General features: G+C 41.2%; 3 protein-coding genes across 3 annotated transcripts; 1 reads left to right on the forward strand and 2 right to left on the reverse strand.

Annotated features, from left to right (window-relative positions):
* Window positions 1-11,764: 11,764 nt before the first annotated feature.
* Window positions 11,765-65,080, forward strand: ITGA2 (integrin subunit alpha 2; the record flags this gene model as incomplete). The annotated part of the gene is made up of 29 exons (XM_082013391.1): window positions 11,765-11,964; window positions 19,501-19,610; window positions 22,113-22,204; window positions 25,774-25,888; window positions 26,265-26,392; window positions 27,527-27,675; window positions 27,853-28,003; window positions 28,445-28,610; window positions 29,873-29,946; window positions 31,394-31,532; window positions 32,954-33,099; window positions 33,817-33,960; window positions 36,078-36,281; window positions 37,085-37,221; window positions 38,701-38,840; window positions 39,845-39,996; window positions 40,966-41,076; window positions 41,671-41,753; window positions 42,578-42,719; window positions 44,368-44,460; window positions 45,499-45,575; window positions 45,671-45,754; window positions 54,321-54,423; window positions 55,250-55,360; window positions 55,907-56,011; window positions 56,345-56,458; window positions 59,966-60,055; window positions 64,098-64,214; window positions 64,991-65,080. 29 exons carry the CDS (start codon window positions 11,765-11,767, stop codon window positions 65,078-65,080), a joined length of 3,567 nt encoding a protein of 1,188 aa, XP_081869517.1.
* An 11,592-nt stretch (window positions 65,081-76,672) lies between these two features.
* On the reverse strand, window positions 76,673-80,400 carry LOC309415281 (molybdopterin synthase catalytic subunit; the record flags this gene model as incomplete). The annotated part of the gene is made up of 4 exons (XM_082012750.1): window positions 76,673-76,741; window positions 77,936-78,059; window positions 79,450-79,603; window positions 80,280-80,400. 4 exons carry the CDS (start codon window positions 80,398-80,400, stop codon window positions 76,673-76,675), a joined length of 468 nt encoding a protein of 155 aa, XP_081868876.1.
* A 1,122-nt stretch (window positions 80,401-81,522) lies between these two features.
* Window positions 81,523-84,533, reverse strand: MOCS2 (molybdenum cofactor synthesis 2; the record flags this gene model as incomplete). Its single annotated transcript, XM_082012930.1, has 3 exons — window positions 81,523-81,649; window positions 84,021-84,142; window positions 84,522-84,533. The coding sequence occupies 3 exons, from the start codon at window positions 84,531-84,533 to the stop codon at window positions 81,523-81,525; spliced, it is 261 nt and encodes an 86-aa protein (XP_081869056.1).
* Window positions 84,534-144,179: the final 59,646 nt, after the last annotated feature.

Here is a 144,179-nt window from a genome sequence, read left to right on the forward strand (position 1 = left end):
CTCAAATGTTCCTGTGCCTGTATCCCTTACTGCATTTTCTGTTTGAGGAGAGTGGTAAGTAATTGCTCAAAGAGCAAAAAGGCACAACATTTTATTAAATAGTTTTTCACCGATTTTACTTTCTTAACTGTAATTTCTCATAAGAGAAGAGCAGTACTCTAATAATGAACATGAGAACAATTTAATCTAGTATTCCTACTGCGTGGTACAAAATTCTGTTATATTTATGGGCAGTACTTCAGATGCAGATAGAACTGTTTGGATTTATAGACATTAAACTCAAATATAGCTGAAATTTCTCAAATGAGAATTTAGCTAACATTTCCTAAGTGGAAAAAGTGTGAGTGGCCTGACAATTCATCTAACTATGCCCATAAAATAAAATTCCCATTTAAATATGCCTAAAATACATATAGGTCAAATTTAGAATAGCAGAAATGACTGAAAATTAAATAACTTTTATTAAGGTGTGCAATACAATAAACGGAGGAAAAAAATCCAGCAGCACTGCTTGGGTAGTAGTCCATCAGTAGCTCTGTTAGTAATAGTTATCAATTTGGCTCTAGCCAAATAGCCTTTCATTTCACTGTCTCTACTTTTTCTGGCTTTGTTTTCTTTTGCAAACTGCCCAAAGCTAGTTCCTCATATTGAACAGTAAAAAAATACTTTAAGAGTCTCTGGAGTTGTCTTTCTGAGACGTTGAAAGCTACAATAGACTTTGCTTCTCGGAAGACAAAAAACAACTTCTGCTTTTGTGGAAGAAAGTATTATTTCCAAAAATCTCTTTTTAGATGTACATGGGCCCTTCTCTCTGACCCCAAAATGTACAATGGCTGCACTTTACAAAAAAATAACATCTTTCTGAACTCTGACTAGAGATAGCCTGTCACCCACCTACCACGGGCATCTGGATTTGCCGGAGTCTGGTGTGTGGGCTGAGGGCTGAGAGAGTACTCAGTGCAGCCCACTTCACCTGAAACCTGGTCCTCCTGCTCCAGGGTGGCAGAGTTATGTGGCTTGGGCTCAGCAGAGACAATTACGCTCTTTTAAAGTGCATGAAAAATATTTGCTTGCAAAGCAGGAAGGCTTGGGTGGGTCAAGGGGAGTGACTGAACTCCATCCTTCTCAGGCACCTACATTAGGTGCCTCCTTCCCTTGAGGTCAGAGGTGGGGAAAAATTTTGAGCAGTATATGTCTAGATCAGCTTTTTTTCAAGAGTAGCTGCCAGAGAAGTAATGGTAATAGTCACCTGGGAAACGTGGACTTAATTCTCCCTTGAGGCTCATGGCCATGTAGACTCGCCTCTCAGACGTCTCCAGAAGCATCTTTGCTACTAGGCGATAAAGAGAAGCGCTGTCTACCTCTGCTGTGGAAACCAGGTCTCGGCTCATCCCAGGATGAATATTCGTGTTTCCAGGCAGACAAGCCAAGACAGATCTTGCCTGTGGCCTAACGTCTGGGGTGCATAGCTGGGAGGAGTTCTGAGTTGGCCTTTTGGTCTGCTCATGCAATTCACATTTGGTAAATAGGCAGTGCAGTTATTTAGCTATTTAGTTAAATCATTTAATTATTCAGAGCAGAAACTATTTAATCAGGAAGCATTCATTGCCTCTGGCCATTATATCAGAGTGGGTCTACAGTAGGGTAGGGTACCTTGCTTTTAGTAGTGCTTCTACACCTGGATCCTATCTAAATTTTTGTGTGACTTTGTGCTATGAAACCTAGGTGACAGATAATTTAAAGTTCATCCTGGGTTAGGCAGCTACTGAAGTTGGGGCTTGCTGGACTGTTTTCATTATTTTGATGAGTCCAAATACTGCCTAGGATGTATCTGGTGCCAGAATTGATCATTTGAGTGTGCATTAAGGAGGCATTTCAGGTGGGCGATTGGGACCACCTACCTACCATTCAGGCTGCCTGGCCATGAGCTCCCATTACAATCAGGGAAGAGAAATAGTCATTGTCTGCTATAGGAAAACAAAAGTTCTGATAATTATAGCTCTTCCAACTATTGTATTACATATCCTGTGGTGCTTCAAGGGTTTTCTTGTTGCAGGAAGCTGATGTAGCAAACTTTTTACTGCTGAGGCTGTTCTTGTTTCTGGGGCTCTCTGTGTAGAGCACAGAGAACTGAGCTCACAGCTTGCTCTTGACAAGCCGTGAGGGTCCTAAATGTGGTGTCCTAAACAGCGCGATGGCAGGGTTGCTCTCAGGCCGCTGCAGTCCTCATGCTGCAGGCTGTGCCACTGAAGTGGCAGAAGGATCAATGGTGAAGGAGAGTCCCTCAAGCCTTTTTCTAGTTTAGCCTTTTCACATCACGTTTAACAGTGATATAATATGATAATACACTTATATGTTATAATACACTGAAATTTTTGTATAGCCTAGAGTGTGATATGGGTAGGGAAACACAGATACCTTTGGTTGCTTTCTCATTGTCTTGACACCTGTGTGCAAGCATGCATTTTCATCTCTGTACAAACATGCTTTCATAGCACCTGAGAGGAGCAAAGTGCAGCAAGTAAGAATATAGAGACAGCAGTCACATTGGTTTCTGTGCGATGACATGCATTTCCTCTCACAGTTGTAACGTGGCTCATGCTTCTCTGACTATATTTGGAAATATTGCTGGTTTAAAAAAAAGGTCAACAACTGATAATGTGGACACAAGGGAAGAGAATTTGCTGGAATTAAATGTGGCAAGAAAAGTTGGTTTTATCAGAGGGAAGCACATGAAGGGGGTTTTTTTATTACTTGTGAAGCCAGTGACCTAACTGCATATAAAACACACAACTTGTGTACAGCTTGTTAGCCTCCTGTACTTCTAATCTCTCTGTGGTATCATTGAGAACAAATTGTGATAGTCTAAGGACAAAGCTGAAACACTCTTATTTGTTGTACCAAGATAAAAGAAAAACTGCAGTTCAGTTTAAAAAGATGCAATTTATGTGAGTTTTCTGTAAAAGAAAGTTTTTCCCACTTGAGTTCATGACAGAAGCATGCCAGGATAATAAATTTGAGTAGGCTTTAATTCTTGCTGTCTTTATTAAAAACACATAGGAAGTTGTCAGTCCTGCAGGAGCTGCTCTTACGCATTGCTTTAGAATCAGTCCTTGTGTGTGTAGTAGGTTGTTGAGATTTTTTTAACTCCAGATGAAGAGCGGTTTATTCATCTGCTCCGGGAGTCAAGGAGGGCAGTGTGTGGACCACAAATAGGGAGTTTTCATGAGAAAGACGGGTCTTTTGGAGTAACTAATGCAGTTGTGGGTAAATTTAATTGGATGTCTTACTCTGCAGCAGTGCCAGAACAGTAAAACAGACAGAACCTTGTCGTGTTAATCCAGTCTATCCAACTTTTCTTTCACAATTTGTGTGTTGTGTCATGCTCAGGTTGCTTTTATAGCAGGTTATTGGTAAGTCTTTGGTGCAGCTTCTTGGATCATAAACAGTTGTAACTGAAAGGCCGTGACTCAGGCTTTCACACACTCGGAGGCTTTCAGGCTGGAAGCTGTCCTGCTTCCAGGAAGAAGCAGTCCGCCAGCTAAGCCAAGAAAACTTGTTGGAGGGAGGGAGAGAGCGGAGAAAGAGGGGTGGGAGAGAGGATTTGTTACTAAATGACGCATTGTTTTTCCTTTCTTCTGGGCAGGTGTTGAGGTTTTTTGTGGCCTATAATTTATTCGTATGCTAAACATTATAATCTCTGTTAATTATTAAATAGTTTGAGGTATTGTAGCTGATGTGAAGAAAACATTGGACTCAAGACAAAACAAAGTAAAAAAAAAAAATGAAGCAGTAGAATGAAGACTTGCTTTCTAAGGCTTCTGTAAACATAATGAAATGTTAACCAAGTAATTGAAGTGAGGATTATAAAATACTCTGACTTTTAGTGCAAAAAATCCAATGTCTTGCAGATAGCATTCTTTGCTCCTTTTGATTCCTGCTGGAGGTTCATGCTGTCATTATTTAGAATATTGTTCTCAGTAAGAAACCTGTTTGCTTAAAAATAAAAGCAGATTAACTGTGATTATAAAACTGCTGTTTCAGTACATGAGCTGAAGATATCTACTTGCTGTTGTGAGTATACACTAAGGAGGTTGTGCACACTGAAGAAAATATTACAAAAAAAGAGAAGTAAATATACAGGAGAAAATGAATGAGAAAATATTTTTCACTTATATTGACCGTAATGGGTGAAGGTTAATATACCTTTCCAGACTGAATTATAAGTAGTCTTCTATTTCCCTGCATTAAGTGGGTTGGAGTCCCCAGAGCCCTGACTGGGTATACTAAAGATACATCACAAAGGTGTTTTATATTATATATATACATAAGAGCCCCAAACAGTGCAACCATTATAGAACTACTTGTTTCCTGTGAAAAGAACTGGATTTGTTGTCATTGCCTGTGCCTGCACACAATGCATGTACCAATACAGTAAAGCGGATCAGGCTGAAGCCTAATACATTAGCAAAAAAAAAAAAGTTCATTTTTGGGCAGATTTGCTCCCAGAACAAGCTCATTGCAGTTGAGAATTGCTCAGTGGCTTCTGAAAGTGATGATGAAGAATATCTGTGCTGCACTTCCACAGAATGAGGTAACTGCATGCTGCTTGTTTTGTTCTTTATGTATTCAGTCTTGTCAAGAAAACCTTCAAAACAGTGTATTACAAAAGCTGTTGTAGTTATGGGTTGTCCATTCTGTAAGAACAGTTGACTAATTCTAGTTGGATTATTGGTCTGATAACATGTTTTGAATAATAAGGGAGTAACTTTACTCTTGTACCAAAATGTTGTTGCCTTTTAATAAAAAGCAGTAACATGACACTAAATATATTTAATATGAAGCAAATACTACTTGACTGCCTTCTTTCATAACTTTATTACTTTCCCTTCCTGCCTTCATTCCACCTTCCGCCTAATATTTCAAGGACAGTGGGTGATTATAATGTGAATGGTATCCATAGGTGCCTATACTCCCTTACTAACTTCGGAACCTGTGAGCCAATTTCAGCAAATTTTTTTGCAGAGGGAAGAAAAAAAAAAAAACAAACCAGTTAGGTATTGGATTGAGACCAAAGCACATTTACAGGTTCCCTGACAACTAAGGAGATCCACTGTGACCTTGCACAATACAAAACACCTGAAGATCACTCCTAAGAGAGCCCTGAGAAATGCTTCAGTCATGGAGAAAGTTTGAACCAGAGTACACAATCCACTGTAAGACGGAGCCAGCAGAAACCAAGAGTTACGAGTTCTCTCATCCCTCCCATCCCTTTCTTTTTCTCAGCCCTCCAGCAGGGTCTGACAGCGTTCAGGGTCCTGCCGATATGTACTCTTTGGAGGAAGAAATCTTTGAGCCCAAGGGGAAAGTTTTCTTTGTGGAATTTTTAGTGACTCTCTTGGAGCAGATTAACATAAAGGGCAAAGCAAAGCCCTTTTTTTGAAAGAATAATTACTTTAAAAAATGCTAGCCTGAGCAATTAAGGCAGTGTAGGCTGAACACATCTTACTGGCTGCCAATCTATGAAACTTCTTCAGGAAACAGACAATAATACAGTAGGATTTTCTTGACATTTTTTTCCAAAACAATTCATGGACTAAAAAAAAAATCCATGCAAGAATGCATGTGATACTATCTTGGTTTTACCATAAAGCCAGGTCATGGCCTTGTTCTTCTTTAGTGACTACATGCTACCACTACCCCTTCTGCCCCCAAATCGCCCAGCGTGCTGATGGTGTCGGGTTTGTAAGGGTCCACTGCCCTGTTGGAGACACCACAAGGGGCAGTGGTTGTAGCTGCTCGGCCGTGTTACCAAGCAGAGGGGACCTGCCCGCAGGGCTCTTCCTGTTCCCTCTCCTGCCGTTGTTACTGGCGTGGATGCTTACTCGGAGACAAATGGCCGCTTAGCTGGGTTATGTAACAAACTTCTGTTTTATAGCTCATAGTTGTTCCTAGAGGAGAACAACATGCCGTTAAGGAAAAAGGGTGATGGAGTTTCCTACTGGCAAGGTTAACACTAGATAAATTGAAAACTAATGCTTAGCATCAGGTGGATCCTTATAGACTCAGTGGTCAAATGCCACCATGTCTTTTTTGTTTATACTGTGATGACTAGACCTGTTTGATGCAAGCTATAAATAACAGCAGTAGTGAATGCCTCTGTTTGAGTGGTCGTTTTAATGAGATGAGACTTGGCATAACTGAGTCTGCATGATTATCGGATTCTGTCATATATTGCCATCTTAAATTGGAGCATCACATTTGCAATGTAGTGTAAAGTTATTGAAAACTCAGTTTTACTATTTAGACTAAAAAAAATGACACATTTATTATGACACTTATGACACAAAATGCAGACATAATATTTTTAGTATATTTTATTAAACTTATTTCACAAACTAAGTAATCAAACACACAAAATCAGATTTCACTTTTTTCTCATCCAATTAAGCAATTGTTTTTGTTGTTATGCTGATTAATCTGAATAAGGGGTTACACTCAGACAACTGTTATGACATTAAATGATTGATTACCCAACAGACATCTTCTGCTTGCTCACTTTAAGCTGTGAGCTTTGCTTACAAAATCAATACAGTTATTGACACAACTGGGTGTCCCTAACATGAGCTATTACTTCAATAAACTTGCTTCAGCTTGCACTTCAATGGCAGCAAACAGAAGGCATTATAGCCATCTTTAGACATGTCGTTTATAGTTACGGAAGAATTCCCACACGTTCAGGCTTAAAGGTGCACAGTCAGAACATGTATTACTTTTCGTCCTACCACAAGCAAGAAAATGGTGGTGCAGAAGTATAAAAGCAGCTATACTCCTACACTGCAGCTCCTGTATACACTGCAGTTGCTGAAGTATGGGAATTCCCAGAAACAAACTACCGTGCAAAGAGATACTGGAGTTTATTGGAAAGCTTACAGTTCCTTTTATACCATTAAGTATTTTTTTTCTAGCTTTCCTTGTCTGAAACTTTAGGCTGGGAGCTGCTTCATGAAGCTGTCATCGTTAAAGCAAAGCGCCCATGCCCCATACCCACTCAGCGGAGAGGAACTGTTGCTTTTGAAGTCTTCAGAGGGGCGTTCAGAAGCTTTAAGCTTGTATCTGGCTTTCTTTGTTCCATGCAGTCTGTTTATTTGACTGTAAATAAAGTGCCATTTACAAACAGAAGTTAGGAAGTGGATTTTTACTTGCTCAACTAATCTCTCGTGGTGATCCTTAGGTCACAAAGTAGAAGTCTGTCACCAAAAGCTATTAAAGTCCAGATGGTGAATTAGTTTTCTTTATTTCAAGATTCTTAAATTATCAAAGTTCATTGCCTGAAGGCAGCAACAGATACTGAATCTTTCCAGCCTAAAATATACAGTACTTTGAACCTAGATGCTTCAATGATTGGCACCCTTTTAATGCATAAGAGACCCTCTTATTCTGGCACAGGCTTAAAATAGGTTTGAAGCAAATTTAGCATTTTCTCTTTTTTTGGCTACAAATGCTTGAATTTCTTGTTCTGAATACTGTATTTAGATAGATACACAAAGTGGATAAAAGATGTCCTTATAGTGTAAGCAGTATGTAAAATGGAGGAAAACGTCAGGAAAATGCCTATTATATTGTTACAAGTGTATACTTGCTAGGCCCAAACCAAGCAAGATTTGTGTGGAGTAGATCTAAAAATCAAAAACCTGCTAATGATTATAAAACTGGAGAATTTAAAATGGCTGTGATAAGAAATATGTTGAATATATGGTTTACTTGATAATATTCGTGGTGAGTCACAGTGTACTTGCCAGCTTTTCCACTTTGATTTTGCAAAGCAGTCATGAGTGACAGGCAAACCTGATCCACAAGAATATTGCAGATGGCAGCATGTCTTCAGAAGTGGGGTTTTCTGAGTTGCTTTTTTGCTCTTTTGTTTTCGCTGTTCTCCGCTGGCTGCCTGGCCAGCAAGTGAGGATGATAGAGGCAGTTTTGAGAAGAGATCTGTGGTCTGGGACACTTTTCCCATTATTCCAGTTAGAAATTCTTGCCCTCAAAAGCAGTGCTCTGATGCTGCAGTAGTGTAAATGATTAAAAAGAATAAAATCAAGCCCCAGTGATAAACGGGAAGGATGAGTGAAATAGTTCAGTGAGGAGACGGGATGAGAGGCTGGGGAGAAAAAAGAGCATTGCTCCTCTAAGCCATGGTGATGCCCAAAGAAACCACAAGGAGCTGAAGCATCCCCAGGCTGGGCCAGGCTGTGTCTTTGCTCCATGATATCAGCCCCCATCTGGGAGAAATCAGGAGCACAAGAGCAGCCCCAGAAGGTCCAGGAAGGGATGCTGCAGTACTTGTGGGAGGGCAAGAGGAGAGGTGGGCAGGCAACATGTAACTGAGCATGCCTTGTGTTGACCCCCATCTGACTTCTCACAGCGCCCTAGGGGAATTTGAACCAGCATGGGGACTTCCATTCAGGCTGTTGGTTGTGACATCTGGTCTCTGTAGTTTTATCCAGCTTTGGAAATTTTTTTTTTCCCTGGCTCTAGCTTTTAATAAAACCCTTGCCTTGGACACAATTTGAAAGATCTTCCATGCATTTGCACCAAAGTTGGGAAGCGCACTTAGAAGACATCTAGCAAAGTTACAGTTAGGCTAGCAGTGTGATTTGCCAACAACTGTCTAACAGAGTCCAGGTAGTCAAGAGTTTTTCTCTAGATGTCATTGGATTTGGGGTCAGACTGGAAATGTTTATCATTCTAGGATACTTTTAGCTCTTCATTTGAAAGCCAGGATTTATTTCCATGTGCACCATAAAACTTGGAGAGTTATTCTTCCTCTGCATTTACATGTGGGATGGCATTGTGGTATAGTGTCCTGTGGCCTCTGAGAATGGGGCACTGCTAAGTTGTGCTTGATTTCTGCCTGAGGATAATATAATTTGAAAACAACAGACCCAAAAATAAACCTAGGATGTGACATGAGCAAAATATTTTGATAAAATGCAAGTATATTAGATCACAAAAGAATTACTGGCAATAGTCAATATTTATCTCAACTCCTCTTTTCCCCCTCCTCAAAACCCAGACTTGCACTACAAATATATGTGGTTGTGTTTAGTGTCAAAAGCATTGCAAAACACAGAGTGATATGTGTGTGCACATTCTCTTCTGCAGTCTTAAATAACATGACTCAGGAAATATATTTATCTCTAAGGATGTTTCTCAAGGAACTATACTTTTAGCAAAGGGAGATTGCTTGCTTTCCAGAGGCCAGCTGTAGATAGTGGTTGTTTGAAATAACTAATATATGATTTCCTGTTTTGAGTTTGTGGTAAAAAAGTTGTAACTGTGTGAGTTGTATTTAGTCTTCTGCTAGCAACATTTGTGTTTTCTATTCTGTGGGCAAAATTAATTGAAATTTTTTACGTCATGAACTTTGCCTGCGGTTGTGATTTTAATGTTCTCACTATGATGTTATTGTTGTTATTACTATTCCAGCTAAGGTGCTGTGATGGGCTGTTTTATGCTGATATAATCCCAGTTAACCTTTCTTGAAAAAGTGGTTTTGGGACCTGGAAGAGAGTGATATCAACAATGAGCTCTCTCCCCATCAAAACTAGGGAGATGCTTAATATTTAAGCTTATGTTATTAAGATGCCAAAGATTGGCACATCTCTCCTTAGAAGGTCCCTGTTATAAGGGACTGTCATAAAGGCTGCCACTTTCCTACACAATGACTCATACTAAACAACTATGGTAACGCATATTTTGTGTGTAGAGCAGATAAAACTCATTCTGTCTGCGGCACACAAGAAGGGAGGGGAAAACATGAGGGATTGTATTTAACCAGTGAGCAACTCCGTGAACCTGCCTCACCTGGGAACCTTCTAGAATCATAGAACAGTTTGTGTTGGAAGGGACCTTTAAAGGTCATCTAGTCCAACCCCCTACAGGCAGCAGGGACATCTTCAACTAGATCAGATTGCTCAGAGCCCCGTCCAGCCTGACCTTCAGTGTTTCTGAAGGTGCATCTAAGACCTCTCTGGGCAACCTGGGCCAGTGTTTCAACACCCTCACTGTAAAAATATTCTTCCTTAGATCTAGTCTAAATTTACCCTCCTTTAATTTGAAACCATTACCCCTTGTCCTGTTGCAACTGCTAAGGAGTCTGTCCCCATCTTTCTCATAAGCCCCCTTCAAGTAATGGAAGGCTGCAATAACGTCTGCCTGGAGCCTTCCCTTCTCCAGGCTGAACAACTCCAACTGTCTCAGCCTGTCCTCACGGCAGAGGTGAGGTGATCCCTCTGATCATTTTGGTGGCCCTCCTCTGGAGCTGCTCCAACAGGTCCATGTCTCTTCTGTGCCAAGGGCTCCAGAGTTGGACACAGGACTCCAGGTGGGGTCTCAGCAAAGCAGAGTAGAGGGGCAGAATCACCTCCCTTGACCTACTGGCCACGCTGCTTTGGATGCAGCCCAGGATACGGTTGTCCTTCTGGGCTGCGAGTGCACATTGCCGACTCATGTCCAGCTTTTCATCCACCAGTACCCCTAAGCCCTTCTTGCAGGGCTGCTCTCAATCCCTTCGTCTCCCAGCCTGTACTGATATTGAGGGTTGCCCTGACCCAGGTGCAGGACCCTGCCCTTGGCCTTGTTGAACCTCATCAGGTTCACATGGGCCCATTCCTCAAGCTTGTCCAGGTCCCTCTGGATGGCATCCCGTCCCTCAGGCATGTCAACTGCACCACTCAGCTTGGTGTCCTCTGCAAACTTGCTGAGGGTGCACTCGATCCCACTATGTCATCGATGAAGATATTAAAGAGTACTGGTCCCAGTACGGAGCTCTGAGGGACACCATTCGTCACCAATCTCCATCTGGATATTGAGCCACTGACCACTTGAAATCTTTTCCTGATTTCTTACACCTGGGATCAAGAGCTCTGGTGGGACTCTGGCCCTTTTCCTACAGCTTCTGTAGTGGACGTTCTCCTAAATGTCCACATACAGCTATTGATCAGAAATAAATCAGATCCTTTATGAATGAGGAGTTGGCCTCCATGACGTGCAAACTCATGATACTTAGGACCTTGTCCCCAGCCACACTGCCGGGTCCCCCCAGAATGGCATGGAGTGGTGTACACTTATTCCTAGGCACGCAAGTACCCAAGGAAAAGCAATACCATGACCACAGCAAAGTGGAGTTTCAGTGTTAAGTGTCATGATTTATTAATGCTGTTCTATCTTACATGTCTGTATTTCTAAGTTTTCCTGTTTGGACAACTGTTCAGACTGTTTGGACTGAAAACAAAGGCTTCTGGCATGATAATGAAATGACTCAAAGATGTAGGTTTTCTGATGCAGTAGATAAATCTGATTTTTTTTCCAGTTCTTCAAACATTAAGTTGCAGATAGATACTAGAATATAAACAGTATTAGCAGTTACAGTCAGTGTATTTTCATTTTAATATACCTCAGCAGGCCGTTGATGTGTTTGCTGTGCCGTAAGCTTAACTTATGCCTTAAGGTAAAGGAGGATAACAGACTTCTGAATCATATATCTTGCCTCCCTTCAGCTAAACCATTCCTATTATGCTGCAACTTTTGTTAAGTCAAACAGTGAATGAGTCATTGATCTCTGCCCAAACTTTTGGAACGCCTGTAAAGAGTGCTAGACAGGCATTATGCATGGGCAGATGTGTACTGTAGGGAAAGGGCTGTTTTTTTCTTGCATGTGTCAAAGGCTACATTTTATTTTCTTCTGTCGGGGGAGCTGGCACAGATGAAGAGCCTTTTTCACTGGGATCAAAATTCTTCTTTAATTGCTTCTGTGATAATCATAATCTTTCTGTTAACAGGCATTCTTCATAACTGCTGTGAAGCCTACAATGTTGGACTCCTAGATGCAAAAATATTTTCCGGTCCATCAAGAGAGCAGTTTGGATATGCAGTTCAACAGTTTATAAATGAACAAGGCAAATGGTAAGCAATTTAAACAGCTTGTTATATGTCCAGTTAAAAAGTTAAGGAAGAATTGTTGCATTTTATTTTTCTTTTATAATTTCGCATTTCATTTAAATGTGTTGTTACCACAACATTGGGCTTGATGAGAAATTAGTAAAATATTTTTTCTAGTAATGTTGGTTTCAAAAAGAACTTTAAAATATTAACCCAGATTAAGCCCATTTAGTGGAAAACACATTATTTCCTCTTTTGCAGCCTCAGCAACAGCAAAGCTTAAGGTATCTTTCACGGCAAGGATTATATGTCTACCAATAGCTCAGTGTTACTCAACTACGTTAACTGGTTATGTGTGTATACATGGTTTTAATTCTATAGTGGAAAGTCAAACATTATCATAAGCCAAGACAAAATTTTACATGTGTCATTCTCCGTATATTGCAGTAGTGTCAGAACCAAAATAACCAAAAACTGTCATGTTTGCTTAAGTGATGACGGATGGATAGTAAGTAACTGGACTTTTTTTCAGTAAAAAGAAAGAAAGATGTCAAAATCTGAAATCCATGGAAATGCATATGCAAATGTGTGTTACAGTTCATGTTTGGAAAAGTCCATACAAAAATACTGAGCTAGCAGAGACATTTATGCATAGCCCTGCACAGAGACACTGTGCAGTTGCCATTGGTTGCATATGCAAAGGTGTAAGACTACCTAGGTGTCACTGCATCTCTGGCGTTACCGTGTTTGCCACCAGTGACCAGGAGGCAAAGTAAGAGGAGAGTAGAGCTGTATCCTCCAACAAGTATGAGCTCGGTGTTTTCTCTCCCTCAGTTGTGTAGGCTGCCAACCTACCCCCACTCGTAGCCTGATGTTGTTGTGGCTTCTCACTGTGTTTCTGCCTGCTTTAATTATGTGTTTAGTCACCCATAAATCAAAGCTCTCTTTTTAAAAAACTTCTGTGTAAAGCCATTGAAGGAGAACAAGAATGTCTCCCTGAAGTGAATTGAATGATTTGGCTCATACGTGGAGAAATTATGTCTTGTGTTTTATTCTTCTTGTAAGTTTTTCTGTAAGTGTGCAACACAAGCACTAGTTCCACAGTCACCCAAGCTATTTATGTTTTATATTTCCCTGTTTTATTTTTACTTCTGATATAAAAACTGCACCACTACCACTTTCTTGGATAATACGTGGTGGAGTTCAGGAAAGAAACTAATTTTGGATTAACTTTTCCTATACATTTCCCAAGTATATCAATAATACGAATCTGGGAAACTTTTCTGTAGATAGGCAGTTCATCATATGTTCATTCACTGCACAGTGTCTGCCCATAGCTCCAAAAGTTAGGGGTATTTTCTCAGCTCTTGGTCAAGTAACCATGACTTGTTAAGAGACTCTTCAGTGAAGAAAAGCTCTTTTCAGTCTTGCTCTCAAGAAATCATTAGACAATCTTAAAAAAAAAAAGCCAGTCATGGTTAACTCCCTTGTTCTCTTCATTTCTAGGCTATTTTCTTTTTCTTGGGACAATAAAGCTTTTTCTTGTGTGTATTATTTAAAAAAAAAAACCCAAACACTCAAGCTGTTCAGTAGAGTTGGTTTCTCCTATAAGCAATGCAGAGGCTGCAGTCAGTGTGCAGACTGCTCGTTGACATGACTGAACTAGGAGTCAGATAAACATTCCAAGCTTTGCATAAGATGGGGACACTGCTTTCTGGTAGAGGGGAGCATTTATCACCGTATGCTTTTATGAAGAGACAGTCATTGTGCAGCAAGAATGTACTTGAAAACTGTTGAGAAACAGTGGGGCTGCTCACCACATGAAATACTGCTGAGATGGTACCTCTCTCCAAGGGAGAGGTATAACCTCTCTATAACCAGAACCTGAGATCCACCAGAAATTTCATCACTTCCTAGACCTTAACTTCTGTTAATAAAATCACATGGTGCTATATTAAATACAGATGTAAAAATCCTCCTGTACTCTCTCAAAGAGCAGAAAGGAGAGATACAGAAAAAACAGAAGATGCTATTTATATTATTCAGCTCTATTTCTGGGAGGTACATTTCCTGAGGCAATAAGAGCTACAGAAAATTAGGAAGAGAAAAGATTTTTTTGCAGAATTGGGACTGCATGCAGCAGTCTGTTATCACTTTTGCTTGGACATGAGTTCAGAGAGAAGAGGGAAGACAGTCCAAACCAGGAGCGCAGGGCTATAGAGGGGGCTGGTGTGCGTTGGGAAGCTGTGACACAAACCAGCAAGGGAGCCCCTTTTTGTGTAGAGTCAGATGATCCAGGATAATTGGACACTGGTTTGCTCTGCATTGATGGGCATTAATGGCATGTGATGTTCGTAAATAAGGACAAACTTGCAAGTCAAGCGCAGCTCAAGCTTTTCACGATGTCTGGTGGGAATTTCAAAACAGGACCTCTTTAATGAACTCAAGGAAAATTGTGAACACCAAAGAAACTCATCAATTAGAAAGGTTCAGGCAGTCCACCACACAAGTAATTAGCCACAACAGAAACATCATTCAATTTATGCTCTGGTTCTCCCTGTCATGAGATCATCTGTATTTGAACCTTAAATTGAGACCAAATTCTCTGTTGCTTTATAAACATCACCTTTTAGAAAGGTGGATTGTACCCTGTCAAATTCATCTTGAATGTGCACGCCCTGAACAGCAGCTGGTAGTACATTCTGCAAAGATAACAATACTTAGTCCATGCTGAGATTTGTTTTTATATCTGTCTCAGGTAAGGAATATTGCATAGCTGTATAGAGCTGTTAAAATGCTTTTTCCTAGCCATATGTGTCTTCAGTCTGTGGATACATCCCACAACAGAGCTAAAATCTCAGTCTGCTGTTGAGGTACTGTTTGGTATCAAGTTGCAGCCACCCTGCTCAGTTGTGTCTGCATGCTTAGGATTTGGAATTTCTAAATTTTGTTTTGTAATTTATGTTATGGGATTTTTATTTTTTTAAATATTTTTTTTTATTCCTTACCATGTCAGTAGTGACACCTTAATATGCACTGCCCTTACTAATGTATCACATAATCATTGCACTACTAAATAATTTTAAAACTCATTGCATACTACCCAGTAGTCATGAAAGCCCAGCAGTCCTTCTCCTGAGCTGGTTTGTTGCCTCTTCAGACCAATAAGATGTTCTGCCAAAAACACACATTTCTGTCGCAACTTTTATTGAAATCAATACATTTTCAAAGCCTTCTGATTTTAATGAGGAGGGTAATTTCTGCCAACTGCTTGGGGTTTTTTTTTAACAAAATGCTGCCATTGTTACAGGTCCGTCTTTTCAGTGTCAGCACCACTGCTAATGTTGAGTTTTTTGCCCAGCTTTTGCTTTCCCTAACTGCATGCCCTACAGTTTGCCTTTTTCCTGCTTACAGAAGCAGCTCTGGCTTCTGTCTTCTAGGCTTTTTGAATTTGTCATTCAAACTCTCTTGCCATAGCTCATTGTAGTTTTTGAAGTTTTGAGTCTTTTGTTCAAAGGATCAAAAGTTTTAGATGGTGATGAGTGTTTTAGGGTGTACACAGAAGCATCTATGAGAGTGAATAGTATTCTGGTCTTCATATCTACTCATCACTTCCTGTAATTGTAGGGAAAAGGGCCTGATGATTTAAGAGGTCCTTTCTACTTTTATTTTCCTATTTCCTATTAGCTATCTTCATGTTTAAAAAAACACACTGAAGAGCAAATGCCTGAAAATTAAAAAAAAAAAAAAGAAACCAGAAAATATAAAACGTGCTCTGACAACAGCTGGGAATTCAGCCCTTTGCCATGAATTCTGATTTTGTTTTCTGCTACATCACACTTTGCCAGTTACTAGCTTTGTCATGGTGTAATTTCCCAGAAATAATTCCTGTTGCACTTTAATCTGCCATTCCTGCAGCCTGTGTGGTATGGCATTGCCGCTGAACTTTATTTGACTTCATGTAGTTCCATTGCTTTGTATACAGTTTTGGAGACTGATTAAGGAGCTGAATAATAAAATCAGTGGCAATATTGCACGCTAATCACTATAATATTGCGTAAGGACAGTCTGCAAGGACACATAAGGAAGTTTTCTAAAAATAAATATTTAACTCATTGCTGAAGAAGACCCTTGATTAATACACTATACATGATACAGTTTATTTGGAAACAAGTGTTTTCAAGTATTTTACTACTCATTTCTTGCATTCCTTCCTGATACATTTGGTTTCATTCTGCTTTATGATGTGCATCCTGTTTAATCACAGTAAAAAATATTTTTGTAGTTAGCAGGATGGTAGCCAGATACTCTCTTGCTTTATTCACTTCTGATGTTTTAGAAAGATACACATGCATTTTCCCAGAGCAGTATTGTGTAACTCTCTAAAGTAATGGTTTATGTTGATTTTCAAAGGCAAGTAGGACTTGCTGATTTCTAATGTAGATTAAGGCTAGTATTAAACTTAAGTAAGGCTCAGGATACAAGAGAAACAATAATCAAGTTATTTCCTAGAATCTTTAAGGTTGGCAATTAAAAGTAGAGGGCTAGGCAGAAGGTGGTTAATAACTTTTTTTCAGGAGTGTGTTGATGGCAGGTTAGACTAGTTAAGTAAGGGAAGGGGTTTAATAGCTTTGTTCGTTTCTGAAAATCACAGTGTTAGTAATAGTCAGTTCTAAGTCTTAAATTCTGTGTACGGGGTGGCATTTTTTGTCCTACAGCATAGTTATGGCATTGAGATTCATGGACCTTACAAATCTACAGGGAAGGCTAATATAGCAAAGGGGGAGGTAGTATAATAACTTCTAGCAAAATACCAGGAGTGCAATCTAAAAAGATAAAATTAAGCTTGCTTTGGGCACAGTTGGCGTAGGTTTAGACTTGGGTTTAAAATTGTAAGTTTGTCTTGTTTGGCTTACGTTTTTCTGTAGCAACAGCTACAAGGTTAGTTTTAGGGCTAGTGAAAGTAAAATAGAATTCTGGTATGAAGTTCTATAAGTGGATTTGGTATAAAGAGTGATGATTCCTTGGCATAAATAGATGTATGGGTTGGAATTAATGTTGAGGTTGGGGAAAACAGGAGTTTCAGAGCCCATATTGCTGCTAAGCAGCAGAAAGCCCGTGGAGTGAGCACAAATATGCATGCTGAAAGAGAGAGAACTGCTTTTTCTAAACTCTGTGGATGGTGTTTGTCTGTAGTGTATGCCAATAGCAAGAGTGAGGGTTCAAGTTAGGCTTGGATTTGGGGACAGCTCGTGCCTAAGCACTCTTGTTCTCCTCTTGTTCTCGCTCTGTGAGCGAAACGATGTGCTTTGGTCTTCAGGGTGACCCATGGCTGCAGAGCGATGCCAGTGTGGTGCAGAGATTTACAGTGAGTTTCATGAGCAGATGGAGTGGTGCAGAGGGTATTTCCAAGATCTGTTAAGGTCATTCTTTGAACAGTAGCTGTCCTCCTGCAGGGACTCTGAAATCCATTTGCCTTCTAGGAAACTTAGAAAAAACATACAAATATTTATAAATGTACATATTGCAACGTTCAGCTGTTTTCAGTTAATGCTGAAAACCTGTTCCAGTTTCAGATATTACACATGCAGTGCTGCTGTCCTTTTTAAAACTTCTATCTTTCCGCGAAAGCTGTTAGCCCTTTCTCCCTCCCATCAGCCCAGTTAGCATTTTATAATTATAAATAACTCTGTAGCACCGAACAAGGGGGGAGACTGTAACACCATGTCTTCCTCCTGTCAATCACTATTGACTGGCTCCAGCCCTCTGTGTCACAGCAAGTGTTTGCAGGTTGTATCATCTATTAGTGTGTGACCGATGGAGTAGTTTCTCAGGAGCTCTGATTATTTGGTCCTGGGTTTCCACTGTGCCGAAAAGGCTATATTCCTCAGAAAATAACAAGAAGATCAGAGGCCTCCTCACAGGAGTGTTAACATACACTGTTTTTCTATAGAGAGGTGTTTATATGAACCTGAATTGCAGGTTTAGAGATGCTAAAAGTACACAAAATCCTGTTTCTGCTGCCTGTGTAATGACTATTTTTCAACAAGGTAATTGAGAAGGAGGTAGGTATTTTTAAAATATTCCTACAAGCAGAAAATAGAATCTGAAGTTACCCCCCCCCCCCAACCTGGTAAAACAGGATAACATTATTTGCACTCTTAAGTTTGTGTTTAATTGACATGGAATAAATTTTAAAAAAAGTAGTTAGCGGCATTTTCTTTGAGAAAGCTAATAATGACTCAAACTCTTGCTTGTGCATTTAAAACTATGTATTTTTATCAAAGCCATTTGATTCAAACTAATTACAAAATTGCAGCAGTAAAATCAGATGATCCCTGGAAAGTTAATATGATGTATAGATTGCTATACATACATATATATATATACATGCTATACACATGAAATGTGTTATTTTTATAGTGCAAGGTGTTCGCATTAGCTACCTATAAAATTTTAGAGGATGACAATTTTGCTTTTAGGAACCTATTGACCAATTGAAAAAGATGGTTTCTTATGAAACTCCGTACTCTGCACTGGGGTCGCATTGCTTGTTCTTTTACTGTCCCATAAATACATTAATTACTACCATAGATGGTCCTGTATGAAAGGAAAGTCATACTGCTGCTGGAGCAAATACCTACGGTCCCTGCTTTCTAATCAGCTGTTGCATTTTTTCATATCCCTAGAGATCATCTTCCTATGTTCATGTTTTGCCTTACCCTTATTTCACTGCACATTAAACTGTATAAAGAATTGTCCTTCTCTGCCAGCCCTACATGGCCCTATAGTGTCTGGTGGTTTCACTCCCTTGGAGGGTCATGCTGAAAAGTAGGTGTTCTTGAGCGGTATTCCCAGGGGGTGCATTAACCAGTTTTGTGAAGGCTTTCAGATAAAAATTGAAGGGGTCTTGAGGAGCAGGTATTGAAGGGGAAACCTTAGGGCAGACAAAGGAATGAGTCAGAGAAAGTGAACCACTTTGTCTTGTAGGCACGAATCATCATAAATCTTAACTTTCTTGTTCAGGATTAAATACTTCATGCAGCAGACTCTTATCACCTGCAGTATTTTCTTTCTGACTCAGTGTTGTGAAGGTGTGGTAGTGTTCAAGCTCAGACACAGGCATTTGACTGTTGCTAAGCAGACCCTGTAGGAAATGCTTATCAGTTAAAAGAATAACTTAAAAGGAAACAGTTAACTCCCAGGACAATACATTTTTTCTCTCAATCCCCAACATATATATATATTTCTACATTTGTATGCATCTGTATTTATTAATATCTTCGTTGTATTTCTTCTGACACTATGACATAATGTCACAGGAGCAATAGTACATGTGTTGGAGGCAGCCTAATCCCGAGAGGCTTCGCCACTGAAGTGGCCCCTGGTGAAGCCAGTATATTAATGTGCAAGTAAAGCTTCTAAACAGCTCTGGAGAAGGCTCCTGAGTGCCTTAGGTGGTAAAAGCCTCTTTAACTGTTACCTCCAGTGTGCTATGCAATAATGCAGCTGGACTTTTCCAGTACCATTAAAGACCTGATGAAGTTCCTGTTACTTTAGGTTGTTGGTTGGTTCACCCTGGAGTGGCTATCCCGCGAACAGAACTGGAGACATCTATGCATGTCCTGTTGGTACGTCCAAAACCACATGTAAAAAACTGAATTTACAAGGTAAGTTGTAACGAATAATGTCTTGTTAAAATTGTTCAGTTTTTCCTTGTTTTTGTAGCAGGCCAATCTGTTTTAGTAAATTTTTTCTTAACTATCCCTTCACGTAATCTCAGCCTCTACCGTGTGTGTGAGTGTGCGGCAAGGACTCGCAGCCAGCTGCTGGTGAGACCCGTCTTGGGGGGGGTGAAAACTGGTGCCCGCCACTGGAGTCAGGCCGGGGGTGTGGGTGCCTCGGCCTGTGGTGCCAGCTGCTGGAGACACTGGGGTCTCAGCGTCAGCTACTGGAGCCATTGGGGTCTTTAACATCCCACCATGGGGCACGAACAGTGTGTGTTCCAAAACCAGCTGCTGGAGGGGACCAGGGCTCTGCGTCAGTGAGGGGCTCTGTGCTGGCGGATGGAGTGGGACCGTGGGTCCCAGCCCAGGGGCCCTGGTGTGGGCTGCTGAGGGGGTGGGTGTCTGTATCTTCCCCAAACCAGAGGTATGTGTGTGTGTTCACGAGGAAACAGACGACACCAAGTTGGGTGGGAGTGTTCATCTGCTGGAGGGCAGGAAGGCTTTGCAGAGGGGTCTGGACAGGCTGGATCGATGGGCCAAGGTCAACTGTATGAGGTTTAACAAGGCCAAGTGCCGGGTCCTGCACTTGGGGCACAACAACCCCATGCAACACTACAGGCTTGGGGAGGAGTGGCTGGAGAGCTGCCCGGCGGAAAAGGACCTGGGGTTGCTGGTTGACAGGCAGCTGAACATGAGCCAGCAGTGTGCCCAGGTGGCCAAGAAGGCCAACAGCGTCCTGGCCTGTGTCAGAAATAGTGTGGCCAGCAGGAGTAGGGAAGTGATTGCGCCCCTGTACTCGGCACTGGTGAGGCTGCACCTCAAATACTGTGTTCAGTTTTGGGCCCCTCACTACAGGAAGGGTGTTGAGGTGCTGGAGCGTGTCCAGAGAAGGGCAACGAAGCTGGTGAGGGGTCTGGAGCACAAGTCTTATGAGGAGCAGCTGAGGGAACTGGGGTTGTTTAGTCTGGAGAAGAGGAGGCTGAGAGGAGACCTCATCACTCTCTACAGCTACCTGAAATGGGGTTGTGGTGAGGTGGGTGTTGGGCTCTTCTCCCAAGTAACTAGCGATAGAACGAGAGGAAATGGCCTCAAGTTGTGCCAGGGGAGGTTTAGGTTGGATATTAGAAAAAATTTCTTTACTGAGAGAGTGGTCAAGCATTGGAACAGGCTGCCCAGGGAGGTGGTGGAGTCACCATCACGGGAGGTGTTTAAAACAACATGTAGACGTGGCACTTTGGGACATGGTTTAGTAGGCATGGTGATGTTGGGTTGGTGGTTGGACTTGATGATCTTAAAGGTCTTTTTCAACCTTAATGATTCTATGATTTATTCTATGAAACTTTCAGCTGGACCAGTCAGCTTAGAGGGGCCTCAGGTCCAGGTATCAGGTTGGTGGAGGGTCCGTGCTGGTACACCCTGGGGGACCTGCAAATGTGCAAGGGTGCATGAGGGACAGGTGTGTGTGTGTGTGCATGTCCAGCACAAGCACCGGGCTGGACCAGCTGGTGAGTAGGGGAGCTGCAGGGAAGACAGAGAGGCTGTGCCGGTACTTGAGGGATCTGCGAATGTGCATGTGCCTGTGAACCCGGTGCGTGGCTGTGTGCGTGTGCCTGGGCCAGGGAGCGCCGGCCCCTGCTGGCCCGGGAGGAGCTCACCCTGTACCTGGATGCTGCTGAAGGCAACACCTTGTCTGTGGCAGTCTGTGTGCCCGGCCTTGCCAGGGTCCTCGTTGTGTGCCTCTGTGTATGTCTCAGGTACGTGCTCAGCTTCTCCACTGGTGCTACTGCCCTCAGCCTGGGCAGAGGCCCTTGGTCCCCAGGAGCTGGGCTGTGCTCCCATGGCTGGGCAGGAGTGTCCTGGCCCAGACCGGCTGGAGGAGGCCGCCTTGCTCTTAACATAACTTTAACACTTGTTACATTCTCATTTTGAAGAGCACTTAGTGAATATATATCATATGAAGCCTTTTCTGCCTCTGTGTGTTTGGCTATAGTGAAGATATGGGGCAGCAGAGTGTGCTGAGATGCCTACTTTATGTTTATTTGTGGTGCAGAACATTTTTGGCCTCCACTGCTCCTTCCAGATTTTTGTCTGAAGTCTGATACGGATCAGAGGAGTCTGGTGTCCTGAGGAATGTAACAGTAGCTGCTCAGCTGCAGCTACTTAGCTAGCCAAAAATACTTAATAGGTAGACCTTTTCTTCTTGAATCTTGCCTTCAGCTCTCTTGAGGGCAGGTACTCTAAATGGCGATACTTAATTCATGTCTATAGTTAATGGTTAGCAATTTTTTTACAAAGATTAGCTTTTGTCTCAGAATCCAGTGCAGCCATTGGGAAAAGGTGTCTTAAGTTCTGAGAAATAAAGCTTTCAAAAATAAACTGTAACGTACTAAATTGCTTCTACATCTATTTACTCTACTGTTGTTACTTAATTACTTTTTATTTCAGCTTTAATAAATATTCCAAATGTGACTGAGATAAAGGATGACATGAACCTTGGCTTGACTCTGATACAGAACTCAAAAACAGGAGGATTTTTGGTACGTATCAAGGATGTGTTCAGTACACACAAATTCCTGAGGAGAATGAAGAAACTATAATTCTCCACATTTTTTGATTAGTCCAAGCTGAATGTATTTTATTATGCAGCATAGATTAATACATATTTTGCATATTTTAAAATATTCCATTCCACTGTCATAACCTATGGTCCAAAATCAGGAAAATTAAGAATTCTCTCCTTCATCATTTATCTAATATTATCAAATATCCTATGGAAGGGCATGTAATTAAAGATTCTGTAATTTAAGTCAGACAACATAGGCAAGAATATTTCCACCGTGGTCATCTTTAAGGCAGTCTTGTAGTAGAGTTCCGATTATGGTTTCAAAAGACACTATAGGATCTCTCCTCCACCATACAGACTTGAATAGTGACTGTTGTCCTGAGGTGTTAGGATTTCTAGTCCTGTAGATCTGCAACATGTTTTATTTGGTTAGTGAGCTGGAGGAAGATGCCTTTTCTATGTGCATATCCTGCAAACCACTCTCCTTGGAGCCTGTAAACCAGATTTCATAATTGAAAGGAAGCTAATGCCTGTTTAATATGCTTTTTTACAGTCTTAACCATAAGCATGAAAACTGTTGCAGTGTAGGTGTATTCCAGTTTGATGCATGCATTGTAAGCCTGTGCAGTAATCAAGTGAGGGCTTACTTTAAGCTTTTTACTTTCTCTTGCATTGTCTAGTAGTCACAAAAGTATTCAAATGTTTATTATCTTCATTACCACGTAGCCCAGTTCACTGAAGTACTTAAAAGTAGGTCTAATTCCAATCTTTCCAGCAACTCTCTTGGAGTTAAAGTTAATTATAACTTCAAAATACAGCAACAGTGTTCTTGTTTGTTTGAGAAGATACTGATTAAAAAAAACCTTATTCTGTCTCTTGGATAATGCCTTTAATTACTGTTAATACTGTCCCATGCATACCTACTTTTAATCAGTATCAGTAAGTGCAGTGGTTTAAAACATCTCATGCAGAAAAATTTGTATTTTCTAACAATACTTGAACTTCTGCCAGTTAAAAAGAATTTCCTGATCCATACGTTATTGATTGGCTCTCCTTAAATTGCATAAAATAACAAAAAAAAAACCCCAAAACTGTATGCTAAGACATGAAGTTAGCCACATCTTTCATTAAAGGAGGTTTTTTTGACATAAGGAGAATGGGGTACTGGAGACAGGTGCTTATCTGTGACTCAGCCTCAACAAATATCAAAAGGCCCATGAATTACTTTTGGCAAGAATTGCAGAGACTGTCTGCTCATAATTGCAAGCTATTGCCAGCCAGGACTTTGCTCGGAGATTCTGTTTCTGGCAGCTGGCCTCTGTGATGGGCGGTTTGGGTCACGCTCAGGGCTTCCTCCTCCCAGCTCACTGTGCTCCTTCCTCCTGCGGCTGCTTCTCTCTCAGCCTCCATCTGCTTGCACCAGTCCACTGCATCCCTGGGCTGCTTGGCTGGAGCGTGATCCAGCCTGGCGTGTCTGTGCCATAGCTCCTGCGTTCTGCTGATTCAACTCTTTGATGCCGTGCGATTGCTTCCCACAGGTATCCGAAGTACAGGGCAGTCATTTCGACATGCTCATTACATTTTTCTGAGGCATGCTTAGTCCTGTTGGAAAGGTCGTTAAGAATTTCGCTGGAGGTTAACAAATTTTTTCCGGATTTCTGATTTAAGTTTCTATCAGTTTGTTCTTGGGGCAGCTCTGTGCCTTTAGTCCCTACATGTAAAATCTCCCTTCTGTATTTAACGCCCTGTAATCGTTCTCCTTTGTCCTTCGCTTTGCTAAACAAAGAGGTTTTTGGCTGAAATGCATTTTTTAAAATACACCTCTGTTGAACATGAATGGCCAGATCTATGCTGTATTCCACATGAGTCTCTCCAAGGCACTACGTAGTGTATTTGGTACTTTCCTGTCTCAACTGGAGGTGCTTCTTGTCACCTCTGTTTAGGCCATATTTGCTTTGCATGCTGGCTGAAAGCTTATGGTCACCCTGCAGTTGGCCCATGCCCAATCTGTCTGCTCCTCTCCCACTCAGTGAGTTCACAGTTTATGTCCAAATTTGTTAACATTAGTCTTTATGGGCAAGTCCATGCCCCTTTCTAATATTCCACTTCTCAAGTTCATCAGTTCTTGATATGTGATCTCCTAGTTTTCCCCTGCATTAATGATGCATCTTAAATTTCTGACTCTTAACAGCTTTTCCCGTTTTTTTTAAAGTGAAGATCAGCAGTTTATTAGAACACTTCTATTTTTTGGTCCAAGATTAAAAGCATGATTTTGAGTTACCACTAATACAGAAGAAAACTAGAAAATGGGCAAATGAGATTGATCTAAAAAGAACTTTAAATTAAAAATATAAAGACTAGTAACTCTCCTCCAGCTTCATAGTTACCAATATAGATGACTTATTTTGTACTTCTCACCTCTGTAAATATCCATCTTCTCCAGTAAAACTCTCTTCAAGTCCTGAATAGAGATCATGCATTTTCTGTTTTCCAAACTCTCCTGACTGGATAGGGCAGTAAGAAAACACATGTCATGAAGTTATCCTTTCTTTCAGAACTGTTGGACAGAGGTTATATAGAGGTTATAGTTTTTTTACTTGAGTTTCTAACATGATTTTTCTTTTAAAAAGAAAATCCATCTTCCGCAAATATTCTCATGACAAAATACTGTCTTGGTATCTGTCTTTTTTATCTAGGTACTTTTGTAAAAATCCTTTTAATATCATCAGAGGTGTGGCTGTCATGCAACCAGCTGGTTGATCCAGCTGAAAACGTTTCTTTTTACAGAGATCATTTTCAGCAAAGCAGCGAGATTATCTTCCCCGGAAGGCAATGAAACATGTAGCGAAGGGATATGTGAGGCCAGGGCCAAATTTCTCCTTTCAGCTGCAGCTAAGTAGGACAGTGCATACTGTGAGGCTGCACCCTTGCGGGAGGTGATGAAGAAGTTTAACGTGTAAATATTTCGGCAAAGTGAATTTCCCTTGGGAACAGGGTTTCCCAAATTAATAAACCTGTGCGTGTGCGCACTGGTCATAAAACTGTTCAGTCTGGTCACACTGTTGGTGGTAATCGGACGTTCTGCAGGAAAAGCGCCTCTCTGCCCGTTTGCAGCCGTGTGCATGCTCATGGCTCGGATGCCACCTCCTGGTTAGTGGAAGTACTTCTCTGCACGCGTATAAGCCATGTGCAAATACCAGCCCTAGTTTTAAACTCGCGGTTTGTAGGGCAGGTGGCTTGAAGTGGGACAGATTCCTTGCAGACCAAGTCACACTCCCTAGATGTTATAGCTTGTGTAGTCTGGAGGGTCCAGGTTGCAGAAATAGGCATTAGGATGATCATGAATAGAAAATGCTTTTCAATGAGAAAGTCAAGGAAAGGGGTTACACTGTCACTGTGATTGCAAGGAATTTAGCCTGATAACCCAAGAGGGCATCTCTGATCCTGTATGCCTGTAGTCCTCCTTACTGTGGTTTTGTATATAGATATAGTGAGACAAGTGTTTGTTACTTTTATAGTTTCTTTTTGTTGTTATTTTTAAAGACTTGTGGTCCCTTGTGGGCACAGCAGTGTGGAAGCCAATACTACGCAACAGGAGTCTGTTCCGAAATCAGTCCAAGTTTCCAGATCCTAAGAAGCTTTTCTCCTGCTGTTCAAAGTAAGGCAACATGTGCAAAACAGATTCAATTAAAAAAACATATCAAACAAAATCAAGATATGTTGTGTTGGGGACTCTTAATTTGGGATTTTTTTTTTAAATGTATGTGCAAATGGCAAAGTGATTCATGTGTAAGGACTGACAAGTCGTGACCCAGTGCTGATATGAATATGGACTCAGTCCTCAGAGTTCAGAGGCATTGCACCAGCACAGGCTCAAAATCTGCATTTGCTTCTGTTGAGTCATCATTCTGCCAAAACCTTCCTGATCTGAAGTGTTGCCCATGTGAGACCTAAATATGCACCTCTGGATTTAGCCAAAGAGTTGGGAGTATATTGAGACTGAAAATGCATTTAATCTTCACTTTTTGTTTTAGAGTGTTCCTCTGTCATAGATGTTGTGGTGGTTTGCGATGAGTCAAACAGCATTTATCCCTGGGATGCAGTGCGGGCATTTTTGAAAAAATTTGTACAGGGCTTAGACATTGGCCTTAACAAAACCCAGGTAAGTCAAAGACATCTAAAAAAGGCAATGGCTTTTATTAGCAATTTTAAAGGAAACCAAATGTGCTTTAGTGTAACTACAGTACCTCCCCCAAAGCCACAGATTACGCAGTTGTCTTGTATGTATGTTTTGGTATTGGGGGGGGAGTTTCTCACAGCTAACCTGTTTCCAAAGGGATTAGTAATTTGATTCAAAACATAAACCCAACTGAAATAGAAGTCTGAGTTATATCTAGTGGAGCAAGATCTCTTTCATGCATTAGGTGTAAAAGGAATTAAAATGTAGTCTGTGGGGATCTGGTAAAAGTAGAACAGATTTTTTATGGGCTTTTCATGTGACTCTTACTTTCCAACTGATGCATCTTTAAAATGGGAGTTTTTCCTGCTTGGTTACTGTCTGATCTTTGAGTTCTTTGTTCCTTTTAATTTGGTGATGGTAAGGAAAATTTTATTGCCTTTTTTTTAAACATTTTCTGTCTTTACAGTTGTCCATTTTCCATAAACAGTTCTGGGGACAAAGTCTGGGGCACTGGAAATCTCTCTCCCAAAGGCTGCCTTCTTCCTTGGGCGACTTTGGAAGTGAGATGCTTAAAAGCTAGGCTTCCTGCTCAGTGCTTTCAGAACCTTACCTTTAGCGTCTTCTCCTCTGTTTCTCTTTCATGCTAAATGTACATCTTAGCACATGTCTTTAGCTTCACCTGTATTAAAAATAAATAGGGCTCACAGTCCTGTCAGGTAACTAACCTCTAAGATATCCTTAGAAGAGATCAGATTGAAGTGCGGTCAGCTTGTAGAATTTTTGCTATTTTCTCATTTTTCCCAGAGCTCCCTGTATTATTGCTATCCATCAGCTGTTCCAGAAGTAACCAAGCAAACATGTAATGCCAACTACTTCAGATTGTTTGCATTAACATATTGTAGTCCATAATAAATGACATAAGGTGCAAAAGCATTTTAGCTTTCTTAGCTTTCTGAATGTGTTAATATTAATTGGTTTTATATGTGTTGAAAGAAAGTTATAACCCCATGTGCATCTGCAGATCTTTTGCTCCAACCTGACAAATAAGTAAACATCATGATTCTATGTAACTGATTGTAATGCATGATAATTTAACGTAATTTCTTTATTGCATAGGTGGGTTTAATTCAGTATGCTAATGATCCCCGTGTAGTGTTCAACTTGAATACATATCAAACAAAGGATGAGGTTGTTAAAGCAATGGAGGGAACGTATCAGAAGGGAGGAGATCTGACTAATACTTTCAAAGCCATTGACAATGCAAGGTAAAACGCATCGGTGTTGCTATAAAGAGCATAATTGAAAATTCTTATTGCAGATTGTTAATTTCCAAATCTACTACAGATGTAGCTTGTTCTAAGTCAGACATATTCATGACAGTATCTATACCTAATTCTATCCATTATAAATTGACATGTGATAAATCCAATGTTTTGTAACAGACAGTATGCCTTCTCACCTGAATCAGGAGGCCGTCCAACAGCCACAAAAGTAATGGTTGTTGTGACAGACGGTGAATCACACGATGGCTCCAACTTGAAAACAGTGATAGGTAAATGCAATGAAGACAATATAACCAGATTTGGCATTGCTGTAAGTAATACTATCATTATATATATTACTGCAGTTTTTGAAAGAACATTTTTTTGCATATGTATGAAGGTGCATGTTCTATATACAAGCTATATATAATGTATGATTTGTTACACTGGTGAGACTGAAACTAGGTGAAATTGATCTTTATGAACTAGTGAAATTTAGTTTTCTTTAAATGGCTGATAAAGCAAAACCAATATTACCTGAGCAACTTCAGTGGTTTTCTTCTTTGCCTTGGTTTATATATTTTTCCTATCTGAATGGTCCCTTGTATAGGAATACAGTCTGATAAGCAATTCAGTAATATGAGTAAAGGTAATTGTTTTTTGTTTTTCGCTTTTTAACATGTAGAAGAATATTCACTCCACTAATACAGAAGGAAATGGAGTAACACCATTGTTTCCTTCACTCTTCTTATTTTGTTCTTTTTTACCCAAGGTTTTGGGATACTTAATCAGACATGAACTTGATACTAAAAACTTAATTAAAGAAATCAAAGGAATTGCTAGTCATCCAACAGACAAGTATTTCTTTAATGTGTCATCTGAGGCTGCACTACTGGAAGAAGCAGGAACACTTGGAGAGCGCATTTTTAGCATAGAAGGTAAAATACTTAATGACTCTGAAAAAATAGATTAGATTCTCCCAGCTGATGGGCTAAGGATTTTATTTAGCTTCACCTTAGCATAATATTGTGAAAACATGGGACGGCTGGGGCTGCTCCCTGCTCCCCAGGAGGGCTCTGGGTCGCATAGGTGTTCCCACAACTACCCCACCCCTAATGAGCCTGAGCTTCAAGTTACTTTCTGCGGTTTGTGGGAAATATTTCCTCGCTGCTGAAAATGAGGGCTTGTCCATATGCATCCAAATGTTTTTGGAGCTGTTACCACTGGAGAAGTACAGGTATGCTTGTCAGATTCACCTGTGTTTTTCTGTTAATGCTAAGCAACTGTGAATGTACAAAGCAAATCAGAAGACTAGGCTACTGATTACAGAACTGAAAAGCTACAGTAATGCAGTCTGTGTGGCCTCTATCAGGCTCTATCCCTAGCATCACCCACAAGTCCTCTGTGTGCTATTTGGAGGAAGGTGCTGTAGAGGTGACCCGGAGGCACTTCGTTCCCCCCAAGAGCCAGTTTTTTTAAATCAAATTTAGATGATGCTTGAGAGACTTGTGACTTGCCCTCAGCCTAAAGAGCTTTTCATGGCTGCATCCTTCCTGTGCTCAGGATGAAATTTTCCCCTCTCTTTCACCTCCACCTATTGATTGGAGGTGATCCACTTGATTACCAGACCCATACTGCTAATCAAGCTGAGGGAATCGGGTGAGCTCCCCCTCTTGGGTTTTTAGTAGTCCTGTTGAATTCCTGTTACCTGAGTCCCATCCATCTAGCTTAAGGAGTATTCTTGAATGTCACATTATTTTTTTAAACAATTACAACAGTTTTATAAGTCCTATATGATAATAAACATTCATTTGAAAGTTGTGAATATACAGTTATTAAAGCTGCTAATTTCAGTGTATTATTAGTGCTTCATAGGCAGCATAAAAAGAGATTAGCCACAGTGACAACACTGTTCAGGCTTATTCAAGCCATCTTTATCATCATCTTCTGCCATTTTTTGGAAGAGACTGATAGCATCATGGCTCCATCTTACCAATTTACCATTAAATCCTCTAAATATTCTACAGTTTATTAGCTCTTGGATTTCTGTTGTTTGTAAATGTTGGAAATGTTTTAGCAGAATTAATGGATTTGGAAAAAATAACATACAGTCCCTATATAGCTACGCTCAGAGGCAGCAATATTTGATCTCTTGTGTGGTTCTATAGGGTTAACCACATGCAAATATTTATTTTACCAGGTACAGATCAAGGTGATACATTCCAAATGGAAATGTCACAGGTGGGCTTCAGTGCATATTACTCACAAAAAAAGGTATGTGAATTTAATTATTTAATGATACAAATAGATGTAATGACATAGACATGAATGCTTAGAAGTGCAACAAAATAAGACTAATAAAACACAATGACTATTTTTAACATTTTTTTATTAGAAGCAGAATGTCAAATTAATTTCTTTTTTTTTATTTGAATACCATTACTTCTAATAGATGCTGTATATCCCCAAAATGAAAAAAATATATATTGATATATGAAGCTGAGTAATAGTTTCTTTCATGTAGTGATTTTGAGATGTGTTAATGCAATTACTTCAGCGATTTCTGAGTTCATGTAGCATGAGAAAGTCAGTTGCTCCAAGTTCGTATTTTGTAGTTGAATAGCTCAGAATTGAATCCATATTGTAAAGCTGGTATATTTCTAGGCGCTCACCAAGATGTAAATAAATCAAGTCTTAAAATAATTCATTTAATATTTATAAAATTGATAATATTTGTTTAAAGCATATTTGACTTAGAAATTAGAAAGAATAATAAATCAAATATATTTTTCTTTTTAATCAATTTTAAGATTATCTTGACCAAATAAATACTCTTGGTAAAATTCAGGTGTCGTTCAAGCTGCTTTCAGCTGAAAACACAGGAAGGTTGTTTCTTTCTCATAGCCTTAAAGATGAATTAAATAATTTTGTAAAAGTCCGCTGTATTTGCAAAAATTGAAGTTTTGACTTACTAAGAACTTGATTCTAGGAAATGGCAAAAATTAAGAAAGAGTCGGGGCTTTCTTCAGGAAAATTACACATACTATTTTCACTGCAGCTTTCTATAACAGTATCTCAGTTCAGTGAAGAATTTTAATAATGTGCATAATAGAAACTATGTTTTATGTGTGCAAGTCTAAGATTAAGTGTTTCTGGATTAAGTATTCTGTAGAATAAGCCATATTAATTTGAATTTTAGATTTAACTGTTCTCTTTGTTCTCATCTCCTTATAATACAAAATTTTATTCTTTAAGCATATCTTTTTCCATCTGGTTTTGTGTGCTGTCATTGGCACGGCTGTTGGCAAAAAGGGGGAGTTAGCTTTTTGTTACAGTTTTGTTTGTCAGATCCCCAGTCTTCTGAGGATCATGAGTGCATAAAAGCATAGACTTGGCAAGCCCAGCCCCAGCGTGGACAGGCTTAGGAAATTATTAGAGTGTTTAAATAAACCCATTTTATCTTGTGTTGCAGTGCCCTGGGAGCTAGAGCAGTCGCTTATCCTCTTGCATTGGAGGGGTGATAGTCCCTCTTAATATGGCAGTAAAGTCCTGCCTGTAAGTGGTAACCGTAAGCAGCTCCAGTCAACTGTTTGCAGTCATTAGATTGTACATCACTGCCTTAAACACAATGATGTAGGAGATTACTTATGGTAACTTCAGCTTCACTCCCACTTTTTCTGAAATAGCTAGTTCTAAAATGTTGGTTTTTACTTTTTTAAAGGATGTTCTGCTGCTGGGTGCTGTTGGGGCCTATGACTGGAGTGGAACAGTAGTTCAGGAGTCTTCAGACAGAGTCACCACTTTTCCAAGCCATGTGTTTGAGAAAATTCTACAGGACAGAAATCATAGCTCATATCTAGGTAAGGTGCTGAAATACAAATCTTTATTAAGATACTAAAGAACTTGGGAAATTCTGCTTTTGTCAGACTCCTATTAAGATGTGATTTGAAAATACTAAAATAATTTTGCATGCAGAAAGATTTTATTTACTGGTCAACAGTTCATGGAGTGAAATCTTTATTGTGTTTTTAAAGTTCTACTCATATCAATGTGGTAAGGTGAAAAAAAATCAGACTTTGTCACAGAGACATAAGGAGTCATGGGATTTGAGAAGGCTGCTTAGTGCATCATACTGATCATTATGGGTACCTTCTGTTTTAATATTTGTAGGTACTTCCCCAATTACATGTAGATGAGAAGTTGATTGAATTGCTGTCGTTTCATCTGTGCTCACTTTTTCTTGGCCTTTTCCACTTCAGTTTATAGTTTTAGGAATATTGCTGCAGTTTAACAGAGGTCTTATTTATAAACCTCATATATTTTCTGACACATGTTTTTGTGACCCTATAAAGCCACTCAGTTTGTCTTCTCAGCTCATTGAAATGTTTTCTGTTTTGTTGTTGCTTGTTGAACTTCTATTCTCCAATGATGTTGTGTCCCTAGAAAAACAGTGACTGAATGCAAATCTGAGTATGACCAAGGCATAATCCTTTTAGACTGTACTCCTCACATTGTCCTGCAGCTAGCCAAGGACCTACATACTCTGCCTAACCACTGGGATTTTGTTACTCAGTTTAAGCTATAGTCTTTATAAAGGATGATTTTTAGGTTTCTTCTGTTAAAATAAATTTGCTGTAATTAAACCACAGAAATGTAAAATATGTAGTAATGCTAGCTTTGTAGTGCTAATACATGTTTAAAATATTTGCAGGTATTAAAAGATGTTTCCTGAAAGCAAATAATGTTAGAATAATGGGGATGAGGATTAAAATGTTCAAAGAAGTTCCATCAACCTAAGCCCTTCAGCTGACAAGCTATTAATATAGGCTGTTGTATTCAGCCTATACACTGGGCTGTGGTTTGGTTAGCTCTGAGAAAATCTGCTGCAAGCTTTGCAGAAGCTAGGTGTTCCTTCCCAGTTTGAAGGCTGGCCCAAATGCTCATCTCACGTTTCTTTTTATTTCTTCATTCCAAGGGTACTCTTTGTACTCTTTCTCCAATCTACTTCATAAGCTTGACACTTTGTGGTCTATGTTTTACCAAATAGGCTAAACTGTGCTATTCTGCAAACCTGCTTCAACTTGATCTGTGTGTCATTGTTTGTCCAGAAGACTATTGCAAATTTTATGCATATGTAACACCTTGACTTCCCGTCTGGAAGCATCCTTCTCTGCAACTAGCATATCAGATTGACTCATCCTCTGTGCCTTTATGGACAGCCAGCTGACAACTTGTAGTTAATGATCTCTCACACATGCTAAATGTTGGCTTCTCTCCCCAGGTTATTCTGTTGCTGTTCTCTCAACTCAGAGCTCCATCTATTTTGTTGCTGGTGCACCAAGATCTAACTACACTGGCAGAGTAGTGGTTTATGATGTTGACAGCGATGGTAATATCACAATTGTACAGTCCCAGAGAGGCGAGCAGGCACGTATAATTTGGTCACGAATGCAGATTTTGTAGGCATCTGTTTTTATTGACACAGCAGTAAATTACATTGAATTTATTCTGAAAATTCCTCTTGCTTGCAATGCATTTAGAATCCACTTGAACTTTTCTCTGCCACTAGACTATTTCAGTGAGGTTAACTTAGTTCTTAAACAGTATTTTAGAAAGTCATCCAATTAGTGGTAAAAGATAATATACAAAGCTACTTAATGTATCATTCTGTCAACACTTCTAATTGTGAGCGACTCAGTGAGCTCCACACTGCCTGAGAAGTTGTGAAGTAGATGACATCAAAAGAGATTTGGATGCTTACTCTCTTTTTCTCCATTTCGAAAAAAGCAGTGAGTTTAGATGGTTTTGGTTTTGTTTGTTTGTAAGACAAATCTGAAAGTAAATCAGAGGTTGGGTAGTTTCATGTGTGAAGTTTGATATAAAAAAATTGTACCTCCCATAGCTTAGTCTCTGTTTGCATTCTTATTGCCAAGTGGTAAAGCCATAGCAGCAGCTACTGGACAGAAACAGTGGACATGTGATAAGTATACGATTCCTCAAACACCGGAGTATGTTATCCAGTAATTTAATTCCAATGGGAAGTTTCATTCCTTAGTATGGGACTATTTCTGGGTGTAAGTTTTCTGAGTCATTATGCTTTACAAAATGAACATACAAACACAACTCTCTTACTACTGATTTCAGATTGGCTCCTACTTTGGCAGTGTGGTGTGTTCAGTGGACATTAATAGGGATTCTGTGACAGATGTGCTGCTTGTGGGTGCACCAATGTTTATGAATGACCTGAAGAAAGAGGAAGGGAGAGTATACATGTTTTCCATCACAAAGGTAAGAATAGCACTGTAGCAAAGCTGGAATCAGCTTCCTGCCTCTCCATCCATGATGAGTGCTGATATTTTCATTTGCAGCTGGAGCGATTTACTGTTACTTCCTGGACTACAGTTTTACCAAAGAAAGAGCAGTCCAAACCGCAAGAGTACTTAGCGGCAGTGTCTGTTCTGTTAAAACAGAGGGTGATCAGAAGAGCAGTCCCTGTCCCCAGAGCCAAGTGGTGCAGCAGACACTCAAGCCGTCATTGCTTAGGGCTAGCTTCTTTCAGAGCAGGCTGGCCATGTGCATGCTAAAAAGCCTTTGGCCCTGGATCTTTTCAGAGCCTCTAAGTCACTATTTAGTGTATCTTTTAAAAAGTGTTAGAAATATTGTGAGCGGTGTTTTTGCAATGAGAAACGGAGCATGTGCTTTTCCCCAGGGTGTGGCATAAAGGCAGGGGTAAATGGTGCCAAGCCTGCCTGGATAGAGGACTGTGGATGGAGCCCTTCCCAGTGCAATCTCACCCATTCTGCTTTTCAGGAGCAGCTGCAAACTTTCTCCAGAGCTTGTGCATGTAATCTGGAAGTAAGCCAGCTGGAACAGGCAAAAATGGAGTCAATAAGCATGTTAGTAGCTAAGCACTATTAATGACCAGGGGCCTGCTGCTCTAGGTGGCTCCCTGGTCCTGGTTTTAGGCACTGTATACAAATACAACACAAGGTGGACCATTTCTCTGAAAAAGTTAGCTCAAGGCTTTTGCTAATTAATTGTTTGCCATTTGGTTTTGGCAAACCTGTTCAATACCTAACAGCATTCCCAAAACAGTTCTAATAAATGCTCTTCTGCAAGTTTTCTGCATTGTTTCGTAGACTTTCACAGTGGATGGTTGCTATTATTCATGTTGTCCCATTTGTTCAGTGAAGCTATCTTATTTGTCTGGTGCTTGTCTGACTTTTTTATTCAGACCTGTAGTAGGTGTTTTCACAGTATCTGTATTAACAGTCCTGAAGCGTCTGGCACTTTTGAACGGTCTGTCAATCAATCATTGGATGTCTGGATATGCAAAGTAAATTAATACCTGCCATCCATCAGAGAAAAAAGAACATGGCCTTTTACTAGGTAAATTGCAATCAAATAAATAGAAAGGAAGGATCATCCTCCTCAGTGGCAGCTCATAGTCAGATCATCCTGCAGCAACAGGAAACTGTACCCTAAGCCAATTTCAAGGTAGATGGAGGTGCTGGAGGTGGTACTGCTGGCAGCTGACATTGGTCTTTGTGGCTGTAAAATTAGACATGAAATACAGAAAAAAAGAAAAATTAAAGAATGTTTTTCATGTTTTGAAAACTGAATAAATTGGCAGACTATCCTTACAACATTTAGTCTTTCTCAAATGTTAGGTTAAAATTATTTAAAAATTAAGAATAATGAAAGAATTATTTAAATTTTTTAAAGAACCTGGATTTGTGCAACTTGCACATGTTGCACAAATAATACTTTTCTAGTCATTTTTGATAAATAACTTGGCAGTATTTCTAAAATTTTAAGCGCAGCATGATAACTGAGGTTAACGATGAGAACGATATTTGCCAGATAATTGAATTTAAGCTAGTGTAAATGTGATTATTTAACTATAAATATCTCCAATCTTTCTTTCTTCATTGGCACTGCAGAGGTCAGGAGTTTAGCATTTGGACACATGTTTTTTGCATTAGTTGAGTTAGGAAATTCCATTTCTGTTTCAAAGAAATATGTCCAGTTACATAATTTCCATTCTCTCTGCATAAAAACCGGTAATCCAAACTGGAAACTGTATTTTTCAACGTATTGTGAAACTTTCAGAACAGTCAGATGAGGACAGTGAGAGCATTTAAGCTTCATACATATGGTTATATTTGCTGTTAGTGCTTTGCATAGCATGCTTTAATTTTGCTGTGTAGTGCTTGCCAAGACTCTGAGACATAATGCAAACTGAATGGGCAATATAATGGGGAAGGAATTCAGGGCTGAGCAGTCCAAGGGGAGTATGGGAAAACAAAAACAAAAAAAACAATACACATAGATACTGCTCCTATGTTTGATGTGGTGCAATTATAGCTGTGTTTTTGCTTTTTCTCCTTTTTCCTTTTTTAAAGGGAATTTTGGATCAACAAGAACTCTTGGAAGGTCCACAGGGGTCAGAAAATGCTCGCTTTGGATCAGCAATCGCAACTCTTGCAGACATTGATTTGGATGGCTTTAATGATGTTGTAATAGGTGCACCACTGGAAAACCAAAACTCTGGAGCAATTTACATTTACAATGGATTTCAAAAGACTATGCGTACCAAACATTCTCAGGTAATTAATTTCATTGTATAATGCTGTACTCAGTGCCTTTAGATCTGCTAGAGCAAACCAGGATTTTCTTTTAATTGGCTACTGTTTCATTGTTTTAAAGGAGTCCTGTTATTCTCATGGCTTATTTCAAGTTTTGTGCCCCTCCTTACTTCGGCTGTCAGCACGCCCTGATTGTGGTGCTTATAACTGAAGCATATAGAGAAAAAGGACTTGCAAGATGCTCAATCTGAGCCTTTTACAATTTTTTGTACCTGTGTATGAAGTCAGCTAATTTCCTATACATTTTTTGACACCCATTATTCAGGCTTTTAGGGTTGATGTACAGCAATCAAGATTAGATAAATCCCAGCTCTATAAATTATAAATATGTGGTATTAAAGGAAAAGACTTTCAAGGGTCTTTGCATATCTTATATAATGCTAATATAATGGTAATCTTAATGTCACTTTCCATGCTGACTTTCTGGTTGTAGAAGGTACTTGTTAGAAGTTCTGCTAAGCTTCCTATACTTTGAGTTGCTCAATGTGAGATGGAAAAAGTTTCCAGTAAGTACTAGCTGGTATACAGCAGTCAATTAGTTGATCTACACCCAAGACAGAAAAATCTAGTTCATTGTCTGCTCCAACAGGGGAGGAAAAAGTGCCTTAAAAGCTTCTGAGAAAAGATCCCCAAAAGCATTTAGTTTAAACAATACATTGCGTATAGAGGGAATATCAGTGAAAATCCATTGCGTAGGCTGCTTAAGCACAGCACAGACTTAAGCACACTTGTGGCAAACTCAGTAACCAAACTCTTTTTCACAGAAAATTCTAGGATCAAATTCTGCTTTTGGACAACGGCTCCAATTCTTTGGAAGATCAGTAGATGGCCATAGAGACTTAAATGACGATGACATTACTGATGTATCGGTTGGTGCTGATGGAAATGTGGTTCTGCTATGGTTGGTAAACTCTTTTAGAAAGGAAGTACTTAATGATTCAGATGCAAGCTGAGCATTTAGTTAAATAAACAGCAAAACAAACAAACGAAAAAGCTCTTTCATTCTCTGTGTTCAGAGCTAACACACTTACTGCCTCATTGCTGCTATTGTAGCTAGCTGAAAAACAGCATTAGACTAAACCTTTTTTAAGCATGTATCAACAAACCATCGAAAGCCAAGGCAGCGTGGGGGGCAGAGCCAGGGTACTTGGAGGGGCGAAGCCGGGGCCCACTGGGAGGGACCTGGTCAGGGATGGGGAGGGCCAGGAGACAGCCCTGCCTGCTGCTGCCCTGCAGGCATGTGGTCCAGAGGGAAGGAGCAGCAGCAGGGAGCGGAGGTTGCTTGAGAGTATTTGTAACAGAGACTTCAGTAGCTGCAGTATAATTTTGATAGCTGAGCCTGAGAGATAAAACCACTTCCCACACAACCTCTGTGACCTTTACTGGCTGGTAGGCTGATCTGGGGGAGAGCTGTCCTGCAGAGTAAGGAAAGAGAGCAGTGAGAGAGAGTTGGCACCTATTTCTGCCAAGAAACCCATCTTTTCTGGCATGTGGCCTTTGGCAGAGCAATCTGAGTACTTTCACAAAACTAAAGAAGTAAGGCTCACAGAACCCAAATCTTCTGCCTCCCTAAGTACTGTGTATTTTCCACTGCTTCCTTGAGGGGCTAAATTAAAATGCAGCTTGCTTTCCTATCTGTCGCCTGTCTTCTCGCCTGAGGCCCCCCATTGTAAGAAGAAAAACATCACTGAATTGCTACTTATTTCATAATGCAACAAGATTATTAGAAATGAATGGTCACTTGGATCTTTGACCCACAGTATAACTGCTTCTGGTGCTGGTGGGAGTTGCGTTGAAGAAAATTATGCTCCTTGGAGTACCCACATTTATTTAGATTTGATTAATGAAGATGCTCGTTTTTCTTTCACTCTGGCATTTGGTCTGATTAACGAGTTTAACTTTTGATTAAAGTGTTTGTTTTCACATGCAGGGTTCCTTTGAAACTGTTCTTCAAAATCTTGATTAATTACATGAAAGTTGTTTTTCTGAAAAATAAGAGTATTCATTAAAATGAAGAATTATCCTTCTTTTCCTTCCCAGAGCTCAGGAGCTTCGCTAAAGTAGCAGAAGATTACTTATTGGGAAAATAGGACAATGGCTCTGTTCTCTGTTATCTTAAGGGAAGAATTAGAGCATTAGGATAAAGACATTGATTATCCTTTAATTTTACATGATAAATTATTTATTGTCATTACTGAAAGCTACTGTATCAACAAATCCACTTATATGCAAAGAAAAATTATTTTTCTAGTGCCATTAAAAATGTTTACATTGGCAACAAGAAAATAAATGTTACATTTACAGATTGGAATAGACAACATCTTCTATGTTACCCAGTGCTCTTGAAAATCACATGTAACCTTTTAAAAATATATTTCAGGTCACAAAGCATTGCAAATGTGTCCATAATTGCCTCATTTAAACCTGAGAAAATCAGTCTGCTGAACAAGAACACAGAAATAACTGTCAAAATATGTTTTCAGGCTACATTTAGACCTGCTAAGAGAAATAATCAAGTGGGTAAGAGTATTTTAATGACTTGTCTTATATTAATTTCTCCATTATTCAAAGAAGTCAAATAAAGTCCATTATTGAAATGAGAAGTGGAAATTCTAAAGATATATTAGATTGAATGTCAAGACAGGCAAAATCAGTATAAAACTTAAGTGCTTGAGAAAGTGTTTTTAAGACCTACTTTCATCACTGGCTCTATAATCTTTGAAAAGTGAGGAATTAACAGTGTAAAGGAGAGTTGTATCCTTGCTGTTCATCGAACCCTAGAAAATGTCATTATTGAGAAGCTGATTTTTTTCAACCTGCTGTTTTCAACAGCAGAATGCAGACTTTTCTTCTCCACGGGAAAAAAAAAAATTCCATAGGCTCAGTGGGGATGTCAGTAGGGAGAAAGTCACCTTTTCAGAGGATGGGAGAGCACCAAATATTTCTGAGACCAGCCTTGGCCTCTCATGAACCTATTTAGTTAAACAAACATGTCATGGATAACACCAGTTGAACTGTTCCAGTGCTATGTATAGTGCCTTTAGGAACTCATGATTGTGAGCTATAAAATAACGGTGAACTTCCACAGAGTATTAGTCATAATATGAAGAGAAGAAAAGAGAAATTATTATGTGATTGAAGAGAAGATGCAGATTCTTTATAGTCTCCTCAGAGTTCACGGATATGATTGCAAGACCCCTTTATCTAGCGTCATCCTGGCCCTGCTCACTGGCTTCTTGCCTGAGCTGCAGGCTCGGACATCTGCAGTGGAGACTGCATTGATTGCCATTTAACATGCTCTCTGTGGATGAGAACTTACATCAGGATTTAAACCTGTTTGATTGCTTTGGAAAACACAAGAGAAAATTCTATCATTTTGAGACTGCTCTGTGTTTAGCAAGCTATGAAAAAAGTAAAATATTTAATGTGGTTTGGGAAGCCTGGTCACTCTGTAATGTTGAGCATAGTAATGAGATCATGGGCAGTCATACTCAGCAAAAAATGTACTGTTATTATTCTTGTAGCTATAAAGTACAATGCAACATTGGATGCTGATCTCCAGTCCTCTAGAGTGACTTCTAGAGGATTGTTCAAAGAAAATAATGAAAGGTACATGCAGAGGGATTTTGTGGTACGTCATGAGGAGAATTGTGTTCATGACATCTTCAGTGTACAGGTAAGTATAATTGCAAGCAGGCTTATTTGACAAAAATTATTAGAAGATTATGTTGATGAATTTTACCTCTGTGAGATGAATTTCATGCATGGTATACTCAATGATTTACATTTCTCAAATCTCCCACAACTGAAAAATACTTAGTAAGATTGTGATTTCAAAGAAACTAACAACTGTCAAATTCAGCACAGCTTTTTTAGGATAGAAGAGGCAGTTCTTTATTACATAATTCAGCTCTGGCATAATACAGAGCTCATAGCCTGTAGTTTCAATAGATTTTCATTTCCCTCTGAGTAGATTCCTCTGTAAGAATGAAGACATACATGCAAATGTTTTCTCTCAAACTAACAACAGTTCAGGCAGACTTCTGGTACGTGCTAGCCCTAGGTATACACCTAGGAAAAAAAATAAAAATAAGAAACTCTCCATCTTTCTCTAGAATGAAAGACTGAACACAGCCCTGAGGGTTGCTTTAAACCTCCTGCATTATGCTAAGTCAGGTAGCGGACTTGGATTCCTGCTGTGCTTTGCAATGCAAATATCTTTGACTTGTTGATCACATTTAGTGCCATTGTGGAGCCATTAGCCATAGGACTAGCAGAGTATTCGTCCAGTACTAAGAAACATAGGTATATGAGGTATATTGTGGTTAGTGTTGCTGAGGCCCAGCTGCTCACTTGTGATGGTAAGGCACAGTGGCAGAGGGATTTGACTTTTGCAGCCACGTAAGAATGAAAGTCACCAGGAAGGCCAGTTTTATCATTGAAATGGCACTAAAAACTGTTTACAAAGAGGAACCCATACTAGGCAATCTCACAAATTATTTCAGTCAAGAAATGAAGCTTTGTGCTGCTACTTCTTTTTTAGAGCAAGTATGATTTTACTATGTATTCTCAATTTACAAAAGAATTGCCAATTTTATCCTGTTTGCTGTGCAGACAGCTATAGTCTGAACCATGTGTTTTACAGGAACCTTCCGATACAGTGAATTCGCTTAGTTTGCGCATTGACATTGGCCTTGCAAATCCTGGCTCCAGCCCTGTTCTTGATATATATTCTCCTGCATCTGTGGCCTATAGTGTAAGTATGCAGACTTACTATCAAAAAATGCATGGCTATACACATGTCCATAATGTCTGACCCTCACAAACACCAAAGAGGTACATGCCAGTGAAAATTGGTATTCTAGTTAAGTCACTGGGCTGAAAGCAGACACCTGGAAGGGTGTCCCCTGCTTAACTTTTATACATTTGTGTGTATTTCATGGGCTTGCTCACACACACATCAGCCACCATGGCATAACAACCATGTTGGCTGAGCCATGTCACTGTTTATTTGAACTTCTAATTGATGGCAAAGATGAACTATTCTAGGTTAGTTTAGCCTACAATAAAAGAGCACATAAAAGAGAGATGGAACCCCTTTGATTACATCGCATTTGTTGTGGGTTAACAATAACCTGCCTGCATCATTCTTACGGGACAGTTGACATGTTGTAACATGTGACTGAATGTTAACTTGTTCATGTGTCAGATTTTTTTAATGCTTTTAAGATGGATTGTATTATCTGCAAACCAAGAATGTTCTTCACCCCAGAGGTGTTTGCACTCTACTGTCTGTAGCTAATTTTAAAGTTGAGCACTGTCATTCAGGAAATGTTTTTGGTTTTCATAGATTCCTTTTATTAAAGATTGTGGTGAAGATGAACTTTGTTTCTGTGATCTTGTTCTGAATGTTCAGCGGAAGGCAGATGATGGGTAAGAGCTGAATCAGTGGAATTGTTGGGGTTGGGTGTTAAGTTTTCACTAATTGGTTTGTCTATAGGCTTTGGATGAATTTCCAGATGAGAATGCCTTTCTAGTTCAACATCTACTTAGAAATAGCAGGGATAAAAAAAGCAATAGCATTTCTGTCTAAATAACCAATCAAGGAAAAAGAGGTATGATAGGAACACAGACACAGAAGCAGGACTCTCGTCAGCTTAGACAAACCCAATTTTTGATACCTTAGGGACTGAGGACGCTGAGCATTCAGAAGGATCATGTCTGGCTGGCTGCTGTTGGGAAAGGGAGTGTGCTGGGAGATCAGCAGTGGCTGCAGCAGCTGTCTTGGTCCTTCCCATGGGGAGCAGTGAGGAACCTGCAGCAGGCTGTTCCACTAGGGACCTGAAGTCAGCCATTTGGGCAACAAATATTCCAAGCCCATATGCAGATATATGCATACGTGTACAGTACACAGAGACAGGGCTGCTTCTTCCTGGAGCTGCCATCCAAGGCTGCCACCCACTCTCTGCCCACCTTCCCACCAGGGTAGGGCCCTTGAAATTTGAGCAAAGTGACTTTGACCATACATAATCAAAGTCCTGCACTTTAAGAAGATACTAATTCCATTTAGTTTTAAGAAAGACCATCACAGAGTTTCTTATGTCAAAGGATTTAGAAAGCAGAGCATTTAAGTGCATAGAATGTAGGAAATGTCTTGCTGTGCTTGTTATTTGTTGTTAGCTATGGGCAACACATTTTCATGATCCAGAGCTGTTCTAGTACCTCTGTTTACAACAATGGACTTTATTTTCCAACAGCAAACAGCAGTTTGTTGTCAGCAGTAAAAACAGAAGACTAACATTCAACGTGAAATTGAGAAATAAAAAGGAAAATGCATATAACACCAGAATCCAGGCTACATTTTCAGACAACTTGTTTTTTGCTTCATCATCTTTACCGGTATGTGATATCCAACCTCACTGTTTCTGTTATTGCCACTGATTTTCAAACTTCTTGGGGAAATTACTTTTTTTTCTTTCTAGTAGTGCCTATCCCAGGAAAGAATGTGTGTGCAAACCTCTATCCCAATTTATTTTCTTGGATACCAGAATTATTCCCTTCGGCATATCAGTTTATTTAGGTCAAGGAGAGACACTGCCAACTCAGCATAAAAGTTGGCAACCTCTTGAGTTTGACCTCACCTCAGTATTTCAGTCATCTTTTCCTCAGTTTAGGCCTTGGAACACACATCTTCTGCTTAACTCCCAACAACATGCCTGAATGCAGTTGCTGTACCACAGGGAATTTGTATTTGATGAATCAAGCATGCAGCATTGATGATGCGGCCTTAAAGCACAGACTTTGGCTCTAGAAATAGCGTTATTGCCAAGGCCATGTGTTCCAGCTAGACAGTTAATCAGATTGAAATGATTGCTATACCAGAAGCTCTTCTTCTAATGATTTTTGTCTTAGAAAAGGGAAAAGAAAGGAATTATACATTCTATTTTGGGAAATGCGGTAAATCTATAATCTCAACCGTTGCTCCCAAACAATTCATGAAGGATGAAATCAAGACTTCAGTGTTTGGCTTATGTAGTCAGGCTGCTACTGGAGAGGTGCGTGATAATCCTATGGGTGAAATCCAGAGCAATTCCTATACTGAAGGGAGAGGAGGGATAGGAGCATTCATCACTGCCCAAAAGCAGCATTCTCCTGAACAATGAACTGGCAGAAATACTCCACACAGTGCTGAGGGTGCCCCTCTACCTCCCCATCCTGTTATGCAGCAAATTTGCTCATTCCACTCATGCCAAAAGACCACACTGGAGCTAGGATTTTCTTTTGCTTTAAAATTCCATTTGCTTAGAAGTATTTCAGTCTGCAGGTGAAGCTTTTGACCAAAAATATGCCCGCTTCAAAACAGGAAAAAACGCTTAAACTGAGAATGTATGGGTGTTGTTTTTTGGGTTTTTTTGTAGCATAATTCATGAATGGTAAATGTCTGGTAGGGATGCTTTTAACAAAAGACAGTACATTTTAATGAATTCTTTTCAAAATGATGATAACTGGCTATGGTCTATGAGTTTGTCTTTGATGTAGGATGATGACATGCTAAATATTCTGCAAAGTAGTAAATAAACTCTTAGGTCTTGTAGATTTTCCTACAAAAAATACAACAGAGTTCCTCTCTGCATGCTAACTTCTACAGTGAGAGTACTTAACTAGCTCTCAGGTTGTATAAAGACAGATGCAAAATTTCTGAAAAAATGACTGAAAAAAACAGTGTAGGAGTTAATGCTTGAGGTGACCTGTACTCTTGATTTGGAAGATTCCTTCTTCTAAGCCCAGTACAAAATTCTAACTATCATTACAGCTATCTATCTATCGTTACAGCTCACAAGAAATTGCATGGGACTGGTCCTTGTCCCACCTGTCTCCTGCTTCTCAACTCCACACCCATCAGCTGCATGTATAGGAATTACTGCTATAACACCTATCTGTACTACTTCTTGGAGTAATTCATGTCCTGTTGACAGTCTGGGAAGTTCCTCTATGTTTTATCACAACCTGATATTAAGATGACTTTTCTGTCTTTTTTCTTCTGCAGAGCGATGGGACTGAAGTGTCATGTCAGACAGTGACAGCACAAAGTACAGTGATTTGTCAAATAAGCTATCCTGTTTTCAGAACAGGGCAACAGGTATAGCTAGCATGTTTAAATAACCTTGAATGATCCCCAAAAGCTTTTTTGTTGTTTTCCCCTAAATCTGCATTTCCTGCTGGTGAGGATTTCTTAGATTTGGCAACAGTTAACTTCCCTTTAGGTTTCAGAGTCATTAAAAGAAGTAAACTAAGGGCTAAACTTCTGCGACTCCCTGCCAGATTAAAGCAAAAAGGCTTTTGAAGCACATTTGTCCCTACCTGTGGCTTTCAGATGCTACTGTAGCTTTGTAACTCTTGGAGTGTGAGGGCTGGGAACAGAAGTAGAGAGCATTGTGCATAGCCTCCTGGGAACTGAGCACAATTCCCATTAAACCTGGGGTAGCTCCCTCTCCTGCTCTGGCAATCGCATCTCTCCAAGAAGGCAGCATTCTTTGAGAGAGGAGGGGTGGCCCACACAGCCCTAGGATAGATCGTATATCCTTTTTCTCATATATACCATAAATCTCTGGATATCCATGGGTTTATGGAACTTAGTCTTCAAGGGCAGAACAGAAATAGGCTTCCAGCCTCTAACACAATCAACTGGAGCAATAAAAAACTTGCTAGAAAGAATAGAAACATGACATTCTGCAATGGGAGCAAAAGCAAAAAAACTGATTACATATAAAAAGTTAAGTTTGTGCTGAATTTTTAATAACATTAGTCAAAGTAGACCTGTTGAAATGAATGGAAGAAAAAAATTAATACAAAGCTTGTGTTAGTGCTAGTGTTTAAAAGCATGTAATTGAAGCAAACTTGAACACCTTTTGTTGCAGCTTGTAGCTAGTTATACGCAATTTAAAAATGCAAATAGCTCATGTTTATAAAACAATGCCGATTTGTAGAGGAAAACAAGAATAAAGCAATTCTGAAGTATTAGAAATTACTGTAATATTACACAGAAATTGGTGGAGAATTCAGATACAGAGCACAATTCTAGATTGTTGCATATATGAATAAGTATGTTGCTGTTGGGAAGTCCTTTGTATGTTGTACCACCAACTCATTTCCTGTGTGCTTCTTGTCTCTTCCATAGGTATCTTTTGACATTAGTTTTGATTTTAACCTGAAAAATCTTCAGAATGCGGCAGTCCTAAGTTTTCGTGCATTGAGGTAAAGTATATAATCATATCAAAGCAAGTTCAGTATTAATACGTTATTTGTATAAAATATTATAACACCTGACTTAAATGTGTTTTGATGAACAGCGAAAGTAAGGAAGAGCACGAATTGGACAACTGGATCAGCTTATCAATTCCTTTGCGATATGATGCAGAAATTCACTTCACAAGGTATGCTGACTAATGTAAAGAGGCAGTGTCATTTTTCCAAGGCATTTGAATATAGTAACCATCTTGAAAGGCCACTGAAAAGATAGTGAAACCTTGTTTTAATTTTAGAAGTCATAAGAAATTCCCACTTCATCAACAGTAGCAGAATTTTATGTTCTTCCAATAATCTTACATGTAAAAAAAGTATAGAATGTGTAGTAAAAAATCATGGATCCTTTTCACCTCTGCACAATTGTTACAAATGCATACATGAATGAAAGTCATATAAAAGCCAAAAAGTGCCTGGGATTTTGATAATGTAATTAGCATATTCTACATAATAGTAGAATTGCTGGGCTCAAATGTAGTGACATTAGATCAAATCTGGAGTTAAAGTGATCAAAACTAAACAAAACAACAAAAAGAAAAAATGCCCCAGGTCAAACTCTCAGCAAAGGTGGGGAAGAAAAGAAAGAAAATAATTATGGACGTATCTGCTGAACCTGGACCAAAAAATATAAATAGCAGTTTGAGATAATGATTTGAACTAAAACCTGAGGTAGCACATGGCAGATTCCCCCTTGCTGCAGCTGCATTGGCATTGTGAGCAGCACACCCTGCTTTCCCATGTGCCCGCCCAGAGACTCTGGCTTGCACCTACTCCTTCCCTCCTGGTGTCAGCCTTTTCCCCTCCCTGCAGAAGACACGTCAGAGCTGTTGCAAGAGGGATCATTTACGCTAGGCAGGGCAGTTTGTAAGGAGAGACAGCGTGCCACCAAAATCGGGAATAAACTTAGCACCAATGTAGCATTAAGAAGCAGGCATTCTTGTATTGCAGCGCTGGATGCACGGAGGATTGCTCCACCTAACGTGCATGCTCTAAAACAAAAGTTGATCTTTTATATACCTTAAAGACATGAATATTCACTCATTTTCTGAGAAGTCTCTGCCTCTCTGCCTATCTACTACATGTACATAATGCTGGCATTGCAAAACTACACTACGCATGTGCAGGGGTCTTGGATGGTCATTGGTGGTTGTTTGGGGAGTTAACGCCCTACTCCTTCTTCCCTTTTATGGTCATGGGTCTCCTAAGGATGGTTACTTCTTCTTGGATGTTTTCCAATTCTGTTGTTCAGCCAAGCAGTTCTTTCTTATCAACCTTGTTTGAGCAATCCTGCCAGGATGTTTCTGTTCTCAAGGTTAAGATATCTTTGTACACATTAATCACTCATTGGTCTTGTTAAATTCAAAGTTAATCACTGTTTGGTAAAAGAATTTCTCAACATTTCCCCCCTTTGAGACTTCCAAAGTAAGATCTCTTTGGAAGTCTCACCTAGATTGCCGTAATTAAGGGTAGGTATACATCGTAAAATACATTAAGTGTTTCATCATAATCCAGAGCTTGATATACAGAATAAGAGTCACAATAAAGCATAATATGATAAGTATTAACAACATGACAACAGGGTGTAGTATTTTGTTTAGAATTCTGGTAGCAAGTTGGTGACCACCCAAAAAGAGCTTCCCATCATTTGTGTTTTCCCTCTTTCTTTACTCTCTCTAATACTTGATGTAGTTCTTCCACATTGTGATGGACAGTAGCTAAAGTTTTTTGTCCAGTCTCCTGAACCTTCTTCAACAGCCGTTTCAGATCCTCGTGTCATAAAAGTTCCTCTACCAGAGTGGGATTCATTCCTCATATTGTTTTTTGAATCTTTATCTTGAGAGGGTCTTCATCTGACGAAATGATCTTCCACTGAGGTTCTTTCGACACCGATCGTGGTTTCAGTCAAGTGTAGTGGATCCAGCATTCAATTTCTCCTACCTTCCTTACAGAATAGGTTGTTAGGAGTACCTGGAAGGGTCCTTTCCACTTTTCTCATAGAGGTTTGGAGTTACACGTTTTTATGTATATGAATTCTCCCAGTTGATCCTGGTGGACAGGAGTGTCTGATGTGAGTGGCCATGTTAAAACAATACCTTGTTGGAGAGCCACAAGGACTTTCCCTAGACAAATTATATACAACTTTAAATCTGTTTTTCCCTTCACGTGTATTTCCCCTAGAATCAGTGGCATTTGGTATGGTTTTCCATATAGTACCTTGTAAGGACTAATTTTACTCCTAGAACTCAGTTGTATTCTTGTTTTCAAAAGAGCTAGTGGAAGGACTTGTGGCTACATTAAAGAAGTTTCTTGACAAATTTTACTAACCTGCCATTTCAGAGTTTGATTCATTCTTTCTACCTTCCCATTCGATTGAGGCTTCCATGGGGTATGTAAATCCCACTTCATACCAAGGATTTTACTTAACTGTTGGACTATGTCTGCCAAAAAATGCGGGCCCCAATCAGAAGATATTCCTATCAGTACCCCAAACCTTGGTATTATTTCTTTTAGTAATAGCTTAGTTACTTCCCTAGCCTTGTTGATGCAACAGGGGAAAGCTTCTGGCCATCCTGACAAACTGTCAACCAATACCAGGAGATAACCATTTTGTCTTGGTAATTTGGAAAAATCAATTTGCTAATAATCTCGGGGGGAATTTCCTTGCCTAGTGGTTCCTGGGGGAGGTCTTTTCCTGTTCATGGGATTATTTTTTAAACAGCTGTGACATTTTGCTATTACAGACTTTACTGTCCCAGTCATCCCTACACACAGAATTGAATTCTGAAGACTAGAAATCATAGCGTCACTGCCCCGATATGTTTCCTCAGGTCTCTTTTCTACAGTCTCACTCATTATCTGTGGTGGAACAATGACTTGTTGCATGGGAGTTATTAACCAACCCTCTCTGTTTGTGGTTGCTTTTAACAATGATGCTAATTGTTGATCTGCCTCACTATAATTAGGTTTCAGAATTCTGAGTTTCACCTGTTTTACTGGCACCAATGCAAGGATGCTTTATTCAGCCACCTCTTTAGCAGTTTTGCCAGCCAATCGACTACCCATGTTTACTGTGGTTTGTCCGAATTGATGTGCTTTGCAATGCATTATCGCCACTTCCTTAGGTTTTTGAATAGTCTGAAAAAGTTTGAGAATTTCTTCCTTGCTGACAGCAATCCTCTTTCTTTCCAGATAGCCCCATGTGCATGGACTATCCCAAAAGCATACTTTGAATCAGTCCATCTGTTTACCTTTTTCCCTTCAGCTATATTCAAGGCTTGTCTGAATGCCACCAATTCCACCTTCTGGGCTGACATGTTAATGGGTAGGGCCCCAGCCTCTATTACCTGTGTAGTTGTAGCCACTACGTACTCAGCCATTTGCTTTCCATCTCGTACAAAGCTGCTACCATCTGTAAAGAGCTCCAAATCAGGATTAGTTGATGGTTCATCTTTTAGACCCTGTCTGCTCAAATATATGTGTCCGATGGCTTGCAGACAATCATGGTGCAACAGTTCGGAGTCCCTTGGTTATGAACTCAAAAAACATCGCTGAGTTGCTTGCTGTGGTGGTTTTAAGTTCTACATCATCCTGTTCCAGCAAGATAACTTGATATCTGAGCACACCACTTGGAGACAGCCATTGTCCCCCCTTTTGCTCTAAAACAGAAATCACCATATGTGGAATATACACCGTGATTCTTTGTCCTATTTTTTATTTCCTGGCTTCTTGGATTAAAAGAACAGTTGCAGCTACAGCACACAAATGTCCTGGCCATCCTTTACTCACATGGTCCAATTGTTTGGAGAAATATCCCACAACTCTTCTCGAGGTTCCCAGTCTCTAAGTCAGCATGCCCAGAGCAAGATGTTGTCATTCATGTACAGATAGCTCAAAAGGTTTCGACAAATTGGGCATTCCCAATGCAGATGCTGACATCAGAGCCTTTTTTAAGTCCTTAAAGGCTACTTGGCATTCAGGGGTCCATAGTAGGTAGTTCTCTTTTGTCCCCTCCAAAGTTTCATAGAGGGGTTTTACCAATAGTCAATAATTGAGAATCCACAGCCTGCACCATCCGACCATACCCAAAAATGTCCTTAGCTCTTGTACAGTTCTTGGTTCTGGAGTTTGGCAGATTGCTTCTTTTCTGTTGGGTCCCAGTCTCTGTTGTTCTTGTGAAATCTAAAAATCTAAATAAATCACAGATTCTTTTCCTACCTGAGCTTTGCTCTTTGATACACAATATCCTCCTTGTCCTAAGAAATTCAACAGACTTATAGTCATCTGTAAACACTCTCCCTGAGTCTCTGCAGCCAACAAAATGTCATCTACATATTGCAGTATTGTTCCCTCTGAGTTTTCCTTTTTCCATAATTCCAGCTCTTTTGCCAGCCAAAATATTGTAGGACTAATTTTGAACCCTTGAGGTAGCACCGTCGGGGTAAATTGTGTTTTGCATCCGGTGGTGGGGCTTTCCCATTCAAAGGCAAATATCACCTTACTGTCTTTGTCTAGAGGAATGCAGAAGAAAGCATCTTTGAGATCAAGTACAGTAAATCACTTATCCTTTTCCTTTAAGGATGTCAGCAAGGTACATGGGTTAGCTACTTCTGGGTGAATTTCTTGAACAATCTGATTTATGGCTCTTGAACTAATCTATATTCCTTGCCATTTTGCTTTTTCACTGGCAATATCAGGGTGTTATATTCTGATTCACACTCTATCAACAACCTATAATTCAAAATTTCATTATTAATTCTTCCAACTCTTTGCTAGCTTCCCACTTAATACGATACTGTCTTTGTCTTACCGCTTTAGTTCTGGACTTTAAAACAATTTTAACTGGTTTCACCGATTTGGACTGACCTGGGATTCCACTAGCCCATACCAAGGGTGTTACTGCATCCTCTGTTTCTGCAGGAATTTCTTCCTCCAGTCTTTGTGTGTCCTGTAACATAAAAATTCTTGCTTCCACAGCTTTTGATTCAGGTATTATAGTAGTTACACCTCTCCATCCTTAAAGGTTATCTGTTCATCTAATTTGCCCTTCCCATCAAAGGAATCGGGCACTCAAGCATATATAAAAATTGGTGAGTCAACCATTGCTTTCCTAACTTAAATTTTAAGGGCTGCAAAAAGGGCTGATTTTCTTGTTTCCCTGTAGCAGCAACGACACTCACAGTTTCATGGCTAAAATTTCCCCTACAAGTATTAAGTACAGGATTAGTGGCTCCTGTATTGACTAAGAATTCTACCTCATCGTTCCTCAGCCTTAGTGTAATGAGGGGTTCAGCTGGGGATGATTTCCCCCAGTCCCCTTCAGGATTCATCATTCAATGTCATTAGCTTAATGGCTTGCAGGGCTAGGTCGGAGTTCCCAGCTTAAGGACATTTCCTTTTCCGATGTCCCCTTTCTTTGCAGATTGCTCACTGATCTTCCGCAAGACAGGGTTGCACAAAAGGAGGTGGCTTTCCCATTCCCCTACTTCTTCCCCTCCCTCGGTAACCCCTTCCTATGCCTCCCCTTCCTCTATAGGCTCCTCCAGGAGCCCCTGTTAAAGCTGCAATCAATCTCCCTTCCTAGGTTTTTCCTTTGAACTTGTTGTGTCCCTTTTTCCTTCTCCCTATTTTTAAAAACTGTCCATGCTACCTCTAGCATCTTTCCTAAATCTCTTGAGTCTGCCCCTTCTAATTTTCGAAGCTTCTTTCTTATATCTGGGGCCAATTGTCCCATAAAGATAGAAGCCAATTGAACAGCCTCTTCTGGTTTTTCAGGGTTCAGATTAGTGTATTTCCTGGCAGTGACTTTTAACCGTGCCATGAAGGTGGACAGGAATTCATTTGGGTCTTGTTTAACCTCATATAATTTGGACCAATTAATTGCTTTTGGCATAGTGTGCCTTATGTCAAATAGTATCCATCTCTAATATCTTGTTAAAAGCCCCCGTGGTCCTGGCTGGTTGGGATCCCACCTTGGGTCGGTGGCAGGAAAATTCTGATCTCTTGTTCCCTGCAAATCCCATTAGCAGGTGCCCCTGTTACCTGTTTCCAAGCCGTGTTCAATATCATCTTCTTTTCAGTACCATCTAGCAATGTGTCTAATAGGATGTTTCTATTATCAAGGTTAAGGTATCTTCTCTGTATGCATTAATTACTCATTGGTCTTGTTAAATTCAAAGTTTGGCAAAAGAATTTCTCAACAAGCTGGGCAGGCAGGGGGAGAGAGACAGACAAAAATCCCTTTAAGACTGATCTTCATATCATGCCCTTGAAACCTCTTATCTTCAGCCCTGGAAATCCGCAGTGATTTGGGATGCACTGAAACAGTAATTAGTCTGTTACTGTTCCAAACAAGAATAATTTCAGTTACAGTTTAACTTAAATTAGAACTGAAACCAAAGTACACTGGTTTGACTCTTGGATAAAGACAGGATATTTTACTTTTCATCAAATAAAATATTTATTTATCTTTCCCAATTACTGAATTTCTAGGATAAACTACATGTAGATATATTTGATGCACTTGGTCACTAATTCTTGGTGAAGAAATGCTTTTGCATCACAAAACATTCCAAAATTTGTAAACATAAACTGATACAAAATAAATAGTAATTTTTCAAAGAATGACAGAAATCTGAAAAAGAGGAAGCTGCTTAAAAATGCACAGCAACAATGAATTCAGGAAATGAATATTCAAAGACTACCATAACTACCGTAACTCTTGACTGCATAGGATGACCTGGGCTGGAATAGGCACCACAGTACAGAAGCGAAGTGCAATAACCTGCTTTACAGCAACAGTCTTAGATCTTTCAGAGGCCCTGTATTCACCACGGGTTGGTGCACCAATTATGGAGTTATGCAGAATTTTCCAGCTTATTTTAATTGCAGAGAAGCATTTGAGTCGGCGATGCAGGGTCTTTCAGCTCCCTGAGAAAGTCACGTGAGACTTCAGCAGAAGCAGAGTGTCTGTTACGAAAGTTAGCAGCAGCACAGAGACTCCAGGAGCATCTGACTAGGTGGCTAGCACAGCAACTTCAGCAGCCTCCTAGGAAATGGATGTGGTCCTAACTTGAATCAGCAAACTTAATTAGCTGAGAAACTCAGTGCTTCAGAAGAGGCCAGGCATGGAGTCTGTAAAAGAGTTACTCAAGGGAAAACAGGGGTTTGAATTCAGGTGCATCTCCTGAGTATGAGAAAATGCAATTTCACATGCAAGTCAAGGCATGAAGGAATCCCTACTGCCAGAAAAGGATTAGTTAGTTTTGGAGATGAATCAATTTAAAAGAAGTAAAGGAACTAGACATTAAGCCAGGGCATAATTTTAAATGCTTCCCTTGGAGCTCATTTTTACACTCTGCTACTTAGGAAATATCTATCTCGAGCTAGTTCCTTCTTGAGGTAGGTAACATAGCCGAGGAGCAAACAACGGTTGGGAAAAAAGTGCTGAAGTGAAGCCTTTCTGGGGAAAATTTCCTAATCTGAGTTTCCAGGAGAAGAGGTGGGAATCAGTTTTATTAGTGACTCCTGTGAGGACAAGGAAGTTGATACTGTGCATCGAGGAAAGACTGGAGGTTTGAGCAATAAGGAAGCAGAAAATGCATCACACAGGTTTTCCTAGTAGTTCTTGTGAGGAAGCCCTTCAAGGAAAGGGCCCATGGAAGGAGTTATGGACCATCAAAAAGGATCCACAATGCAGTATGGAGGAGCACAACTGATCAGGAAGCACCTTTGTGAGACTGCACATGTTTTAATTTGGCATTGTACACACACGTTACCCAGATTAAATGGGGAGAGTGGCACTGGTAAAGAGGATGGATTTGCATTTTGTGCTACAGAAAGAGCTGATGTAGGAATCACGATAGCCCTTGTTAACTCACTCCCTAGCTTGCTTTTTGACTGTTCAAATTAGTCTCCTAATGAAAGCTAATGATGAAAAGCAGACACAGTTCTGGGATGGTTCAGCAGAGGAGCTGCTCACAGGTAGCACATGGCTGTGATGAAATACACAGGGATGCTTTCATTGTCTTTGAGCTGGCTGAGCCCCTCGAGCACCCATGGGCCCTCACAGCATGTCCTTCCATCACAAACCTGTAGTTTCATCCTGTGGTGGGCTGCAGCCACCCTCGTGTTACTTCGGAAATTTTGAATTTTGAAATCAAATGAACACTAAAGAAAGTAGCTCAGAGGAGACCAAGGGCTACATGGTATTTACCACACAAGCAGGGTGCTGTGTGTGTTTCCACACCCAGGCAGTGTGGAAGCAAGCCTGCCTGTGGTCTATGGAATTAGGGCCCAGAATCTACTTTGGTTTGTTGGTATTTGCTGTTTTAGATGTACCATCAGGGACCACTTGGGGGCCCTTTCTGAGTACAGAGACCACTGCAAGGCTGAAAGTCGCAGTTTGAGCCCAGGAGAGGGGCTTGTAGTATGGCACTGAAATACCACGGGGTGCAGGAGGCTGAGCAGAGCCTGGGTCTCACGCAGCCCTCTTGTCTTATCTTCACATATTTGTTTCGGCTCCGGGCTTCAATACACCGTGTGTTTTCTTAACCAACTTTCTAGAATTCAAACAACAGTGCAAGTGACTGATTTTTCTTCTGACTGTACTTCTGACCTGTTTCACAAAGGCACATCCAGTAACATATGTTTTCAAAGCAGCTGCAAATTGAAATGTATTGTTTTACGGTTGTTAACTAGGCTTGCCAACATCAACTTCTATGAAGTATACTCTGGTCATAACATTCCTTCCACTGTGCATAATTTTGAAGATATTGGCCCCACGTTCAACTTCTCAGTTAAGGTTAGTACATGTTTCTGGTTCTGGTTTGAGAAGCTGCCTTAACCTCCTCCTGTAGCTTGGTCCCAAAATGTAGTTGTAGAAACATTCCTGACTTCATGGTCTGATTTTGATGCTTTTGAATCAGTCAAGTAAGAAAAAAAATAAATTTGCAAATAGCTGGCGGCTAAATACTTGTGGTCTTGATGAGGTTAAGGATGAAATTTGCACTTACTGCACAAGTAGAATGGGAGAGGGATTGGTCCTCCACTGTTTACATATTTAGAAGATTGTTAATGCTTAACTTAGGCCAACCTAGACTGTTTTTTCACAGAGCGTATTTGTCTTCTGCTGACTTGATAAGGGAAAACAGATCTTTGCTTGGACTTTGAAACTTGAAGTTTGGCAAGGGTTAAGTGTTCAAACTAGATGCAAGAACTAGCCGATCACAGCATGTATTATATAACTCAGAAAAACTTAGATCCAAATATGCAACGTGGAAGAAAATTAAATTATGTTCCATTTACATTCCTATAACTACTACTCTAAAGGACTAAATAAGAGGCCTCTTGGCTGTGGCAGAATATTTGCAAAACATATTTCATGCAGTTAGCAAGAGTTTTTCTGGGGAAACAGACAGCGACCTGAAGCTATACAGTACACTGTCTGCGCTACTGTTGGCGTAATGTACTTGCTACCATAGTAAGTGTCATAGGACAAAAAACATTGATGCCAAAGGAGCCCAGCTCTTCCATACTCATCATGATTTCTGATTTTCTTGCTATATCAAATAATTTATGCATATGTAAGTATAGCTACCTGAATTAATTGTGAGTTATTTTCTTTGCAGGTAACAACCGGAAGTATTCCAGTAAAGATGGCATCTGTAAAAATCTATCTTCCAGAATTCACCAGCAAAGACAACCCACTAATGTACATAACTGCAGTCACCACAGATCAGGTGAAGAACTGAATTACATAAACTGCTGTGTTTTGGGGTTTAATCAGTACTACAGACATCAGTTTCCCTCATAGTATGGCTGACATTCAGAGAATGTATGCCCTTTCTCCTGTCCCTTCCTCATAAAGGGAAGGGGGAGGACCATGATGTCAGCAGTACACTAGTCTATTATTTGGCAGATGTGGATTATCTTTATGGTCTATGGCTGACTTCTTACATGACTCTGGAACTCTTCAGCTAGATCCTTTTCCAAGTTGCTGGGAAGGTTATAGTCAAAATGGAATTTTTAGACTGGGACAAATCCTTCAGGTCAATCTAGGGGCAAGAAAATTACTCTAAGAGCCATTTAATTCTGACCAAAACCACATACAGTCTCTTACTTTCCTAAAATATCCAGTGTGACATAATTTACAATCTAGCCTTTCACAGCCACCATCTCCTCCCAAAAATATATATTGTTATGATTATTATATTATTGTTATGATTACTATAAACTCCTGAGTATGATGTCATCTAATTTCACTTCTTTCCATCTTTTCCACCTAGGCCAGAGGTGTTACTTGTCAAGCTCAGATAAATCCACTGGAAATAGGGAAAAGACCTTATTCTGCATCTTTCACAAAAGAGAACTTCAGAGCTTCCAAAGAACTGGTGAGTAAGACTCAGGGCTGTCGTACCGCAGAACAGGGACACAGAGCTGATCCTTACGAGCCCACTGCTGTACCTGTGGGGACAGCTGTGGTCGGGGTGGCATTCGTCATTCACAGTGCAGGAGTGCAGCCTATGGATGTTGTTACACACACCTTAGTGTGTGTGTGCTGCCTTAGATAGAAGAAAAGGTGCATATTCTTCACAGCCTGCAAGCACTTAATTTGTATGCACAGGATGGCAAAGTCAAGGCCAAAATCTGGATGTTAAAAGAACATTTGTTAAAGTGCATTTTTAATGCATGCTGTTGCCTCTCCTTGCTGTTTCCCTTGGCAGAACTGTAAGAATGTGAAGTGCAGTACCATCACATGCAAACTGGAAGACATTATGCTGAAGGGAGAGTACTTTGTGAATGTGTCCACCCAAATCTGGAACGGAACCTTTGCTGCTGTGAGTATGAGCTTCATCTTCATGAAGGATATTTCCTATCTCCTGGTATTTTTCAAAGTTCAGTAAAGAGACCTTCCAATCCAGAAGGACTTCCCTTTCCTTTACATTGTTGTGTTTTTCTAGATTGAAAACTTGAATCTAAAAGTTAAGTAAGTAGTGAGGCTGCATAACAGAGCTGATAACCTTCAGTCCAGCACAAAACCTAAGAAAATGCTGTGATAATGCAATCTTCACAGCTGAAAAACACATTTTATGCATCTGTTAAATTCATTCAAGGGGAAATACAGTTTCCGCAAAACTCAGCATAGGACAGCAGAGTACAGTATCGTCATAGCCTGGAAAATAATGTTGCTTTCAGCTTTTGAACATCACAGCCTACATAGTGATCATTTTAAGTCACATCAAAATATCAAAAACCTGTTAGTGCTGCCAGTTATATTTGTTAGAGAAGGTATGGAAAATTTTTTTTAACATACTTTTTGTTTTTATTTGAGTTGGTGTCAGGGAAACAGTCCTTGCTTAAAAACCTACAGGATGCTTAAAAAATATCCATCAACAATATTTTGACTTTCCCATTTTAAATCACCACGTGTCCTCCAGGATATAACTCATCATGAATTAACAGACTTTTGAAATAAAGCCATGTTTGCTTCTCAGTTAGGCAACCAACCAAACTGTCTTGGAGTCCTGGGTTTGCCTAGAGCATCAGGAACATGACGCAGTCTCCTTAGTCTGTCTGGCGAGTCTTATGGCAGGTATTGACATTTAACAGCAGGGCTGTTGTCAGCTTTAGCATTCAGCTCTTAAAAGGAAAAGGTCAGGTTGATAATGTAATATACTTATGCAAGTGGGTGAAGGAAAGCATCTGTCTGTCTTTAAAGTTTGTATTTTTCAAGTCAGCTGGGTCAAGACTACTTGTTAGTTGCTGTCAGGTACACAGAAGGTGGAGACCTGAACAAAAGGTTGCTACCCTAACAAGAAAGTGAGTGTAAATAATTTGTTTACCACTGGGCAATGGGAAGGAAAGATTGCATGTCAGTCTTCCTCTTATCTCCCACTTTGTCATTTTCTATTTAATTGTCAATGTTCAGTGCAAATAATCTTGCAAGCACTCAGTAATGCACATAAACAGCCTTTTTATTTAGTGGCAGTCAGTCATTGTCCAAGGAAGGGGTAGCAGGCTTGCCAGCACCTGCTAAGCAAAGCAAAGAAAGATGTGTTTAGGAATTAACAAAGTGCTTGGAATGTTGCTTAGGTGGGTTCCTAAGCATGTCGGAGTGTAGGACAGACCACTTGGGCAGATGCCTACAGTGCAGGCATGCAATAAATGTGTGCTGCAGGAACTGCCAATTCGGTGTGCATCGGCTGCTGTGGACTCAGAATTGCTCATGTTCCCTGTTTCAAGCCCACCGTACCTGGCTTTGCCACATAGAAATGGCTGAGGAGGCAAAATGACAGAGCAAAATGGCAGCAGGCATTGCATTTGGTACCGCTGGCAACTGCTCCTGTGATCCCGCGAACCTGAGGCTGTTCCTGGTGGTGCTGTAGGAAACGGGGCTGTCCGTGCACACCTCAGGGGGAGGTGAGCAGCAGTGAGCTGGCAGTGTCTGCACAGTCTGCTCCTCTGCCTCTCGACACATGCACAGAGGGAAATCGGATCTGGTGCGAGGTCACTTTTCAAATCGGAATTGTCATCTACTTTGTTTAAGCTGAGGGAGCGATGTCAGAATTTGAGCAGTAGACAGGAACAGATAGTGATAGGAAAAAATAAACAGGGAAAACCAGAAGCATTGGATAGAGGGGGGTGGGGAAGGGAAAGAACATCCAGTTTCCATTTCTTTCAAAGGCCAGAGTTATATCGCCATCCGTCTTTTGTTACTGAGCTATTTCTCCCTTTCTCACTGTTATTTTTTGCCCGACCTCTTCACAGAATCATAGAATAGTTTGGGTTGGAAGGGACCTTTTAAGGTCATCTAGTCCAACCCCCCTGCAATCAGCAGGGACATCTTCAACTAGATCAGGTTGCTGAGAGCCCTGTCCAACCTGACCTTCAATGTTTCCAGGGATGGGGCATCTACCACCTCTCTGGGCAACTTGTGCCAGTGTTTCACCACCTGCATCACAAAAAATTTCTTCCTTAGATCTAGTCTAAATCTACTCTCTTTTAGTTTAAAACCATTACTCCTTATCCTGTCGCTACAGGCCCTGCTAGAAAGTTCCTCTACAGCTTTCTCATAGGCCCCCTTTAAGTACTGGAAGGCTGCAATAAGGTCTCCTTGGAGCCTTCTCTTCTCCAGGCTGAACAACCCCAACTCTCTCAGCCTGTCTGCTCAGGAGAGGTGTTCCATCCCTCTGATCATTTTTGTGGCCCTCCTCTGGACCCGCTCCAACAAGTCCATGTCTTTCCTGTGCTGAGGGCTCCAGGTGAAGTCTCAGCAGAGCAGAGGGGTAGAATCACCTCCCTCGACCTGCTGGCCATGCTTCTTTGGATGAAGCCCCGGATGTGGTTGTCCTTCTGGGCTGTGAGCGCACATTACTGGCTCAGGTCCAGCTTTTTGTCCATCAGAACCCTCAGCTCCTTCTCAGCAGGGCTGCTCTCAGCCCCTTCATCCCCCAGTCTGTGTTGAAACTGGGGCTTGCCCCGACCCAGGTGCAGGACCCTGCACTTGGCCTTGTTGAACCTCATGACATTCACACAGGCCCATTCGTTGAGTTTGTCCAGGTCCCTCTGGATGGCATTCAGTCCCTCAGGCATGTCAACTGCACTGCTTAGCTTGGTGTGATCTGCAAATTTGCTGGGGTGCACTTGATCCCACTATGTCATTGATGAAGATATTGAAGAGTACTGGTCCTAATACGGATCCCTGAGGGACACCACTCATCACTGATCTCCATCTGGACATTGATCTGTTGACCACTACCGTCTGGATGTGACCATCCAAATGATTCCTCATCCACCCAATAGTCCACCCATCAAATCCATCTATCTCCAATGTAGAGAGAAGGGTGTTGTGGGGGATCGTGTCAAAGGCATTAGAGGAGTCCAGAGAGATGACATCAGTAGCTCTTCCCTTGTCCACTGATGTACCCATTCCATCGTAGAAGGCCACTATGTTGGTCCGGCAGGACTTGCCCTTGGTGAAGCCATGCTCACTGTCTCAAATCTTCCCTGCTAGCAGCAGTGACAGCTTTGAAGTAACTGTAAAAATGGATATATAATCAAATTCTTTTGCTTTGCTTGAATTGTATGTTCAAGAAAAAAAGCCAGTTCTCCACTTTCGTTGCTAATAAGTAAGACCAGCAAAATTAAGTCTGGATTACTGATGCATTTCATAAACACATTAGCTTGGGACAAATAAAAGGATCAGTTTAATTTTGTTAATACTGTGATTTTCTTCTGATTATGAAGTCTTCATTTCAGAGCAAGAGAATTATTTTAGGATGTCTACATTCTAATCGATATGGCATGTAATAGAGCTTTACAGTTTTTTTAATCTTCTCTTTCAGTCAACTTTCCAGACTTTACAACTTTCTGCAAAGGCAAAAATCGATACACATAACCCTGAGTTATTTATAATTGGAGAGGATACCCTAACTGTAAGTGATAGATAAGTATATTTTTTCAACTTCTCTGCCTTTTACTGTATTAAAGTGATAATATTTAAATTCAGTGTCCTCTAGGAGTACATAGCAAATTACAAACTCTGATGACATTTGATTTTGTTGAATTAATGTATCCTTTTGGCTATATACAACCTCCCTTAAGTTACTAAAATGTTTTCATTTCAGCCAACTGCTATATAAACCAGACTTAGTTTAAAATCTGTAGATCTCAAATAGATTGTAGAACTATCAGCAGAACTCAGTTAGAAACTTCTGAAATTCATTTAGCTTCCTGTTCATGAAAAGATAAAAATTTGGACTTCTTTCTGCAATGGAATTAATTGTTGTAGATAAATGAGCTCTGGGAAACATTTTCGCAAATCTGATTTATAGTCTTACTTCTGTAAGTCTACTTGGTTTGCTGTTTCTAGACAGATGTTTGGCACAGGTCTCTAGTAAATATACTTAATCTCATTTGTAAAAGAATGTGGAGTATATTTTGCATTTGGAATGGCTGTCATATGGACAATATGGACACAGATAATCTCAAGAAAAGTGTCCAGACCACCACTTTATTAGAGTAGAATCCTTCTCCCAAGGTTTCAATCTGCTATATACAAACATAAACAACACTACAACAATACATTAGTGTTGTGGTGCTGTTACAATAAAAAGATACCTTGTTCTCTTGGCCTATCTAGAGAGGAACACTCTTCATTTGCAATATGAAGTTTAGATTTATTTTTATGGGATTTACCAGCCTGTTTTATCCATAAAAATAATGAAGGCCATTGAAGACCAAATTGCAAGTTAGTAAAGTAGTCAAAATATCTGTGAGAATGTGTAGTATAGCCCATGCACAGGCAATGGAAAAGTTAAGTATGTACGAGGGCGGTTATTGATTATTCCAATGTGGAAATAAGACCATAATCAGTACTGTTTTTTGTCATTGTTTTCTCATGGATCACTCCGTTTCTTGTGAAGAACCTCCAAAGAGCTGCATTTATATTCGGGGAAACTTCCAGTGCCTGAAGAAGCAAAGGGAATATATCTCTAGTTCTGGAAATAATTCCATGTTTTTGCAGAAAAAATACATGCCTGTATTTGAAGTGCGCTGAGTGCCTCAGCTTTGTGGCATGGTATTATTTCTGCTAGGAGGTGAAACTCACTAATACACAATATAAATATTCCAATTAATTGCACAAACTTTTTAGATAGCTCATAAACGATGTATTACTAGGTGTTTTTCCACAACTGGAGCATGATACTGCCAAATTTACATTGCCAGCAGCTGTATTGGTGATTTCAGGAGAGTCAGAATTTAATTCTTCAAATGACTGTTGATTAAGTCAGTTGACAAATGGAAGGCAATTCCTGAGCCAGCCGTTGAAACATCTGCTGCTGGGACTTCTACAGCTCTGAGGCAGTGGCTGATCAGACCCTGAAAGTTATCCACAGGGTTCCTAAGAAACACAGTGGCTTTTGGTGAGGCTTACAGCCCGATCCTTACTTGACAGCCTCTTGCCCTGGGAGAAGTCTTGGAAAATGTGCCAGCTGGTGGAGGTACACTTTCCCTAGGGCAGACAGTTTCCTTTGGCACTTCAGTGGAGCAATACCCAGCACTGCATATACTTCTTGGCAGGCCAGCAGTGATAGCCATTCTTTGCCCTTCACACTGCCTTGGGAACAGGACAGTGCAGAAGCAATCTGAGTTTATTTCCCTACTTACCCTGTTATTCTACATGAGGGTGGTAGGATTCATCCAACTTACTATCTACACTAATCATCCACACCAGAGTTAGCCTTTCTATAAACTGTAATCCATAGACAGAATAGGTATTTCTGAGATGCAATTCATTTAATCTTAAAAATTATCCTGAAAATAAGTGGGGTGAATTAGGCCCTTAAAGAGACTATACTTCTCCTTTGGAAGACAAGGAATTATATTGTAGATATAACACTAGATGAGGTGAACGGCCTGTATCAGAAATAGTGTGACCAGCAGGAGTAGGGAAGTGATTGTGTCCCTGTACACAGCACTGGTGAGGCTGCACCTCAAATCCTGTGTTCAGTTTTGGGCCCCTCACTACAAGAAGGACATTGAGGTGCTGGAATGTGTCCAGAGAAGGGCAACAAAGCTGGTGAGGGGACTGAAGAACAAATTTTGTGAGGAGTGGCTGAGGGAACAGGAGTTGTTTAGTCTGGAGAAGAGGAGGCTGAGGGGAGACTTCATCACCCTCTACAACTACCTGAAAGGAGGATGTGGTGAAATGGGTGTTGGTCTCTTCTCCCAAGGAACTAGCAATAGGACGAGAAGAAAGTGCCTCAAGTTGCACCAGGGGAGGTTTAGACTAAATATTAGGAAAAATTTCTTTACCGAGAGAGCGGTCAAACATTGCAACAGGCTGCCCAGGGAAGTGGTGGAGTCAGCATCACTGGAAGTATTCAAAAAACGTGTGGACGTGGCTCTTCAGGACTTGGTTTAGTGGGCGTGGTGGTGTTGGGTTGGTGGTTGGACTTTTCCAACCTTAACGATTCTGTGATTTTGTGAATCTCAGATGTGGTGGCTTACTGACCACAGTTTGACTTCATAGAAGGTATTTGTATGTAGGCATCAATTTACCTCTTCAACAGTGCCACTTCACCGTTAATCTAATGGAGAAAGTGTTACTAGGCAAACTGCACATACATATGAGATTGTCTTTTTAGTTTGGATGAGCTGTGTTCCTGTATAGCCAAATCAATTAATATTGCCTTTTGATGCTATGTGGCAGAGCTGCTTAGGTATCTTTGCGTAAAAGCTTTCAGATTTTTTCCAAGTTGCAAAGGACTGCCAGCTGGAGAACAGAACATTAACCTGCTATAATCATCATTATGGCCATTTGGTTAGAAAATACACAAAGCCGTCCTGCCTCAGTGAAATTAATACACATAGCCACACCTAGCACAACATTGGAGCCTTCCAGCAGAAATTACTTAAATCACTGAGATGTCAGGCCAGTGCAAGTTTCCCAGAAAGCTTAAGATTAAATTACACCAGACAAATGCACTGAGCAAGCAACCCTGAGAAAGTAAACCAACTCACTTCTTTTATCATGTTTCAGGAAGGAAAAAACCTTCATGCTAAATTCATGTCATCCAAGATTAAATCCAAAGATTTAACAGCTCATAAATATTACAGCAATGTCTCCCTGAGCAACTATGTTATATGTAACTATATCATTGGTCATACCCAATCCAACTAGCTAGGGTATCACCTGAAAACTAACTTCCACACACCGTACACTTGTTCTGGTATTGCTTGTAGTTCAGGAAGCATAGGTGTGCTAGAAACACTCCTGTTTGACCCATAAATCTTACAGAAAATTCATGCAGTTGACTCAGGAGAACACAGATTAACATGAGAAGATCTAACAAGTTGTTAGTGGTTTCCCAGAAGGTAGGAACAGCAGGCAAAGGAGACAGAGGTGCCAGCCTGGCAGGAGGGGAGACCTTTCCGCAGATCCAGTGAGTGCATCATGGTGTCTGGCCTCCATGATTAGTATTGCCTCCTACAGCTGCCCACCACAGATAACAGGCTCTGACAACACTTGGTTGGAAGTAGTTCTCCTCCAGTGGATGCAAAAGTTTGTTTTGAGCAGATGGGGCTCTACACCACGCCGTTCCCCACCTGCAGGTAAGCATGGCTGGTTCACCTGGTGACTGTGTGTCTGCGCAATATGGGAACAACTCTGAAAGACCTCCTGTTACTGGAGAGGCAGAAAGCTGGCAGGAGGAGACTGCTGCTTTGCCTCTTGTGTATGGCCAAGAGTGGTGAGGGCCCCTAATCCTAAACTGTAACTGCTGTGTGCCATGGTGGTGCAACCAGGTCCCTGTGGACACCAGTGAAAGGGCTGCAATTGCCTGGTATGTTCCAGTCATTGATCCTGGAATGTGTGCAGTCCAGCTATTCTTGATTAGTGAAGTATTTGGTTTACAAATCCTACTTTATATGCAATTAACATGAACCCCTAATGCACAATCTCTCTGCTTTCAGATCCCAGTTACAATAATGAAGCCGGATGAAAAAGCTGAGATACCAGTTGGTGTTGTGATTGGCAGTATATTGGCTGGACTCCTCTTGCTGTTAGTATTGGTTGCTGTTTTGTGGAAAGTAAGTAGGTGTTTATATTCTTTAAAAGAAAAGCAGAAAGGGATAAATACAGTTGGGCTATTTTCTTTGGAATCTTTCTTCTCTGGAGATGAACAAACCCACACATGCAGTTTGTTGGTATGAATAATACTGCATTGGCATTACACCCGTGATGGGAGCATTTAGAAGGGCTTTAAAAGTCAAAATTCTGAAATGTGTCCCCATAGAAATTGGCAACATGAAGATGATAAATGAGTTTCCAAATAGTTCAAAACAGGGCCTGTGGCATTTACTTTTTTCCTTTCGATACTGCCTGCCTCCTTCCGTATCTCCCTAGCTGGGCTCTGAACTCCTATGACATTCCCAGTTGGCAGGGCTGGGACTTAGAAGCAAGGAAGGAGAGGATATACCCTGAACAGAGAAAAACAGAACAGAGAAGAGCAAGGGCAAAAAAGTCATTTACACAGGGTACCTAGATTAAGGGGAGAAAAAAGTTCTTCTATGTGCCAGGGCACTGGTCCTTGAAGGGCTCCTTGGCACACCAAGGCAGCAGGGAGGTGCCTGTATCTTGGCAGGGAGACAACTGGCTGCTCAGCACTGCTGTTTTGGCATTTAGTTGCATCAGGCAGGAGTTTAAGGCCCAGCTCCTTTCATTTTAGAGCTAGGAATTGTCTGCAAATCAAACACAGTATGTATGTGCATGCACACGTGCATTTCTACTATCGCACTATTTAGCTTAGCCGAGAAATGTATTGATAACTGACTGTAATGTGGTGTTATTTTAATAATTCTCGCAGCTTGGATTCTTCAAAAGACAGTATGAGAAAATGACACAGGATATAGAAGATATCGATGAAATTACAGAACTCACAAAGGACAGAGACTGAAGATGAGTTACGTGGAAAAGAGAGGAGATCTGAGCCACCAATAGTAGTTGTGATCCAGTTTGTTCTTCAGCTGGAGTGCCTTAAAGCTTAGTAACATTTAAACATTTTTAATGAAAGTGTCTTTTTATAGATGAAAATATTTTACAGATTCTACTCTATTATAAGAGTAACTGCAGGACAGTTTGTTTTTTTCAAAAATGATTTATAGTGCCTTTTCTTGTAAATTTTTGCCTTTCAAACAAACTTAGCCCTTAGAACTGGCAGGTCCGGAGTTTACAGTAACATATTGCGCCAGCAACCCTTCTCCTGATCCACTGCAGAGTGAGAGCAAGCAATTTATTTCAGATTATTGTGGAACAGCATCAGTTCGCAATTCAGTTGACAAGTACCATATGCGTAAAGGACATTTTCTATTAAGTTGATGATGAATATGTGGTGAGTACTGCTTCCAGACTGGGAGAAGAAAACTCGTTTTTTCATTGACTAGCTCCATCCTTATTGTTTTAGAGAAATAATTTACACCAGCAAACCTTTGTCTTAAGTAATCTATAAAGTGGGAACTGCGTATGAAGATGTCTGGGTGCTACAGGACAACTGAATGGGCAAACTGTTCCAAAAGTTCACCATATTCATTGCACTAAGGTCACAACTAAGTTACTGAAGTACATTGTTTTGGGGAAATACTGCGAAGTGGTATGTATAACTGCCTTCTGCATACTCTCTCTGAGAAGAAAATATGAATTTCATAATCACTTACAGCATGTTCCATGCAATGTTATGATTGATTTTCAAATTTCATCTTGAGAAGCACTATCACTACTGTTAACACTGGGCTTTATGCTCGCGGTCCCTCTGACATCAGTATGGCTTTTGACATAAATAGGGAAGACAATCAAGATCTTGCCTTGAATTCTGTACTGAAAGATTTTGCAAGACTATGAGCATGAAGTGAACTAAAGGGGATAATGACTGTGCAAGCACACATGCTAGGACAGAAGATAATGAAGATCTAAGCTCTGTAAATTGTTTATTGCACTTGTTTCTTTAGCATCTCAGTGCCCTCCAGGAGACCAAAGTTCAGTATGACCTCCTTACCTGTCACATTTTATTTGGTCCCATGTCTTCATGTCTTGATGAAGTTAACTTATGTTTTATACAGTAAAGTACTGTAGTGCTCTGGAAGGAGCTCTGAGCACAACGGTTGCGTGACTTTGTGTTGGTTACACACCTCAAGTTTATCACATGCTGTTTCGCTGCCTGGTTTTAGTGAAAGCTCAGTCTTAAAAAGGCCCATACTGTAGGACTGTAGGTAACAGTCAGGGGAATTGTTCTTTTGGCTGCCTTTCTGTCTCATGCCTGGTGGTTATGCTTAGAATAGATTGTGATAGAAGATGCGTGTGTTGTTTTTATGTACACTGCCATGGAAGTGAGATTGTTTCCAACTCGAGGGGATTAATTATTTGAAGAGTAAAACATTTAAATGCGCCTGATTCAGAACCCAAAGTCATGTTTTCTTTACCTGACTTACATAGATTATAATTAAGCTTAGGCACCCTTCAGATTATTTTCTGAGAGACTCTTCAAAAACTAGGCCTGAGCACATTTGAAAGTTTTATTCAGTCTTTTTTAATCAGTAATCAGTCAGGAGCCAACCATCTTTTTGGCAAATAACAGCTTCATTTGCAGTGACATCTGGATTGTGCTCAGTATAGTTTTATATGTGTTTTGGATTTATTTTGTATCTATGAAATACTATGTTTTGGGGTGCATGGGTTTTTTTAACATTCTGGAAAACAATTCAGATTTGATTGTCAAACAAGATTGTTGCCATCAGCTCAGTTTGTGACCAAAACAATTATTTAAAAAAAAAAAAAAGTAGCAATTGCATAAAGCTAAAGAATAAGCTCCTGACTTGTAATTATAAACCCTGAGGGCAAATGCTCTGAAAGTAAAGTTAAAAATTTGTCAAGACTCAATTCTTGTATAAACTTGTGAGGAAGACAACAAAAGCCTACACCCGTAAGTGTGGGAAGCTCATACATTACCAGGGTCATGCACTCCAGGCCAGAGGGGGGAATTTCACAATGCAGCAGATGGCAGCATCTTTCGTTTCTGGTGCTGCTTGCAAGGGAAATTTTAGGCATTCAGCCAGATTTCCTTCTTCCACCTTCAGTGGGAGGTACAGGTCAATATCTGACATCCAGCGTCTTTGGGGATCTAACAGTTTGTCAATTAGGTAGCAGTGATTCAATTCACTAGTCTTCACTGGGCTTTATTTTGTCCCAGACAACATGATTTTCCCCCCAGCTGGAACACAATACTTTTTCCCAAAATAAAGGGAAGGCACAGCAATGGGTAAGGTTTTTGTATCCTAACCACTTCAAGTTACTAGTTTATTTTTCTTTTACAATTAATACTTAAAATGGCTAATTCAGTTTTTGTAATGGGTGAGTTTATTGCACTTTTAAGTTGGCACAGCCGCAAATAATGCTGGAAATATTATGTATATTTTGTATTATGCACAAGGGGTTGGTTTGGGTGTTTTTTTAGTTTTACTTTTTTAAAACAGCACATTACAGGTGAAATAATACTCTGAAATGTTGAGCTTCAGCATGTGCTTGTTTGTGCTTGCAACAAGAGAAGTCAGGAATACCTTCACCAAACTCAAGTTATATCTGATTCTTGTCTTGAAATCTAGTTTTTGACTTGCGGAAGGACTAGAATCAAGTCCAAAATCAGAGTTAGTTTCATATGAGCCTATGTTTAGATTTGGGATGTACGAGAGAGAGTTTATAATCAAACTGACTTCTGAAAGCTAGCATGTAAGCTCTATAGGAGCAGGGACTGTATCACTGTTGTGCCTACCTGAGGGCCTAACAGCGTTACTACAATAAAAACAAGAATATTGCTGAACACAGACTCATTTATTTTTAAACAGCACCTTAAAGAGAGGAAATGCTACTGAAAAAGCGCTACATAAAATGGGGCCAAATATGTCTTTGTTCCAGTAGCACACGGTGAAAACCCTAGGGGGGATCACTCTGCTAGGTCTAACAAAGAAGCTGCACTTGAAGTCTTGTAGGTTTCAGTCCTAACACTACCGGTAAGTTATACTGGAGTGTAAGTCAGTCAGTTCACATTAGTGCGAAATATCTATCTTTGAACAACTCTGGTTGAATAATTGGTGTTAAAACCTTACCACGGTCAGGCATTCCTGTAAACATGGGACTACCATCACTGGCATATAAAATTACACTGTATTCTGCCAGTCTCATGCCCTGCACTTCACACTATGTGCAGAATTGGTCAGCAGTAGCACTGCCTGACACCAGCTCCGGCTGCTCCTCACTGTGTGGTGGAAAAGCCAAATGCAACATTTCGGCAGGAGCACAGTGGGAAAGGAAGAGAGGGAGGAACTTGGCTGTGAATAGGAAGACAATAGGAACACAGTCATGGTGGCAGTAACCACCTGAAAACTAGCCACTTTCACGGACCTTCCTTTTTTATCCACTTTCAACTCCTCCATACTTTTAATAGTGGCACATAAACATGCAGGCTTCCAACTTTTAACATTTCCATAACACAGAATCAGATGACCCTAATCTTAAAGGCACAAAATTCCACCTTTCACCAAATTTCAGTGTTCTGCAGAAATGAAAGCCAGGTTCCTTATATATGGACTTGTGTGTATTACCCTTTATATCCAAAACTGTGATGCAACAAAAGCTTGCAAATTAAAGGCTGAAGAAAATAAAAGTATGAAAATGCATCTCAAAATCTATAGCTGCCTCAACTTTTTATTGCCTTTAGAGGTGATAATGTGTGAATAATCTTCACAGCCTCAGGAAGGTTGAGTCCTGTCTTTTAAGCCAACCTTTCTGCCCTCATTTATGATCAGTTATTCAGAGGTGGTCACAGGCTTTGGTGTGCTAGCAGTTTTTAAAATGTATTTGCCTCTTAAAATAGTTGAAATGGAACTTTTAAAACAACTGCTATGAAGATACATCAGGATGCTGATTTTTGTTACACTTGGTAAGATCAAATTGTATGGTTGGTTGGTTTTTAAAAAACAGGCCTATGGTACTCAAAGAAACTGCTGATTTACAGTCATTGGCCTGTTCTTAACTCTCTCCAAGTACCTCCCCAGGACACTCAGTGGGAGAGCTCAGGCTTGAGTTTTCAGAGCTTTTTGGGGGGCAAGGGGTAGCACTGTCTGCTTTCACGGACAGTATCACACTGCCAATAATTAGTTTTGGCAGGTTTTTTTCTTTTTTAATGTTTTTGATGGAGCAAGAAAAGAAACTACAAATTCCGTTGAGCAGCTAAGGGAAAAGTGAGAGGAGGGAAATGCCAAGAACCTAGTTTAAAGTGGAGCAGCCCAAAGTCTTGGTTCCCGGGTGCGGCAGTGGGAGTTCCACGCGTGCCAGCGGAGGCAACCCGGGGGTCAGGCTGGGAGCCGCTCCTGCCGCACAGCCGTCCCTCGGCTGCCACCTCCTGGGTAGGCTCCTTATAACACAGCCCCTCCGCCCGCCCCCGCTTATTTCGTGACAACCCATCAGTTCCTGTTTTCATAGCATGCACCAGGCTGAGCCTCCCTTGAGAACAGGGCAGAATAAAAGATCAAGATCACGAATGGACACTTAAAATTAAGCAATGCTGGTATATGGACGTCCTGCCAGACAAAGGGATCAGCGTATTCAAATGTTGCCAGCCAAGACCAAGACATTTTTCAGGACAAAGTCTTGCCCTTCCACAAATGCTCTTCATCTGGCAGATCTCTACAGGTATCACATGCTGTCCCTGTGGTTTGCAGTGGCTGTTCCTGGGAACATCTGTCTGCACCTGGAGCCACCACCTCTGCAACCCACTATAACAGAGGTGGAAGAGCCATGGAGGGGTGGGATATTACCCTCCCCTACAGCCAAGGCAAAGAAACAGCTGGAGCTGTCCCAGAGAGATAGGACTGCATTGTCTATTGATCCACAGCTGCCTATCATCCCACCCACAGACCTCACCAGAAGACAAAGTAGCCCTCATCCAGCAATCTGGTCCTGCATGTGTGGAAACCAGAACATGTGCAGCCACATCTTACCCTGACACGCAGTCAGACACAGCTGGGGTTCATCCCTTGGCCTGGAAATCTGGAAGCACTTCTAGGTCACTCCAGACATAGCCTTAGGCAGCTATCTTAGAACAGTAATTTGCCCTCTTAGGAGAGCATCTCCCTAGCAGAGAGGGTAGCCCTACAGAGGGAGCCGGAACACCAAGCTCGGAGTATGGACTTAAATTTCAGTGAGATACATTTTACCTCTAATTGTGCACATCATCCCTCCTAGGGGCATTTCCATTTCGCTTTTAGATGCCAGCTGAAGAACCCAAAGTTACACAAGACTGATACATCATTGTTCCAGAACAAAGCAGTACTTGCCTCATGCACAGCTAGAGACACAAAATGACATTTCATTGTTTTGACCATGGCAGCATACACACATTGTAACACTCAGCTGTGACTCAGTACAACATCTCTTCCATTCATTGTTCCTGGTCACTGTGGGGAAGTACACAATTATTCTTTCTCTTCTTTTCTGCACCCTCCTTCCCAGCTGCATTGCTGATGGGGACGGTGCACTTAAGGTCACCCTGGAGAAATCTTCCAGGAGACTGCAGCACTAGGGAGGCACTAGTGCAACACAGGAACTGCCCCGATCATAGAGCCCCAAGTACAACTTAACTGTTCTAAATACCACTGTTTTCCTGTATCAGAGCACAGCAGCAGTATGCAAGCACTGCGTAAGTTTTACTTCATTCATAAACTATCCACTACAAGGCAAGCAAGCTATTTATTTTTGTGAAATTAATACACTAACCAGTTGCATGGTAACAGCAAACATTAACGTGGAAAAATGAACACCAAAAATGGGAAAGTGTGTGTTTTTCTTTCTTTTCTAAAAACAAAAAGAATTACTTGACAGAGGAAGTGATCTGTACTCAGGATTTGGTACAATTCCCAGTAAAAATGACATTCAAATAGCAGAGGGCTTCTTTCCAACCTCCAAAGCAAAGGAAAATTCAACCTTGAACTTGCTCAGCTCTGCCTAGATAACAGGGCCCACATGGTTTGGAGGCTGCGTGTGTACAGGCACGCAAGGAGCAGCCGCTGTCCTGCAGAGGAAGGACTCGCTCACTTCCATTGAGGAAAGGGCATCAGTAAGTTAAGGAGCCCAGTTTAACCATGCTTCTGCCTGAAGTTGTGTGTTTCATTGGGGTTTACTTAATTCAGATACAGTAATCGCTAAGTTTTAAAACTGATTGAGATCACTGAGGAAAAAAAAAATCAGGACCTATTTTTCTCAGGTTTTTTTGTGCAGCTAGCAGCTGTTCGTAGATTTTTACTGCAGACACAATTAAATGGATTATACTGCTGAGTCTGAAGTGTTGTGTGATATAATGATAAGTAAACCTAAGCAAATCATTTTACTTTACCTCATTTCTCTTCCTTTATATGTATCTTGTCTACATCGATAATGATGATGAGATAAAACTGCCTCTCAGCATTAGTAAAAATGCCGCACAATAGGACTTTCACCTCTCACCATCTAAATATTATCATGACACAGTACAATGATATAAATAAATTTATCTTACTCAGATGAGCAGCCCATTGCTTCCAGTGGAAGCACAGGCATACTATGTCAGTCTTTTTCTCTTTTAACCAGGTTTCAAAACAGTAACAAGAGAAAAATTGAACTAAAATCATAAATGTGGATATAAATGCATATGTTCAATAGACTCACTTTCTTTTGAAAAACTAAGCCACTTCAATGACTTTGAATCTTAACACATCTGAAGTCAAACTATTAAAACTAGTTAAACTTAAAGCTGTCTACTCATAATAATAGTTGGCTTTTTTTTTTCTGCAGCACCGTACAGTTGACCAGGTGAGCGACTTGCTCAGCCTGGGGCAGAGCTGACGCAGGCCATGGGGAGGCTGAGGGGTATCAGGGGCTTTGAGAGGGGATGGATCGGTGGAGCCGCACCCGACTGTCCCTGAGGCAGAGGCAGCCGGTGGAGGCTCCACAAGCAGCGGGGGATCCCCTGCCCTCTTGCTGCCGGGCAGAAGGAGAGGGCCTGAGAGACGAGGGGGAATGGAAACAGGCCCCTGCTCGGGGCGGCAGGTGAATCCCCTCCTGGCCTCCCTCACTGTCCCAGCTGCCCTCACACAACAGGTATGGGGCTCTGCAACGTGAAGGCCCGGAACATGAGGACCTTAATGAAAGTCCCTCCAAGGGGTTGCCTGGGGTGAGTCAGCCAGCCCCACGCATCAAGACGTCCTCACGTCCTCTGTTAAGAGAAAAAGAGGGTGATTGTCATAGGCGACTCCCTTCTGAGGGGTACAGAGGGCCCAATATGCCAACCAGACCCAACACACATGGAAGTCTGCTGCCTCCCTGGGGCTCAGGTGAGAGACATTACTGGGAAACTCCCTGGCCTGGTATGGCCCACCAACTGCTGCCCGCTGATTGTGCAGGTTGACAGTGGCAAAATTGCGCAAGTAAGTCTAAAAGGAATTAAAAGGGACTTCAGAGCACTGGGGGAACTGGTTGATGGAGCAGGAACACAGGTAGTGTTTTCATCAATCCCTTCAGTAGCAGGGAGGGATGCTGAAAGGAACAGGAAAACACACCTGGTTAACACGTGGCTCAGGGACTGGTGCCATCAGCAGAATTTTGGGACTTTTTGACCATGGGATGGCTTACATGGCACCGGGCCTGCTGGCAGCAGCTGGCATCTAGCCATCTCCAAGGGGGAAAAGGATTCTCACTTATGAGTTGGTGGGACTCATCGAGAGCGCTTTAAACTAGATTTGAAGGATGAATGGGATAAAACCAGGCTCACTAGAGATGAGTCTAGGGGTGGCATGTGGGTGTTGGGGGTGAAATTGATAGCCCAGCTGAAGTGCATCTACACCAATGCACGCAGCATGGGTGCCAAACAGGAGGAGCTGGAAGCTGTTGTGCAGTGGGACAGCTATGACTTAGTGACCATCACAGAAGTGTGGTGGGATGAGTCTCATGACTGGAGTGCTGCAATGGATGGCCATAAGCTCTTCAGAAGGAATAGGCAAGGAAGGAGAGGCTGTGGGGTGGCTCTGTATGTTAGGGAGTGTTTTGATTGTATAGAGCTCAATGACTGTGATGATCTACTCGAGTGCTTACGGGTAAGGATGAGGGGGAAAGCCAACAAGGCAGATATCCTGCTGGGAGTCTGTTATAGACCATCCAACCAGGACAAAGAGGAAGATGAAGCACTCCACAAGCGACTGACAGAAGTCTCACAGTCGCGAGCCCTTGTTTTTGTGGGGTTTGATTTTTTTCAACTTACCAGACATCTGCTGAAAATACAACACAGCAAAGAGGAAACAGTCTAGGAGGTTCCTGGAGTGTGTGGAGGATAACTTCCTGACACAGCTGGTAAGTGAGTCTACCAGGGGAGGTGCCTTGCTTGACCTGCTGTTTACAAACAGAGAAGGACTGGTGAGAGATGTGGTGGTTGGGGGCCGTCTTGGGCTTAGCGACCATGAAATGACAAAATTCTCAATTCTTGGTGAAGTAAAGAGGGGAGGGCAGCAAGACCACTACCATGGATTTGAGGAGGGCAGACTTCAGCCTGTTCAGGTCACTGGTTGAGAGAGTCCCTTGGGAGACAGTCCTGAAGGGCAAAAGGGTCCAGGAAGGCTGGACAGTCTTCAAGAAGGAAATCTTAAAGGCGAAGGAGCAGGCAGTCCCCATGTGCCGTAAGACGAGCTAGCGGGGAAGACGACCAGCCTGGCTGAACAGGGAGATATTGCTGGGACTCAGGAAAAAAAGGAGAGTTTGTCACCTTTGGAAGAAGGGGCAGGCAACTCAGGAAGAGTACAAGATCTTGTTAGGTCATACAGAAAGAAAATTAGAAAGGCAAAAACCCAGCTAGAACTCAATCTGGCCACAGTTGTAAGGGATAACAGAAAATATTTTTACAAATATATCAACAACAAAAAGAGAGGCAAGGAGAATCTCCATCGTTTATTGGATGCAGGGGAAAACATTGTCACCAAGGATGACGAAAAGGCTGAGGTAGTTAATGCCGCCTTTGCCTCAGTCTTTAATAGGCAGACCAGGTAGCCACAGGGTATTCAGCCCCCTGAGCTGCAAGACAGGGATGGAGAGCAGAATAAACTCCCCATAATCCAGCAGGAAACAGTTAATGGCCTGCTGCACCACCTGGACACCCACAAGTCTACGGTGCCTGATGGGATCCACCCGAGAGTACTGAGGGAGCTGGCGGAGGAGCTTGCCAAGCCACTCTCCATCATTTATCAGCAGTCCTGGTTAACAGGGGAGGTCCCAGATGACTCGAGGCTTGCCAGTGTGACACCCATCTACAAGAAAGGCCAGAAGGAGGATCCTGGGAACTACAGGCCTGTCAGCCTGACCTCTGTACCAGGGAAGATTATGGAGCGGTTGGTCTTGAGAGTGCTCACAGGGCATCTGCAGGATAACCAAGGGAGGGCTCAGGCCCAGCCAGCATGGGTTCATGGGCAAGTCCTGCTTGACAAACCTGATCTCCTGCTATGAGGATGAGGGAAAGGCTGTGGATGTTGTCTACCTGGACTTTACTAAAGCCTTTGACACCATCTCCCACAGCATTCTCCTGGAGAAACTGGTGGCTTGTGGCTTACACAGGTTTACTCTTCGCTGGGTAAAGAACTGGCTGGATGGCCGAGCCCAAAGAGTTGTGGTGAATGGAGTTAAATCCGTCTGGTGGCCGGTCACAAGCCGTGTTCCCCAGGGCTCTGTTCTGGGGCCAGTTCTGTTCAATATCTTTATTGATGATCTGGATGAGGGGATCGAGTGCTCCCTCAGTAAGTCTGCAGGTGACACCAAGCTGGGCGGGAGTGTTGATCTGCTGGAGGGTAGGAGGGCTCTTGCAGAGGGGTCTGGACAGGCTGGATCGATGGGCAAAGGTCAACTGTATGAGGTTTAACAAGGCCAAGTGCTGGGTCCTGCACTTGGGGCACAACAACCCCACGCAATGCTACAGGCTTGGGGAGGAGTGGCTAGAGAGCTGCCTGGCAGAAAGGACCTGGGGGTGTTGGTTGACAGCCAGCTGAACACAAGCCGGCCGTGTGCCCAGGTGGCCAAAAAGGCCAACAGCATCCTGGCCCGTATTAGAAATACAGTGGCCAGCAGGAGTAGGGAAGTGGTTGTGCCCCTGTACTTGGCACTGGTGAGGCCGCACCTTGAATACTGTGTTCAGTGGCACTGGTGAGGCCGCACCTTGAATCCTGTGTTCAGTTTTGGGCCCCTCACTACAAGAAGACATTGAGGTGTGCTGGAATGTGTCCAGAGAAGGCAACGAAGCTGGTGAGGGGTCTGGAGCACAAGTCTTATGAGGAGCAGCTGAGGTAACTGGGGTTGTTCAGTCTGGAGAAGAGGAGGCTGAGGGGAGACCTTATGGCTCTCTACAACTACCCGACAGGCGGTTGTGGTGAGGTGCGTGTTGGTCTCTTCTCTCAAGTAAATAGCGACAGGACAAGAGGAAATGGTCTCAAGTTGTGCCAGGGGAGGTTTAGATGATACTAGGAAAAATTTCTTTACTGAGAGAGCGGACAACATTGGAACAGGCTGCCCAGGGAGGTGGTGCAGTCACCACCATCACTGGAGGTGTTTAAAAAATGTGTAAATGTGGCACTTTGGGACATGGTTTAGTGGGCATGGTGGTGTTGGGTTGACAGTTGGACTTCATGATCTTAGAGGTCTTTTCCAACCTTAATGATTCTACGATTCTATGAATTACACAGCAAATAAAGCTCCTGCAAAATCAGTCACGTCTAGACACCATTAGGCAGTTACAGGTTTGTGTGTTATTGATAATGCAAGTTCTTTGCTGGTAGAGTATTAGAACTAACTTTGAATCAAGGTCTGTCCATATTTTTTTAATGCAATGGACTTGTAATATCAGCTGCACAGTAAAAATGTTTGTGTGAGACAGAGCTACTGGAATACAACCACTACTAAAAGGTTACTAACTCTGGGGTATGGTTTATATTTTCTTCTCTATCTGTACCAAAATGTTGAATCTACTTCAAGTAGCTTTCATGTTACAAGCATGTCAAAACAGCATAAAGCTTGCAAACTGGTTCTACAGTCACATAAAATTAAACTACTCAGGACTTAATTTTAAGACTAAAAAAGTCAAATTTTCCTGTTTCCCATGCAGACAGTGAACACAGACTACCAACGTAATACCAATGTAAAGGCATTAAAGCAGTATATATCAGAGTACTAAATACCTTGCAACAAAGAATTTTAGGGAAGATTATTTTAAAAACTGACTCTATGTTAAATTGCACAGTGATGATTTCAAAGGAGAGTCAAGTACACTTAAAAACTAATTATTACTCATTCATTTCATTCAGTCCTAATTAAATTACTCAGATTGAAATCTCTATTACAACTGCTTAAAAATGTATAGATTCTCTGCAAAAACAATTCAAAGCTAAACCAGTATGCTCGTTAGGAACAGTAACACTTTATTTTTAAAAGAGTACAGTTATTTTTCTGAATTTGCCCAAAAGCATTCCTTGTTTTCTTTCCAAGAATATTCGTCCTCGTAAATCTCCTGCAAATATAAACAGAGAATGGGAAATATTGTAGAAGTCTGCTACACGAAGTCACAAGCCAGGCCAAACTACTCAACAGCCCTCCTGCTATTATTTACTGATCACAACAGGACTACACAGCACTTAGCTGGCAAACAAAAAAGAGGGCAGTACTCTCAGAACATACTGGCTTACATGTGGGCAAATACTGAACTTCGGGCTGAGCCACATTAAATTTAGAAGGGACCATCTATACTGCAGTTAATTCAAGAAAAAGATCTAGAAGAAATGATGTGTCTGAAACTCATCTCTGAAACTGCCCTTTTTACATGTTGCCATGTTAACCTACTGTCCCATCATTTTTAGGACAGTATTTAAGTGTATACAGAATGTCAGTATTAAAAAAATAAAAATTACAACAATACACAAAATACAGTAAGTATTAGATCTTCAGGACAGACTGGGCTACCCAGCAGCAGTCCAGTCCTAAGTAGCAAATCCAGCAGGGCTGTGAGACCCTGATTATTCTTTCTGAGACCGCAGAACTCCAGTCTCCTGAAAGACGTGTCAGAAAAGTGGAGTAATGCAGAGTACATCACTGTTACCACATGCCAAGTTCTGCCTGGGAGAGAAGACAGAGGTAATGCTCATTACTTGCATACAACACTGTGGTTATGCAATGAAGTTCTTTCTAGACCCGGGCTAGTCTCTTCACACATTGTTGTGTGCCCATACTAGCTTTGGGACCTCTGCTCATCCCTTCATTGTGTGCTGTTGCTTAATGCTTTGTGCTTTCTCAAGGCCATGGGGATGAGGGGAAAATAGAAAGACAAGACATGCCACTTTTACTTGCAAAGTGCAATGCTGTCCAAAAGCAAAGCTGACTCAATGTTCTTCCACAATCCTGTGCAGAACTGAGTTTTGCCACTCAAAAGTGGAAAACGTAGGGCTCCTTCACTTTGACCTCAGGGTGGTGTTAAAAGGAATAAAAGGTGGATGGTACAGGCAAGAGAGGGCCTTCCAGGTGCCCTACCTGCCACAGAAGGACCTGGCTGCATTAGAGGAACCTTACTGGTGCTAGACATTGGCATCCTGTCAGGAGCAACTGCTGCCCATAATGCTTCAGCTCCTTCGCTTATGAGCAGAAGCAGCCTCTAGCCCAGCTGTCTAAGGCTCTGGCACAGGCCTAAAATCAAATTTTTCTCCAAACATACCTTTTTCCATATCGGGACAGATGCTTTTAAGGTATTGATGCAGTACGTTACAGCTTCAAGGGATTCTGCTCTGTGTGGAGAGGAGACTGCAATAATTACACTTGCTTCAGTTATTGGAACCACACTAGGGAAAGAAGAGGAATAGCAGCTTTAGCTAATGCTTAACATCAAGAGCACCCAAAAGTTGTAGCCATGTCACGTCAGTATTCTGGCCACACGCTCTCCTGACTCATTCATACTGAGCAAGTGTCAAGCCATGTCCAAAAGATTATACACTTTTTAAAAGAAAGAAAACCACAATCAAAATCAGTACCAGATGTGAAAATTCCACACTTTAGAATAAATAAACCCACCAGACATAGGCTTTTTTCTTCCATTCTTTCTTTTTTTTAAATAAAGTCTATGGAATTAAGAGGGGAAAACTTCTAACTTGCAACAACGCATAAGAAACTCACTGGAAGCTGGCTTAATAATGAACAATAACAAGTTAGGAACAGACAGTTCTTACCTGAAAACCTAAGAAATCATCTCAGTTTGCACAAGAATTTGTGAAAGAAGAAATTAAGTGACTCAAACTATGCAGATTTCGTAACAAAGATTAATTTTTGACAAATTCTGATTTCAAATTATGAAGTTTTTCCTGTTTGGTGCGTTGTTTTCCAAACTTAACAGAAGTAGCAAAAGCTTTTGTTTTGCTCCTCACAAGGGTAGCATTCCCAAAAGCTGCCTCCTAACCCTCCCTCTGTAGTAAGACTCCTCTGGCAAACAGTTCATAGGAAAAATCTATGCTTAAATGCTTTTAGCTTCCCTCAGGAAGATCATTCTCTCTGTTGACTACAGCGAAAATCTCAGGTAACTACCACTCAGAGCTAATATTAAGTTCCTTCTGCTGAGAGAAAAGGAAAGAAGCATTTGCAACAGACCGAAAATCCTTCTACAGTGAAGGCTCAAGAGTATGTCAGAGACTAGTATTCCATGTTTTGAATCCAACAGAAAATGCTTATCCAGGACTCAACAAACAACAGGATGTTCTCCAGCAAACATGGCTGGAAATTACCATGCCTCTCCACTCCCTATACTCTAAGCTTTTGGGTTCCTTATGGCATACTTTGACTTAAATCTGGCAGTAAGAACATTCTGCAGCACCTCAATGGAAGAGAGAAGCAAAAAGAAAGTGCTGCCAACTTCACGTCTTTAAAAAAAAAAAAAAGACAAAACAAACCAACAGCCTCCGCTTCCCTGGAAAAAAATCTCAATCCCTTCTCCTCACTTTCAAACCATCACACCAGCATCAAGGATCCTGCAGGCTAAACGTGGACTCCTGCAATACACACATTGTTTAAAAGGTGATTTATGAAACTTAGCTGGACAGCAAAAGCTTGATTCTGCAGCCAGCTTTGCTGCACTACAGTTTATAAAGACTCCTGCACATCCTGCAACTATGTAAGCACAGCCATGCATCAGACAAGGATTAATATTCCACTTGTGGAAGGATGGGTTCTGGCCATACATACCCAAGCCTATGGTGCACTGCAATATGTTTGATGGATGGCCATTTCTGTCTAACATCTCTGCAGATTTTCTTTATTTCGGTCTCTGCCATTGAAGTATATGCTTCATATTCTAAGCGAATCACTTTTTTCCCTTCAAAATTATTTCTTGTAGTACCTAAAAACAAATGATTTATCAAGCAAAAGCACTAAGTAAATAAATATATTATCTATTTACAATATATTATATTGCGTTTGCTCATGCAATGTTCAAGTGCTCAGCATTTAGGAGCCCAGCAGCACTACGGTTTAAGGACAAAAGGGCTTCAAGATTTGCACCATGTACATTAAGCACCAGGGCAGAGCTATCAGCCTTGACCTTCACCAGCCTATGGGTAAAATAGTACTTTACTTTCAACTAAGATCTAAGTTGCAGGAGCTCTCCTACAGGTGTGGACCTGTGGTTTGCATAGTCACAACATCCCACTTCCCACCTTGAACAAGCTGTGTCCGAGGGTATGGAAGAAGAGAATCACAGAATAGTTTGGGTTGGAAGGGACTTTTTACGGTCATCTAGTCCAACCCCCCTGCAATCAGCAGGGACATCTTCCACTAGATCAGGTTGCTCAGATAGCCACACCAGCAGGGAAGCCTCTCACCACTTTGACCCAGTGCAACTGTTGAAGAGCTGCTATGGTCTTGTTCTAAATAATTCAGAACGTATTTTCTAAACATCTTGGGTTCAGTCCAGGAATTTATTTACTTGAGAAGCATGACTTTGGGGTGTGGACAATCTAGGTTCCATTTATACTACTAACACACCCAAAGATCCCGCTCAGAAATATTAAACTCACCAATGAACAGAGACACTGCCCCACAGTATGGTGAAATGACCAGTTCTGACACTTCATCTACAGAGAGTTTTTCGGACTTGAGGTTGATAAAATCTTTTGGCACATCTTCACTTTCATCCATAGCTCACCAGAAAAGCTGAAACAGACTGTTATTTTTTTTGGCAATACTAGCGCTGGCCAACTGCTTTTCATCCAGTGCTGATGCCCCAATTTATGCAGAAAACATGTACCATCTACTTCCTCACCCCAGGAGACCAGTCTCCATAGTAAATTCACTTCTCAGCAGACTTGCTGAGAGAATATTAACTCCAAACGTCAAACAATGACCTGGTTTTTAATGCATAAAAGTTTCTTCCTAGTAGGAAAGTCTAGTCCAGCAGGACAAAGCTAGAACTAGTCTAGCAGTGTAGCAGTACAATCAACCAGCATGGACTACCGTGCTAGTAAACCAGTGGTAACATCGTCAGCCCCTCCTCCCTATTTTATCCTGAAATAAAACAGAGTTTAAAACAGAGACTTCTGATAAACACGTTTATCTGAAAGTTTAATATGCTCGCCAGGACATTCAGGTCCTCACACTATTAGTCTGTTTCAGTGACACAGGAGATACTTCTAATCTCTCTGAGTAGAAACCAGTCATCAGTTCATCTAAGAATGAGGAGGAAAAGCATTACTTTGAGCAGCAGCAATGGTACAAGTTGCAGTAAATACATGGACTGGGACCTGAAAGCATGCAAAGAAATGAAGCTATGCTAAGGACAGTAAAAAAAAAAAAAAGGGGGGGGGGGGTTGTGCGGGTTTAAGCAGCAGTCAATTCTTTTTCTGTATCATCTTTTCTGTTACAAAGTGGCAGAAGCTTTTTCATTATTATTTAGGCAAGCTGGGTATATACTGGCAGCCAGAACAACTATAAAAGAATAACAAGACCTAAACCACAAATTCAAAACAATGCCTTACCTCTCTGGCTATTTTCTTCCATTTACTACACACGTGTTAATCATTTATTGGTGTACCAGCTTATAGTTTCTGTTCAGCAGAATGGTTCTCTCCAGCAGGAAGTGCAAGTTATACTCTCTCAAAAGGGTAGCAGTGTGGAGGGAGAGAACTGCAGTCACATCTCTGGACCTGAACAAAAAAAGATTATAGAACATTATACAGGATCCATGAGATATTTTAGCACAGGATGACACTCCATAGGAAACTAAGCAGGAAGTGATACCTACTTAACAGAACCTGGGCAGATTCAGCCTCCACTAATTGGTGGGATGATGGCAACCTCGTCTCCAGGCTGCAGAACGAGAAGCTGATCTCCAAGAAGCACGTACTCCTGCCGAACAGCAAAAACCACTTGATCCCGGATGACAGCAAGCCTGAGGGGGAATGGCAGGAGCACAAACAGGTTTCTAAATACAGTGTTTGCATTTAGCCATGAGATTTCATTAAACAACAAACTGGTGCACAGTCTAGGGCAGCTGAGGCAAATACCACTGAGACTTAGCAACTCTGCTTTCAATATACCTTCAAAAATACAATACCACCGCAGTAAAATTTTCAGGGCTCAGGAACTGGATTGAACCAATGTACACCAGACCCACTTCAGCAGCTTCGAACAAAAAAGTAAGAGTCTCACCAGGGTAGCAACCATCCAATTTGGGGTTAGAAGGAAATGTTCCCCTAATTCAATCTGGCTGGATTGGAGCAATTTTCTTACAGGGCAAGACTGCAGGATGCTGTTCGTGAGATCTCGTGAAGATTCAGTCGTCAAAGAGCTGCTCTTATGTAACCTCACAGTTTATGAGGCCTTGGGTCTTTTGTACTTGAGGTCTGAAATTTGCTACTGATAAGAAGTGGCAACAGAACTAAGAGGTCAGATATGGTGTGTTTCCTGGCAGAGCTTCTATGTAGTTTTTGATTTCACATCTGTGAGATGCTGCTGTAAGAGTCTACAGCTCTGGATACCATGAGGCAGGGAGTCACTTTCATGACTGTGTGTAATTACACAGTGAGTATGAGGACAACACCAGCAAGACACCAGAAAAAGAATGCCAATATTTTCTTTAGAAAGTGCAGACCTGATAACTGTTACTGTTTGAGACTACAAAATCTGTCTCAGACAGCAGAGCACCATATTGCCTAGAAATAAATAGGTATACCAAAAGGGTACAAGTAAAAATCATCTTATTTCCTACCAGCCAGATAGACAGAAGTAAGTAAGGCACAGGCTGAGCAAAACACAGTAGCACTGACTCAGAGGGCAGACTGAAGGGAGGGACTATATGAAAGTACAGCAAGCCACTGAGGAACTGAGCACAACTACCAAACTGAAGTGCCCGTTACAAGGATGGGCTCTAATTAATGTCACTTGCAAGTTAATTCATCAGGGAAAATGGGTGGAACAGAAGAGCATTGTCAAGTATGTTCAAGCTGCAGTTTGAATATCCATTAGCAATGTGAATAGAAGTCTGTGGTCAATGTCCTACAATTATGTTGAGTTTTTCCAGAAAAGCTAAAAGCAGAATAATTTTCCAAGAAGGCCGCTGTGCAGTAACTGCACATGCAACATGTACCGCCCCAAGTCATCATTCATAAAAGGACAAAGTTGACAAACTGACCAAAGGTGCTGCTCCTGCTTCTGACACCACATAATAGGCTGCAAAGTAAAATACTATCATTCCCTACTGCCTCCTCCCCTAGAATACACTCAGTCTCAATTCTCGGTGAGGAAAAGGCCTCTGGTTTAACATTTGGTTAGAGTTTCTCATTTGGAAACAGATGCTATTGCTAAATAGTTAATTTTTTTCATAGCCTTTGAGACTAGATCTAATAAAGAAGGGTGGTGCCTAAAGGAAGACTCTGGCACCTAAATTCCACTGCATTCAGCACTGAGTCCTGAGGATCTCGACCTCTGTTATACCTTACTTTTTGGTTTTTTACTCCCCCCTGCAAAACACTGCTGTACCTTTGTCTGTCAGACTGATCCTTGACAGGACTGAGCACCTTCCCTTAACCTTCCCTTTACCTACGGGGAGATTACTGCTGACACCCCCAAAGAGCACCAGCACTGCAGGGGTCCTTACAGCGCACACCCAGCACTCTCTTGAGGACCAGAGCCCATGTGAAATGCAACCAACGGTGGGTTTGGTTTTTTTGAAAGCAGAGGAGGTTGAAAGTGGCTGAGCCTATTTCCTATGTAAGGGTTAAGTGGCTGGAAACCTGTGGCAGGGCATCAGTTCCCTTCCTGACCTGCCTTCAGAGTGTGCCAGAAGCTCAGACCAACAGCTAACAGTACAGTTAAAGATAAGTGATCAAAAACACCTACACATTATGAGGAATTTCTTATTTATTTCCCTGACTGTGCTTGGTCCCTCCTTGAGACATCGCACCATCTCCACTGGTTAATAATACAGCTCAGGTGTTTTTACGTGCAGTGGAGCTGCTGTGCCCATGGCTCTAGTGGACAACTACCTAAACTACCTAAATGTCCTAAACTACCCCTCAGGCTCAACCTCTGGGTGCATTTATTGGACTTAGTCTTACCTTACCTATATATAAAGCTACAGCATTTGCAAGTCACCAAAACACTCGCTACAGGTTACATGAACAAGGTAATGTCACTGCTTTTATGGTATCAAAGTCCTGATATGTGTTCCAGCTGAACTCTACACGCTGAATTTGTATTTACCACCCCACCCCCCACCCACGTTAGGCGTTGTGCGCCTCAGCAGTCACCTTCCCGAATACCTTGGGTGAACCTTGACGATCTCCTCCCAGAGCTGCAGAGAGGTGATCTGCCGTGGCACCGAGAGGCTCTCGCAGCGCAGCCCCGCCAGCTCCGCGCTCCTGGCGAAATACAGCACCGAGACCTGCCCGGGGAAGAAACGCTGTCAGGGGAGCGGGGCCTACTGGGAAAAAAACCACCCTACTGCACATTAACTTCTCCGAAAATACCGAAACAACAACCGAAACCAAACCAGCGCCAAGAAAACCTTCCCCTGGCTTTTTTTTAATGCCGGCAAGCTCCACCGCGTTCCTCCTGCCCCGGCTGTCAGAAGGAGTGCGGGGAAAGGGGGGCAGGGGTAAGGCAGCGCGGATCTCCGTCCCGCGCCCGCCGTCCAGGCCGCGCCCGCCCGGCGCCTCTGCCCGCGGCGGAAAGGGGCTGAGGGAGCCCCGCCGCCCTGCCCGGCACCCGCCTCGTCTCTAGCCGGGGCCCACTCCCCAACAGCGCCAGCAGGCTGCACCTACCTGGCAGCGCATGGAGCCGCCGTCCCCGGCCGGGCAGCCCTCCGCCGCGGGCTCAGGGTGGCGCCTGCGCCCGGACGAGAGGCGCGGGGCCCGGACCGCCCCCTGCGGCCTCGGCCGGGAACGCGGCGCGGCCCAGCTCCGGCGCTGCTAGGCCGGGCCTGGCCGGACGTAGTGGTGTGGCGCAGCCCGGGTCCGGGGCCCTTCCTCCGCACGGGTGGATAATGGAGGTGGGAGACGGCCCTCGGAGGACGGTGGGGGAGCAGGGAATAGGAGGCCGTCGCTCTGCCCTCCAAACGGAGCCTGTAATTTTGGGGACAGCACCTTAAAAGTCGGATTTTCACGTGGGCTCCGTCGCCAGAGTGCATGGGGATTGCAAATGATTGCAAATGTTACACATCCACTGCACATACACGTAGAGGTATACATAGCGTGTAAAAGCCAGCGATCCATCAACATGCTGATACAGGGTTTCTGGGTAGGCCCTGGTTTAGTGCAGAGATCGCTGTGGTATCAGCCACGGCATCTGTCTCCCTGTGGACAACTGTACACCTTGAGCAGTTGCCTGTGTGGAAAAATAGCACAGTGGAAGGACGCTGGCTAACCTCCTGCAGTTCAGCGCCAGGGAGGAGGGGAAGGCGGTGCCGGGTATATGGCAGGTTCTGCGGGGAGACCCATGGCAATTGCTCTGCTGGGCACAACTATGCCCCAACACCGCATTGTCGTGGCCAGGGTTATTTCTGTGCTGTTCGCCTGGGAACACTCGTAACCTCACAGCGGTAAGGGAGGTGTTCCTCCTGTCAAGTGAGCCAGGGCGAAGGACTCTGCAATTGTTATCAGGTACAACAGAGTTTGTGGTCAGTAAATGAGCATTTCTGATTCGGGCAGGTGGGCAGGTGGAAAACATCCATCCTAGCTGGATGCCACGCTGTCAGCAGTAACACAAAGACAACTGCTCTCAAATAAAGAACTACTATCCAGTCATTTCAAAATATGGATGAGAAAGGAGACAGACCTTTCTATGTAATAATTCTTGCCTCTGAGATACAAAGATAAAGTGATAAAGTTTTCCAAAAAATGTGCAATAGAAATACACTTATTTCCATGGAGCATGTATTTTGTACCAGTTTTCCAGTACACCATGTCTTAATCCTCTGCTGTGCAGTACAAATAAAGTTATTTTTTAAAACTGTATTCTTTTTGCTTGTGAATGATTAACTACTGTTACAAACTCTCCTTAAGACAGCATATGTCAAGTGAAAAAAAATATTGCTTTCTTTTTTCTCTGGGCTCTGTAATTTTGGATCTATATAACTTAAGTGTAATAGATCACTTTGACAAGGTGTGTATGACCCAGCCAGTAGCTAGCAAGCTTTTCCTGTGCAAAAGATGTGCCACAGGTGTCTGTCCTTAGAGTGAAGTGGTGAGTGCTGGGCTCAGCTGGAGCAAATTAGGCTCTCAGCCCAGAAAGCACTGACCTTTGAAAGATTTATCTGTACATTTAGGATTGAATTTAGAGTTAGGTCCACTATGGAATAAGGAGATAAGAGTTACTGGCAGTGTCTTTCTTTATTTGAGCTCCAACTAATGACTCACCTAAGCCAATTCTTGAGTATTTTTCAAAGGATGGGTCAGTCTTCAGCCCTGTGTTGCATGACTTTAACTAAAGAAAGAATTTATGCCTAGAAAACACAAGAATAGAGTAGGATTTGTGACTCTGATCATCTATGAACTATGTTCTAGAACTGATAAAAAGAGCTTAAAAGTTCTTAAAAAGAAGTAGGAATTAAGCTAAGGTGTAATGTGAATGTCTAAAACAGAACTCTGCCTAAATACCTCTTCATTCTGGAGGTCTTTTCTTCCAGGAACACCAGCCTCAGCAAGAGGTGTGACTACTATACTGCTTGGTTTGCAAGAGTGAATTTTATTCAGACTGCTTTTTGTTTGTTTGTTTGTTTGGCTTGTTTTGTGTGTTTTTTGGGGGAGTATAGATACCTACATAAGATTAAATTAAAGATGTATCTATAGCTGTGGAGGAGATGTGTTATCTCTGTAGAGACTAGGATTTCAAAATCATCGCTTGTCTGTGATCCCTTAGGCTAGTTCCACATGATTTTCCCTTAAAATATTTTCTGGTTTGGATCCTTCTTTCAGGCATCATTTTCTTCTTGCAGCTTTTGGTTTGGAGTGTAATTGTGAGTAGCTGCAGTGTATAATATCTAGTTGTAAGTGTTATTTATTGAGTCTAATAATTTGAATTAAATCTTGGCTTAAGCCATGGACTCTTTGCTTTAGCTAACAGGTATGTATGCATCCTCCCACACTAATGTGTATGTCAGCCTCTTAGAATATATTTCTTTTGGATGTCTCTAATTTTGAAAGCTGTAATGAAGCTCTCCAAAGGAAATTGGAGACTATTCCAAAACTATTCTGCTTTCCAACCTTTCTTTTTTTTAATAATGTTTAATTATGAAAAAGTGCAAATCTTCCTGTATGGAATTCCCTTACACAACTCAAATAGACTGTGGCTTAAGAGAAATTAAATTCTAATGATACTAAGGAGAGGAAAATGGTGAGGAACTGTTCCTATTAATTTATTTCTTACCAGCAGCATACTTTGAACTTGAAAATCTAGCTTGAGTATACCCAGACACTAGGATTACAGTCTAGGTCACTGATTCTGCAGCGTGCTGTTGAATGGAGAGAACCACAGCAAAGTCAATGAAACTTAAGTAGGCATACTAGTCTGCTAGTCCTAAGCTATTTTTGTAATAACTTATTACAAGAATTGGCATAAAACATGACTGGATGCACTGGAAAAAAACAAAGAGGTATGAACTGGAGACATTGTTCATCTTTATTTCTTTTTACCAATGATTTACTTAATGTCACTGCAGAAAAAATCTCTGGGACTGCACAAGATTGTGATTGTCTAACCTCTTAGATTTTCTGTTTCCTTTTGTTTTCATTTTGGACATTGTCTCAAGACTGGTATAAATCATGAGTTACAGCTCTAAAGCTCAGATTTATACTTAGGAAGTCTTCAGAGAACTTCTTTTACTCCAGTTTTACTGTTGTGAAGAATTGAAGTTATTTTGGTGCCAGACCTGAGTGCATCTTTGTTAGACACCTGAGGTGTAGACAGTGATGCATAACACTGTATTTAGAAGAACAGACACAATGCCTTTACATTGAGCTTCCTGAAATAACCAGGAAAAATAGAAATGACATGATCTGAAATAACCTTTCATTACCTGGTGCACCCTTAATTTGTCCTGGGCAACCAGCCAGATCTGAAGTCAGTTAAGCATTAACCTCCTGCTACTGAGTTCATTTAAAAAAACACAAAGCTATTTGGAATAATCTACAAAGATCCAAAAGTGGGCCAGGTATGAGAGATATGTCATCATGAGTTCCAGTCATTCCACTGAATTCAGGTCTGAATTTGGCCTCATACATGTCAACACTGGTAATAATCTGGAAAACGTTTCATTCCTATTTTGAGAGGATAGAGAGCTGTTCCTTGAGTTTCCATGGTGGAAGAATGGGGAGAAAAAAGTGAAAATATGAATGTCGCTGAGGCACTATGACCTCTAGGATTCCTGTGTGTGAGGTATGTGTGGCTGTTTGACCAATGTCTTCAACATTCCCCTTGGCACTCTTTGAAATTGTCTATTATGAAACAGATGGTGCAGTAGTTACTTTTTGAAGGGCTAGAAGAGGATGACCACATCTGGAATTAATCTTTAGCTCCCTAAACCAATAGATCACCCAGCTTTAAGAGGGCCTTCCAATATAAATGCATTGCACAAGTATGGAGAAAAAATACACAGCTTTAAGGCAGAGTATAAGCAGTCTGGAACTATAATTCATAGGCACACAACTCTTTCTGTTCAACTGTCTCATTTGTGGGCAAGTCTTTTCTACAAGAATCTCTTTCTAATTTCATTGAGCAACAGCAGTAAGTGCAATATGTAACCTCTTAAATGAGATTTTTTTAAAAAATCCATGCATTTTCAGTTTTTGTATAAAGTATTTTCCTTTTCTGTTGATGGCTGCAGTATTCCTAAAGAGATGACCTCTTTCATTTTCATACAGTCCCTTGCCTCAAAGGATAGCTAAAGGCTGTATTAAACTGGCATGCACACCAGCATCATTCAAATAAAGTTAGCTATGGAGTTTTGGATAATCATTAGGCAGTATAACACATGCTCTGAAGAATGGTAGGAAAGGACATTAGGGCATTCAGTGATGATGCTAGGGTAAAAACTGTTTCTCCAATCTTTGATGCCAAGGCAAAGTGCAAATTTTATCTCATAGAACCTCATATTCTAAAGTGCCTGGTAGTGAACTACCTGGCTAATATTTGATCTGGATAAGCTAAATATTTAAAATATCAAATGTGTTATCTGTCATTATGGGGAAAAGAATTGTAATGTCAAAAATGCATTACTTCCTGCAAAGGCCCCGAATTCATGTAGCAAAGTACCTGTAAGGACAAGTAATTTTGAATGCTATCAAATCTACAAATCATGTCTGTGGTACTATGTTTAAAAAGGTAAAATTTATCTCATCTCGTATTTCGCTTGGCTTGTATGCATTTCTGTCCTTCTTTTTTAAAGCACTTAGCACAGGCAGACATGAAACACCTGCAGATAAATGATACAGTGTTAGTTTATATGCCCATATTAAATTGTTGGCCCTCCAATTATCATAATGTGTAAGAATTTGAAATATTGCACAAGGTAAGAAACATTTCACAATGTGGATTTGCGGAAGCCAGTGGAATTTTGCGGCAGTTACTCTGATCTGTGGGTAGCTGATGAAAATAAAAGCCACCCACCGGTTCAGCATTTGGGTTTTGAGGTAGACACTTTTCATATCAGATTACAGATTGCAGCTACTTTGCTTATTAATTCTTTATAATCATTGTAGCTCCTTTGCTCAGCTTGAAAATGTAAGTTTTGCTGAAGTTTTTATAGTATTTCAGGTCAGAATCTTTACCTAGCTCTGGGAGCTTACATAGCACAATTGTGATAGGATATTCTGCAAATGGCAGTCTAGCTTAGGTTTAGAATCTGGTTGTATCACATGGTTAGTTCTTTTGATATCTGTTAAAGTATTCTGGCTGGTTTACCTTCAATCTTTTCCTTATACTTAAAATGTAAAGATTGTATAGCTGATTCTCTAGAATGCAGGGCTTGTGTTTAAATACCCTGATTAATTCTACACTTACAGTTTAGCAATTTTTAGTCAAAAATGTATACACTTCTGTATACAAAGAGGCAGTGGTACAAGAGACACTAGGGGTAGATCTGCGCTGAACCTAGCCCATGGGGTTGGCTGCAGCTTGCATCATGCTGTGTTCCCATACCTGCCTCCTTGCCACCTATGTAGGACCCTTGCTGACAGTCTGCAGATGTTCATCCTTATACAGTTAATATGTAAAACTGAATCATTGTTCTTATTGTAAGTATTGTATGCTTTTCTGCTTTTCACTCACCTATTTCGCTCATTTCCAGAAAAACATGGCTAGGTCTTGACTGATCATGTCTTCCACTGAGGTTGATCAAACTGGATTTCTACCAGCCTATATGCCCTGTGCATATTCAACTCTTCTGTGTGTTGACTGACAACTGGAATGCTTTCTTTGTAAATAAGAAAGGCGCTCTTTCAAGAAAGATTCTATCCTGTTGGAATTTTTCCAAACCCTGCAAAAAAGTTCTGTGATGAGTTCCGAAAGCCAGTCACTTGATAACTTTTACTTTTTAATATGAATCAATCGTTTTTGTGATGGAGATAGATTGTAGCTGTGCAGTTAGGAATGAGTTCAGTTTTGTACTTCAAATTTACATTAAGACCCGTGCTATATTCTGGCATCTAACTGGGAAATTCTGCTTATAACTAGTATGGGATTGCCCACACTGCAAGGGAACAATGAAAGCCTGTCTTAAACCAACTGTCCAAATTCTGGGTGCAAAACTGAGATGCTGAGGTTTCTATGGCTTCATTTTGGCTAAAAGTTTCGTTTTCTATTATGTATAACAGCACACATATCCACATGAGGGCACCAGCTGACATCTTATTCTCAGACCAATGTGTAATCTGTTTCTGAAATGAACATTTCAATCAGTGGTCACTCCATCCTTATACTTACAGAGCTAGAGTAAAGAAACTGTTAAATGTTACAGTTCTCAAATTTTGTTTTATTCTTTTTCGATTCCTAGGACAGTAAGATTTATACTTTCCCTAAACTCTACATTCAACAGAAATCTTGAAATAAATGTTAATAACATGGAGATGTGGGGATGTTAAGTTTTTAAAAGAAATAATTAAAGTTCCTTTTTAACCTGGCTGCATAATCAAATGTAAGTGAACTCTCATTAAAATTAGTAAAGTTTATTATTTCTTAGCTTTGAAAGGAGGACAAAAATCCCAAGGTTTTAGCCTCATTTTTATTAAATCCACAAAAATATGTAGTCAACACCCATTCCCTTTTGTAGGAGTTATACAATCTTTTAAAAAAAGCAAAGAGTAATCAGTGCCTTTCTCTGGGCTAGGCTGAGGATTCAGGACCAAGATTGTCTACTTCCTTTCCCTGCTGAACTCCAAGAATGTTGACCAACATAAATAGAGCACAGGAATGATCGCATTTCCTCTCCTAGCTCCACAAGTGCCAGGCCACAGAAAGTGCAAAAGCGTGAGGCTTCCTTCAGGGGCCAGCAGACTGCATGCTATGCGGAGGAGGTAACACTGTATTAGCTAAATAGGGAAGGTTACACCAAGCAGACTGCAGGGTTATTTGACAGAGGTGACTGCACACAACATGAAGTCGTTTAAAGGGTATTTTTCTTTGAAATAACTGGACAGCATTTTGAAGGAAAGAGAAACTTGTCAGGAACTTCCAAAACGCTTCAGAGGGTATTCACAAAAGCTGTTTTAGCCTAGTGAGACTAATCTTGATAGACTCTAAGCAGTGGAAACCCATAGGCTTTTCCAAAGAGCGGTTCAGAAGAAACAAATTAACTTCTCTTGCTTGCCCCTGGCCAAAGATTGTTTCTCCATTGACAGTTGGGGTGGTCTGGAGAAATTGGCCTCTTGGGGCTATCTTGGTCTTAATGAATACTCTCTCCTGTGACAGAAACAAAATACCATTATATAGAGATATCATAGTATAGTATGGTCCTCTGGAGTGGGGAAAGCCTAGGAAATTTTTTTCTCAGCAGAAAGTGACAGAGTTGGAAAAGTCAGAAAAGGTGTTGAGTTGAGGACTGTCCTCAGTCCTTATTACAACACAGATACATAAACAGAAGCATGTTTCATAGCATAAGAACAAACTTGAGCATTGGAGCAAATATTAAAAAAATTGTGAAGATGTGAATCTACTGGAAATCCTGATAGAAAGTATTCACTAAAGAATCTTTAGGTTATTTTATCTAAGAAAAAAATGGTAATCTGGAGGGACAATATCCTTCCTTTAGCACAGTAATTTAGTTTTGCAAAATTTACAAAAGTACTCTAGATCCAAAATCCTCAAGTGACTGTTTTTTGGAAAGGGGAAGAAATTAAGATCTGTAAGATCACTCCCTGCATCACCTATGCACTGAAAAAAAAAAGTTCTCCGTGCAAGTGTTTCATGCCCACTAAATGTAAATTGGATGCATGCCAGAAAACATTAAGGTTTTTATGTATATGGACCTGTATTTTGGGATATTGTTTTGGCACCAGAGCTACGTTAAGTGGTTATTTCCTTTCTTCAGATATTACCAAGAGAAATGCAAGAGATGATTAACGGATGCTTTTTTGTTGTCAGCTCCAGCAAGTATGTGATATCTCAGTGATAGCTATATGTCAGGGGAAGGGAGGAGGGGAATGAGAGTTGTTTGGTTGCCTTCTTGCATTGCTTTTCTTCCAAAGCACTTTCAAGGGGAAATAATCAGCAAATCCAGTAAGTGTTATAATAAAAGAGGTTCTGGTTGATCCATACAGTACTTGTTCAGCGATCTAGAAGGCCATATTAAGTGAATACATATTAATCAATTGAAAAGCCTGATGCCTTGGAGTCACCAGAAGATTTCTAAAGATTCTGGATATGATTTTAACGTAGATCAGACCTCAATTTAGCTCAACATAGCTGATATATAGGAGAAAAGAAAATTTCCGTGTCCTGAGAGAAGATGACAAAGCTAATGATGCATAGCAGGGAACCTAAGACTTCAGCATGCACACTGAGACAACAGATATAATGCAGAAAATGTAGCTTTGTTGCTGAGTAAAACCCTGAGACCATTGGTGCCCTAAAGGACCTATGCACTATAGGAGTGTTCATACCTGAGGGGAATTGTGAAGCTGATAACACTCTGCGTGCCAGGATCTGTTTGGTGTGTGTGAGTCACAGCCTCTTGAGTCTAAATGGTACTGACAACTCAGAGGAGATTTTGAAGGTATCGCAGGAACTACAAGAACTGAGATAAGGATGAAAGATAAAAGTCTGTAAACTGAAGCTGTAGCACAGCGCAGTGGCAACAGTGGCTAGAGTAGCAGTGATTTCTGTGGGAAGCTTCTGAGCTGAGGTCTGGCAGAAAGGATGGGAGTCATTTGACCTAATTTTGGCTGTCCAAGTGTTAATTAACCAACCTTAATTTGTTGCCTAGGCTTCCTCTATAGTTAGTGAAGAGGTAGAGGCATCTTCAGAAACTGGTTCAGGTCTTTCATCACACCAGCCTAAATTTGGTACTTATCCTGGCTAAGGTACCTGCTATCTACAGGCTACTGTGGAGCTTCACTGAATAGAGAGGCATCATCTGTGACTAGATTAGACACCTAACTTTTAGACAGCTAAAGTTAAGTGAAATAGTCCCGTCAAGTTGTAGGTGTTATTGTGCATTTGCAGCTCATGTCCAAATAATGGCTTATGACTCTAAACAAGAAAGTTTTAATAGTTAAAATCTTTCTCATATTTAGTACCTGGAGACCTGGGTACTACAAATGACACCAAAATAATGACACCAAGGTTGGCACAGGAGAAGGCAGTGATGTAGGTGAGCAATCCAGATGCATAGTCATGCATATGCAAATAAAAAGTGCAGGCTTTGAACACACAAGGGTCCTTGTATGACTCTGTGAAGACTCTGGATAAAAATTGAGAAGTTGTAACTATGGAGCTCATGTGTGGTGCTCTCCTCTGCAACTCTTTCTTGTTAATAGACTTTCGGTGAGATCGTGGACTATGCTATGATTCTATCTTCCTGTATACTTTCTGCTAAGGAGTTTCTCTTTAGCAATTCAGTTCACAAATGGAGTAATTTTGTTCAAATAAGCCATTTCACAAACTGAATCCAAATGTGTTAACAACATGAAATTTGTGTTATATGAGCCATAAAGTCTCCTAAAAGGCTGCTGCTTTTCCAGTGCTGTATTTGGAATAATGCTATTTGATAATTAAAATTAACAGAAAAAAAACAACAATCTGTTTATTAAAAGAATAATCCTTCCATCAGCAGAAGCACTAATATGTTTTCCATGGATTAACTCATATGATTTACCAGATACATCTACCATGGAGATCAACCAGTGGTATGATTTGTAAAGATATTAGGGCAAACTGCAGTTATGGCAATTTTTTTTCCAACTGCCAGATAAAGTATTTATATTCATATTTGAGTAGAATTATGGTGTTACTTTTTTGTTCCCTCCTTAGTTTAGGGCACATCCCAGTTGTTTTTCCCCAGCACATCCCCTGAAGGCAGTCCTCTGGCCTCCCCTTGCTTACCAAGACTTCTCCTAGCCTCCTCAAATTTTTATTTTTAATAAATATTTATACAATTTTATTTAATAAATATATATACCCACAGCCCGGGAACTGCAGCCTCTTTTTCCAGGTGGCAGCAGGACCCTGGACATACTTGCTCCTGGCTGGTGTTTGCTCTGAAGGACAGGTGGGAGCAGCCCTTTCTTGCCCCTCCTTGCAATGAGTCTAAATACACGCTTCAGGAGTGTGGTAAAGGTACTGCCTGTAGCAGCTTGAGAGAAGCACACTTTGCACTGATGTACAGCAACTTTATAAGGCTCTAGGAATTGCAAACCTGGGTCTTTCTTAGAGAGCTGATGTCCCTTAATCAAATTCTGCAGGACTGATAAAAATGGAAGGTAAATATTAATATAAAGGAATGTCTCTTTGCCTTTCCATTTTAGACTTAGGGGTAAAACCATTACTGAAATTCAGGTCTTCCTGGCTGGTCAGAATTTATAGCTAATCCTAAGAATAGTCTTGTCACTTTCTGTTAAGCCTATATATCTAAACAGTGAGAACTAAAAATAGCTGGAAAGTTTGAAGCATACCATGTCTGCTTAATACATGCAGTGTGGTATCTGCAGGCTTGAGTTTCACACAGTTTTATGTGCTTGCTGCAATGAGGACATTTACAGTCTCTTTTGAAGAATTTGCACTTACAAGTCTTGTCAAAATTCATAATACCCTTGAAGTATTGCACATAACCAGTTAATGATTACTCCTTTTTTGATAATGAGCAGATACACTTTAGTCAACCTGATGAAAATTATTATTGGCCTTGTATTAAAAGGCAACAAAAGCATTTGTTGCCATAGTATGTACATGTATAGCATTTCTAATTCTGTAAGCACCCTCAGCTAGTGTAGCCAGCCTTGCCATCAAATGTGGTAACTGCTGAAAGCCCTCTATCTCCAGCAAAAAAAAAAAAAAACTTTGCAAAGAAAGCATATCGGCTCACCATGCAGCTGCACAGACATTGATGCCAGCTCAGGAGAGAAGGTACAGGTGGGAACAAGCAATGGGAGGGTGGGATCATTTATTTCAGCAGCAGTGTGGGGTTTATGCCAAAATAAACTGCTCATGGGTCTACTAACTAAGGGTTGCCAATATGGTATAACATGTAAGTAGAAACTCACACCGATAAAGTCTTTTGTTAGTCATTCATAAATTTAAGAAGAGAAAAGTGAACCCAGATTTCAGAAGAGCTTCAGGTGTCCAATTCCAGAATGTAATTGTTCTCTCAATATTAAATTCAAAAAAAGAAAGAGTTTAAAAATTTGTGCACAAAGATGGGCATGCTGTTGTCAAAGAAATGAAGGTGCAAGTTAATGAAGTTGTGTGCATTTCATCTGCTGTCAATGCACATCATCAGCTTACCTGTACATATGGGGTCAGGGTGCTGGTACCCTCAGACACAGGCCATGACTGTGGGCAAACCTAGGGGTGGTTCCTTGGAAGTAAAATTTTCCTATATTTTGAGAATAAATCTGGACCCTGTGATTGGTTTGTCAAATTAAAAACTCACAAGATATTACTTGAACTAAAGAAGTGATATTTGAAGATATGAGGAGAAATCTTTAATTAACCTCTTACCATTAAGTGAGGGCCCATGAATTACTCAACTAATATGGAATAAAGCTTTCCCTGTAAAAGTAAACTCTCCAAAGCAGAAATTTATATGGAATTTTCTCTGGGATCAGACCTGGGAAATTAATGTGATCTATAACAAACCTAATAGGGGCTGAAATGCTATGCAGCCTCCCCCAGTGAGCCCAAGGTAATCATTCTCCTCTTCAGTGCTTCTGTTGCTACTTTGCCTTTGGTGAAAGCATCTTGGGAATGCTTCCCAGGACTGAGGGAAGATAACTCTTCTTAGACCTCTCCTCCTGAACTCCCACCTCAGTTTCATACAGCTCCAGTATCAGTCCAATTTAAAACTGGTCATGTCCAGTTTTAGGCTCTTTATTGGTAAGATTGAATGATGCGCACATTTATCCACACATAAATTAATATGATTAGTGGGAGCCTGTAACTTACAAGCCTATAGTAGATCTGACCTTTTGCTTTGGATCTTTCCCTTGGATTTGAACAGAGAGAGAATGGAGCTGTTTGTGATTTCTTTTTCCAAAAGTTGTTGCTCAATGTAGTGATGCTTTTTCTCTGCAACAAGATGAGTAGGAGTTGTTAGTGTTAAGAGTTAGTTTAACAATCCAGCATATATGTGACAAAAGGTATAGTGTACATGAGACTGTGGTTGGGGTATCACTTCCGCTGTCTTGTCCATTTTTTACTCTCTTGGTATGTGACAATCCTGGTTTGTAGACTCTCTTGGGATCTCAGAGATGGTGAAACTGAAGGTAACAAACAGGGCCAGAATTAACTTCAAGTAATTACTGACCAGTCTCAATATCATTTATACCTCACATGTACCTGTTTTAGCTTTTCACAATTCTCTTTGACCCAGCAGAGGTATAGAAAATATAATGTGTGATGCAAATTACAGCACCACTTTAGCTACATATGCAAGCTGTGAAGACTTTTCAACTTGGCATTGCCTTTGTGTGTTACTGAAAAGAGATTTGTCTTTTTGCCTCTTCCAACTATGGATCCTTCTTCTCTTTTTCTCTTCAGGAGGCTAGGGCAAATTATAGCACATTGCTTTTGGCAGCTCTGAAAGAAAATTCATGTCCTCACATTCAAAGGTGAATATTTGAAAGGACTGTATATAGATAAGCCACGTATTCCCAGCACATGAATGAGACAGAGCAACACTTTCAAGAAGTAGAACCTGGCATGGAAAAGCAGAGTATCTTTCAAAGACTTTACATTACCACTGTTTCTACATAGTCATGTTGGAACTTCTTCAGTTCTGTCCTGACCACTGTTAAAGATGTTTTATTGTTAAAGTCAGACTACTGGGGCTACAGTTTAGTAAATGTGGACGAAGGTATCTCAGCTTTATCTATTAGAATATATGCTGGTTTTGGCTGGAATAGAGTTAATTTTCTCCATGGTAACTAGTATGGGGCTATATTTTGCATTTATGCTCGAAACAGAGTTGATAATATAGAGGTGTTGTCGTTATTGCTGAGCAGGGCTTACACAGAGCCAAGGCCTTTTCTGCTTCTCACCCCACCAGTGAGGAGTCTGGGGGTGCACAGGAAGCTGGGATGGGACACAGCATGGACAGCTGACCCCAACCAACCAAAGGGATGTTCTATACCATATGTCATCATACTCAGCATATAAAGCTGGGGGAAGAAGAAAGAGGGGATGTTTGGAGCCACCACATTTGCCTTCCCAAGTAACCATTACTTGTGATGGAGCCCTGCTTTCCTGGAGATGGCTGAACACCTGCCTGCCCATGCAAATTAGTGAATGAATTCTTTGTTTTGCTTTGCTTGTGTGCACAGCTTTTGCTTTACCTCTTAAACTGTCTTTATCTCAACCCATGAGTTTTCTCACTTGTACTCTTGTGATTCTCCATCCCACTGTGGGGGTGTGCGTGAGGGGCTCTGTGTACTTCAGGTGAAGTAACAATCTTTTAAACTAAGTATTTCCCAGTGTATGAGAGTTTTTGCAGTACTGCTACCCTAGCAAAAACTTTAAATATGATTAAAATACATAAAATTATACTAGTAAGTATCCTTTTTAAGACCAGTTTATGTAATTGCATTGCCATGCAGAGTAAAGCAGACTAGGTCAGCATAATCTTAAAGCTTAAAAACATGTCTAGCTGGAAAGAGAGCATGACAGCACACAAGTCCCAAGCAACAGAGCTGGTTAGCATTCATGGAGGGTGTGATGCTGAGAGGTATTCTAAGGAAAAATGAACCACTCAGATGCCTTTGGCCACATTATTATGTAAAGCATATATACTTCTGCAGAAGAAACACCAGTATAATAACACTCTGTCTGTAGGTGAGAAACCTACATATGGATATTCACTGATGTGTGATTGTCACTGACATCTGCTGCAAAACTGTCCCAGAAGTTGCACAACTTGGCCATTGATGTGTTGGGAATTCACTAGCATTTCCCAGAGCAGGGAGTGACCATGGAGCTTCCCAGCTTCATTTCACTGAGCAATCCCAGGAGACTAGAATCCATCTGGTGGGATGGAGAAATTTGCAGAGTATATGACAGAAAAATAGTAGGTATCGATAATATGTGATTATATATGTTATCAATTTTGCAACTATCTCAAGTTCAGTACCTTTCCTTGGTGAAATTTGAACTGGGTAATTCTCATACCGCTTGCCTTGCCTTTAACTGTTGGCATGTAACAACAGTATTGGCCATTACATCAGTGTTACACTTAGTCATGGGGAAAGAACAGGATAGTTGCTGTAAACAGTCTCATGAAACAGGGATCAATAGCAGAATTGATTTAAACTGACCCTGACAGTGAAGTGGTCTCATCACAGGGCTCTGCAGCCAGGGCCTGTTAAAATAATCATCTATTTTCCTTGCTGTTTTTAAGACACTGAAACTTTGTCAACCTTGAAAGAGAATGAACTGCCAAGAGTGTAGTTGTTTTAAGTAAATATTCCCAGAATTTCAACACACCATGGATGGCAATGACATCTCTTTTGATGTTTGTTGTCCTAATTCCAACACACAATGTTGAGTGTAAAACACAAAACTGTAGGTTACTCTGTAACAGAAAACAAAAATCTAAGTAGCTCCATTATCTGCCCCTTTATTTTAATTTTGCTCTGGCATCGCTAGAGTTTCCAGCTATACCAGTTTCTGAAGAGGCTGCTCTTCCAAGAATAACTTTCTCAAGGGGTAAACGGAAGAAGAATAATTCTGTAAGATGCATTTTTAAAGTTTCCAGAAAAAAAACCTAAAACTTTTTTTCATCTCTTCCAGGAAAGGCTTAGGCAAGACTTGATTTTTTAATTATTTTTTTTATTTGGGGAGCAAGCACTGGGCCTCTGAATCAGTTCAAGATAATTGGACATCTGCTATTTCTCTGGGAATTACCCCTTGAAGATGCTAAGGAAAACATTTTCGCAACAGGAGCAGGTGAGCACGGGAACAGGTTACCCAGAAGGGATGTGGAGTCTCCATCCAAAACTCAGCTGAGCAAGGTGCTGAGCAGCTTGACCTGATGTCGAAATTAGTTCTGCTCTGAGCAGGTGCTCGGACTGGGTGATGTCCTGAGCTCTCCTTGCCAGTGTCAGTTCCTCTATAAGTCTGTTATTTGGAGGACTTCCACGGAACGTGCTCATTTCTTCAACTCTTGCACTTTAGTTCTCAACAGATCCCTGTGCTGAGGACCACACATTTATTGCCTACTCGGATTTGTCAGCCCATAAATGGGCCCTTATTAATCAGTAAAATAAAAAAAACTGTCTGTGGAGGAGAAAATGAGAGAGCCAGAGGATTTTTATTAATTAAATGGGTATTTAAAAAATGGGACACTTTTCTTAGGAACTTAGGTAAGAACTGAATAATCTTGGTCACCAATAATAGAAGGTGAATTTATTTCCACAAAAACTACCTTTGTAGCAGCCCGACACCACTTTCCTGAATGGGGTTAACACTGATCTGTATATTCTTGATATCAGAACCAGGTCATTTTTCTTAATAGCCTGGATGCCAAAATACTTCCGTGTGCTGTCTGTTCCAATTGCAGTTTCACATGGTCAGCAGCTTTAAATGTTTACATTCAGCCCTGAGACAGAAAAAACCAGCAAGTTCATGGTTTTCTTCAGGTGAGGCACGGTCTAGATTTTTGCTTTCTGTCCAGGTATTGGGTTTGGACCACAAAACACTGATACACAGCTGGAACTAGCCCAACCTTCAGGACTCTTCCTGCCCAGATTTTTTCTCAACCCATTAAGTTGCAAACTGTTCAGTTGCAGAAAATGTCATTATTTGTGAGTCTTCCTCCGAGAGTAGGAGACCTGGTTACACTATTTGACCCATTTCTGTGGGTTTCTTTCAGACCTCTCAACATTTATTTCTTGCTGGCTGAGTCTCTGGGGATGTAAGAAACAAAGACCGTCACGTTTTTTGCCTGTAGTGCTTAGCAGCGCTGTGGCTTCTCTGGTTACCATATGTCCCTACATGCAAGTGCATGGTGCCAGCTCATGCAACGACATGCGCTACACTACCGGCTGAATAGAAGTGTTGTGCAGGGTTCAGCTGCATCACTTTCTTGCCTGCAGGTCTACGCTTTTTCCTCTCATTCTTCCTCAGTTTTATGCATGTAGAGTTAAGGTTTGTGGGGCATGAGCTGAATGCAAAGGTCTGATTCACCCAGTTTAACTGAGGGATTTAAATTAGGAGCATATTTGCCCTAGGCTACCTTAGTAGTCTGTTCAGAAAGAGAGACATTTGGTGGGGGGAGATAGGAGTGAGATGAATAACGCTCTGGAGAGGTCTTCCCTTCTCTTTCAAGAGGGAGCTAACAATGAATATGCTCCTGGTTACGGTACCTGGCCAGCTGCCTGGAGTTAGGTGAGGTTAAACCAGCCAGAGTATAAATGCTAACAAGGCCAACCCTAATCCCAGACAGTCCAAGTAACAACCTTATTTTCCTAGCAACTCCTCAGTCCTGGCCTGTTTAACCGTTCTTCTATCCTTCCATTATCATATGCCAGTGGCACTCTCCCTACTAGCAATGTGTGGGCTCCTACTGCACAATAAATCCTTCTTTTATAGAGGGGTTGGCAGCATGTCCCAAGGTGCAAGCCTGCCCACAAGCAGGTGCCACAGGCCAGAGAGGACGGGAGCGGTGACATGGAGTGGGGTTGGGAAGCAGGACAGCAGTGGGCAGAGGGAGAGAAAATGAGGTGCTGAGCCAAGGAGGTGAAAGACATGAAGATGAAGAGTGGAAGATGACGGGATGGTAGAAAGTCTTGGCTTAGGAGAATATGCATCTAGGCTTTTGGGAGGAATGTAGAACTCCTAAATTCTGGCAGGGGCCAGAGCTGTGTGAGGTCTGCCTTGGTGCAAACAACTGCTTCCCACACACCCCATGCTCCAGCCCCTCCACCCTGTTACAGAATGGAGTCCAACAAGTAGCTCAAAGATGATCCATGAGATTCAGATCCTGATTTGGATTTGATCCCACCACCCCCAAAATCTGAATGATAAACAAGTTTAGAAGTACAGAAAAGATGAAATATGAAGAAGCTAAAAAGAAGGAAGAAATGCAAAGTTGACTAAAGAGGAATGGGTTACAATTACAGCTGATGTGCCCTGGATTCTGCAGGAATTTCTTTTTCCTTTCTTGGTTAAGTATTTCCAGATCATGTACCTAGCTGTCATTTTTTCAATATTTAATAATTTTCCACTAGTCTATACCAGGTGCATCTTGCTAGCCTCCCACACTTTTGGGGCCAGAGAGAGCTGCTTCTAGCTCCTGTCAGCTTTATCAGATGTTGCCCACATTTTTTCTAGGAAAAGACTTCAATCTGCTGCAAAGCAAGTCCTGCAGTGGTTTGGGACCTTTTGTCCCACTGAAGTTTGTGTGCGTGAATAAGTGCAGTGGATCTGGTGCACTCCTTCTAAGTGCTGAGCCTGCATTTGGGGCCATCTTGTATCTCATTAGCAACAGACAGCATCTTTTAGCATTTTAAATTTCAGTGTTTTCTAGAAGATATTTTGCTTCATCCATAAAATGCCATGAAATTAGTATCCTGGCTTTATGTGCCAGACTGGCTAATAGAAGAGGGAACAGTGCCTAGCAATAGTGTTTAGTTTTTTATCTTAGAGGTTTCCTAGTTTGTCTCTGACCATTTCTTTTTATCTATGATTATTCCACTATTAACCTTGTTATGATACCAGATTAATTTTATAAATGTGCAACTAGAGGTGGGCCCAGTCCAGCCTGAACATTTGTGTGTACGTTTGTGTGTTTATCTTTGCCTCTGTGTGTGAGGCTCTTTTCCAACGAATCGAAACCTGGATCCAAATCCAAAGTCCTCAGATGGTTCCTGTCACTGCAGAAGGCTAAATCAAAACAGCTGAACACAACTTTGAAGACATTTAGATTCTAAATCTTGGTCCAAATGACTGGAATTCCTCTCCTTCTCCCACCCCTTTAATCTAGATTAAAGATTAGATCTTGGGAGCACAGGAAAAAGAAAAGAGAATATCAACAGTTGATATTAATTGCCCTCTATCAATCCCTGAAGAGTTCTAAAAATATTTAGACAATCTGATGAGAGTAACAACATTAATAAACCAAATGTGAGAAAGAAAAGAAGCCGGTAATTACAGCAGAGTTTAAACATCACATCTGATAAGTAACAAAGACCTCTAAATATAACAGATAAAAAAGATAAACCAGAAAGCATAGTAAAGAAAAAAAATCAAAGCATTGTCCTCAATGACATAGAGGTCACATGAATTAAATAACTCTAATGTCTTTCCAGAAAAAAAAAGGTCATTAAAAGAGTTCTGAATTCTTCATCAACATTCAAAGCACTTCCCCCTCCCTTCCATCCCAGCATTTTTCCTAAGGCCTCTTGCTTGACCCATAAAAACCATGCAATTGTCATAAACAAAAAATAAACACAAAATAAACTTCTGACCATTAATGGAAATTATAACTTTGTAAGAAGTAGTGTGGAGTAATCAAGCCTTAAGCCAAGAGTACATTCAGGGTCTGAAAGGCTCTATAAATATGAATATATGGAATTCACTGATTTTATTATTACCATTATACATTGTGTTTTCTAGTCAGTTATATGTATTAAGTGTCAGTCACTAGCAGATTTATTTGATTTAAAGGTAAAGTAATGGTTAATTCTTTATGGCAGTGCTGCAAAGTAGTAGGACCCAAATTTTTTACCAAAAAGATCACTGTCAGTGCAGTTTGCAAAAGCTTGTGGTGGGTTAGCTTAACCCAACTTTTTGGAAAATAGTGTGTCATACGTTTTTCTTTTACTGGTATTGAATGGACAGATGTCTTAAAACCACCTTAATTCCCTCCATACAAGACATTGGGACAGGCGGCTGTTCAGCATCCTCTGCGCAGCACTCCCTTCTCCCTGCTGCTGGAACCTCCTCACCTTCTTCCTTATTGCTTTACATCTGCTGATCTTCTTTTCCATCAGTCATATCTAGCAAAGTGAAGCAGTGGAGTTTAATATACTTCACTCTAGGGCAGCGAGTGTGTTTTTTCTGGTTTTGCTTGCATTTACTTATAAGGAGTTACATTTCAATGCAGACCTACAGTAGTTTCATTAAGATGAAACACTGGGGGCATTTCCATTGAGATGAAGGATATGTCACAATTTTAAGACTCTTTCTCATGTGGTTCTTCAGTGACATACATTTTTTTCCTGCTAAGGAAAAAAAAAAATAACAAACCCAAACCACAAAGGGAATTGGCCTGGGGAAAATGCCACTGAGATACTGTTAAGAAGTCTGACTTAAAGCCAAGCAGCATATGCAGAGCAAATGCTCAGTCCACCCATTGTGCTTACAGCCACAGGGGGCTGAGAATAATACCCTATGAGATTTTAACAAAAGTGTGGTAAAAATATTCTGGTATAGCTGCCTCTGTTTCTGAAACCAGAAACCTTGCTTTTTAATTTAACTTATACTCTTGCTTTAACATAGGTTTGTATTTCTATGTCACCACTGCATTATTGTGCATTTAAAGAACAGCTGCGAGGAGAGTGAAGCGACTTTAACAGCTTCAGCCTGGGTACCACTCTCGTTCCAACGCGGCTGAGCGGCTGCTGGTCAGGAGTCTGCGGCTGCGGAGGCTGTGGCCGTAGTGCGTTCACTAGCTAGTTCTTTCCCCAAAAAGCAGCCTGTGAAGAGCTATTTCAGCCTAGCCTAATTCTGAGCAGTTTTTAGGCTGTTTTAAGTTGGGCTAAGGAAAGACAGTTTTCAGGCGTAGGCTGGAATTAGGAAGGGGAAGAGGGGAATCACCTTTGTCCAGTTTTAACTCCCCTGTGCCCAGAACAGCGTGATTTACCAGAGAACCCGATCCGTCTCCAACAGTTTTTCTTTTCCTTTCAGTTAAAATGAGGATATTAATTTCGGGCCACCTGATAGCTTGGAAGTGTGGAAGCGCAAAGCGGAGCGGGGACAGCCTCCTGTGGAGCACACCCTTTCAGGGGCAGAGACCTGGTGTAGCCACTGCCTCCTCACACCATTGCCGTGGCCAAAGCAGAAGGTGGTTCCCAAAATTGCAAGCACAGCCCTGGTCTTTGCCGGCGGCAGCGCATTGCTGCACTGCCTCTTGCTTAGGGCTTGGAACAAATCCGCTGTTCAGCCTTACGGAAAGGAAAGTTTGTTAGCTAAAATATTAGCTACAACCTTCAAAATAAAACTTACTATATTGTCACAGGATGCCTGTAGATTTATGAGGCCTTGGGAATACAATAAATTAATCACAGTAGTATTTGTTTGTGTAAAGATTTGTCAAACAAGTCATAAAGTGTTGATGTGATTTTTTTTTTTTTACTTGGAAATCCATTAGATCTTGTTCTGGGTCTAGTTTCCTTCTTTAAAATGAGATATTCTGGAACACATCTAGGAAGCCAGGCGTTGGTTGAATGGGATTGGGGTTACAGGAGTCACAGGCACATGTCTTATCAAAAATCATTCAGATCCTAAATTTGATCTTCATTGCATTTGTTCTTTAGCTGCAACAGTCTTACATAAATTTTTACAAAAACTACATGATACAATTTATAGAATAACTGGGTAGGAAAAAAAAGAGGACTATTAAAGATAATAGGCACTGACTTTCCAGTAACATAAATGGAAATAACAAATGGTTTTATTTTATCTCTTAAAGTAATGAATAACTGAATAGAAGCTTTCCGTTTAGACTCAGATGTTTTTTATTAGGACTGCTAAAAAGCTTAACAAACTGTTTCAGAATTTGCCAAATTACATCCATCTGCATAAACTAATAAAATATAAATGATCATTTCCAGTAGTTCTGAAGAGGTATTAATTCAGATGTTGATATATTAAGCATTCTTCACAATCTAATTCAGTTCTTATCCTTCATCTCACTGTACATTAGAAACACAGTGTTTTACACCTAACGCACGCTGAAACTGCGAATGTCCCTACGTTCCTGTAAGCAATGCCAGCCTGAACTCCTGGGGACTTCCATGCTATCGGCATGCTACATTGCCTCTTGAAGGAGTCTGTTTTCTCAACTGATGACATTGCACAGCTTTTATTTTTGGCAAGGCTTTTTCAGTAGAGTGACATGATGTGAAATAGAATAACCTGATGAAATACAATAAGTTAGTAATAGTGTTGTACACAGAGCACCTTTCATCATGACAGATCCCAAAGAGTTTTGCAGACTATACGTATAAAAATCATTCTTCACCCACCACTGAAATGCAGTTACTGCTGGAGAATAATAGGGTAACCATAGCATGCCAGGAATAACAACTTTTTTGAGTAAGGGAAGTTAAGAAAAATGTCTTCATATGAAACAATAATGGGAATATTTAGGGAGGCCAGATCTAATTACTAGCATTTGCATTTGGTCAATGTGTTTAAAGGATTTCTTGTAAATACATGAATCAGTAATAGGGATATGGGTATCCATAAATATTTCATTTGCCACAAGTTCTTATGACTGCATTTTGCCTTTTCTCAGAAACAGCACCTTAAGCAGCAGGGAAAAAAAAAAAAAGAAAAAAAAAAGAAAAAATCTATTTAAGGATTGTTTCAAAATTTATTCAAAGGAGAAAATGCCATTTAGTCAGTAAAAGCTGTCTTCAAAATGCTTACATTTTCTCCCAAAGTACTGGACAGTTCTAATTCTTCCTTCTTCCTTCAAACCAAAAGGCGTTTTTGTATGTCCAAGTAGAATCCTGTCATATCAGAATCTGAGTTAGGGTGTCATTCAGTGTAGTACAATGCTGGCATGGAAAGACTGCTGTTATATTTGCTCTCAATGGTTCATGATACATATGCATACATTGGTACTGGGAATGTCAGAGCCAATGGAACTGTGAGCTACAAGCATTTACAGTATAGATTTATCACTCTTGATTTCAAAAATATAATTAAGTTGCCATAAGTCATCCAAGTCATGGTAATTGACCGTGTATGTTCTCCCAGCCTTTACTAGTTGCAAGGTCATTGAAAAGAACTTAAAACTTTTTTCTTTACAGATGAAGTCTGTTTGCTGTGGACTAACAACACTCCCTATCAGTGGGCTCATTTGAGGTGCTGCACACTTTGCAGCATGATCATGTGCTGTTGCTGCAAAGAATCATTGAAAAATAAAAACTATCATATCAGGATAGTTAGGGAGAGAGAGAGGGGTCATAGCATCCTCTGTTTATTGATACTTATTGCAGCATGTAAATCAGCATGAGTGATTTGTATAATACTGTATATGGAGAAAATCTAGCCAGATATGAGAGACGAATTTGTTCATTGTTTCTTGAAAACTTAAAAAATTATTGTAAATTGTCTGGGAAGTGAATAAGCATGTGATCGCTGCATTCATTACGTGAAGGGTTATAAGTGAAGAATAACAGTTAATGGCAGTAGGTTAAGCTGGCGGTGAATTATGCATACAGTGTCATAGGGATTAGTCTTATTGCATGTCAGTATTGATTTAAGGTAAAAGGATAGCAAAACTATAGTAATTAGGTTTGGGAAGTGAAGTAAACATGAAGGAGGCCAGGAGTAATAATAAAAGTCCACACTGACAGGTAAGGAATGTGGGTTGGAAGTATTAAGCTGTGTGATTCAGCCAGAAAAAATGCAACCTAATATAACTAGAGAATCTAGAATTTCTGGAAATTAGCAAAACTGAAAGGTAGTAACACTGGACAGCAATTTAGATATGTGTAATGTGGTCTAATGCCTAAATAAAAAGTATGTTTCAGGGCTAGACAGTCATAGGAGAACAACAGAAGGCAGTAAGGGGCAGCAGGGCCTGAGTTACAAATCAAGTTGGAAAACTAAACCTATCTGCATCTCTGACAGGAGAGCTGACTGTGCTGGATGATGGCCATGTAGTGCTCTTGAGTTTGATATGATCTGAAAAGTGTGGATTTTTCACTCCTGTGGATTTTTTGCCCACTGCTATAAGGAAGTTCTCCCATTCCCTCCTTCCTTTAGGCCTCGACTGAATTTCTACCTCACTGATATCACAGAAGTTACCTTCATGTTGTGATTATAAACCTATTCCCCTTACCTCAGATTTCAGTCTCCAGCTCCTTCCAATCTTCCATTCTGGGAAAAAGCCCTATAGACTGTAAAAAAAGGAAATAAATCTTTTTCATCGATTTTTTGCCAACTCTGCAGAATTCCCCAGCTTGAAAAATCTCCCAGCAAAGACAATACTGGGGGGAAAACATGCGGTAATTGAGGCTTTAGTCTATGATTGGGAAGGCTTCAATTCATACCCTGTTCAAGCCCAGATCACCTATTTGATCCCAGCATTGTTCTGGCTCTCATTCCTCATCCTTAAGATGGATTTAATAGTCCCTGTCTACATCACAGAGGTCTAGTGAGAATAAGCATGCTACAGATGGTAAAGTACTCAGACGTTAGAGTCCTGAGGGCCAGAGGAAATCAAAAGTTATATCCATGTATCTGTCTTTGGAATCATTTGAAATTGAATGGACAAAGCTTTCAGAGACCATGTAAGAGACAATTGCCTAACTTACAGCACATATTTTAGTCAATGAATTTAATTTCCATTATGCTTATGAATTGTCCATGAGTGGTTTAAGAACACAAGAATTCCCACCCCACCAGAAGGAGAGTTTAATAGAAGGCAGGCGTTGTGGCACTGCAGCGGGGAGAGCCGCACAGCGCACAGCCTCCCCCAGCACCAGCCTCCCAGCTCTCCCCTGCCCGCACAAGGCTGACTTCCACAATTAGTGCTTTTTGTACATATATGTTGTTAAGCTGATTGCATATAAACTTCAATCCCAAATGTCATTTCCTGGAACATTTTCCCTTTTTCTTTATTTTTAGATGTCGCCAGGTATGCCCTGAGGCTTCCGAGGGGTTTGAAGATCCCAGTGGGAAGGATGGGATGCTTTTCTCCGAAAAGAAACCAAAATGAGCCCATTACCATCAAGCTGTTGCAAACATGGATGGAATTTGATGAATATGTCATCCCACAATGAGAAGCACCTTAGTTACAGCCAGCCCACCTAATGTATTTTAGCAGCGATGCTCTGTGTGTGGTAGTGCTTATCCATATGTTAGCTAGCACGTTTATAAACTTGACCTGTTTTCTGAGACTAGACAGGATCTGTGTTTGAGTGGGTCTGGGGCTTGGTGCAAATATTTACAAACAGGGCCTTGCTTTTTACCAGCAAATACTATGTCTGTAATTCTAATCTGGGGCTTCTTTTTTCATTAATAGACTGTCTATCTTTTCAACACTATGGTTTGACCAAAAGGCGTTTTTTTCTCGATTAAATCCATTTTCTTTAAACCAGCTTTTCATCAGGAAAAGACTCATTCATGCTTAAGATCACTTTCTTGTTACACAAAACTGCTAGTTGACCTTATCAACACGCTTATTGTTATTAACTAATTCTTACAACAAGCTTTGAGATCATTATCCTCTTACTGAGTGGCTAGGATGTGGAAGCAAAGGCAGACAGAGTATGTGATACTCTTCCAGGCCACAAAGAAATCATTAGCAGAAGGCAGATTAAAATTCTGATTCCTGGTACAGTATTTAGATGATGCCTTTTCCTTGCTAACTTACCCTGTTGTTCACTGTGCTAATGCAAGACAGTGTTTCTTACTGCACTTGGGTTTTGGTCCGGTGTTTCAGAGGCATCTAACAACTACAATAATAATGAACCCTCTTGTTTTTTGTGCAGCAGTCAAGAGAAGAACTGAAAGAGAGATAAAGCACAGCCATGGGACCAGGGCATGGTTTTGATCCTCTGTAAGGTGAAGTTGCTCAAACAGATCACTAGGCAGTAGCTAGCTAAGCTTTTGCAGCCTACAGGAAAAGCAACCATCACAGTTGTTTCAGAACCACAGTAAATCTGTCTTGTTTTACAGAAATAATCCTAAATTGCCCCCCTCTAATTTGGATGCTGTTTTTTCTAGGATAAATTATGACTTCTTCTGCAGAGATGTATCTGCAAAACTTTACAATATGGCATATAATCCTTTTTTTTTTCAGTCTTCATGAAAAAAACCCCAAACTTTTAGATCTTGGCTACTTTTTCCTGTTAAATGTGTCTTGGCACTTGCCTAGATTATGGAGTAATCGCTTGCACAACATCATCCTTTAAATAGGTCAGCCAAAACTCTATATCCAAACACACTCTAAGCATTGCTCAGATCTCACTTAGAGTTTTACAGTTGGGTTCTGTCTCTCTAATGGTCTGAATCAAAACTGTGGATACATCCAAATACCCTGAAGCAAGGGTATTGCAAATGCAGATCCAGTCTGTCTGGCACAAGTCTTTCATTTTCAACTAAGGCTTCTTCTTTTTCCTTCTCCTTTTTTCCCCCCTTCAATTAAAGCAAAAGCACGTTATTATTTCATGAAATCCAGAAGACGTTATTTGCCAGGATGGGTGATAATTTTATGTGAAAAATGATAAAGCAATTAACTTGCAGCGCATCTTGAGTGAAACTGACAAAGAAGAGTACCAACATGGAAATTCAGCACATATGTTTTGTAAAAAAAACCTATTGTCCTCTCTGGGAGGCTTTATTTCCCCAGCTTTTTAGGCAATAGTTCTTTGGACCATAAATCAATATGGAGGAGGTCCTGGTGCTCAAGCCCAAGTTATTAGCTACAGTTGCAGAAGGGTTGTATGTGTAGTAGGATGGGCACCAAAGGTCTGGAAGAGACCTCTCAGGACATTATAGTAGTTGTGACTATTTGAGGCAATCTCATTATAAACAATGCTTATTGTTTTATTGTGACTGATATTTGGCTTTCTATCTTAAAAGCAGAGTCAGAACTCTAATTAATCCTGAAGCATCACAGTGATAAATTTTCCAGAGGATATGTGGACTGAGACTAATTTTTCCATGGTTTTGTAAAGTCTCCCCTTTACTTGATTTCTTTTTTTAACTGTGTGTTGTTGCCCCAGACAAGTATAGGATAAGATCTCAGTATTTGTTATGTCTTGCCCTCCAGGATATAATTTTTCATAACTATCTTTAATTGAATGGAATTAACTTTCCTTTATAAGTCTACAAAATATAAGGTGTGCTCAGACGCCTAAGTACATACATTAACATTTGTGTTAACCCAGGTCTACTTTTGTGACTGAGCCATCTAGAACAGCATACCAGAGCTTGGTTTTGGCATACTGGAACTTGTCTTCTGGCCGCAGGTATTTATATTCCGGCATTTCCTTTCATAAAAAAATTAATTTCATATTTACAAATTATTCTGTGCATAATGACAAAAGAGATTTATAGATGCTTTCTTCTTCTATTGTTGCCATTTTAATCATCTGTTGAGCACTTAAATTTGCTCTTTTTGCATTGCTGTCTCCCTCTACCCCTCCTGCAGTGACAGCTTTGACACCCCATTCATCTCACAAATACAGTTTTTCACATTTCCTCAGATCTCGGCTGCACCTTTTTCTCCACTGAGCCTCGATCTGTCCTCACCATTGTGTCCCTCAGGCTGACAAACATGGACTACAGTGACAGCTTTAATTCTGTGAAGAGTAGTGCCAGGAAATAAAAAAAAATATATTATCCCAAGTTGGTCACATGCCTTCTCTAACTACCAGCAATCTCAGTACTTTATCTTGCCCTTCATCTTCTCTTCATTCACCACTTCTGCCTTCCCTATTTTTTCTCATCCCATCCAAACCCAGAGAGTGAGGGGTTCATGCCAAAGGCAGCCTTCTCCCTCTGTTCTAGCTATAGCACACCTGTGGGTGTTGATAAATAAATCCTGTTCAGGCAGAGGAAGGCACGGTGCTGCCCAGAGGACTGCACAGGCTGACGGTTTTAACTGTTTTGCTGCCTGTGGCAGGCTGGTGGAGTGCTGCTCTTCCCCACTGCTCAGCACCCACCTCCATGTCTGGTGCAGAAGAGTCTCTTGGGCAAGACTTGACCTTTCCATCTCATTGCATGGGTGTCAGAGCCAGTGGTAGCACTTTTGTGCTGGGGCAATGCTTGCAAGTCCCTCAAAGGTCCTGTGCACTAAGTACGGTATGTGACTACTATGGAAGAGTAGCCCTCACCCCAAATAAGTCGCTCTTTGTTACCATGTGTTTTTTGATTTAGCCCAAGTACCAAAATTAGGACAGTCTGTGCATGAAACCATGAGAAAGGAGATGCACTTCCTACATTCCCATGCTGCAAACGCCAAAATCTGACCATAAGATTTGCTGCTTTTTTTTAAGTCCTAGTTATTATTGGCATGATTCATTTTTTGTTTTGTAACAGTACCCAGATGTCCCAGTCAGGGTCCTGCTGTGCTTAACACCATACAAGCATATAAGAAGATACAGCCTTTGCTCTGCAGAGCTTAAAATTTAATTTAGGAAGCAAATGTAGGATCCTACACAAGGTGAGATGGGCATCAGGGGGACTGGCCGCTGTAGGCTGGCGCTGCTTACCAAAGAATGGCACTAAATTATCCACCAGGACTTCTGCAACACATCGGTCAGTGGCCCACTGTGGCTCTGTCACCGGCCACTAGCGGGTGTCCGTCTCTTGCAGGCACCAGTCCTGAACCAGAACTTGAAGCTGATAAAATGCATTTAGCAGACACAGCCATGCAGACCGATTGGGGAGGCATGTAGCTTTGTTAGGTTTTTTTCTTTATTGCCATAAGGAAATCCCTGGCAAGGTAGTGTTGGTAGGCTTGGGGAACAAAAGCTGTAGAAAAGTGCTAAAAGGGAAAAAAAGGCTGGCTGGTGCAGCAGGGAGGGAAGGGGGAAATCCCACTTCAGACAGGAAGGGCATGGTGTGGTAAAGACTAGAACTGGAAGAACGAAAGAGAGGGAAGGGGTTTCAAAAGGTTAGGCATTTTTATTTAATCCAATAATAATTCCCCTTTTGATCCAAAATACCTAATTTCCTATTTTATATTAATGAAATACTACATACTGTATTAAATTTATTATTTTATGAATAAAAACATGTTTTTCTAACAGGCCACATAAGTAATTTCTGGGAATACCGGTAATTTTGCCTAGTGCATAGGGGAAACTGGTGCTTTTCAATTAATTGCCATGTGGTGGCAGTGCACGTTAGCAGCAATCCCTCACTTCTGGGATGATACCGTATTATTATTCGTTAGGTCGTGTCTCAACTTTGTTCCTCTCAAATGTATCAAATGCAGGAGTCAAATCTTGATATCAAGTCTCCAATGCTAAGGGATGAATGCCTATTCTTAAAGCCCACTAAGAGGAACAGGTACACGGGACATTCATGTGAAGAAAATGCATGATGAGCTGTTCATTAACATTTCATAGTCTTTCAGCGACAACGAAAACAGTTCATTTTTGCTTCCTACCGTTGTTCTAAGAGACTGTGACATACTTTCATAGGAATTACGCTTATCGTGAAGTATCTATGGTATGCCTGCATCGCTTTTTTCTTTACTTGCAAAAATAAAATGAAGGCAAATTAAATCAAATTAGCAGCGTGCATGCAAAGAAGAATCCCACCTATGTGGAAAAAGCCAGGATTTCTCCAGGGACTCTCCACTGTTCTTGGTAAGAGGCACGTGTCACCAGACTCCTGCAACGCAACGGACACTACACCCTGGGTGAATAGTTTTATCTGGTACGGTTTAGAGAGACACACAATATCCTGTTTTCAATACAGTACAGGTGTTGGCAGATCGAGTTACCCAGTCTCATTAAGTCATATATATATATTCATGAAGTCAATGTTCTATTTCTTACACTTGTGTACTAGACCAAATTGTTAAAACTAAGAGAAGGGAGGTGAAAAGGCACCAGTGATAGTGCTCACAGGGGTTGATACTTGCTAATCTCTGTTTTGATCCAAGCAATATTTCATTTGACTGTTTATTTTTGCTAAGATGCTTTTTGAGCTTATTTATTGAGCTATGGTACTTCTTGGGAAGTGTTTCTGGCTGCAGACAAAGACCATCTGCACTAAAGTAAACTTGTGTATAAAAAAGCTCATTAGTACAAACTGAAACCAGGAAAGGATACTAGAAAGGGCTTTAGGAGGGAACCTGTAAGAGTAATGACAGGATGGAAGGGCAGAAGGACACTGAGCTTCAGGACTTTTACAACAGTCCAGCTTCAAACTAAACAACATGTAGTCAGCTTGTATGAATGTTACTGTCTGCTCTGAAGGAGGCTGCAGCCACCTGCAAATCATTCCTGGAAGCAAGAGAATTTCTGAAATACAGATATGGAGGAGCAGAATGCACAAATTCTGTATCAAATGTATATCTAAATATATATGCACAGTGATACATGTCTATATAAAAAAGGAGAATATAAACTCTGCAATTTCAAGTCTCTATGAATTTTAAAAATGTAATTTGATATATGAGCACCCAAGTTAACAGTCTCAACCTTGGAAGTCCCTCACTTTTCACCAAGAGCTACAGGTGCACACTAGTTTCCAGTAGCTTTTGACGTAGCTAAATGCTTGAATAGAGAACTGGTTGTTTAACTTAATCTTCTCTGGTTTGACAGTCTGGCGTCCTACATTTTATAGTGTTTACTTTATGTCGGTACAGAACATTTATAAAACCTCACAAGATCTCTCTGCAAGTAGACAAGTGTTACTACTCTTGGGTTTGGTGTTCTGGAAGTGAAAGAACCAAACCATTAAAAATATTGCAGTTGCCATACAGTGGTCAGAAATATAGAAACAGCCACTGTCTGGGGGTGGGACGCTACAGTAGTTTCTGAGTCACATAATTAATATCCTTCTTGCTTTTGCATCCAACTAATATATTATACTGAGAACATGACCTGATTCCGTTCAGAATTTAGATGTTAATTTAAAGCATAACTTTTTCAAGTAACGGCCCAATTCAAACTAAAAGGTACTGGGTATACTTGAAAATTGATCAGTGTTTTTGGAAGAGGTTTGGACATACTTAACTTTATTAGCAGTAGTTGCAGTTTTTGAGTACTACCTACAAATACTTAGTTCCACCGTTGGGAATATCCAAGTTACTGTAAGTCAGAGAAGGCTTGGGAATTATCACTGAAGACCTCACCAACAGAAGAGGTGGAGCTGCCACCTTCTCCTCACCCTCAGCAGCTGTAAAGGAGCTCTCCTTTGTCTCCTAACATAAGAGCATTTCACTGGCTAAGGAAAGTTCCTTAAAGATTACAGTTTCAACAGTTAAAAGGAAGATAAGCAATATAGCAGGCACTGATTTAATGAGCTATTGTTTGTAATAGATGGTGTCTGATTTCTTTTCAACAGAGTGATTTGTGGTGTAAACAGGGAGAACACCCTGGAAGATGGGTAGACCTACTGCACATTTACACGGTTTTGTCTTCATGAGGAAGGAGGTGAGTTCCCTGAACGTGCCTACGCCAGGACTTTGGCACATGAACTCCTTACCACAGAGCTGTGCATCAGCCTGGCCGCTCTGTACTTGTTCCTCACACACTGTACTCCCGGGTAAGTACAAACTAACTTACTCCTGCTGCCATTAAAGAGTGAATTTCCTGAAAAGCAGGCACCAGCGTAGTTATCATGAGCAGCGCTGTATCCACACTGTGCTTGCAATGGCTTGCTCATGTGCCAAGAACCAGAATAAACACAGGGTAAAATCCTGCTGAAGACACCCCAGCTTCTGTTTCTAGCTTGAGGCGGCTTACGGATATTTATGCTGTCTGCACAACCTACCAAAATGTGTGAAGACTGCAAGCTGCCTTGTCTTCAGTAAGATTTTGTATTGTGGTAGTCATAATGTTTTGGTTAAGAACAAATCCATTTTCCTAATTAAGAAGCACGGTGTATCTGTTTTCCACCTTTGCAGCGGTATAAACCAAAGACTTTTCACACAGACTTTTGTCCTTTTCATACAGATTTTTGTTCTTTTCATACTGCTGAATCATAGAATCATAGAATCTTTGGGTTGGAAGGGACCTTTAAAGGTCATCTAGTCCAAAGCCCCTGCAGTCAGCAGGGACATCTTCAACTAGATCAGATTGATGAGAGCGCCATCCAACCTGAGTTTGAATGTTTCCAGGGATGGGGCATCTACCACCTCTCTGGGCAACATGTGCCAGTGTTTCACCACCCTCAGTGTGAAAAATTTCTTCCTTACTTGTATTCTGAATCTGTCCTCTTTTAGTTTAAAACCATCACCCCTTGTCCTATCACAACAGGCCCTGCTAAAAAGTCTGTCCCCATCTTTCATATAATCCTTCTTTAAGTACTGGAAGGCTGCAATAAGATCTCCCTGGAGCCTTCTCTTCTCCAGGCTGAACAACCCCAACTCTCGCAGCTTTTCTTCACAGGACAGGTGTTCCGTTCCTCTGATCATGTTGGTGGCCCTCCTCTGGACCTGCTCCAACAGGTCCATGTCTTTCCTGTGCTGAAGGCTCCAGAGCTGGATGCAGTACTCCAGGTGGGGTCTCAGCAGAGCAGAGCAGAGGGGCAGAATCACCTCCCTTGACCTGCTGGCCATGCTGCTTTTGATGCAGCCCAGGACACAGTTGGTCTTCTGGGCTGATAGGGTGCATTGCCAGCTCATGACCATCTTTTCATCCACCAGTATCCTCAAATCCTTCTGGGCAGGGCTGCTCTCAATCCCTTCATCCCCCAGCCTGTACTGATACTGGGGCTTGCCCCAACCCAGGTGCAGGACCCTGCACTTGGCCATGCTGAAGCTCATGAGGTTCACCTGGGCGTATTCCTCAAGCTTGTCCAGGACCCTCTGGATGGCACCCAGTCCCTCAGGCGCGTCAACAGCACCAGTCTGCTTGGTGTCCTCTGCAAACTTGCTGAGGGTGCACTCGATCCCACTATGTCATTAATGAAGATATTAAAGAGTACTGGTCCCAGTACAGACCCCTGCGGGACACCACTCTGGACATTCTCCATCTGGACATTAAACTGTTGACCACTACCCTCTGGATGCAACCGTGCAGCCAATTCCTCATCCACCGAACAGTCCACCCATCAAATCCATGTCTCTCCAATGTAGAGAGAAGGATGTTGTGATGGACGATGTCAAAGGCCTTACAGAAGTCCAGACAGATGACATCGGTAGCTGTTCCCTTGTCCACTGATGTGGTCACTCCATCAGAGAAGGCCACTAGGTTGGTCAGGCAGGACTTGCCCTTGGTGAACCTGGCTTCACATTACCTCCCTGTACTCCGTGTGCCTAGCATAGCTTCTAGAAGGATCTGAAATAGTGTAAATGATCATGTTGTTTGTTTTTTTTTAAAAAACTCTAACCTCCTATTTTTCAAATTAGTGAGTCTATCAATGAGAATACTAATTCCAACATATATCTACTATTTGCTGAGTTGGGGCACAAGTATCTTTAAGTAACATGATTCTTAGTCAAGGGGTAGAGAAACCACAACTTTTACCTTTGAGGAATCCTGGTGAGCAAAAATCATCATATTTTAAGGAAATCCGTGTCTTCTCACCTGCAGTGGAGCCATCTGGGCTCACATTGCTTGTGCTTTGGTGTTGCTTGTGCTTTGCTCTTGCTCATGGTTATAAGATTATTTGGGATTAACACGGTAAAGATCAATTCCTACCACTGTCCCAGCAGTGAAACTGTGAGTTGGCTACTGCTATGTCTGCTTTAAACCATCCACATCACCTTGCTTTCATATGTGGCTATGTTGCTGCGATTAAAGACATGTTCTGAGGAAATATTTGTGGATTTTACCCCTACTCAACAGCTCTTGCTTCCTGGTAGTACAGTGTCAGCAGCATATTTAATGAATACGGTGTATCCCACATGGCTACAAGGAATGGGCAATACAAATTAGTATCTTCCGATTCAACAGGAAATTGCCTGCGTGTGTGTAATTTTAGACAGCATTCAAAGAGATCCAAATGCAAAATCCATTACTCTGGGCCACTGCATGGCTTTGTGACTCAAATGCCCTTTGTGTCCAAAACCCAACAAATTAATTGTAGTCATCCTTCTGCATTATTTTCAACCATGAAAGATACAGTATGGCTTTTATTATATGGTGATGTGATAAATAAGAATAATTTGACTCCAAACCCAGCTTTGAAAATGGCAGGTTCAGCTATGTAAATCTTCACCCACAGCTACCACCCTGAGCTTTGTCCTGTGCAGGATTTGGCCAGTCAGAGAAGGGGTGAGAAACTGTCAGGCCAGGGTGCAGGTCACTTAGATGTGACAGGTTTCCTCTGAGTACATGGTAGGACACATCTCCTTTTTGGTACCATAGGAGTTGTGCTGTAGGTAAGAACACCAAATCAGAGAGAAACTCAATTTGCTGTGATGATGGGAAGCCTCTAGGTGCATAAGATCATTCTACGTGGAAAAAAATTGAACGCTTTGGACCTGATACTGTCCTCCTTTTGACTACAGAGCTGTCTCAGTTCCTAAAGGCAGTGTCAAGGACTGAAATTAATGATCAATCACAGAATCAAGGCAGATCAGACTTCCACATAGAGTGTCATGGTCCTGTGGGCTGTCCCTAATGGTACCTGTCAAAACTGGTATAAGACTGAATAACTCCAGTCACAGTATTACATTTGGGTTTTTTATTTCAGGAAATCCAAAGCTGTGAAGAAAACTTACTCTAAGTATTGGAGACCTCGTTACATCTTGCTGAATCAGAAAAGAGCCTGAAGTAATGATTTCATTGGGCAAGAGCAGAATGCATGCAGAGGCATGGGGTTAAGCTCCAATATCCTCTCCTTGGAGAGGGACCCATTGTGCTTGCATACAGCAGGAGTGGAAATGACCACCATGTGCCCCATTTTCAGCTTGAGCAAGCAGCTATGTCCAGTCACCAGCGGGAGTATTATAATGCCACCCCCTTCATGCCTACATGGGAAAAGAAACCCAGGCACTAGGGTCTTTGCTTCTGCTACTGGCCTTTTTTTCTGTAAAGTAGGATGTTGGGCCTCAGTTCAGGGATGATACCAATGTGTAGAGCCAGAAAGTGCTCTGAATGACCCTATTTTATAATCAGTAATTAGATAGTTATGGCACGCTTGCTGGTCCTTTTCTTGGCTAATACTGGCGTGACAACGAACAGAAAAGGAGGTCGTAATCCAATCACTCCGTGTGTACGTTTTAAGCAGTTTCATTTCCGTACAGGACGTTGAGTCCGTCTGTCTATCTACACCTTCACTACTCATCCAGCTGGGAGTGAAGGGCTTTTCTGGTGACTCTTGGCCTCCAGAACCCGGCCAGGAGTTTTGCTGCTGCCTGCAAGGGCAGACACAGCAAATTCATCTTTGTATGAATCTTTAATGTAAGAAAGGCTCTGCCTCTGCACCGGCCAATGTGAGCAGCCAGTGAGTCTGGGACATGCCTCCTCAGGGTGAGGTCATTGTGGAACCATTGTGTTTTAACCAACGGGAAGGGTAAACGCAAGTGAGGAGAGGAGAAGGGTGAGGGTTGCCTCTGATGACATGATCTCAGCTGCGCTCCCTGGGAGAAAAGCAGGACAGATCAATAGGAAAACTAAGGAAAAAATAATGGGACAGAAACCAAGGGACTTGTCCTGGAGCCATGGTCTCGCCTACATTTTTCCTCTCACTGGCACATGGCGGGACAGGAGCAGGAAAGGCTGGAGACACCAAGAAAGAAAAGAAATTTGATTACTCCTGATTAGGCTTCATCCATTTTAGATACCCATCCTGGGTTTTCAAAACTTTTCAGACATCTGGTACCCCAGCATGAAAACCAGAACCCCAGATTAGTTGTCTATAAGCTGTCTGTGCAAATCTAGGCATCTTAGAATGACAGCAAAAAACTAAGAGCAAGCTAAGCCAGGAGCTACCTTATGTCAGTCAGCATACAACTGCCAGGAGCCAGCCAAAAAAGAAACCCCAAGGATGTCATGTGTCTTAGATCTTGCCCTTTATTCAGGGCTGCAAGAAATTGCTTTTATGCACTTGATATGTACAGCCAGGACCCTCTCTGGAAGGTGTACATCTCTAAAGAACTAGGCAGGGCTCATCTGTTTCTTTTAAAATGTAGCCAGAACTTGTGCTGTGCCCTTAAAAAGTAGTGAGAGAGCTCGGGGGAAACAAACTCAATTCTTTCCTCATCTCAGAATACTTTAATCTCTCTTTTCTCTCTTTCCAGAAGACAGAGATCACCAGGAGGTTACCTAATCCTGATGGGCTGATGCCGGAGCTTCTCACCCCGTTGGGAAAATGAGGTTGCTGTGCAGAAAATAGAAAAGACTGACGGAGAGGCATAGAATGACTGCATAGGCTAAGTGGTTAGGCTTGCAGCTAAGGAGCACAGTTCTGGTGCCCATCTCCATGATTGTTCCTGTATTTTATCTTTCATCTGAAATGCAGACACTGTCTTGGGACGAAAAATCAGAACTCAGAACTTTTCCTGCTGACCTGAACCACTTAAGCACTAAACTACTGAACTGTGTTTGGCCCCATAAACCTTGAATTCTTGTCAGTGCAGTGGCATAGTGGTGGACCATACATCTGCCCAGATCAGCCTATAGTCTGGTGTCAGGGCATTTTCCTCCAAAGGAGGACATATAACTCTGAATCACCTCATAAAGAAGAGGGAACTAAACTTGGTTGTCCATGTCAATGCTGATCAATGTAGATACACAAACTGAGCAACTTTGGAGGAAAGTTTAAATTGAAAAAGGTCAATTGCCTATTAACCCCAGGTGTCCCCAGAGGTAGGCAGGTATTTTCAGTGTCATGTTTTGGACTTAAGCTCCTACATCCCAAATGAGTGCTTAAGTCTTCCTTTGGAGCTGGCTCAAAGTCACGGTTAGATCTGCGCCTAGCATTTACATTAAAAGTCCCTGCTTTCTCACCTTAGTTTTGGGTGCAAAGTTCACTAAGTTCATGAACCTAAGCCAACTATCATGAAAGTTTGGCAAACTAAGTGGTTCAGAGAGCTGGAAATCTGGCAGACCTACAATACTGAGTTTCTGCAGTTCAGACACCCTCAAAGCAAGAGGGATTATATTTACCCCGCCAAGCACCAGCCTGAGCAGAGAGCTGGGAGGGAAGCGAGGAAGGGTGACAGCGTGCCCGTCAACGCTGCGACACGGAGGATCCCCCGCTAGCACTGCCTGACCCGCTGTGCGCAGAGGGGACCGCGCTTCCACGAACCTGCGAGGTGCTGGTGAGCCCAGCACCCTTCGTCCTGGCACCATGGCTGACTGCGTGCGGTAAAGGTAGCCGTCATGGCGCACGGCGCGGACGGGTGACAAAAACGCACCTGCAGTTCTGACCAACAGGTCTCCGTGTGTTTACAAGGAAGCTGCAAGGGAGAATGGTGGGAAGAGCAGTTGGAAGGGCTCTCTAGAGATCAACCAGTCATGCCTCCCACCTGAAGCTTGGACCTGTGGGGTTGTCTCCAGTGCCTCGCTCTTACTGTCTTCTCAGGCCCCTCGCGTGCTGACAGACTCAAAGATGTGGAGCAGCATTTGGGCTCTGTGGTGCAAAAGCCAAATAAATGCCTAACTGAAAAAAATAAAAGAGAGAGAGAGGAGGAAAGAAGTCGTGAAAGAGCCCCTAGTTTTAAAATGCTTGTCAGGGTTCTCGGGTAGTCCTGTTGCGACCAAACTGTGTGGAACTTTTTTGCTATTAACCTCAAGACGAATGGCTTGTTTTAAAGACAGTAAAAGTGCCGTGTTGTGCAGGTGCCTGTACGTGTGGGTAGATTTCTCAGGAGGACGTCAGGGACTGCAGCCACAGTGTTGGCACTCCCCGGCGCTCCGCGCCGTCTGCGGCACGTGAGGGGGAAGCAGCTGCAGTCTTTCACAGCCCTTTCCCCTTTTCTCCTCCCCATCACCACCCTGTTCGCCTCCAGACTTGTGTACCTGAAAACTGCAGGCTGGGGGTTGTTAAACAAAATGCCAACTGAAGAGAGCAGAAACTAGTAAATGAGCAATAGAGGAATTCGAACACCAGAGGGCAATTAGAAAAGGGTCTGAAATGGGAATAAATAGATATATAATTCTAAACGAGTGGTGAATCTTAATTAATCCTATTGACTGTTTATGATAAATAGAACAAATGGCTTGTCAAAGTACTGCCAGTTTTTCTATGGTTTGATAGATCAAGGTTAGTTACTGTTAGAACCACAACATTATGCTTTGTTTCCAACTGATGAAGGAATAAGATTGATTTGAAACATATGGTGAAAAATACTGCAGCTCTTTGTTTGCATCTGTTATACTTTTACTTGTTAATAATTGGTTCACAAGTTGCTTTTCTATTTTTTGCTGTATTTTTTTAATATATTAAGTGAAAACAGAGACTTTTTTGCAGATGCACAAATGAGAGGATAAACATCTCAGAAAGCTTTGAAGCTATGTTATGTCTTTTCTCCAGTTTGTTTTGTATCTCTTGGACTACACAGAGGATTTTCTGCTGGTGAACATGAGCATAAAGCCTTTTTATTGGGTCACCTGGACCTGGTGAGAAGAGGGTCTATATCTGACATCCTGTGATAACATTTTTCAGGAAAATTAAGATTTTCAGAGAACCCAAAGTAGTAGCAACTTTTTCTGTGCTATGTCTGTATTTTTAAAAGGGTTGGCTTGTATTGTATCAGAATGGTTCTGAAGGAAGTCCCAGGGTGTTTATTTAGCTAAAGCCAAGGCACTGCCACATGATTAGTCCTTTTAAAATGCCTTCAAACTGTGAGCAGCCCAATACTTGAAGTTAATTCTTAAGGATGCAATGCAGTGTACTCACAACATTTTCACATCTTTATTCCCTTGTTAGACCATGAAGAACAGCTAATCATAACCCCATGATCTGTGAGTGTATACCACAGCAAGCCTAAAAGCCAGTGGAAATTACAATGTGTGTTCTTCAGTACAATCAATTTTGTTTGTTATTTTAGTGGCATGATTCCTGTTTACAGCAATCAAGCCATCACGTTACACAGAGTAAATCAATAGGGTGATAATGTAGCTGTTTACTGTACTTACAGACTTGCCTGTGACCATGTCTAGGACACACCATTTCCTACAATGCAATGATCTTCATTTTTATTTCCCTTTGGATCAAGGTTGACATAACTCACAGGTACTAGCAAATCCCACCACGCTGCAAAATGTAATGTTTATAAGGGATACATCTGGTACATATTTATAGTGAGCAGAATAAGGACTTGTTTCAATTACCCATGTGGATTAGCTCTTTGAAGAAAAAAAAAAAAAAGTAGGTGTTACCTCATGCCCATATAAATCCAGTGGTAAAATGTGCCTAAACCAAAACTCCCTTTATATGCCATTACTTGTACACACACATTAACATGTTTCAGGCACAGGTCTGAACAAGACACACAGACATATGTTGCTGTGAATCTTGGAGAACGCACTGTGCTCACATTTTTCTAGCTATGCAACAATTCCTGCAATAGATTTACATTGTGCCAGAAAGGGACGATATATGGATATACTGTAGGCACTGAACAACATATTTTCACTCCACATCAGACACATATAGGTACACGAGCAAGTTACTATTGGGTGAATTAGGAAGTCAACTTGCAGCGCTTCAGCTGTTTGCGGCAGCATCCCATGCACACACTATTCCTTACTGTACCTCACAGTCAACCCGGGGCATCCTGTCAATCTTTCACTGAGACGCAAACATCATCATCTTTGGTATAGAACACTGCAGAATCACAGTCCACGGTAACAGAGTAAATGCTTTGCCACAGATTTACTCTGCAGCCGCTAGCTCATTAGAGAAAAATTAACAAGAGTAAAATTGGGTCAGCTAATTGCTATTAAGTCTCTGTGCATGTCCATTCCACAGAACGGAAATTACAGGCTGGGGACCCACATCCATTTTCTGGGAGACGCAGGAGGATCAGGGAGAAGCAGGAGCAGGAGGACATCCTGCAGAAGAACCTCCATGCAAAATATCACTTCTTGAATCAGCACGTAATCTAGCAGGTAATGGCATTGCTATAGACTCAGATTTTCATGAGTTTCAGGAGGGCTATGTGCAACCACTTTCTAAACCATGTTGTGTCTGGGGAAAAAAAAAAAAAGGCAGTTAAAAGCAGCATTACTTTTCGGCAACATGGGGACAAAAAGGAGATTAATGATGGCAAAATTTCTGCTTCCCTTGTCTGTAACTAAGTTACATTTGCTTTGTGTATTCTCTTGAAATAAATTCATAAGGGGGAAGATCTTGAAGACTCCTCCATGTTATTTGCAGCCTGAGGTTTTTTGGACGTTAGTGACACTGATTCTCTCTTCCTGAATCTCTCATATTTCAATTACTTGTAGAGTGCAGAACCGCTGCCTCCTCAGTGTGCCCATGGAAACAAACTGCAATGCGTCATGGTCTGAAAACTTTACGTTCCCCAGAGCATGCCAGGTTCGGCCCTTCTCTCTCTGTTCCACAGACTTCCAAAGCTTCGCTTGAGTCAAGAGCATTCTTTGGCAATTCCCTAAGTAAACCTTGCTTTGTTTCCTGGGGTTTCTGCCTCCCTTCCTTAGGATTTGCTCTATGTGAATAGTCCTGAGGGTCTTGGCAGATGATGGCCCATTCCTACAGATTCCTGTAGGGTCTCTTTGAGGGTGTAGATCATACCAGGTAGCAACATCTTCTTTTGGTTTTGTGATAGCTTTTCCATGATAACTTTGCATAATATTTGTTAAATCAGATTTATGTATTTAATAAAATGAATACAGTTTTTTTTCCTGACGATTTGACATTTGATGGAATTCCATTTAGTTGTGTTTCAATTAGCTTTGTTAAGATGGCAAAGTTAGTAATGATGTTTGGCAATCAAAACGCGTTATGAAGTATTTGAAAAATACAAGGTTAGTTAAGTTAAAGGAGATGTTGTGCAGAGCATTTCAAATTGAATTTGGATAGTGGCAAGCATCTGTGTGTTTGGAAATCTCTAAGTTTCTGCCTGAAGGGTAAATTGAAGCTTATATAAACAAGAACTTGTGATCTAATGTTTGGGCTTTTACTGACACAGACACAAAGACACACACAGATGCACACACATAAACCTCTATGGGTGGTTACAAAAGATAGGGGAAAAAAATAGAGAAGAGGTAGAGGAAGAGATGAGACATGTTAGCCATCTATTTAATGTTTTTCACTCATGTAATACAGTCTGGCAAGCCTTTTTCCACAGTTCCACCAAGCCAGACCTGTAAAAGCAATTATCTGTCATCACAACGTGAATCAAGCTTGCAACTGCTGTGGTTCTGAAAAGCGTGACAAAGTTAATTGAAATTTAGGCAGTGAATAGTTTTCACTTCCTGAGATAAGGTGTGTTTTCAGGGGACGTTTGTTGCTATGTTGGCTTTAGTTAATTATTCTTAAGTCTCTTGTTAAAGGATTTGTGTTATTTCTGTGGGTGGATCATAGTCTCATCCAATTATGACTTCAGTAGAGCCAAACTTTGTGTCATATGCTTTACTAGCCCATACTGGTTTGCACATTCCTCTCACTTCACAAAAAAAAAAAAAAAAAAGGCAAAAAAATTCTCTCTCAAGTGATTACAAACAGTACTTTGGAAGTATCAAATTTTACTGAAAGCTTATTTCACTCCAGAAATATCATTTTGGTGGCTTAGTGGTGAATTGTTTTAGTAGCTACAATGAAATTGTTTGAAATCTAGAAAAAAATACTAATTCTCAGCCCAGAAGCCAAATGTGAAATATTCCTAGGTTTCCTTGACTAGTTATCTTCTAATCTCTTGATTGTAAAGCAGCATACATTTGCTTTCACCTGGTTTTACACGCTTTTTAAAGTGATCTCTGTATTAAAATGACTTACTGTTAACAACTGAAATTCTGAAGGCATTCATGGCATTGGTACTAGTGCAAGTGATGTAAGACTATGGAAAGGAAACTGGAACTTTCGGAGTCCCCAGGGTATATTACATGCCCAATTCTCTTTTTTTAGCCCAATTTTTCTCTAATACCATTCCATTGACTTGCAGTGGAGCTGTTCCAGAGCATTATCTTGTAAGATGCTCAGCATCCTCAACCCTGACTGAAAGACTACACAAGAAAATTAATTCTTCTCTCCACTGGGGATGGGGGATGGAGGGTGGGGGATGGGCGGGCAGGGGGGAGGTATTTTGGAACTTCTTGCTGCCAAATTAGAAGAAGTATCAAAATTACCATTTGATTTTGGGGGAGGTTTTTTTTTTTGAACTGATTGTTTTGATACATTTGAAAATTTTGTTCTGATGTTGGCCCTTAATTTTTGCTCTTGAGGTCTTTTTATTTCTCACATAGGGAAATTTTTTAGTCACTTTGAAGGAAGAAAAAAAATGTTCTGAAGAATTGTTACAGTGTTACTAAAAAATTTGTTTTGTGAAAGTAGAATTATCAGTGAATGTTTCCAGGCAAGATATGCCAGTAATATAGATAGAACCTGTGGCTCTAAAGATATTTGCAGACTTAAGCCCTAAGTAAGGGGAGAAAGAAACCTTAGTCTTCCTGTCAAACCCCATATAACAGAAAAGGCCAAAATAGCATTAAATAACAGTTGTAGGAAGATTTCCTCTCAAAAAGACTAAAGCTTTTTATGGCAGCCTCCTGCAGCTCCCATTTCATCTTCCCTCAGGCCTCCGGCATTCCCCAAAGCTCTCTGAGGCAAGAGAGAAACCAAGAGTGAGGATGCAAGAGAGCATCACTGGACTCTAATCAAGCAATTTTGAGTAGTTATGAGGCTCCCAGGAATACTGCAAGACCTGACATCACTATGTGAGGCCTAAGTTTAATCTCACTGAAGTCATTAGGGTCCAAACTGATGCCATGGAACTCAATCTAGCTTTTAGGGACAGCAAAAGGGTTTAGAATGTACAGAACAGCCTCCCATAACCTAAGAATTTAACCAGAAAGTGTTTCTGTATTTTAATTTTTTTCCCAAATGAATCTGTAGATGACCTGCATGCCCCGGATTTACTTGGACTTCTTGGGCCTTTGGGGCTAGTACTCAGAACTGAACATCCCCAAATTGATTCTGAGCCTGGGAAACCATTGGAATTGCATATGAGGAAAAGTAAAGCCCAACATCTGAGCAGGTACTGTTGGACAGGGTGAGCAGAAGACAGGCATGCAGCTAAACCTACAATGGGAGCATTCTCCTTTCCCACTGCTTTGCCAAATGTACTTATTGAATTATAACAATTCTAATTAAGCCCATCATAATGCAATGGAAATTTCCCAGGACAGACTTCATTGCTAGAAATAGGCTAAACGAACCTTAGTGGAAGTGTTCTTTCCCTGTAAACTGGTTAATTTGTCCTCTTTCTTGCTTCTGGTGCAAGCTCTAATTCTGGACATGCAAACAGCTTTCCAGTTTTCCACCATCCTCTTTACCCTCTCCAAACTGTTGCATTTTTGAACACTGAAGCACACACATCATTTAAGTATTCCATTTCTCCTATCTGGCCCGCATCCATGCCCCCTTAGGCAATGAGCTCACTGGATCTCATAAGCCACGGCAGGGTTAGGGTAGGTCAGTGAGTGCTGGAGAGGATCTCCAAGGAGAAGTTAGGTGCTGCGGGGATCGCGGGTGGCAGTTCGGTAGGTGGCACCCTTTCCTTTGGAGTTGACCCCGAAACGCCACTGCTGGTTGCTAGATGGATCCACGTGTGTGACCCAAGTCGCCCCTCTGTGGGAGATAATACTGTGTGGGCTTGGAGATGGATGACCAGGTCCACGTGCTCCATTGGCTGCTACCCCCCACTTGCCAAACAAAACCTCTTGGGGAGCAGGGGAGAAGAAACACAGGGAAGCTCTCCTCTGAGGACATTAGGACTTCACAGGAGCTGGGAGGCACTAAGCCAAGATTAAATCTGGCCTAAGTAATGAGATCCAACTGCCCCAAATCTCCCCAAAGTGTCAGGTGGATAAAACTTGCATGGCTACCTGCCCCCTCTGCAACTCTTTGGTCGTGTTACTCTGCATTGTCAGCGGCTCTGTTTTGTCTTCCCTTGCAAAGGCTTAAAGCTTTTTGACTGCTACAGACACTGAGAATGCAAACCAGTGTCCAAAACTCAACTGTTAGCATTTTTTTCTCACAAAAATTAAAGTAAAAGGACTCCCCAAGCCAATGTCTCCCCAGGAGATTTTTGCTCTGGAGACCATTTGTGCAACAAGAAAAGAATTGCCTTCTGGAGCACTTGGTTCCTTTCCCCGAGATCTGTCAGGTATGGTGTAGCTCCCAAAATGTTTCATTCCCCAGACCACCTAGGAAAGCCCCACAAACCATAGACCACAGTCTGAGTGCCTCTGTGTTAGGCTACTGGTTAAAGAAAAAGAAATTAAACACAGAAAGCTGTTAAAATGACATTGCATGTGAGTCATGGCTCCACATTAAGTAATGTTCTTACAGAGCACTTGTCTTGTCCCCCTGGATGAAAGCTGCCCACCTTCTGTCTCTAGTCTCTACCTCTTAGTAATAAATATCATGTTTTATTATCACAGAAATGAAAGAAATGCTAATGCTTTGTCTGAGAAAAAATGAAGTGTTAGAAATAGAAATATAATGAGAGGAGTACGACTGAATACAGCAGTCATATTTCTGCTACCGACACCCAATGAGTTCTTTAAATTTCCATTGAAGCCCATTTAAATGAAATTTGCCAAAGAATACCTCTTTTTCACATTCTCTCTTTCCAAAGTGCACCCTAGTGCAAGCACTCTGTCTCTTTGTTCATTTAATATTTGGCTGTAACAAGCTTGCTTCAGCCTGCTAACTGGTGGGGTCATGTAGAGAAAGGGTCTAGCGGCCACAGGTTTGTGCAGTTCCCTATCTGATTTTTAAGCCATTTTTAATGAGCTAATTTTTATGATTGCAGACTCACTTAGGCTTTAAAAAAATAGATTCAGACTTGGGGAAAGGCTGCCATGCAACAGTGGTCCATAACAATTGCAGTCTATTATTATTCATCTTTCATCATCAGATTAAAGATGTTGTCTCCTCAAACCCCAGATCTGAAGGTGCACAGCACAGAATACAACCCTACAGACGGCAGCAGCAGAAGGCTTTTTTCCTTGGCATCCTCCCAGTTTCAGGTGCTGGACCCAGCACGTACTGCTAGTTTGCCGGGCTGTTTGCGACACGGTCGCACCCGTATCCGGATGTCCGATTTCAGCCCTTGTCTGTTGATGTGCATGGACCAAGCAGAGCTCTGGATTGGGCTGATTCCTTCTGAGAAGCAACGGGGCCAAGGTCTGGATCTGTTGTGCTTGGGACCTGCTCCCTGTGCTGGGTGGGGTGATCTCGTGCAACTCATGGCAAAGGGGAAGGGTCAGAGCGATAACTGTCTGCCAGCAGGGATATAAAAAAATTGAAGTGTCAAAAATATGGTTAGTGGTGCACGCAGGATTATTGTCAGCCCTTTGAAGTGGTAAAGCCCAAACCTTGTATTTTCAGCTCAGCGCCTCATCCCTCAGGCTATCGGTTACCCTCTCTCAATATTGCGCTGGAGGTGCGGATAGACAAGGCAGGGCTGCCAAAGCGCTCAGCTGCACGAGGCGCACGGAGCTTGGCAGGCTGGCCAGCAGGCTGGCAGGCAGCTGCCTGCGCTATCGCGGCGGTGGGACGACGATCCCTGCCCTTGCCGCCCCAGGGCTGGGATCTTAGTGGCTGCCTGCCAACAGAAAGGCAAGATTTCCAACTTTTGTGCTTCCAGGTATCTTCACATGAGCTGCTGCTTTTGTCTTACCGTTTTGTGAGAGCATGACTTGGTTCACTTTTTTTGTTTAGGAAAGAAAGCGTGTTTTTAAAGCACTTCCCAGCAAATCAACTACAACGACATTTCAGCAAGACCTGTCAGCATAAAGTTGAAAAAGAAAGGAGAATGATACAGGCAGGACTCTCCAGAAAAGCTCCTATTAGGAGTGACTGACACCTGAATGGTCCAGCTGGTATTTGTTGCCCATCTCCCCAGCAAAGGTGACACAGCGTCTAGTTGATCTCAGGTTGGAGACCACCAATGCAGATCCTTTGTGGTGCGTGTACAAAGGGCTGAGTCTGGGGAATTTGAGGAAATTTCCAGGAGTGTGTTGGGCACTTCTGAATTCTGCTACTCAGGTTCTGAGCTTGGATGGTAGGCCCGTGATATCAGCCATCAATGATGACATATTGCATTAACAGTAATAATAGTAGCAGGAATAATTGATGGTAATAATACTAAGGAACAGTATTTGTTTCAACAGAATTCTCAGAATCACTGTTCATTATGTAGTTATGGAATATTTCACTATGCCTCCAGAAGAGTGAACAGGATATATCCTAACCTTCAGCATTAATGCTAGAACATTTTTGATAGTTACAAACACACATTTACTTTGGTGACTTCTAGCAGATTTTCGTATCAGTGTAATGCAAATGAAATGTGAAACTGCTGTTCGCTGCCAGACACTTTACTATTTATGCTTGGAGAAGAGGTTCAGAAAGTAATTAATCTTGCATTTCTAGTTTTTACTTTGATTAGGCATTAGAAGAATCTCAGTAGTGCTAGAGGTAGTAACCAGAAAATTATCAAGAAAGCACTGGAAAACCACTTCCAGAGCTTCTGGCTTAAAGAGTGGAACTGGTGTCCCTGTCAGGTGCGGCAAAGTTAGCACAGTGGAACATTTTTTCCCACTAGCTTGGCTTCTGAATTTGATTGCCTTTCACATGGGACAACAGATTTACAGCAGGTGAGGTACCTGAGGGAGGTCATCATCTGTGAAAGGACAGAGATGTGGCCAGAGCTGCAAAGAATCCACAGAGCACCCTCTCACCGCAGCCACTGCCCAGGTTGAATCCAAGGCTGAAGCTGAATGGACAGGAATGGAGACCCAGAGAAGGACCCAAGAACCTTGCACATCTCTCTGTGATCCAGTGATGTGTGCAGAGCAAGAGCAGGAGATGGTCCTGGTTGGAATTTGAAGTCTGGCAACTTTTATGTCCATACGGACATTCAAGAATGACAGAATTTGGGTAATGGCCAGAACTTGGGGGAAGCCAAATATCCTAAAACACTAGGGGTCAAGCTCCAGGACAAAAATGTTATGCTAATTGGAGACATTGTAGTGTAAGCAGAAACACTATTAAATAATTCTGGAGTTTGAGAATGGGCTACAAAGTGCCCATAGCAAAACTATTTGATGAATATTTAGCACTTTCTAAGTTAGTTCCAGCATCTCCTCCATCTTAATACGTGAAACTCTTTGGCCTAGAGATGGTCTGGATTACTGTGAGAGCTAAATGAACCCTTAGCCATAATAAATATGGAATGGCGCAGTATTCCCTTGTTTATTTCATGGAAAACAGGGCATGATAGCACTTACAACTTTCTTGCTTTTTATATGGCTCTGTTCACTCCATGCACCTGGTGCCTTTTGATGATTCATTTTAATGTGTTCAACACATGCTCATAGATCACGATAGAGAAGCACTGCAGTGTGAGTATCCAGGAACCTATGCCCAATCAGTTGTTGATAGTGGCAGAGTGACAAATGCTGTCAATATTGTATAATGTGAAAAAAACCTACCAGAAAATTCAGTCCCGGAAAATTCTGAAAAACACAGTATTTCCAAAGGTTTGGTGATAGAAGCAAAAAGTCCCCCAAGCACATATTTCCCTTGAAGAATGTAGATGGTTTCAGTACTTAAAGTCAAGCACACGCATATGTTCTGTGGTGATCCAAAGCTGTTACCACTGAATGTGTACGTCTTTATCTCAATTCCCCTTCTACTATGATAATTTATGTCAGATCTATGATTTACTGTGGATTTATGCCATACACCAGACTGTGATTCTTCATAGCTAGATAGCTGAAGTAATCTCCAAAATATTTAGTATCATACCTAGAACGTACATTGATGTTACTCAGTAAGTTTTGCTGAAATTTATGTAATTCCTTATAAGGGTATGCAGTACCTGGTACTGAAGAGGCATCCAGGGATGGAAAATAACATCTCCTCTTATTCCAAAGTACTAAAGGCTGAATTTGGAGTGTATTTTCAGTCTTGTTTCTTCACCTTTAAGAACACAGATTACTTTTATTAGATAGGCAGGCAGACAGACAGACAGACAGATAGATAGTTATGGCTAAAAGTACCACAACACAAAAACAATGTTTTTCATTTAAATTGTTTTGCTTTTCAGTCAGCTTGTCTTACTCAAAAGCAACAGAAGACCCTTGACTTCATTTATATTTCAAAGCATAGTCACTCTTTGACATCTGTTTTGGTGGAAGTTTAAACCACTTTGCTGACTTTGTTACTTTATATAAATGTTTAAAGACAATTCAATAAAGTGAAATTTCTTTGAGACAGGTACTATCATGTCAGTTTGAGGTAATCATGGCCATGCCTGCTTACATGTTTCTAATGCCATTTGATAGGTGTCATTGACTTTTATGAAAATCTTTGAGGCACTTCCTTATAGACTGTGTTTGGAATTACTGTACATATCTCTTTCCTGGCCTCTGGCTGAATCTTACCATGTAAATAGGTTCATATGGCTGGCACAGAGAAGGATAAGGTGTGTATTACTAGAGCCAGTACTTCAAAGGGGTATGCATGGTTTCAACCAAAATTAAGAACAGGAGAGCCCTGTGTAGACACTTTTCTTTTTTTCTTTCCCTTTTTTTCCTAGTTCCCTCTTTAAATGAAGAATGTCTGGGGTAAAGTTTTCCAAAGAATTGTTTTAAATAATTTAAATAAAGTTATATGTTATCCTACTTGGACTTTTTTTTTTTTCCTTTTCAAGTTGTTGATATTGAGATGTAACAGCTTAGCAAACAAATTAGGGATGTTAGAACTTCTCAATATATCTATTACTGCATTATCAGCATGTTGAGCCAAGAAAAAGACAAATGCCAGTACTTGTTATTAACAGTGAAATAAAATGCTTTAAAAATATGACTACCAGAAAAAAAAAATCGATTATACAAATACTTTTAAAAACACTGAAAAAGCTGTATACAGTGAAACACCAAACCTGACATATGTAACTATGCCACTGGAGCAGGCTATATTGATTAATATCTTATTCCCATTTACAGGTAAGAACTGTAACTGAATTCATGACATAAAGAAGTTCATGTAACAAGTAACATGACTTCATACACTCTTAATGTTGTTAGAAGGGTGGAAAGAAGTATTCTGTTACTTCATTTCAGGCTGGGAATAAAAACTATGCAATAGCAAATAGTTTTTTAAATGGTTTCACTGCAGCTAAGGAGACACAACTGTTTGAAATGAATTGTACTTGATCTCATTAACACTGAATTTGGTCTGTAGGCACCAGTATAATGGATGTGCCCCAAATGCTATTACAGCTATTTTGAATTGCAATCAGAAATAGCATGTTTTGCTTGGGCAAGGCAAGAAAAAAATTATCTCATGTTAAAGTGGATAGACCTCAAGGCCAGGCTAGAGGAGAGTACCATACTGTCACACAGAAATGACAAGAATTACAAAATGTTTAAAACTTTCTTCTGTAGTTCACACTAAATTATTTGATGCCAGATGTGTATACATTTGGGTTTTGGCCAAAGCTGTCCACTTAATAGCTTTTTCCTTCTCTTTACTTCCTCCAGTGTGTATTTTGGGTACTACTTCTGGGGTTATTGTCACAACATCAACTTATATTTTGAAGGAGAAAAAGAAAGATTTTACTTTAGTGAAGAATGTGCACTACCATCCAGACAGTAACACCTCTTGTCTAAAAGCAGTTTGATGGACACAAATATTGCAACACTATTTTTATCTCATCAATACATCCTCTGATTCCCACTACATGTAAACAGAGCAAAAAAAGCACCAAACTGCTTTTCTATAATAGAATTATGTGCGAGACACAAATCCAAGTGAATAATAATTATGAAGTGACAAGAAAAATAATGATGTTATGCTTATATTTGTAAAGATTAAAATTCTAAAATACCATCTGCAAATTGTGCATCATACAGCAACTGATAGCTTTGGTTTTTTCTCTAAATATTAAGAAAATATGGTTACACCAGGCAAATGTTGCTTTAATCTTCTCTATGCTGTGAAAGATAAATAATTGGTTGCATTCTGTAGGTCTAATCTATAGCTTATTGAAGTCTATAGAAATCATTACTACTTTGGTCAAGAGCCAGATCAGGCCCAATAGTAGGTGCTTCAGAAGAGCGGTAAAGATGGGATTTGATAGTGTATTTAAGTCAGAAGGTCACGAGTACCTGACCTACAGTATAGTAAAGAAACATAAATCTTCCTAATGGTAAGAATAAATAACGTAAGAAACATCCGTCAAGACGAATTGGAAAGATGTTATTGATGCAAACAGTGGGCAACATAATATGCCTGAAGTAATAGTGTGGGGGACCACTCACACTAAAAGCAGATGCTGAACTTAAGTCTGAGTATCTTTGAAGCATTAGAAATTTTTTTTAAAAGAAAGCTTAAAATCACATTATTTGAAATAGCAAAAGGTAACCATAATTTTTTTCTGTCAGAGGCCCTGAATCTGAAGTACTGTAAATCCCTGTGTTGCCATCTAAGAAAACAATAGTGATCCTCGCATTTTGCTACATTAGATTCTGTTCCAGAAAGTTATACGAACAATATGCTCGCAATACAGACAACTCTGAAATGAAGAAGGTCCAGAATGATTAACAATATTGTGTTTTCTATCTCTTAGAGTTCTAATTATGCCATGGATTTGTTTAATTAAATTTTGACCTTTTAACTGTGTGCATCAGAGTGTTCCCATTAGCTCTTAACACTCAACTATGTTCCTTCTTTAGTCAGTAACAAAGCAGTTTACTGCTATTTTGAGTTAAAACTTGGATTGCATTTTTTTGTTCCCTGAGTTGACTTTTGTTCTTGACAATGCTGTATATTTTTCTCTTCCACCATAAGGCCCATTCTTTCTTCATGTTGTGCTGGGAGACTAATGACTTCCTTCCTTCCAACAGCCTAGTTAAAGCTTTATGTAATTTGTGTCCAGCTACCTGGATTGCATCCTGCATGGCTGAAATCTGAAGGTCCTGAACAGCTGAGTAGCTTCTTGGTGGTCTGGGAGTGCTAGGCTTTGCACTTTTACCGTCCTGAACTGAATTTTTGGTGAGCCATCACCTGCTCTTTGAAGAGGTATCTTCCCAACGGAGTATGTATCCTGCTTAATTTAATGCACCAATACAAGATCAGTAAGACATGTTTAATGGTGACATGAACGAATTGTCCTCATCGAAACTAAGCCTTCTCTTCTGGGTAGCCAGGAGTGATCTGGAAATGGACCAGTCCCAGGCACCCTCCCTGAGCATGGCTCTCACTGGTGCCAGTCACTGCTCTGAGCTCTATGCTTCTGTGAAGCAGTCCCAGCCGCAGCACAATATTTGTCATTTTTCCATAGCCTGTGGACCTCCCCCCATTGCCACAAACACTGCAGCCCCCCACTGCAGCCTTCCTGAAGTCCCCAGTCAGTTGTACGCATCGCCTCTCATCTCAGTGGGAATGGTCTAAGTTAAAAGATAAATCCTGTCAGGAATCACCTTGGGGGAATTACTCAATGTTTATCATCCTTGCTCTTAGAAAAGCACTGGACCATTTTAGCCAGACAGATTGGATAGAGAGAGGGAGATGCTTCACAAAATTTTTAATTGAAAATAACAACTTAGGAGTGTAAAAGACTCAATATAGACCTGAAAGAAGATTCCCAACTTGTTCAGTATGCTTCAATATAACAAACAGAACATGCAAACATATAATCCAATAGGCAGATACTCATTTCTGATTGTTGGCTCTCAGGGACACATAACTGATTTTTCTGTCACATATTTTTATTTTCCAGCATCCCAGAAAAATGACCTGTTAAGTGACTATGTAGTTAAAATACCGATTTTCGCATTCATTAATTAACATGATAGTGCAGTCCTTTGGCCAGCTCTCTTTATAAGGTTTCTACAAATGTGTAGTACAATATTGTATTATATTGGATTAGCTTCTTTTCTCCTCATACTTGAAGATACGATAAGAACTATATATAGGAATACTTTACTGTATGTAACTAGCTAAAAGTAGCAGAATTCCCACTCTAGTCAGCGCAGGCCGATAATTGTGGCATTAGCTTTGGCACAATAGAGAAGTCGTGTAAGTTTTTTTAAAAAGTAATTCTTTGACAAACATTTCTCATGGTAACTTTAAGAGTTGTTTCCATCATGCTTCTGCATAATAGATAAAATGTCCCTGGACTACATTCTTAGACCCAGACCCTTTAACCTTTGCATTCAGGAATGCAGAAATTTTTATTATATTTCAAGTGACTGGGTATCTTATGTCACAATTACAGAGGTGCAGGTTGACATATGCATTTCAGCTCACTGCCCATAGGGTATTGTTGATGTCATGAAGAAAAGGTAGGTGTTTTGCACTCTTACACTGAAACTGCTCTTAGTAGATTGGTCCAATTACAAACGTTCTTCAACGCCTGTTTTGTTAATGCTGAGGATTCAGTACTGAGCATAATTTGAAAGCTTGTGTTGTCTGAACACATGACAGAAATCCCGGGCAACATAATTTGGTCTTCAAGTATTCTCTAATAAGTTTCTTGGCTTAAACTTCTTTACAAAAATAAATAAACAAACATCAGTTTGCCTTCCAGTCCTTTCTAGGTCTCTGTTTTGCACACATGTTCATCTCTCTAATTGCCACCTCAGGGTACAACTTGCACTCTTATTGTGGGGGCCAGAAAAATATGTGTACAAGATAATTCCCCCCCCCCAGCCTATGTGAACTGCAATGAGATACAAGAAGTCTGTATCGTATAGATCTGTTCATCTTTGATTTGAGAAGCTATGTCAGTGATTCAGTGCTAAGCTGATGTCTTATAGCACTCATACAATTGCATGCTGGAGGCACCATATCTCATGCGGACAAGATGCAACACAGAGGTCTGATCTACTTTGAAGTCACTGAAGATCAGTCTTTGAAAGAGAATCAAATGTTGGGCATTAAGCCTAATGTCTCGGTTGACTTGTAACTCTGGTACTTCCAGAGGCACGCATACACACACACACACACACATATACACACTTTCAAGGGTTCACATTTAAATGCTTCTGTGAAACAACTCAGAACACCGTAAGTGCTAAATATGATGGATATGATGATTAATAAGAAAATCTGATATTCTTTCATATAAAAAGTTTATACAGAAATGTAAAATTTTCCACTTCTTTCTTTCATAGTGCTTGGGGCAAAAGGGGACCATTAGATCATCTAGATTAATCTCGTGTTATGTCACAGGCCATTAAATTTCCCTCAGTTACCGTTGTATTAAGCCAAATAACTTGTGTCTGAGTAAGTCACAACTCGTATGTGGTTCCAACCAGGCATTTCCACTGGGCTGGTGTGACAAGCCCCTTCCTCGGTTCCCCATGACCCCACATTTCCTATAGAAGTCTTCTTGCTGCCTGTAAGTTTCTTTCCACAGTTATTATTCTGTACAAGAGAAACATTGGCTCTTAGATCAAACCCAGACCTGGTACTAGTTGCCCACTCCATTATTTTCATTTGAGTTTGTCTTTTTTACACATTCTGGTCCTATGTCCAGGTCTTTAACCTCTACTCATGCAAACATACACATTTGCCATAATCTTTGGATCACAGTGTGCTTCAAGGTAATTTTACAGTGACCTCCTTTTCTCTGACCTCTTTTCTGGCCTATTCATCGAATATTTGTCTGTGTGGCTTTGAGATATGTAGGGCAGCGTAGGCAGTGGACACCCATGTGCTTCATGTCTGTGAAAAAACAAACCCTTGGTAATTAGTGGTTTGGTATTGAGCTGGTAATCCAGTGAAATCCATATTGCAGCATTTGTTAGGAGTCTGCTGACAGAGTTTGGGCTACTGTACCCATGGACTTGCAACCCACTGCAAGGCATGGGGAAAGGATGGGTGATTTCTGTTGCATCATGCTCACTTTGGCTTTCCGTCTCCTGTTGCATGAGTTCTTCCTTGCAGTGTTTGCCCATTACTTTATTATCTTAGAAGAGACAACATAATTAAAATCTTCCTCTCCCGCAATCATTAAAAGATATCCCACACTTACAAAGATTGATGACCTGACTGGATCTGCTGTCCTTGTCAATGGTTTCAGCAGCTTGTGTACGTATCTGTCAGAGAGCCACCACAAAAACAGTGAGTGTTTCCCTCTCTTTCCATATCGGTCGACTAGTTAATGAGATCTACATATGTAAAGAACCCTGAAGCCACACTGCAAAATCAATATAAAGCAAACACAATTTAGAAAGCTAAACGAAATACTCAGGGTCTGATTTTAGCATTTAAGGGAACGATAAGTCAAATTCAATTATCTGCTTTCCAGATGATAATTTCCATTTTAGTAAATATGTCTCTATTATGGTTGGCAAAAGCTTCTCTGTTAGTGGGTAAGGGAGGGAAAAGAGGAAAGCAAGAGGAGCAGGGAGGTATGACCTTATTTTACCTTTTCTGACAAAAGCAGATAATGTTGCTAGATTGGAGAGAGGATCCCGCAGGCCAACAAAGGCTCTTTCCTGAGATGAGATGCAGCTTTTCCCTTTCTGAACAACTCCCATTTGTAATTTTATTATCTTGACAAAGCTCTCAGCACTCCCAGTTACTTCAGAAACAGAGAAACTTCACATTCACCATGGTACAAAGAGTTAGCATGTCACCAGCTTCTTCTAAATAAGAAGCTATGCTGAAGAGCAGCTGTAAGAAAAGTGGCTGTGTAGAGGTGCTCCATATGACTGGTGCTACATCTGTGTGTAAGGCAGGGAGGCAATCACGCCAGCACAGCATAGCCTAGCAAAGTCAGCTTTTTGCCTGCATAAAGTGATAGACCATGCTAAAACCATGTAGAATCACCCTGAAGCCTTGGTCCTTGGTTCATGTTAAATTGCTGTCCCTCAAATTTGTGTGCTGCACTAGCACGTCACCAGCTGATATGTTGCTCATAAAATAATGGCATCAGATGTAGGTTTTCAGTAATTAATATGTAGATGCTGCTTTGTGGAAAGACAAAAGCTCTGTGAAAAGATGGGGATGCTATGTGGTATTTGGTATCCGCACAGCAGTTGCCAGAGGCGCCTCATCTCCTTTTTTTCTTCTTTTGAAGACACAGGGGTGATTTTGTGTTGTCACCACTCATCAACTTTTCATGCCAATGAGAAGACAAAGGGATCCAATGTCAGGTGCAAAACGTCAAAACATTAACTTGATGCCTATGCTAAAATAGTCACCTATGAAATCACAACCCTGCGATCTCTTAATTTGCTGCAGACTCCAGCAGACATATGTGCTTGATGGTTATTTCAGAAGATTTTGCCCTTACTAGAGGGAGGCAATTGTTTTAAATGAATCCACAGACGATAGTTCATAGAGCTGTGACAATTTAAAGAACTCTATAATTACATTACAATTTATACAGCCATGGAATTACTGGAAACATATTTATACCACCTGTTTCAATGTAGACAGCCACAATTTTTTTATTCCCAACAGCACTATTATTTCCTCTCATTATATCACCTGGTCAGAATACTCAGGGTGTCATTGATGAACAAAGCAATGGATGGGAATGATCATTTGAATTTAAAAGACAATTTATTGTATTGTCTTTCTCCAATTACTGCCAAGATTCCTTTACCTTAAAAAAAAAAAAAATTTGCTCTGTTCATTTTGGCACTTCTATCTCTGAGTGCCAGCCAGCATCAGTATCTGGCAGGGTTCTCTTAAACCACCCTCCAAAATAAATACAGCAGATGTCAGTCAGGTGTTTTTCTACCCATGTCCAACCACTTGCCAAGAAATAAGTTTTTATTTTAGATCCATACCCTAATAATCTAATAAATTTATTAAAAAAAAAAAAAAGACTACGTGTCCCATTTAAATAGGGGAAATCATTAAATATTTGCCTTCAACATCTCATTTGGCAAATCTGACTCAATATCTGAAGTCCCTGTGTTCTGGCCAAGCCTATCCTGTCCGTACCTTCTCATGTTACAGAATCACAGAATCACAGAATCACAGAATCACTAGGTTGGAAAGGACCTTTAAGATCATCAAGTCCAACCATTAATCCAGAACCACCATGTCCCCTAAACCATGTCCTGAAGCGCCACATCCACACGTTTTTTGAACACTTCCAGGGATGGCGACTCCACCACCTCCCTGGGCAGCCTGTTCCAATGCCTGACCACCCTCTCAGTGAAGAAATTTTTCCTAATATCCAATCTAAACCACCCCTGGCGCAACTTGAGGCCATTTCCTCTTGTCCTATCACTAGTTACTTGGGAGAAGAGACCAACACCCTCATCGCCACAACCCCCTTTCAGGTAGTTGTAGAGAGCGATAAGGTCTCCTCTCAGTCTCCTCTTCTCCAGACTAAACAACCCCAGTTCCCTCAGCCGCTCCTCATAAGACTTGTGCTCCAGACCCCTCACCAGCTTCGTTGCCCTTCTCTGGACACGCTCCAGCACCTCAACATCCTTCTTGTAGTGAGGGGCCCAAAACTGAACACAGGATTCAAGGTGCGGCCTCACCAGTGCCGAGTACAGGGGCACAATCACTTCCCTACTCCTGCTGGCCACACTATTCCTGATACAGGCCAGGACGCTGTTGGCCTTCTTGGCCACCTGGGCACACTGCCGACTCATATTCAGCCGGCTGTCAACCAGCACCCCCAGGTCCCTTTCCGCCGGGCTGCTCTCCAGCCACTCCTCCCCAAGCCTGTAGCATTGCATGGGGTTGTTGTGGCCAAAGTGCAGGACCCGGCACTTGGCCTTATTAAACCTCATACAGTTGGCCTCTGCCCATCGATCCAGCCTGTCCAGATCCCTCTGCAGAGCCCTCCTACCCTCCAGCAGATCAACACTCCCACTCAGCTTGGTGTCATCTGCAAACTTACTGAGGGAGCACTCGATCCCCTCATCCAGATCGTCAATAAAGATATTGAACAAGACTGGTCCCAGAACCGAGCCCTGGGGAACACCACTCGTGACCGGCCGCCAGCCGGATTTAACGCCATTCACCACAACTCTCTGGGCTCGGCCATCCAGCCAGTTCCTCACCCAGCGAAGAGTAAACCCGTCTAAGCCACGAGCCGCCAGTTTCTCCAGGAGAATGCTGTGGGAGACGCTGTCAAAGGCTTTACTAAAGTCCAGGTAGACAACATCCACCGCCTTTCCCTCATCCACCAGGCAGGTCACCTGGTCATAGAAGGAGATCAGGTTGGTCAAGCAGGACCTGCCTTTCATGAACCCATGCTGGCTGGGCCTGATCCTTTGACTGTTCTGCAGATGCCCTGTGAGCACTCTCAAAACCAACCGCTCCATAATCTTCCCTGGAACACAGGTCAGGCTGACAGGCCTGTAGTTCCCAGGATCCTCCTTCTGGCCTTTCTTGTAGACGGGCGTCACATTGGCAAGCCTCCAGTCTTCTGGGACCTCCCCTGTTAACCAGGACTGCTGATAAACGATGGAGAGTGGCTTGGCAAGCTCCTCCGCCAGCTCTCTCAGTACTCTTGGGTGGATTCCATCAGGCCCCATAGACTTGTGGGTGTCCAAGTGGCTTAGCATGTCCTTGACTGCTTCCTCCTGGATTATGAGGAGTACATTGTGCTCTCCATCCCCGTCTTCCAGCTCAGGGGGCTGAATATCCTGTGGATACCTGGAGTGGCTATTAAAGACTGAGGCGAAGAAGGCATTAAGTACCTCAGCCTTGTCCTCGTCCTTGGAGACAATGTTCCCCGCCATATCCAGTAGGGGATGGAGATTCTCCTTGCCTCTCTTTTTGTTGTTAATATATTTGTAAAAACATTTTTTATTATCCTTTACGACTGTGGCCAGACTGAGCTCTAGCTGGGCTTTTGCCTTTCTAATTTTGTCCCTGCTTGACCTAACGAGATCCTTGTACTCTTCATGAGTTGCCTTCCCCTTCTTCCAGAGGTGATAAACTCTCCTCTTTTCCCTGAGTCCCAGCAAAATCTCCCTTTTCAGCCAGGCCGGTCGCCTTCCCCGCCAGCTCTTCTTACGGCACATGGGGACCGCCTGCTCCTGCACCTTTAAGATTTCCTTCTTGAAGACTGTCCAGCCTTCCTGGACCCCTTTGTCCTTCAGGACTGTCTCCCAAGGGACTCTCTCAACCAGTGACCTGAACAGGCCAAAGTCTGCCCTCCGGAAGTCCATGATAGCAGTTTCGCTGACCCCTCTCCTTACTTCGCTCACAACTGAGAATTCTATCATGTCATGGTCGCTAAGCCCAAGACGGCCTCCGACCACCACATCTCTCACCAGTCCTTCTCTGTTTGTAAACAGCAGGTCCAGCAAGGCACCTCCCCTGCTGGGCTCACTCACCAGCTGCATCAGGAAGTTATCCTCCACACACTCCAGGAACCTCCTAGACTGTTTCCTCTCTGCCGTGTTATACTTCCAGCAGATGTCCGGTAGGTTGAAGTCCCCCACAAGAACAAGGGCCAGCGAATGCGAGACCTCTGCCAGTCGCTTATAGAATGTCTCATCCGTCTCTTCATCCTGGTTGGGTGGCCTGTAACAGACTCCCAGCAGGATGTCTGCCTCATTGGCCTTCCCCCTCATCCTTACCCACAAGCACTCTACTTGGTCTTCACAATCTTCGATTTCTATGCAATCAAAACACTCCCTAACATACAGAGCCACCCCACCGCCTCTCCTTCCCTGCCTATCCCTTCGGAAGAGCTTATAGCCATCCATTGCAGCTCTCCAGTCATGAGAAGCATCCCACCATGTTTCATGTTGAAGCGTTGAGCTCTCTAAACCTCATCTAAGTGATTAAGCTCCAGAATTTGCCATATCAGACGCATTATTCTCCAAAAGCACTTGTGCATGGCAGCACTGGCCTTACCCTTGCAGTGCTCAGTGGGGTGTGATGGTGTCAGCCCATAGGGTTACCCCATCCACCACACAGGACACCTGCAGCAGAGCAGCCCCCTCCCCAGGGGTTACAGTGAGCAACCTCCAGTGAAGGTGAGCAGAGTGGTCTCTCACAAAGGTCTCTTCGGCTACTATTCAGAACAATGTGTTAATGTGCTTGTGTTGCTGCTTGCTTACAGTGATCGAAAGGTTAATTCATACACACAAAGGCACCAGAAATGAAAATAAGAGAGCCTAATTAATTATACTAATGAATTGGTTCATATAGACACCAAATGGATTTTTTGCCTGGTGTTGCAGAGCTATTGCTGCATGCTTTTTGCAACGAGTAGGCTTGCTGCTATCACAAGTTTCTCACTGTAGTGTCACCAGTTCAGCACTACACAGCCAGACCTCCCCCATTTTTGAACAGATGTATGATGATCAGCTTTTCTCAGCCACTGCATACTTTGCATACGTTCTTACCTTTACATGCTGCATTGTGTACCAACAAATCATATATGTTAATTTTCCACATCCTTCACGTAGAGAGATATAACAGCCCTTGTTGTTCAAGCAGGTTACACAACATTTCAATGTCATGTTCTTCAGTTTCTTAATATACGTTTTTACTGCATCTTTTGCACTAAGGAAGGTGGTATTTCCATGGCAAAATCTACTCTATTTATTAGCCAGGATTGCTGAGGTGCTGGTCGCACGACCCTGAAACATACAGTCCCCAGAAACATTTGGGTCATGGCCACCTTATTGTACCCTCTGCAAGAGTCACTTCTTGACCCACAGCAGCTCTGTCTACACTTGTGCCTGGGAGTCTTCCAGGCACTAAAGCAAACTCATACCAAGCGGCTCGAGACTATGCCTTTGCCTCCAAAACTTGTTGACTACATGAAGACTGCCTATTGGAAACAGTCCCTGGGTCACTGAACTCCCAAACTGTGCCTAGGAATTCCTCAGGATAGGCCAGGTTCATGCCCAGGACTGCTGTGTCCATGTCCTGGCGTCTGGGAATGTTTTGAAGCTTGCACAGACTTACCAGTGTGGGCACAGCCACCTGGTCTAGCTGCAACACTGCTCCTGAAGTGACTTGCTCTTGCCTTTTAGGTCACCTGTAGTTTGATCTGATGCCTGTAAAAATCAATGCACATTGACTCCAATGGACTTTGGCCCAAACACATCTGGGATTTCAGATGTCTCTGATTTGCAGGTGCATGCAGGCTGGCAAACGTCAAAAAGTGACATTTGCTCCTGACAGAAATCATGGAAGGAGAAATCGTCTGCAATGTATGCTATTTACTCATCTGTGTATTTGACATGCCAGCACAGTGTAGTAGTTAAACATTCAAAGGAAACATGTTTGTGACATAACTTATTTTAGTACAATTTTGCTTTTAGTACAGCAACTTGGTCCTGTAATTTACAGGTACAAGTCAAAAGGATGAGTTTTCAAAATGTAGCCCTAGAGTTTTATATTTTATTTTTACTATATTTTAAATGCCAAATAAAAATTATGTTCAATTTACATTATTCTCAGAGGTTTTGCTTAGATTTATGAATTACCTTGGATTAATTGCTATATAGCATTCTGGTTTTATAGTGTAATTGGGTGTGTCTAAATGCATTCCATTTTATGACTTGCTTTAGGGTATATTTTGGATGAACTGTATAATATAAAATACATTTGGTGTTATGTTTTATATAATGCCAGAGAAAACACAAAAAGTGCATTTAAGTTTCTAGGTTTACAGGTTACATGTCTGGAAATATCTGGAGGACAAATCTGCTTATTTTCAGTTTTTCTTAAATAGTTCTGAGTGGTTTACATTTCATTTTTTCATAATAACCTTTAAATTATTGAACCTCTGTGTCAATAACTAT

Source organism: Phaethon aethereus (genome assembly GCF_964289735.1).
Source record: "Phaethon aethereus genome assembly, chromosome: Z".
Lineage (NCBI taxonomy): Eukaryota > Metazoa > Chordata > Aves > Phaethontiformes > Phaethontidae > Phaethon > Phaethon aethereus.